The sequence below is a fragment of the Kryptolebias marmoratus genome, linkage group LG3, assembly GCF_001649575.2.
Source record: "Kryptolebias marmoratus isolate JLee-2015 linkage group LG3, ASM164957v2, whole genome shotgun sequence".
Lineage (NCBI taxonomy): Eukaryota > Metazoa > Chordata > Actinopteri > Cyprinodontiformes > Rivulidae > Kryptolebias > Kryptolebias marmoratus.
The window spans coordinates 24,531,402-24,675,580 of NC_051432.1; the positions used below are offsets into that span (position 1 = coordinate 24,531,402).

Consider the following 144,179-nt stretch of genomic DNA (forward strand, 5'->3'; position numbering starts at 1 on the left):
GTGACTTGTTGTGCTCAAAGTTAATGTTGAGGACAATGCTCAGCTACTACCACACCAAATGTCAGCTCAGTATTTTGAAAAATTGTCTGAGTTGTAGCAATTTTTGTGTTTTCTTCAGTCAGCTGTGGCGGCCATGTTGAATCGGGTTGCATCCAAATCTTAATGAGTTGTGGATTTGTACCCAATGATTGGTTTTCTAAAGTTATAAAAAAATCACACACACACTCCCACGTGCATGCACACACACAAACACGAGCAAAAACATGATTGCTCTGCCTTTGCCTTTGGTGAACGGCAAAAAAAGAACATTGTATCATTTTATTGGACAAAATAATTCACATCTACTAGTAGAAACAAACCGATTATAAATTGCTTAGAAAGCCCTAAAATGACTGCAGTCAGTACCTGATCTGCCCGGATCTTTACGTTTTCCTCCTCATCTGGTTCTGCAATCATCAAATTTGAACTGAGTGCTGATATCAATAAGAGAAAATGAATGCTGAATTCAGCAGATTTGTTTCATTCATCATTATAATAATTACAGAAACGTCACATTAAAGGTAAATTAAACATTTCTGTCATTCTAGTCTAGTCTTTGCAGTCCAATGTCGCTCATCTTTTTCTTTATGTGAGCTTCTTGCCCATGAATATACTGAATATAATCACAAATTAAATTCCATGATTACCACAAGGACTCTTTCTCAAAGTTGCTGCTTCGAGTCATTTCATTTGAGTTCTGCTCATAAAACTCTGCTGTTAAATAAAGTGGTTAGAAGAAATAAATTCTAACAAAAAGAGCTTATCTGTTGGAACAAGATGTGGTTAGACTTTTGTGTAAATATGTGCTTTCTTACTGGATTCATTATGTTTTATTCTGGTCTCCCACTATTGCTGGAAATGGTAAAATTAAACTAAAGGATAAAATATTAGAATTGAACACATGTGGTAGCTGGCAGCCATTTCCAAACTTTTCCAAAGTTTTATTTAAGGACACTTTAACCACTGATATGAAAAAAATAAAATGTGAAGACTTTCTTTATGAGGATTTATTTTATTTTTCATTTTTTGGGCCATCTTTCCAACACTGCATGGAGTTCCTTTAAAACACAGTCTTAATGTTGGCCAGCACACATGATATCTACATTTATAGACTGTTCTGTAAGAAAAAATGGGTAAATAACCATCGACCTGTGCTACTGTGATCTAGACTGTGTGATCATTCCAAATTATACTTGTTAGCTTGGGTAAAGTAATGAAAGGTTTGCTGTTTTGTTGCATTTTATTTTCTGTTGTATATTTTATACTGTGTTGCTGTAATGAAATGCATTGTTTCGGTTTGTTTTGCAACTCTCTGCACGCAGGGATAAATAAAATCTATTTAAATTGAGTCCCAACACATTAAGTCACTCCAATGTGCAAACATGTCTTTTGATGGTCTTTTCCCGTGAAAACATGGTGTTATGCACTTTGTTGTAGACATTTTCTCTTGGCTGACTCCACTTTTCCTTATCCATTTGCCCTTTTAAAGCGTCAACTTCGCCGTGTACTGGCTGGTCTGTTTTCCCTGGTGGAGATTTAAGCTTTGTACCTGATAAGAAGTGCTGCGTTCCTCCAGGGTAAACTGAGCAGCTTAGTACTCTGGAATGTGACCATTTCCTCACGAAACACCCTCACATTTATGCACTGGCACAGGAATGTGAAATGCACAACATTTCACCATACCGGATCATTTTAAATCCGACACTGGATCGCTGTTGCATCAAGGACGCATCAAGACCAAATCGCAAAATAAAAATTAAAGAAAACATTTTGAGTCTTTAGTCATTTTCAAGCTCTTGGCTGTAATAATTGATGCTCTGAGAGAGCTAGCAGGGGTAAGCACTAGTTTAGGCTTGTCTCTAGGTCTGTGAGTCCCCTCAGACACCATTTCCAGAGCTGTCTCCCCTAGTTACTGTTGCTATAAGGAACAAGCTTTTACATCCAGTTCGGTACAGACTGCAGACGCAGACGTGTCAGATTTAACTATTCGAAGTTACCTGATTAGCACGAGTCAAGTAAAAATGAATCATTTAAAGTGTCATTTGTTTTGTTTTTTGCCTGGTTTGGATGCTCCATTTACATGGTCAATACTACGGTGGCCCTGAAGTGCAAACCACATCAACAAACCAATAAACACAACTACAAATTTACAACCACAAATTAAAACCACAATGACATTAATCTCCCGGAAAAGGTAGGTAACATGGGTGGGAAACATGAGACATCACTGACTGGACGACAGCATGTTTGGCTTTTAAACCTGAACGCATAAACTTTAAAGCATGTCCAGTATCAACTTGTATGGATGTCCTGACTTAAAATATTCTTGGATAGCAGCAGCTAAAGCTACGTTTGGGTCACCGGTAACATTAATGTTTTCAATAATGCACTATAGGCAGAAAAACTTCTGCTTTAAAAGCCAAACGATGCCGTTGTCCAATCAGTGATGTCTCATGTTTCCCACTGGTACCTACCTTTTCCAGTGGGTTAATGTCATTTAGTTTTTTAATTTGTCGTTATGGTTTGCACTTCAGGGCCACCATACAGTACAGAGTTAAACATGTGCTTTATTACTGTCCACATGTTTCAATTTATGTTAGCTTATTTAGCCTTCCTGTACATTTAGTTTAGTTTAGTTTATATTAGCTCATATTTTAGATATTGTTAGATTCCTAATTGTTGTTTAGTTCATGTTTATATATGTTTAGTTTCATAATTTTATTTAGATTATCTTATATTTCATTTAGATTATACATGATTGATGTTTTTACTTCTGTATCTCTATATTTGATTTTGATGTTTTTATCTGTATTTGATTATGTACCTGATTGTTGTTTTTGTGTTGTAAAGCACTTTGAATCGCCTTGTTGCGGAAAAGTGCTATATAAATAAATTTCACTCTCACTTCACTGCTGAAAGACGAAAGGCAGGCGATCATGTTTTTGCTCTTCTGTGTGTGGCAACAAAATATCGTTACAGATATTGACCTAAACCTTGGTGGGATTATTGCTAAAGCTAATTACCAACACATATTCTAACAGATTGTGCAAAATCTTTGTTTGAAACGTTGCCATTCATTATTTGGTGTCAACTCTGTCTGTCTGTTAGCAAAATATTTTATGAACCACTGGATGGATTGTAGTGAAACTAAATTGAGTGTGTTTTTGTAACTAGGACTGGATTACTCATGTAACATCGTCAAGATCTGCACTTTCAAACAGTACTTTTGGCTTCAGAAAGATTTTAATTCTTGTCATGTTTTGGTTTTAAACTAAAGATTGAAGTGTTGAAGATGCAGAGCAAACAATTTTGTGACATCCAGAGTTGACATAGCAAACAGCAACAAATTAAATACTTTCAACGAGGCAGGCTCTCTTTATAATCACTGAACATGTCTGCTTTCTGAGTTACTATAGAAACGTAAAATATTATATATACAACTCTGTGACCTCTGTGGAAGAAGATCAGAACGAACATAAACGAACATAAACGACTGATTCTAGGTAATAAAAACAAAGATTCTTGTTTGATTCTGAAGAAACAAAAAACAGTAATAAATTTCATTAAAAATCTGCCAAAAGTGTCAACTAATTTCTACACAATGGCAAAACCCATTCCCACTGTGGAAATGTCACTCAAATAGAAACCTTACTTGAGAAAAAAAATGGCAAAAGGGAAACTGCTTTCAAGTTCATAACATGTCAGTTAATGAGAGATTTTTATTGAAAGAGAAAAAACTGCAGGAGGCCACAGAATGTGAAAGGAAACCAACGATCGGCTGAACATTCAAGTAGTCCAGGGCATTTAGTGTCCAGTAAGTCAGTTATTTAAAACGAGAGTTGAAAAGACTTCAGCTCTTTGTGTCTGATTTTTTTCCAGGTCTTCAGAGCTGCTAACATTTGTGATTTCTCAGTTACACAACTGGCATTCTTTTACAGATGACTACTTGCCCCTGCTCTCTTTGTACTGGAGCCTGAGCCATCTATGGACCACATCTGCCTGTTTAGTCTCCCGTCGGAGCTCAGTGCGAGAAGAAAAAGCCTCCCTCTGGTCTCCCGTGGCGTCTCTGTCAAAGACACCTGTCTGCAGCTGTGTCTCTCTGTTTTCTCCCGCGCTCCAGTCAGCATGCCGCCAGATTACATAAAACACGGCGCGCAGGAGAGTGTCCTACAGCAGGACGCCCGAGGCTTCAGCAGTGCTGTTGTGTTTCGCCCACCCGGGTGCCTCTCCCTGCTGTCCCAGACTCCCTCCACCAGCTGGCTGCTCATCTGTGTCTCTAACTGTCTGCTGCTTCACCTCCGAGGACACAGGTGGACTGTTTGTGACGACTGCTTGCTTTTATTTCCTAGCGAGTCAGACGTACAAGCGTCTGTCTGTCCATTAGACCGACAAAAGAGGTTGACTGTAATTAAAACCAGCATTTGTTGCCATGGGGAACGGCAGCCATTGTCGTGGCGACAGGCGGCCCACTCGGTCCCAAAGCAACGGAGCTGAAGCTAATGAGAGACATGTCTCCACTGCCAGATAAACACTCTTTTCTGTCTTTTTAACAAACCTAAAAAAATAATTTTCTGCTTTTATTCAGTTTGAGCTCATAAATGTATGTTTTCTTCCTTTGACTCTTCATCTTTCTCTTCCTCTCATTCATTTGTCAGATAAGCACATTTTCCTTGTTTCGATTGTTCTCAATTCTTTCTCACATCTTCTGGCTTCATCTTCACTTCACAATTATGTCTATTTTAGTTATTTACTCATCTATCCTGACTCTCATGGTTCCCTTGTTTGTTATAACCTGCCACCAAAATCCAGGGCAGAAAATTATGTTTTTCTGTGTTTTGGTGTCTGTTTGTGACCAAAAATACCTCCGGAACCATTGGTTTCGTTTTATTGAAACCTGAAGAAAATAATCAGTGGATTAACTTTAACCTACAGCTGATTAACTTGTGAAGTCAACCTGATTCAAGATGGCCCCCACTGCCAGTTTTACTGATATTGATCTAAAACTTGTTGTGGTAGTAGCTGAGAGTTATTCACAGCACATACGCTGAGCTTGCAAAATTATTTTTAAGGTCTCAACACAAAACGATCTTAGTCTAAAACTCTGGCGGAGGGCGATCCATCAATGAATCCATATTTTGGGTAGGCCTTTAACTCTGGTGTGTGTTTGTGTAACAGTTGCACATCTGGGCTGTTTTTGATCTGTCCCCTCCTCTCTTGTCTTTCTCTCTACTTGATAAAATATAAATTAACATTTGAAGGATTCTCAGAAATCTTCAGAGTGGTTTGAAATTCTGTGCCTGTATCTGTCTGTGGTCTGCAGCCTTATCTCTGTAAAAATAACTCGATTTGCCTGCAGAAATGTCAGCAATTTAATAACTTGTGCCCCAATTCAAATGTTAAAACAGTTACAGAAACCTTTAAAACTTTTCATATAGGATTACAGATTAGAGATTAGGAGAGTGCGTTAAGTATGAACTCAACTTTAGTAAAAGTGTTGCTCTCAGGCTCTAACAGCAGTGTTTTATTTATTTTATTTTTTGCTTGTGAAATATGTTAAACTAATAAAATAGTTGTCTTTGTTTTTGTAAAAAGATTTTTCCTTTAACAAGATCGATCAAAATGGCTAAAACAGATAGCTATAAACCAATCTGATGTAATATATAACAATATTTTACTGAAACAGGCTTTGATGGACTTATTCTGTTATTTAATTGGCAATAAACACTTGTATAATTATCTACAAGACTAAATGTATAGATACGGAATAAATGTGACTATCTTAATGTTTCTGAAAATCAATAATGTATGTAAAAATTATATTTATGTTTAACACATCCATACAGCGTCTGCATACAATCTGCTATTATTGTATGTCTACCTTTGATTTTTTATTTTACATTTTGATCATAAAGGTCATAAAGTCATCAGTCAATGAGTTGTGGACTTCTTAGGAAATAGGATTAATGGTGGAGGAAAATAAGAGCCTCACTCCAGCAGAAAACTTGACATGAACGTGGGGTAATCTTGTCCAGAGAGCGAGACCAAAACCAGACACGGAGACAACAGCTGAAGGTAAGTGTGTTTATTTACAGGGTGACTAATATATACAGTGCGTGCTTCGGGGTGGGATCTGGAAAACAAGAGGAACAGGGTGAGTCTCGGGTACCAATCCTACTATCAGGTGAGCACTGCAAGATGGTTTAATGATTGTTCTTTTGATCTTACAGATCCAGGAGGTGTCCAGTGGCGAGGAGGAGATGAAGGAGGCGTTTAGGTGATCCAGGAGTTGGCAAGCCAGTTATCCTGTCCAGGTGAGTATCCAAGTGTCCTGAGGTAAGTACCCGTGAATCCGTAACTCCGTGACGTGGCAAACAATCTATAAACAAGAGGCATAGAGAACGTAGTCAAAAGGTTACCAAACTTGGTTAGAAAACAGTGGCTGCGAATCTAACCCAGGAGGTTCGATGCTCCAGCGAAGGTCTGGTCTCAACTGGAGGCTTAAGTACTGGCAGTCTTCATTATCCTGATCTGGATCACCTGTGAAAGTAGGAACTAGAGGAGCTGCCCCAAGGCGGGGCTAAAAACCCAGATCCCTACAAAACTATTTCATAATATTTTTTATATTTTATTTTATATATTTATTTTTTATATTTATATATTTATTTGTTATTCTTATAGTTTTGATTTCAGTGGTCCAATTGTATGTTTTATATATATATATATATGTTTCATTATTCACAATTACTCTAAATATTAATATTGTGTGATCCATCATTCAAACTTTTTACCTTTTCCACTGTATGGTTTCAAGTTGTGTATTAAACTGCTAGACTTGATTATTAGTCAAAGCCTGAGAATCATTAAGAGAGTTCCTCCTTCTACTTAGAGACTGATTTATTCTCTTACTGATAAACATGTTTATGAATGGAAAACTAACTATTACACTGTAGTTTGTTACATAAACCAACTCCTGATGCTGCAGTTTGTCAACATTTTTTACAATATATTTTCTTTGAGTTTACATATGGTCCAAAGCCACTGGGCTAAACATGAAACATTTGAAAAGTCTAAACAATTGGCTTACAAAAATGTAAAATGTTCCTGTTTTTTTTTTTTACCAGAAATTGGTCTAAACATTTCCATCAAAATACACGACATAGGCATGCCTGCCATTTTACAATGTGGAGCATCATTCTTTGTATTTGATAATAATTTAAGGCTTTTTATGAAGCAACATAATAAATCGACTTCATAGAAATTCAAAGCAAAACGAGACCCTGATGTGTGACTTCTGATAGATGCTGGACTCACATTTATATCTCTAAAAGGATTATCCACAATAACTTTAGTAAGTGCTCATAATTTGAGTATGAATGAGTCAAACATAAACACTTTCTATCTGACAGTTCATCACATTAATCTGTTCCTGCTCAGTGTTGAAATGATCCCAAACATTCTGGCATCCGTTAATCATTTCAATCCTAAAATTTGGCAAATAGCATCAGGTTTGAAAAGAAAATGAATATGTTTGGTTTCTTCTTGTCTGACTCTTTCTGTGTGATGGAAGAAGAATAACAGTCGAGCTGTAAAGGAACAGTCAAAAAAAAAAAAGCTTGTAACTTAAAATTGCAGGAATGTCTAATTACATTGTTGTTTAAAAAGCCACAAGGTTAGCAGCTTTCAGTCTGAGTCCTTCCTTTTGTCTGCTATCAAACTGTTGTTTTGGACTCTGGTTGTGCTTTGTCTGCGTGGCAGTAATGCAATCCCTGAAGATAAAAACCGCAGCGTGCTGCTCAAAATAATAATTCCCATTTCTTTGTTTCAATAGCCACCACAGTGTATAATTTACTTCCCAATCCTAGGGGTGATATATGCAAAACATTGGCTGGTGGTGGAATTTGCATCTAGCAATTTTATTGTTTTCTTCCCCTGGTTATGTTATTTCGCCCTTCAATAAACATAACTGGCTATCAATTTGTCAAAAAGCCAGAGCTACTGTCTCTGTCTGCTCTGCCAACTTATACATTCACTGAAACGTGTTGTTTCCAAAAAACAACACAGAAAAACAAATGCCGCACCGTTGCATTGGAATATTTGTATGTTATTAGACATTTTAGAACAATGTTGGCAGTGTTCTTATTTCTTTATATATTTTAAAAAGTTAGTGTTTAGTATCTGAAAACTTTCACAGCATCATCATTGTGAGTCTCCTCGCTGGGCGTGAAACAGATAAAACCCAAACCCCAAAATATCCAGTCAGAAAGAATCTTTCAGACAGTGTCAGACGAAGTAAACAATGTTATTATCTCCTAAACGACAGCACATACCAAGGTCTGATGTATATTTCAGCATCACTAAAGAGTTGGTTCTTGTTAACGTTTTGTGTTCGATGTGCAAAAAACAAGCAGGTGAAAAAGACCTGAGCAGCTTTAAGCATTAAAATAGATTTTCCTGGTGTCAGACTGTTGATTGCAATCAAAATTCATTGTCTTTTACACATTTTGAAAGTTTCCATTTAAAAAAAAAAATACAACATAAATTAAAGGCCTAGCATTCCCTGCAGGAATGCATATCACCCGCCGCCTTACGTGCCAAAGTTTTAAACTGAAACCATCTTATGATGAGAAGGGGCGAAGCTGGAGTCACTTTGTTCAAACAGTAAATGATGTTATGAGCGATCTGACGTGTTATTGTGAGATGCTGTGAGATGTGATGCAGCTCAGTCTCTGTTCAGGATGACTCTCAGCTAATACCACACCAAATTTGAGCTCAATATTTGTCAAATCTACTAATTTATAACCATTTTATATTGATGATTAGCTATGGCAGCTGTCTTGATTTAGGTTGACTCCAAACATTAATCAGTCATAGATGTACAACCAAAGGTTACTTTCTGAAAGTTTTATTAAAATCGGCTTAGTTTACAAACACAGTAGACTCCAACAATAAATGCTAAAAAAATAAGCAAAGGTCTTATGCCATAACTACCACTTGATATAAGTGTTGGGAATGACTTCCTGCTACAAACGCAACAAATGTTAGCACAATATCTGTAAAATTTATTTCATTATAAGCATTTTTGTGTTTTCATTTTGGGCTGACTCCAGACATTAATCAGTTGTAGCTGCATAATTAGTGATTATTTTCTGAATGTATCATTAAAACTGGTCCGGTTTTAATGAAATATTTTCCTAACAGACAAACACAAGCACACAGAGACACAAGCAAAAACTTTATTTTGTGCCTTTTGCCTGCAGACCATAATTACTTGTTTGATTAGAGACTGTAGATGATACTAGGACAAAAAAAAATCTTCTAAAGTGATGTGAGTGACGGCCACGGAGCAATTCAAGGCAAAACTATTAAATGTAAAATTGGAGAGATTCTCCATTTCTTCTGAGTGGACGGCCTTGAAATGTAGCAATAATAAGTGGAGCAGGAGAGTCACCACAGCACCAGCGCTGTTGTCAGTCAGCCTCCCCTCAGAGGGAATGTTCTTTCCAGGACTAACACTCCTACTTTCACCCAGGAAAATTACAGTCTGCACTGAAGCACGATACTGTAATTTGAATCATATTCAAATGAGAACCTCCTGTCGCTGTGAAAAAGTTAAAACGTCTTTTCAGGTTCTAAATTATTTAGGTGAACAGAACAGAGAGTGGTAGGAAGCTTCTGTAGCTTCCCGTACATCCCAGAGTTCCTAAAGTAAAAATAACTCCGTAAATAATCATGTGTACCGACATCAGAATGCCTGAAAGTAGAGAGGGTTTGTAAATACTTGTAAGCTCTTCATGTGCCACCAGGTAGACTGGACAACCAGTCTTGCTTTCTGGTTATACTTTTTGTAGGTGATCGGATACTTTAAATCTTTTGAAGCTGTTTTTTGTTGAAAGGTTGTGACCATTTAATATCTTAATATCTTTAATATCGTAAATAGCACTTTGAACAGCCTCAGTTTGGAGAAACAGAGTGCAGTTCTGCCTGGATTAATGAGCTAACGGCTAGTCTATGTGAGGCCGAAAACCGATGTGGGTTGCTGCTATCCTTAAACCAGGGGTGTCCAATCCTGGTCCTCGAGGGCCACTATCCTGCATGTTTTACTTGTTTTTCTGCTCCAACACACCTGATTTGAATCAATGGGTGATTAACAGGCTTCTGCAGAACATGAAGAGGTGATTTAACCTCTGAATCAGGTGTTGGAGCAGAGAAACAAGGAAAACATGCAGGATGGTGGCCCTCGAGGACCAGGATTGGTCACCCCTGCCTTAAATAAACACCTCCAATCTCAAATAAAGTTCATGAGAACACTATTTTTTAAACATTTACATTACCATTGGATTTATATTACCTGGTTATTCAGGCACCAATATAATGAAGTGCTGCAGGCCACACCAGAAGTGCTACAGCTAGCTGCTGCTGCTACTTGTCCTTGCAAATATCCATAGAATGTGATGTTTATACAAATGGTAATGTATAAATGACAGCATTGAAAAAAAATCTTCACACGAACCTCTAAAATTTTTGAGATTTCATTTTTTTTCAAGCCAACAACGACCCACTCTGATCATGACTTCACGCAGACTAGCCATTAGCTCGTTAATCTGGTCAAAATTAAACTCTGCTTCTCCAGACTGAGGCCACTAAAAGAACTATCTGCAACCGGTAAGATAGTGTTTAATTATCAATCTAATTCTACATACTTGGCTATCTTTTTGCTAATATTTGGCTTTTAGCTAACATTTTGCCTTTTTTAGCTAGCCTTCTGTTACTTTTAGCCAGCCCTGTGCTACATATAGTGTTCAGCTTGCTTTTTGCTACTCATAGCTTTTAGCTTTTTTTACTACTTTGTGCAAAATTGAAACAGATTTTTTTTTTTTTTAATTGATTGATTAGGTCCTGGTGAAAATACTGCCAGATTTATAATTTGTTATAAATAAAAATAAGAGACTTTGAAAACCACCTCCATTCAAGCTTCACTTAGTGATGAAGTGGGAGTGACACTTGTCTCTTTTGGCTGAGAACTGTTCAGATTACATGTATTCTTGCTTTCTAGAGGTATAAAATGGCAGCTTTTCACTGTGATGACTCTGCTGGCTGTTCATGCTGGCTTATTGTTGTGACTTACTGGGACACTTGAGTAGAGCTGAGCCATGGGTAATGTTTTTAGCAACACCTGTGCCTTTGCTACCATGTCAAGTCAAAATGCCTGCTGTGTATAAAAAGGGCCTGCTGGAGGAGATATTGTGACTTTCTTTCTGTGATTGCCAAACCTGAGAACCATAAATGGCTTCAGGCAGGAGGGAAAGAAAAGGTGAAGTAAAGACTCAGGCCTCTGTAGTCTCCACTGGCCTGAAAAATGCAACCAAATTTTAAGAAAATAAGAAATAGATAAGACTCTGTGAGTTTAGTCTTGTTTCTAGTAAAGAAAAGTCTTCTTCTGGGTCAAAACATCAAAACACTTCAGACCCTTTCTTTTGTTTCTTTAATCATTTTTTTTGCCTAATCAGATATAACAATAACAGCGAATAAAGAAAACATATGCATTTTATTTATAACTGTATTTTTGATTAGGTCATTGGACCTAACCTGAGCTTCTCTATAAAAGGTTTTACTTGGACTGAAAAACAAGTCAGAACAGAAAAAAGATGAAGGCAGAGAAAATAGAGCAAATCAACCTACTAAAGTAATACTACTAAAAGTATAAATCACTGGTTTAGGGAAAATGATGCTGAAGTCCTGGAGTGACTGTGTCTGATATGATAAACTAAATAAATCTAAAACAAGCTGTGCACTGAGATTTCTAAAACTGATTTTTAAAAATATGCTTTAAACTTTTTTAACTTTTTTTTTTCTGGCCAAAAATGTTTTAACAAAGTAAACATTATACAGTATACAGTATACCAAACTACCAGAGGATTGATTCTGTTATCTGCACGGCAGGGGTGTCACTAGGTTTTAAGGACAAGGGGGGCTTAGCCCCCAGGAGATGCACAGGATGTGACCAAACATAGAGGGCGAGAACAAAATTTCTCAAACAGCTAACAAAACCTGAGTTGCTTTTCCACATTTTTGGACACATTTAGCAGATACCTTACTGTGTAAATGTTTTAAGCAACCAATTATATTTTTATTCAGAACATCAAACAAGAAGTATGTTTACAGTTTTAACAAGAAAAAGGAACATATTTTTTTATTTTTATTTTGTGAATTATATGGTTATTTATTTAAACTCATATTCTGGCCACATTATATTGAATTTTTGTAAAAAAAAAAATAATTTATTGCCAACTATTGACTTTAAAAAAAAAAAAAAAAAAAAAAAAAAAATCTTGACACCAAAATTATTTAGGGGGGCTTGAAAACATTTGAAACAGGCTTGAAAACAGGCCTAGTGACGCCACTGCTGCACGGTACAACCACCATGAGAAACTCCAAACTTTATATACAACTTTTCTGTCGCTGAGGGCACTGCTGCCCATCGCACATTAAAAGCTTTATGAGCGTAGCTGCGTCTCATCTGTGGGTTCTAGATAATTCAGAAATCAAAAATACTGATGACTAAAACTCAAGGCTTTAAGCAGAAAAGATGTCCATCTTTTATAATAAACAAGAAGGGCACTCTCCTTGTTTGAGGAAATATTTTTAAAAATCAGGTGTTTATTAATTTAAAGAAAAAATGAAACAGGATTTTTTTCCCCTTACATCTTCTCAGAGTGTTTCCAGTCATCTAAAACATGGCAAAAATGTCATAACGCTTAAAACTTCTGTCTTTCAGTTTCTCCCTTATCAGGGGTCACCACAACTCCTACCTTTGAGTATGCTCAAATATGCAATTTTTAGTATTCAATGGGTCATTTGAGCCTTTTAAAAAAGGTGCCATGTTTTATTGTGATTGACAGCCTGTAGGCAGGACTTCTGTAAACAGCCCAGTTACTCAGAATCTGGCTTCAGAAATATAACAAAACAGAGGCCAAAAAACTGAGATTTTGACTTCACTTTTGGACAGTTATTGGAGTTGCTTTGTCCATTATTTTTATTCATTGTCCATTTTTATTTATGTCAGTGGGTGGGAAACAATGTCTAGTCTCTTACCAATCAGTGATCCAAACCCAACATGGAAGTTATCAACCATTTTGGACTATTTGGACTTTAACCAGCTGTGAGTTGTCACTGAACAGATGTCCACAGCTGTAACGTTTGTCATGCATACCATGATGTTTCACCGGTTACATCTGGGCTGCAGTGATTTTTGGAGGGCAAAAGGAGAGAGATTAATTTTGTAAAGTTTAAAGCAACAGGAAGCTCACTAAAATATGAGTTAGTTAAACTGCCAGTGGCAACAACATAAGAGGGCCCCATCCTGGAGCCCCACTGTGTCAACGCCCCTGTTGACATCAGTTAAGTGTCCCTGTAGGCTCAGTAATTCTGCTATTTTAGCCAATAATGATAGTGAACATTTCAACATTTGCAATTACATAAACCCGTTTGATGATTATGCCAATAATTCCTCATGTGAGAGATGAAGATGTATCTGCCCGGGAGCTCGTCTCTCACCACACGGTGGCCCTCTGCCTCTCCCTGCCGTCGCTCCTCCTCGCCTCCGCCACCATAAAGCTCAGCCTCCCTCCCTCCTCCCTCCTCCCTCCTCCTCCTCCACCTCCCTCCACCTCCAGTCTGCGCAGAGCTCCGCTCGCTCCTCCAGCTCCGTGCAGCCCGGTGTGAAGATGGTGGCCGGCGGCTCGTGCGCTCGCAGGCTGGCCCGCCGCTCGCGGTCCGCCCTGATCGCAGCCCTCACGGTGCTGCTGGTCCAGACCCTGATCGTGTGGAACTTCAGCACCCTCGACTCGGCCGAGGAGCGGGAGAAGGCAGGCTCCAGCAGCTCCAGCAGCAGCAGCAGCGTGCGGGAGAAGAGGGACCGGGTCGCGGGCAACAACAAAGCCGCCGGCAGCGACTATTTTCAGCGCGGAGTCCAGCGGCAGCCGGGGCAGCATCTCCCCCCGCCGGGGAGGGGGGCGTCTCGCCACATACAGCAGCCGGTAAGACATCACAGCCCGACTCAAAAACATCCCAGTTTTACGGATGTTTTTGAAGACAAACGCTCGGCAGGGCCTCTGAATGAATTCTGGATTGTTGTCATGTTGAGTGGAGGCTTTTTCTCCACTCAACAGGGAACCAGTGGTCGCAGCAGGTCTGAAGCGAGTCCCTTCCTTTATTCCAAGGCTGGGAATCGAATCCGGCATCTGTGGCCGTTTGAATGAACGCATTTCAGTCCAGGTTTCTTTCCTTTTTTTTTTTTTTTTTGGTGTGAAATCTGGAGTCAGCCTGCAGTTCACTCCAGGGCAGAATCATAGCAGGGGAAGGCAAATCCTCTCATAAGGTAGCAGCTGTGGCGATCCCACCTGTATAGCCTCTACCTGTCAAGGTCTGTTTGGTGTTTTAAGTCAACAGTTCCTGGTGCACCTCAAGCAGCAGCTACAGCCTAAATGAAACATAACCTCATTTGCAGACTTGTTTTTGATGAGTGCACAAGAAAATCATCTGTAGAAACGAAGACAAAACAAAATCAGACCTTCACAACGAACATCTTGCACACAAATCAGTCGGAAATGTGTCTTTTTTCAGAACTATCCGGCCTCATTCTCATTCTTGAAATTGTCAATCAGAAATCTATTTGTTCTCCACCGACTGAGCGTGGCGCTTCCACGCAGACCGTACCCCATTCTCTTGAAAACTGAGCTATTCTGTCCCGAAGAAGCTGAACAATTGCAGCCTTTTTTTTTTTTTCCTCCATGAGAGTGCCAGACATTCATGTGTAGGGACTCTGCTGACAGTCAGGCAGCCTTAATTCAAGTGCTGGGACACCACCTGCCGGGATCTCCGCGGTGCAGAGTCATGCACAGCGGATCTATGTGAGCTTTATTCTTTCACTATTTAGATCATTTCCAAACTGTTGTAAAATTGTAAAATCTCAGCTTTTCTTCAGCTCCATTTAATTCAGTTTATTTATATAGAGCCAATTCACAACCAAAGTCATCTCAGTGTACGCTAAAAAAAAATAAAAAAGTCCAAATCATGATTCCAATTTAGATCCAGATTCAGCTCCTATTACAGTCTATTCATTCCTAATGTAATACAGTGCATTCACATACATGCCAAATGCCAGTTTGTGAAAGCTATCATTGCAAATACAAAGAGAAAGGAAATATGGTCAGTTTGTCCTTCAGCAGTCTGAGCCTATAGCAGCATAACTAAAGGAGAGCTCAGGAAACCCAAACCAACCCTAACTACAGGATTTATCAATCAGGGAAGTCTTAAGAGTAGACAGAGTGTCAGCCTCACGGACAGAAACTAGAAGTTGGATCAACAAGAGACGAGCCTGACAACTGAAAGCTCTGCTTCTGGTTTTGGAAACTCCAGGAACCACAAGTAAACCTGCAGTCTGAGAGCGAAGAGCTCTGTAAGGAAAGTATGGAACAATAAGATCTTTAATATAAGATGGAGCTTGATTGTTCAGAGCTTCGTTAGAAGGAAGATTTTCATTTCTATTCTGTATTTAAGAGCTAGCCAATGGAGAGAAATTAAAGTTAGAGAAATGTTCCTCTGAAAAAGACTTACCAGTGAGTATTTGTTGGATACATCAATTTATACACAGTTATTTAATTGTTTGGTGAAAGCTGCTAGGTCATAAGTTGGGTTGGTTTGGCCAAATATTTGGTCAAAAGGTTTGACCCAGTGGTTGGGCTGGAGATGAGTCATGCCATTTTTCACAGTCAGCCATTTTAAGCCAGAAACTGACCAAATCGAACCTGACTGGACCTCTGCTTTAGGATGTAATAAGTAAAGGTAAGACTGTTAAAAACAACCTGTAAGAAGATGTTTGACCTGGTTGGCTTTGTTAACAACTTTAGTTTTTTCTAGACGGTGAGTCTGGGTTTATAATATTAGTTGGTTCTAATAGCAGTTAGCGCCAGCTAAATTTCCAATTATCTAATAACTCAATTTTCTTTTTAACACAACTCATTAGCAGCACTAATTCAACAAATTAGTAACTTTAACTGAGGTTTTGGGTAGAAGACTTAGCATGCTGGGTCAAACTTGGCTTGGTCCAAATTTGACCCAACATTGTGTTACAAATGGGGTTGTTTTTAACCCAGCGGTTTTTAATGTGTACTCTACTCCGATCCTGAGGGGATTTTAGGAAAATTACGGCACATTAGGGTGTTATTATCATGTATTGTATGGAATTACTTTATTGCACATGAATTACTCACAGCAGCTGTAGATAAGTTGTGTCACAACCTTTTCATGCCGCATCAACACCAATTTGTCCAATTGTATTTCACTATTAAAGCTCATGTGGGATGTGTACATGACCTTTAGTGGAAGGGCTTTCATCTATCGCTCCGGGGCACTTCACTCAGCCCGTCCAGCAGTCAGTCAACCAGCCAGTCAGCTCAGCTGCTGCCTGCAGTCCCCCCACTGTACTCCTGAAACTCAGCCTCCTCTCTGCTGGCCACATACACATCCCTTCCACTACTTAATCACTGAAATTTTCATTTTCTCCTCACTTGTGTGTGAGTCTTTGTGAGTTGGCAAGCCTGAGCCTTGCCCAGCCTGAGGGTGACGCATAAGCGCCAACTGATGCTATATGAGGCAGCGCATCTGAGAGACGAGCGAGCAGCGATTTGATCCAGAATAGATCGAGCCAGGAGCTGCGAGTGTGACAATAGAAGAATTTCTTTGTGATAACTTGTGTTGTATGGGAACATTCTGCGTATATTTGCATGTGTCATCCCAGCATGGAGGAGCTACAGCTGTCATTAGTGTTTGTCTCCTGTTGTTTCATTTTGAAGCTGAGAGAGCGCAGACATCCCCCCCTCTCTCTTGTCCAACAGACACCACAGCTCACTGTTAACATCTCTGCTTTTTCATATCTGGATTCAGCTGCTCAGTTGGTTTTTTCACACAAGCTTTAACTACCTGCGGAACATTCATCAGCCTAACATGTATATATTTTTATAAATCAGTCTATCATCTTCCTTCTCACATCAGTTAATTATTAGCCGTCACTGAAGGTGAGAGACGAAAATGTTTTTGCAAAATATCTCATGAATTTATCTTTATCGTTTATCTTCAGTCAGCCTTTTATTTACGTAACAATTTGGCTGCATGTGCGCAGTGAAGAAAATGAGTATTTTTGGGCATTTTAAATTTTAGGTTTCTCAAATGTTATCACAGGATGAAACTGTCGTTTTAACTAAATATCTCATGGATTTTAATGAAACTTTCAGAAAGAAACCAACGACTGTAATTAACATTTGAAGTCAACCCCTGAATAAGATGGCCACCGCAGCCAAGCAGACTTTACAAAACAAAAATAACGATAACTCAACCAGTTTTACAGATTTTGAGCTAAAATTTGGTTTGGTAGTAGCTGCTAAGCGCTAACAGATCGTGCAAGATATTGTAAGAGATTGTGCGTAATGTTATTCTCAAGGTTTAACCAAAATGGCTGTAATCTTAATCTTGTCATTTCCCAACATAACATGATGGCAGGTGATATACATTCCTTCAAGGAATGCTAGGCCTTTAATTATTTCTAATGTCACTTTCTGAGTTTGTCTTTTCACACAGGATTTAACTAACTGTGGAGCATTTATCATCCTAACATCTATGAATTAGTCTGTCACCTTTCTTCTCACATTAGTTAATTGCAACAGGTATTTGTGCCTTTTTAAATTAGCTGGTTAAGACAGTCATGATGATGATTGTTTAAAACATGCCCTGAACAGCAGACTGAAATAAAGCTTCACATCTGGTCATCAGCTTTTTCCCTTCATCTGCCCCAGCCTCTCGTACACTGTCATGATTCCCCGGTGCTCAGCGGGTGTCTGCCTCACTCGTGTTTTAAAGACTTTTTCCCTAAGTCATGGTAATACATGTAACATTACTCCCGATGAACACGCTTTCCATTGCTTCAAGTTTTCCAAATGGTTTCCTGTGGCAGTGAGGGCGCTGTAAGCCATCTGGTGGTGTGCATTTTATTCTTCCTTCTACATATTTCCACAATATGTCTTGCTTAACCACAAAAAATTATAAATTATGATATAAAGACCTTTGTCGCAGTTTTTTCCCCCACAGCAAAGTAAGAAACCAAGGTGCAGGAATGGTCTCTAAAAGAGGACATCGGCATCTTTTGCTACTCCTGCTGTATTAAGTAACATACAAGCACTGTGCCTTGAAAATTGGTATATTTTTGTACCTTACTGTCTGTCCCTTTGAAAGAACAGTTCTGCTCCCCTAGTGACAAAATGTACCCATTAGAAACAAACATACACACCTCTAGAATCCAAAGATAACCTTGGATGTAGGTTTCTTTGTGCAAGAGTAAATCCACAGGCAGAAGGAGAACAAGAAAACTTCTCAGAAATATTTTAGCCAGCTGAAACTTGCAACCACGACACTACAGAGCAGCCGGGGCTTATCTACAGAAAGTCTGCATCTGCTTGCTTTTACCTTACAGTTATTAAAAATACAGTTTTGTTCCCTTAATTGAGGATTATGCACCACAGTAATTACCTGAAGAACCTTCACTAGGTACTTTTCTGACAACTGTGCCGTTAAGTACAGAAATGAGAATTTCTCATGTGAGTGACAGTATTTTAAAGTTGAAAAGCTTTAAATGTAAATTTAAAGTCTTAGGAGACAGTCTTTAACAGACATTAAAATGAGGGAAACAAGCCTTTACCTCCACTTACAGATGCAACAGAACTGTGAAACATTTCATTGTGATCTTTACCTTATGTTGTATTTAGGGGCTGGGTTGAAATCATCGCAACTCCCATCTTTTTTCCAACCACAACCACTAAGTGATTCATCCCACTGTGTCCATGATCACAGTGCTGAGTCACACTGACAAGCACATAAACATCAGCACTGCCACAAAGGGATAAAACAGATCAAATTATGTATGTGCAAAATGTAGGGAGGGACTCTGGTAACACGCCCACGTGCACATGGAAATTTATTCTACTCAAAATTTATGACAGCTCTTTTTGGATAGGTTTGTTTCAAATAGCAGTGCTAGAGATTGACATTTTAGCCAAAAACACTCTTTGAATTTGATCAGTAATTTTCTTTGAATATTCAGTGACCCCAACCCTACCAAATCCATAGATCTTTGCACAATAGTTGCACCATTTTTTCAAATTATGTAAGATTCATCTGAAGTTAGGTTGTGTTGTACCAACCATTTCAACAATCTGTTTTTTAACAGAGTTTAAAACAACTGCATAAGAACAATTTAATAGTTTAATCTTTCAATAAATCTTTCAATAGAAGAAAACTATGGCCTTGACATTTTTAACATTTGCTGTGCCAAATAGTTTGATGCAACACTTTTAATCTCTGGGATACAACCTACTGTATCTGTCACTTAATGATAACAATTTACTTACCAGCTGTGTACACACATGCTGTCTTTCTCCTGGTCACTGTACACAAAATAAGGACATCAAAGATAGTCTAAGTCTAAAGAGTATGAAGCATGCGTGAATCAAACACAAATAAAAAGATTCAGGATTATTCATAAAACATTCAGGGCACCTAGTTCAAATGACGCCGATGATTTCAGCACAAAAGTCACTAAATTTGGCTAATATTCTTTTTGTTAATAGTGACGTAAATATTATTGATACTTACCTTTTTGAGAAATAGGAAAAGTTAATAATTTGGATTTGATACCCTAATCAAAAAGGGAGTTTACAGTAAAAATCTGTCTGAAGACTTAAACCTAATGTCCCCTTTTGTTGCATCTGAACCCGACGTGTGGCAGTGTTGGTTGGGTACGCATAAAATCAATGGGTTTTTTTGGAATAATAAAAAACAAGTTGTAATTTTATCTGATTAAACAGACAGAATTAATTGTCTGTCTTTGTAGCTTTGTTCTATTTTCTGTGTTCTTGTAGCTCTGCCAGCGAATGTTTCGACTTATTTGGTCGCGCACACCGTCTTTCCACTCAAGTGGAGCAGATGAGAAATCTCAGTTCTGGAAAGAAAGTTTTTTATTAGCCTAAACGTCTTGCGGTCTCATCCATTTTAACAATTTGTTTCTTCTCATTGACGCTGGCAGACTCAACCTGTGCAGCATATTTCACACAAGTGATACAAAAGAGCGCTATTGTCTGGTGTGACATTTTTAATGGTGTCATTATTTTAGGACCAGCATTTTCATTTGTCATAAAAAAGCTTTCATTCACTCTGTAATAAAAACCTGTTCCCTCACCTTTCTCACATGTCAAAGTCAGTTCTTTTTCACATTGCATTCCTGGTGGTGCCGTTTGTTCCAGCACCAGCCGCTGTCAGTGCCGGTTTTTGTATTACATCAAAGCCACTTTTGTTGTGGTAATTGGCAGGTAAATTGGCTCTCCCAAAAAGTAAATCGTCCTGCCATGTGAGCTATTCTGCTTTAAACAGACCTTTGAATATATGTAATTATGGTCCAGAAACACCCAGAAGATACACTGTGTGATTTGAAAATTTGAACGGCCCAATCTTTACATCAATAAAGTGTTACTCTGTAAAACCTGTAATGAGGGAAAAGTAAAGTACAGCCTGCCCATCAGTCCTTCAAACCACAGTTTTGATTTTGCACACGGAGAGCTTCTTTTTCAAGTGTCTGAGAGAGAGGAGAGAACATATTCAGATCTGAAGGAAAAAGTGTGCACCTTGGACTTGAAAGAAAACCTGAAATACTTTGATGTTGAAGTGTAATTTGTATACATGACAGCGAGCTTCTTACTGCAACTGGAAAACATTTTTATCATTATCATAATGCAAAACCCTGTCATGTTATTTCAGTAAGCTGATCCAACTAATATGGAAGCTGTCAGCATAAGTATGGAATCCTGAAACTGTGTGAAACTTTCAGGGGTATAGTTTGCAGATTTGTATCCAGCAAGCTCAACCATTGTTCTATTCAGTTTGTTTGTATAATACAAGTCATCTCTGGCTACTGTACAAAAGAACAAAAATTGAGTCTGAATCATAAATCTAATTCAGATTCAAACTGAAATCCAATTACAGTCAATTTATTCCTATTATAATGCAATACATTCACATACAGTACATTATGAAATACCAATTAGTAAAAGTACAAGACATAAAAGAGATGCAGACAAACCGAAGGATTGGTCCAGGTGTAGTTTCTATTAAGAAAAAAACAAAACAACAAACACAGGTTAATGACAGCAATAACTGCAAATACAAACACGGAGAGAAAAGAGAGTAAAGACAGCAGCAGAGTAAAGACATTTAGTCAGTGTGCCTTCCAGCAATACATACCCAAAGCAGCATAACTAAGGGATAGCTCAAGAAACCCAAGTCAGCTGTAACTATGATGGAAAGTCTAAGCCTGGCTTTAAAAGTAGACAGGGTGTCAGCCTCATGGACAGAAATTGGACGTTGGTTCCACAAGAGAGGAGCCTAAGAACTGAAAGCTCTGCTTCCCGTTCTTCTTTAGAAACTCTAGGAACCACAAGTAACCCTACAGTCTACAACGCAGTCACTTTCCTGCTAAGCATATCTTATAGCATGGGTGTTGAATGTACTGTAGGCCTCATCAGTGCAGTACGTTTGCCATCTGTTTGTCTTTTTTTGTGTGTGTGCCTTCCTGTTTCTTTGCTGACATTGTCTAATGAAGTAATAGCTATTCACTGATCCAACAGGTGTTACAGCATTAGAAACACTGCACATGTTTTTCAAATACAAAACGCAGTACAATGACTCACATAGTGCGGTCAATTATATTGACTCTTGCTTTGGCGATGAGAGTGGAGCAAGTTCCATTACCATATTATAGTTAATAGGGCAAATAGATAACTGCAGCATCAAGTCAGGAGCAAACAGCGTGTCGAGGGTTTTACCATCCGAGCTGCGGGTGCAGTTATTCTGCTTGCAATAACTTGGTGAGTGGTGCAGTCGTTACGACCATTGCTGAGGTTTTTGATGTCTGTTTTTCACCTTGCATGATGGCCATTACAGTCCATAAAGAGAAGGATGAATCAGCAACAATTTTCCAGATGGATTCATTAAATAATTTTCAACTTGTTTGAGCATCTTAAAGTCCTTTGAAGTAAGTATTGCTCTTTTACTTGGACAAATCGTACAAGATGAAGTTACTTTTGTAAAAAACATCTTCACTGTTTTTACTCATTACTGATAAAAAAAGCAAAACTTAATGAAGATGAATCTACAGGAAAAGTATCAGGAGTTATGTAACTATAATTGCTGCCCTATTTTATGTACTTATTCTTCCTCCTTTATGGTTTTATTCTTGATGGCATGTTAGAAGACAGTAAAGATAACAGGTAAAAGTTGTAATTAGATCATCATGATCCCCCTGAAGAGACTGAGCTTCTTCTTGTGTAGGATTTTGTTGAACTGCCTTTTTCAAAATATTCACAGATTTAGGTGCTTTGTGTGAAAATGGTGGAAGGGACCGCTGTCAGAAATGACAATATCAAACGTTGAGATGTGGTGCTTGTAAAGGCATTGTGTATTTCCTTGTGTTCTGTGTGGATGTGACGGCATCAAGTATGTTTCATGTTTTCCATTTGCAGTTTCTTGAGTGGCGTGTCTTTCTGAACAACACATCAGATTCTGTATGCACTTTGTGCTCGACGTGATTGTCTTTGTGTGGCTGATCTTTAAAAGTGCAAAATCAAAGAGCAAAACTACTGTTAATTTTTATACTGTCAAATCTATTCACACAAAGCTCATCATTATCACCAATTAGAGTTGCATCACTCTGTCAGATGCCCCTCTGTACACCCAGCCATCTCATCTTCCCCTCCTACTCTCATCACCCTCAGCCGTTGTTACAGATGGTTTCATTCCCCAACACATTAATAACACATCATCCAGATGAATGGAGCTTTATAATACCTAGTGATGCCAATAATCCCATAGGTAAGAGGCTTAGCAGACAGCCCTGAGAGACACATGCACAGACGAGGTAGAAGGTTCGGGTTGTAGTTGGTGGGGGTTTGAGGGTGAGTTGGTTTTATCTGAAGTTGGGCATCCGTGTTGATATTTAGCGCAGAGCTAAAAGGTTGCACATAAAAACACAAACTCATACGACTGGACCAGGATATAGAAAGATTATTCTTGGGCTAATAACTTTCAGAGTTATTCCTTTAAAAGCTCAACTGTTTTCTAACAACAAATTGGACTGAACTTCAATTTTAATAACATAACTAACATATATGGCATCTAAAAACATACTCCAAAAGCACTTGTGTAAATTAATTAAAGTAGTTTGAAGTAGAACAAAAATAATTATATGTTTCAAAATTGATTTAATCAGCTGTTCTTTCAAAATAAAGGTTTGAAGAGTCAGATTGTTTGTGCAACAACGGTTTTGTTTTCTCTAACCACTGGAGTTACTTTAATGAAGGACGTTTTTAGAAACAGCTGACTCAGAATGTCAGCAGCCATTATTTTTTATAATAATATTTTCAAACGAATGTAGGCAGTTTTTATCTCTCAACTCCAACAAAAAATAAATAAATAAAATATTCAGATCAAAGAAAACAGAATTTAAACCCTCTTTATAAGGAATAATCTTACAATGAATATATTACTTTTTACCCAGAAGACCTTGTTTGAGTGAGCATATTAGTTGAACTTTAGATGTTTTAAGCACATCAAAGGCCTGAAAAAAAGCCTTCTGTTATTCTGCTCCTCTTCCTCAGTTAGTCCAGCTTCTCGTCCAATGTTGCAGAGGGAGCAGCGCTCACAGTGTTGATCTAGAGTGAAGACTTAGGGCAAAATTTGCTGCTTTTGACCACAGGAACCTTTTTGGCAGTTCTTATCACCATTTGAAGCAGTTCTCCTTCTTAAAGAGGCGTAGTTCTTTTGGCCGCTCCGTAGGGAAGCTTCTTATAACCCATCAGAGAGCCCTTAGAACAGTTTGGTCCAAAAACACCTCTTTTTTGTTTCCTCTCTGTGAGAACTGTGACTGCAGTTCATAGAATTGCTTTTGTGGGGTCTTTTTTCGCTCCTGCATAACAATTTTGTACAGCTTGCAAAGTAAAAGTTATAGAAAAATGTTCAACTTACTCTGTAGATCCGGAACAGAAAGTAACCCTGGTATTGTAACAGTGATTTGTTTAAAACTTGACCTTTAATGTTTGAACTTCTAAGGCTTGTTTTACATTTTGGAATGTGGATTTTTAAAGCTCTGGTCATTCATAGTCATTCAAGACAGCTTTGTACATTTAAATTATGTAAAATTTGTATGCTGTTTTGGGAACTAACTGGCCCATAATATGGTGTAAAGGTTGGAAATTCTTGTCCTCCTGCTGCACTGATATGGATCAATCATGTATAATCTAAATGAAATATAGGATAACCTAAGTAAAATCATGAAACTAAACATATCTTGTGACATCAACACAGCTCAGAGCCAGACATGATATGGGAGACCACGTCTGTCACACAGAAGGCTCCAAAGGTGGTCTGAGTGAAAATGTTTTTAATGTTTGTGGCTGTTCACGCCTATATTTAGGGCTATCCAAATGCAATCCAGTAGGTAAAAATGGATTTAAATACACAACGACACTCTGTTGGTGTTGTAGCATCATGGCCACTAACATCTGAATCAAGTGTGGGCATCAAGGGGGGTTGAGTTTATCTGATTGGACAAAATAATTATTAGCATTAATAAATTCCACGTTGAGTTTGAAATATAACACATCAAAAACATTCATTACAAGCAGACTTTGCAACATCAGTAACCTGCACATTAATACTAAGATAACAATAAATGTTCAATATATAGTGCATCTCTTGTATTTACCTACTGGTAAATTTGCCCACAACTATACTAAATTATCACAGTATCTCTTTATATTTAAGTTTTTGAGAGCTTTAATTTTATGATTAGGAATTAATAAGTATTGTTTAACATCTAATTACACCTTCTTCATTACTGATTTATTTTGTGAAGTATACAAATGCAGTGATTTCATGATGTTAAAACATGAAACTTACTGCAACTAAAACACAGCTTGACACTAATGTTCACTCATGCAATGCAACGCAATTAGAATGGCAATCATCTGTCGAAGCCGAGTGTGGTTTCTTACTTCTGATGTTGACGAACAGAAAACTTCTGGGGAGATCTAACATTTTCTCTGTAATGGTGCATAAAATGTAAATGTACTTTCCTTTTTACAATGCTGGCTGTTATGCAACAATGTGTGACGTGATGAGAGGATGTGGGTCATTTTGGAAGGAGTGGCAGCCATACATGCCTTTTGTTGTTGAGTTTTCTGCTTTGATTTACAGTAAATCAAACATCTGTTGCATTTCCCGCAGCGTTCCTTGTGAATAGATGCCTGTAGTAGCTCATTAGACAGTATGGAGCGTACTTGTCTTTCAGCCATAATGGTCACATCTCACTGATTGAAAGCTCGACTGCCTGGATCCACACAGCTGACTGCCCACTTCTCTGAAGTCACTGCAAGTTCTGCCTCAGCATTGTCTCTTTCTGCTCGGATGACATGCTGATTCCCATATAAAATGGAAATGCACAAGAACATGTAATCAAACCCACACAGGCTAATGACACTGAGCATAAGCTGCTGCCTTGCTGTTTCTTCCTGAACACATCTTACACTAATCTGAGTGCATTGTGTTATTCTTACAGGACGGGGAGGGGCTGTGACAGAAAGTGAAAAGACTACATGAGTCTGGAGTGAAGACACAGGGTGATGACACGTCGTCTGAGTAGAGATAAGGGCGATTCCGCCTGTCAGGGAAAGCTTTTGTCCTTCCAGTCCTGTGGAGCAAGAGGAGAGGAACTGACAGCGGTGCTTTTCTTCTTCTTCTTCTTCTTCCTTCTCCTCCTTTTTTCTTCTTCTCACCACTGGAGCTGAATGCCAGAAAGCCCAGAAGACTTGTCTCAGTGAATAAGAGAGAAAGTCAAGGAAGAAAGAAGGAGAAAACGCAAAAAAAAAGGCAGAGAAAGAGAAACATACATGTAAGACAGAAGAAAGCTGGAGGAAGAAATGTTGAGGGGGGGAAGAGAAAGAAAAGATAAACGTCTCATCCCTTCTACAAATCCGATGTTGACTCAAATCCTGGCATAATCCTCAGGAGAACCCAGTTTGGTTTGAAGGCTTGTTAGTGCGGCTTGGGCCTGGCTGGCAATGACTTTGTGGTTGAACACTTTTACTGGAAACTAACCAAATCCAAATGGTTTCTGCTCACACAGGGATCAGATCTCATTTTCCCCTCTGTTGGTAAAGGTTACAATTTAGAAGTAAGCTGGTGTCAAGACGCTGATTAGGCAGGCTTTAAGACCTGTCGTCACTAAATAGGAGTTCTGATTTAGGATAGACAAAGGAGGATGGATAGCAGAATAACTTCAACTTTTTTTTCCAACCAGTACTTGATGCACAGAGAATTTTTTTTAATTTATAAAATTTAATATACCTAATACCTGAATGTAATGTTATATTATTATTATTACGTGGTGACGTTCCAATATTCTCTGTATTGCTACCTACAAACTTAATACAAACATCAGGATAAAATTGTTTTATTCTGTTTGTGTGGAAAATCATCAATAATCATCAATAAGCAGAAACATCATCGACCGTCTTCGCCTTTCAGTGGTGGCCGATAAAAATAAATTACTTTCCTTCCTGATTTAAAACACACTCCTGTTCACAAACACACACACGTGCATAAATGCTATCACACACACTCAAAGATCTCCATCTTGCTGTTCCTGCTCACTTGGCTTATGCGTAACACACACACCGTTTGGGAGTAAATAATCTCTGTGCACCACCTGAATAGCTGCTCTTCAGTATTCATGTTAGGACAAGCCGGGAAGCTCGTACTCATTACGGAGCAGGTGTTTTTCCTCCATCATGCAGTGCATTTACATCCCGGCTGCTCTTCCTGCCTCCGCTCTGTCGACAGCTTAAAGTGTGGAGCTCATGAGGTCTTAACACCAGCCTAAGTGTTTGTACACCTCCTCCTTCACCTGTATCATCCTCCACCATTCCTCCTCCACCCTCCTCTTTTTTCCCCCCCGCCTCGAGTGGGGACATCTCACGACTCCGCTGAGCTTTTCTTCCGCTGGTCCTCCAGACGCCACGGGCCTCCAAATCAGCTTCAATGAGAAGCCCTGCAGAGGGTGTCGCAGCCGGGGAGAAATTGCGGTGTAATTGAGCTGCGTGATAATAATACGTTCTTCCCTTTGATTTCCTAACAGTGGTGAATCATCAACACCATCATCATCATGCCATCACATCAGCAACGCTCCAGAGACACTTCCACGCTGCTGCCGTTGGAGCTGACCTGCTCTTTCGCTCAGATTTCTCTCTGCTGTCGATTGCTCTCCATCCGCCTCTTTTATTCCCGTTTCTGCTCTTACTTTTCCCTCACTTTGCGCTCACCATTACGCATCCCAACATCTTTATGGTTTCTGTTTCGTTTCATTGGATAGCGTGCCTCAGAGGAGTACAAAAATTACAAATGCTTGAATTAAATAGTCTTTGTGGGAGCAGGGAGGAGGGGGCGGGAAAAAAAGAAAATTGTTGCAATGGGTACTTGTGTGAGTACTATGCTAGTGCTTTCTCCGCAGCATACTTAAAGAGCTAATATGTCATTTTTTAGTTTTCCTGTTCCTTCGCTGTTTTTCAGCCTTGTTGTATGTTTTAAAGGTCTGAAAAAAACCAAAATATCACAGCAACAGGAACCGAAAAACCAGCACCTGAGCTGTTTCAAGCAAGTCGTTTGTAGTTTGGGATTTTACTCAACAACATGACAATTTCAAACACATTTCCAAAACCGCTGCCTGCTGGTGAGTTTGGTGAGAAAGAATTGCAGACCTCGTGCAACCCTGCATCACTCTGTTGAATGATGCACAAATTTCCTGTCATGTTATCCCAGCAGTCCATCAAAATCTGTGTCTGAACAAGTTTGTGGTGAGTAAAAACAGCAGCCCAGTTCCTGAATCTTCTCTTATTTCAGACATTTGAGGTGCGATTTTAAAAGGTTGTTCGGACTTTTCTGATCCACTGACTCTGCTGGATTTGCCACTAAATGCCTCTCCTCAAATTAACCTGACCCTTTAGACAAAAACTGTATCTTTGTTTTGCAGAAAATGAACCTGTTTACTGCTAAAACTGCTGCTTTTGTCTGGAGTTTGTGGACTTTTTTTTTTAAATTAAGGATGCCCTCCTTATTATTGTGCTCAAAGGTTTTGTCCTGTATCTCGTCAAGGAGCTTCAAAATAAAACATCAATTAAATCGGACATCAAAACATGCTGCTCAAGTTTGGCACATCTACTACACACAAATTTGACTTTTCAGGAGGAAATTCTCAGAGATATGGCGTAAATTAAGCTTTTCAAATAGAAGTGAAAGGAGGAACTGCATCATCGTATAGCAGAAATAAAATAAGATCACTTTGAAATATTACAGCTTGTAAGCCTCTTTTAGTAAAAAAAAAATCTGCTTTTGTAGGTTTGAAGCTTAGTGACTCTTTTTTGTTTTTACTTTTTGGAAATTTAAACCTTGAAAACTCTGGATGTTTATTCTATAAGCTCCTTCATTCACTAAACTTTATTGAAATAGATTCTTAAATGTCAGTCTGTAATTGAGTTCGATTTTTATTCTAGATTGGTATTTCATAAATAAAACAAATTTAAATTGCTTTAAAAGTATTCACATGTTCTCACATTACCTCAGCAACAAAGTATGTTTGAAAGTAATTAAAGTCTTTTTTCGTTTTCCTTCGTTGCCATTTGCAAGCAGATTGTTAAAGATTACAGAATATTTGTCTGCATGTGCATTCAAAAAATATTTAAATTGTGTCTAAACTTTTGCAGGTTTATTAGCTTTTGACAAACAGGAATGTAAAACACAATCAGATACGAAGGGTTAATTGGGGCACTTAAACAGATCTGAGAAGATAAGCTCCTGTTGAAGATGTCGGGCTCGTGTGAAGTTGCATTTTAGACTCGTGTGAGTTTTTGTGTCTGTCTGTGAGCAGGAAGGGAGTTTACTCATGGCTTTGAGTACTTTAACCATCCTCACGAGAATTGGCTTTCCATAGAAGCGAGCCATTAGGAAAATCATTGACTGCTTATTAGTGTCAGCAGTCTGCTGCTGTTTGTGTGTTTAAGCTCGAACAAAGAACAATGCTGCTCTTTTTTTTTTTCCTCGCACTTTCTCTCCCCTCCAAATGGCCACGGTAACTCTTTCAGGAGCGGCGGGTTAAAGCCTTTGTCCTCAGGATTCTCCTGAGCTGCTGCCAGAGAAATTTGTTTCACCCCGGTAAATAAACCTACAAAAATAATTTATGTAATTCTCAGCTTATCTGCTGCACTAATGAATATTTCTTAAGACCTTGTAAGTCTTTCAAAATTCCTCCAATAATTTCATACGGACTAAATGGTTTTTGCTTAATGTTTTTTTTTGGAGGGAAACATGAGGACATCTGCTACTTACAGCTCCATGCAAAAGTCTTGAGCCAGACTTTATTATTGCCAGTCACAATGAAAGGTGGAAGAACATGTAATTATCACCTGCTGCCATGAAGAGCAGGTGCTAATGGAATTGCTTTTGTGTGTTTGTTTGTCTGTATGTTAGCAAAATATCTCATCAACCTCTGAACAGATTTTAATGAAACTCTGAGAAAATAAGCAATGGATGTACATTTAAAACTGATTAACAGTTTGGGTCAACCCAATTCAACTAACTGACCTTAGCAAATACAAAGATGGCTGTAATTCAATCAGTTTTACAGTTCTTGTGCAGAGGGTTAGGGTCAGGCCTCTCCATGGTGACTGCTGGAAATAGTTTTTATTTCAAATTGGCTTCTTTTTAATTTATTGTCAACATAGCACTAATCTTTGAGGCCTGATTATAACAAAACATAAAACATTTAAAACTTGAAAAAGGTCGAAGGAATGAACGAACGTTGTGTTGATGCCTTTCTCAGCAAAGAGTAAATTTTAAATCGTAGACACTTTGATGCCATAGCAGCCTGCCATAAAGACACAATTTGTTTAAAAACTTTAAAAAAAAATGTCTTTGCTTGCATAAAGTAGCCAAAACACACACTGTACCATATGGATAAACATCAGCGTGTGACTAGTTTGATATGTTTTATAGAGATCAGCCTTTTGCTAATATGACTGTGTTCCAGTGATATATCGAGTGTGTAAACATAATTCTCCTAACTGCTGAGAAAGAGATTTGGTCAAAGCAATTATGATTCAGCCTGGGCATGTCTGCTTGCTTAGCACTCAAGTCTATTTGCCTAAAAGACACAGATGCCTGTAATTTAACAGCTATAGAAGAGGGCTGTAATGAGTTGGTAACTGTTTGCCTGATGTCACTGTGTTGCTTGAAGGAACAGGACTTTATTTTATTATGTCTGGTGGCAGCAGAGAAGATTAATGCACAGGAAGGTGATTATTTCCACTAAATTATTTTGCTGCATTTTGTTTTTGCTTTATTGCTGGATTATAGCTTGTAGAACAGATTTATCACCAACCACCGAAAGGCAAAGGTAGGTGACAATGTTTTTGGCTTGTCTGTTTGTGCATGCATGTGTCTGTGCGTCTGTCTCATGATATACTGGACCATTTTTTACTGAAACTCAGAAATTAATCACTGAATGTAAATCTGCAGCTCAGTAACTTTTGGACTCAACCCAATTCAAGCTGAGAGTCATTTGCAAATCATTCTTGGAGTGTGGCATCTCACACTATCACATGACATTCCACATGAATTTATTTACTTATTTACTTTCAATATTCAAACGCTTCACCTGCATTATTTCTCAACATAAAAACTCTGGCCTGAAAGATGGTGGGCCATATGGATTTCTTTAAGGAATGTTAGGCCTTTAATTTCTTTCCTGAAATGATTTGATCACCAACAGGATGGCTGCATTTTTGAACCACGCAAAATTACATGTTTATACACACTAGTACCCCTAATGTCATATTTTAGAGCAAACAAAAATAGTCGTGTTCATTAGGGAAAATATTCTGTTATCAGTGGGCGTGATATCTGTTCCCCCTCCAGTTTCCAGCTTTTATGCCAAGTTAGGCTCACTGGAAGTGACCGCTTGGTTAAATCAGTCATTAAACTGGTATTGATCTTCTCATCTAAATCTCAGCAGGAAAGCAAATAAGCAGATTACCGAAAATGTCAAACGATTAATTTTAAAGCGCTACCCTGGCTTTAATCATATTTTGGGAACATGACATTTTTATGGAGATTAGGCAAACCTGATTAGGTAATTTTGTTGTTGTCAGGGCTTCCTCTTCAGCTCTAAAGTCACTTTGCCGTCTGGCTGTTCGGACGCTGCAGATTTTAACATCGGCAATTTCAGATGAGCGCGACAAGAGATGCTTTATCTTACCTCTACACCACATGACCCCCTCCAGCTCGGTCCTTATCAGTAAGATGGAGTTTCTCATCCCCCCGTCTGGAGTAGAGCTGAGGTGGAGGTATGCTTTGAGTCTCTATGTTTGTCTGTCAACAAGATTATGCAAATAAAGACGGGCTAAATTTCATGAGACTTAGGTGCAGCGTGGCTAGAGGGCAGATTAGAACTTGATGTGAATCTGAATCACCTTCCTTAGAATTTAGATTCAGGACCATCAGACGACTGCTCTTTCTGAGCCCTATAAGTTTCAGCAGATGCTAAAAGTGCTCATCATACCAAGCACCACCTGCTGATACAGCTGGAAGCACAACATCAAATGAAAAGGTGCGCCTCGAGCTGAGATTGTTTCCCTAACAGGATGTGATGGCGACATGTGCCACTGTGTCAACAGGAAGCACCAAAAGCCCAATAATAACCAGAACACTACTCTGTACATAAACATAATAGCTACTTGTGAAGCCAGAACCCAGCCATCACCATGGAGACACAGGCTTAAGCTGCTGCTTTTTCCACCTCAAAATTACACTAATATAGGAGCAAAGCATGAACTGGCTTCCCAGTAGCCTCAAACCAACCTTTCTGATTTAATATCATACCGTCTGTATTTTATTTCTACACTGTGAAGAAGCAGTATATTGAAATTATAGTTCTGCGTCTCTTTCTCGTCATTATTCAAGTGTTTATACTTTAATAATCACGTATTAGCTATAGCTATCTTCAATGCAAAAAACAGAAATAGTCAAGAATTTCCATACACAAACTTACATATAAAGGTTATTCAAAGGGAGTCATGTTCAGTTATTTATAAGTGTAATATTAAAAGTATCATAAAGAACTGTCAGTAAGAAACAAAATCCATGTTGTCTTTTCCTCAGATTGACAGTCAGTGTGTCCTTAGATCAAAGATTTGTGACCAATGCTGGCAAAATAACTCACAATTAGACATTTTTCAATATGAAGTTATTAATGTTTTCAAAATCTCCATCTTGCATGAAATAAGAAGCAGGCTTTTAATTTTAGCAAGTTATTGATTATCTATTTTTAACAGTGATATTTGTTGCAGACCTCACAGTGTTCCTTGAACACTAATGCATTTTATTTATTTTAAGCCCAAAGCATCATCCTTTTAGCTTTCTAAGACCAGCTAACAACAGGTGCCTATTATATATAGCTAGCTTGATAAAAGAAGTGACATGAAGCGATAGCAAATGCTGTTTGTGAGAAATGACTCTTTCAGCGATGCTTTAACTAATGCTGAAGATATTTTTCCAAAATCTGTCATGCTCTTTGTACCTCCCACACTGAACCTGTCTTTCTGCTTTTACTTTATGTGTCAGAGCACAACATTGACACCCAGACATATTTTTAAAAATATGTAAATTAGATAGTTAAAAATACTTTTTGAGGGAAAAAAACAGCACAGTTTGTGCTGAAATGCAACTGTTGTGTTTGTTGCCGGAGATACCCTATCAGGCTGTTGTCGGCGCACATACAACATACATTTTTGCTGAAATCCAGCACTTTGTAGCGTCACTTATGTTTAATGGATGAAGGGTTGTATAGTGTATGACGCCTTTGGCTTCTCTCATTTTTAACATGTGTGTGTGTTTGTATGTGTATGCAGCATTGAACATCAAAGGTCAGGGAAGGGGATAGTTCTCTCTTGTTCTCTGTGTTTTTTCTGTGTGTGCGTACGTGTGTGTGTGTGTGTGTGTGAGCATGTGTGTTGAGCTCCACATGTCGTCTCAGCCTGCAGCAGACCCGATGATTCAGAGAACACAGACTGCGTAACATTCACTGGCTTTGACCCTTTACTACAGCAGCTGTTAATATTATTCTGCAGCTTTGTGCTTATTTATCTTGTTGTGTTGTAACTCTACTAAACGGAGCTGAATATGTACATTTGTCGCACATGTGTCACTATCAGTGTGCACTCGTTGTGAATGATATGTACATCTTTGGTATTTTGCATGTCAGCGTACGGCTGTGTGTATTTAGTGCCTGCTGGCTCACCCCAGGCACTCTGTGCTCTTGCCAGTGCCCTGATTTGGATCCCAGAGGCCTCAGAGCTTTTTTTGCTTGGCTATGCTGACAAATTGATGCTGCCGGACTGGCTAACTGCTCCTTCTGTGGCTGGCACCGCTGCAACGTACTTTGAATACCAAGCAACGACCATGAGCACATCCCTCTGCCTCTTTGTTTCCTGCAACCCGCACACACAAACAAACAATATAAGATCATGGCACAAACCAGACTTTCCAATTGGGTTTAGCTTTAGGAAAAAGAACCAAATCCAGCCTGAAATCTGGATCACAAACCTAATCCCCGGCTCTAGGGGATCTGATCTCAGTCACTCTGGGTATGGATATCAGCCATTGCTCCATTCCACATTTGCTTCTGTCCAGTTTTCTCCTTTTCCTCTTGTTTCTCTTCAGCTTATTCTATCAAATTTTGGACAGCTGTTTCACACTGTGAAAAGGGGGATGGTAGCTTAAATTTACCAATAAAGCTGCAGTCTTTGCAACTGCTGTGTGAGAGTGATTAGCACAGCAGAAGCTGCCTTTACTTTGGTGACAAACCCATATGGTTTCTATATTTACTAGTTAGCATTAGCTTGATCTATTTGTATTAGAGTCAGTTTTACATGGCAGACTATTCATTAAATATTTCCACAACACAGTGAGTACAACATGTTTGTATGTTTGACAGAGGCACACATGCTCGTCAACAACTGTGTTCACATGGAAACTAACTAACTTGATATGAAAGCGCCCAATGTAACCGCCTGAAATCAGATCAGGATCAGGACTCGTTCCATCTTTTATTTACCACATTTAATTAACAATCTGGGTATTTCAACCAGCTCCTCTGAGAATGGGGAACATTAGGGGACATAAAGAGTTTTTGTTTGTTTGGCTGTTTGGTTGAATGTTGGTGGTAAATTTGTTTATATGTTTATTTGGTTAATTAGTTGTTTTTGTATGGTTGATTGTTTAGTTGGATATTTGGTTGTTTATTTGTTGAATTAATTGGTTGTTTAGTTATTTTTTGTATGGCTGATTGATTAGTTAAGTGTTTAGTTGGATGTTTGGTTGGTTGTTGTTTCATTGGTCATTATTTATTTGTTTGTTAGGTTGGTTGATTATTTGAATTGACACAAATGGTTTTCTTCTCTTGTACCAAAAATTTTTTTATTGACTAAATAAATTTTTCTACTTTAAGTTGATTAACATTTTCAAATTTGAATTTGAGTTTATTTTGATTTTGTTTGTTTGTTTTATTATCTTGCTTTTGCACTTGAAGTTATATTGTGTACACCCGTGTTTGAACAGTACCTTATATAAATAATTTCAGCTATGTGGAGTTAAGTTAAAACTGTTGAGAAGGACTTTTTTGGACTCGTCTTTACCTTTAAACTATAAAGACTGCTGCCTAATTAGAGTCCTAAGAAACATAAACATAAACATAAATCTGGTTATCTTCTACTGAAAGGTATTTAATCAATATAGGTTTTGTGTCTGTTTTATATTAACTGCAAATCAGTAAAGTGAACCATATTCCTCATAAAAAAGTTACTTTTTAAGTATATCATCTAATTGAAACGTAAACAATAAACTTGATTTTGTGGCGATATTAATTTTTAATTATCTTTTCTTTGGGAGGCACCAGATAACAAAAATTAGCTAACCTAAATTATTACTGTTTATGTATTTTTGGGACAGTGGGTGTTATTATGGAGGTTATTGGCAAGTGTTTTGGTAAAGGTGAGACAGATATCTGGCTTTACTGCAGTGGAGTGCTACACAATTCCCCAACACACATGATCGCTCACACACAAAGCAGTCTTCACATTCCAACCACACACACACACAAAGGATGGATGCTCCGTGTGGCTCTGTCACAGTTTCCTCTCAGACAGACGGACCCTAGCTCCTGCCTGCTCTCGGATTGCCACATGGTACACCGCTGTAGCTGGCTATCTCCGCCTTGAGCTTCTGTTTCTTCAGCTGTAGCAATAATCAGCTAGCCTCCGCTGCTTGCCAGGTTAACCACATAATTGCTGTAGTCATCTGGCTGAAACGGTTTTCAGTCCAGCGCAGAAAGCGTGATCCTACCGTAGCAGAGAGCTTCTTTAGCTGAACCCAAAGCACATGAGACTACAACACTCAAAACCCTCACTGCAATGTGGGAAAGAGAGCTGGTTTACTTAGCTTATCTCCCTTTAAAGGTCATGGATTAGTAATTCTTGGGCCCTGTAGCTCTTACTCATTCTTATGGATCAGCACCAAGCACAGTCAACAAACCAGCACTGAACTTTAAAGTCCTGTGAGCTGCCATTGGAAAGTCTGATTGGTGGTTGGGTTGTGGTAGAACAGGATCAGGCTGTCCTTTCTCTGGAGGTCTAAAGAATCGCTTTTAACTTTATATTTAAAAAAGGGCAGACAGTCTGAGTAAACTGATACACATGTTTTAAGGTGTGTGAAAACGTCAGGTGTTTAGATATTTTTGTGCCACATATCTGGGTTATGAATGGAGTGTGTGCAAATGGACATGGATGACATAAATTTCCCCTGGCTGCTGTTCTGGGAAAAGTTAAGGAAATCCAACCAGGAAATACTTAAATGGACTGTCTCTTAATGTATTCTAACATAAGAGTTTGAGGCTTGCTCAGATCAAGAGTAAAGGTCAAAGAGTAAAAGTGTGATGATCTTAAAGAGCATTAGCATGCTAACAGATCACTTCTGTTAAGCTTTCTTTTCTGTTTTATTTTATTTTCTTTCTTTCATCCAAAAGGTTATATTGTTGCTGCAGTTTATTCTGTTTATTGGCAAGAGCATTATAACATTTATGAAAATGTTACTAGAGTTGGAGCTCAGAGCCACACAGAATGATGATCTGGATTTCTTATTTGGTTTTTTTGAGGCTGTAGTTATTTACTATTTGTTGTTGCACCAACAGGAGGGAGAGCAAATATGAATCATTTTACAAGTCACTTTATCCTGCAAATGAAGATTATTTCTATTAATGATTCATAAGGAAATTTAAAGAGTTGGTACACTGTGTGAAATGGAAAAAAAAATGCAAATTGTAGGAATTTACAAATAATTAACAGCTTGTTTTACACTGAAAAATGAACAAAAACCAGCACCAACTGAAACTGAAAAAGGGAAAAAGACATTAACATGAAGGGACAAAGAAGGGTTTGCCACTGTGTTTCATCATTTCTATTTTAGCAACATTCTTAGTATTTAAAAGTGGAGAAAATGTACTGTTTAGTTGTTTCTGTTTGATGTAGATTTTAAACTTTTTAGCAGCCATGGGAATGTTTGTTATAATTTTATTCAGAACATATATAGGTTTAGAACAGAACATTGCAACGACAGCATTTAACATGTTGTTTTCGTACTATTTTAGATTATATGTAGATTATTAAATACTTGTTTTCAATCTTTTTGCAATGGAAATGTAACCTTGTGTTGTTTGGCCAAAAACAACAGCAGAATATTAACTGATCAAGTTTGCTATAAACCTTTTGACTCATAATTTATTTATTGTTTAAAATCATATTAAATATCACCTGTTGTGACTGCAACAGCCTTGACCTTTGACCTGCACAGTGTCTAATTAGCCTTAATAGCCTTTCAGATCTACTGTATATGCCATGAATGCTGTAAGTTTTACCTGAACTCTCATGAAATGAAAATAGAAAAAACAGTGGTAACACATTTAGTAAGTGACAGCACTCTGTTCTTAATTCAGAAAATTATAATCATGGTACCCACACTGCTGAAACTAAACGTGACAGTTGCCTAAAGGCATTCAAGTGCAACACAGCAGGGTTTAAAAGCAGATTGTCAGCTTGGAGTGTCAGGAAACATTCACCCAGTGATTGACTATTAGAGAACTGCAACCAGAAACACCCAGACCTGGTGGTGTCAGACCCCTTCAGCAAAGCACTTGACTTGTAGCAAATGTCCTACTGCGCCAGTAGACGATGTTAAAAGGATTTCATTTTGCTTTTCTGGATGCATTGCAGGAAAAGTAATTTACTCGTGTTTCTAGTGAGGTTGAAGATAAACCGGAGATGCAACTTAACCGATTATACGCGCTGTGTTTTCTCTGATACAGAACTAATAAACCCCAACTGTTCAGAGCAGTGGGAACTTAATGGACATGTTGAAAAATACGATCTTAAACTCACGTGTCCTGAAGACTCTGAAAAAAAGCTAAATGTGGGTATACGCAGTTAAAGCTGCAAGGAATGTTGAAATTTCCTTCCAGTCCTTCCACCATAAATTAATTGCAAAAAGATGTCTTTATTTAAACCTTCTCAGAACCGTATTTGCAAGATTCAATTATGTATTTACCTCTGGTGTATTTACTGTTGGCAGCAGCAGGATTTAGCCTGAAAAACACCTAACATCATTAGTGTGATAACCCTCTGAGCTGAACTGACATGAACGATAAAGAAAGAAAGGGAGAGAATGAGAGAAGAAAGAAAGAAAGTGACAAACACGCTGATTTTTTTTTTTTCTGTAAGTTTTTTTAGAATAACACTGCGTGGGAGGAGATTTGGAGTGACCCAATTAAAATGTTGGATTCCTGAGAGGAATAAATTAAGAAAATGTCAGTTAGGCTGAGCCGGAGGAGGGGAGATTAAGAAGCAGAGGCTAGAATACGGTCTGAGTTTTGCTCTTGGTTTTTATCACTGCTGCATGGGAACTGTGGCCCTTTCCTAATACGAACCAAATGGAGTTAGCAAAGGCATGTGAAACTTCAGAAAGTCTGCTAATAAATGGGTGTGACGTAGCTTATACAGCTGATGTTCTATTGTAATTTTGTTAAGGAACTAACATTAAAATTAACAAGACAATAAACTACAGGGCTTTAATGTGGTCTTACATTTTGATCTGCGCAACTTAAAGGAATTGCTTGGTTGTTCTTTAATGAATTTATGTGAAGAACTTTTCAGCAGTCAGTGTTTCATCTGCTGTAGTCAGTGGTCAGACAGATTAGTGAACTTCCCAGAGCCCAGCTACTCAAGGCTCTGATAGCAAATTCCTGCTATCAAAAACAACTCAAAACCTGCTTTACAGTTTCAGAAAACACTGTTGTATTTAGTATTTTTTCACTCTGTCACATTTGCAACTACTTTCACTGCCTGTATTTTATCAGTTAAACCAGGGGTCTCCAATCCTGGTCCTCGAGGACCTGGAGGACTAGGGTTGGAGACCACTGAGTTAAACCATCACTGTGTTAAATGCTATCACTGTGACGGCTACAAATATCCTGCCTTTGATTAGTTGAGTCCCCCAGGACTAACCACAAGTTTTGTTTCTGTATGACCAGACCTATAAAACATCTTATCTCTATAGTAAAAAAAACCATGTTGTCTTTACTTTCATATGAGTCAGTTTTACTGTTTTTAGTTGTTTTGGGAGTAGACCACAGAGCTGTAAGTTACAGCTGATCAGACAGGACACAATGAGCCGCCCATTTAACATGAATATCTCAACACAAATGTGATAGATGTTTTGAGTTAGGATATTTTAGGTGACAGGCATTCGCTCTCAAACAAGCCTCATTAGCAGCTATTCTCTGACTGCTGTAACACTGTTAAGATACTGTTTGATCATAATTATTACACACAACCTCACTTTTTTAAAAACAAAAAACAAAAAAACAGTATCCCTTTAAGAAATTGTAGTACCCTAAAAGTCACTAGGCTGTTAGCATCTTGAAGCTAGCATCATAACTCTACCAGTCTTGTCAGATACATTTCTCCTTTGGGAAAGCTCCATATGGAACCAACATTTTTCTGCTGTGCTGGACAGGATGTGCCCATACGGATGCTGTCGTACTGCTTGGAGTGTGTATTAGAGGAGATGACAGTATTTATAATGTGTCTATTGTCAGCGCAGAGTTAGAGAAAATTTAGATGAACAACTAGAGGCAACAGTAGAAGGGTGAAAGGAGGAGAGGACATCTGGTACCAATATTCATATTAGTTAGGGGTGATTAATTGTTGGTGAGAGGCAGAAAAACACAAGTATCAGTGGGTCTGTGGTGTCAGTATACTACAGTATACACAGTTTTTGATTTTACTTACCTTTGAAGTGATCTTTGTTAATTACATACAGCAGTATGCATGAATTTCTCGAAGTTGAAAAAAAAAAACAGTTGTTCTTGGTGCCGTATCTGTAATACTGAAGCTTCCAGGCCACACTGATCTGCACAGCAGCCACTTTGACAGTACATCAGTGTGCATTGTCACACTGTTGTGCATAATACACTCGCTTTGCTTTCAACTGCAATCATTTCTGAAAGTTAGATTCCATCAAAGTTTTAACAGTGTCAAACTTCTGCACCGAAATGGAAGTTGTATCTAATCTATTTGGCGATGATTGCTTGCAAATGAATAGTAGTTACAGTTGATATTTTCAAGCGAGCTGAACTAAAAGCAAATTACCCCCCAGCACTTTCTTGCCGCACTCCAGCGCTCAGACTTACACTGTGAAATCCAAGCATGTAGTGTTTGATCAGAAGGCAACTACTTCACCGCTGGGCTCCAAAACAACAACCAGCAGGTTATTTGTTTCACTTTTTTTCTTTACTGTTCCTCCCAAGCTGTCATATGATCTCCTTTCGTCATGATTTGTCCAGAACTCAAATCACCTGTGGATTGTTCTGTGTGGCGCTCCAATCTTCTGTGCAGCGTCTTGCAGCAGCGGCAGGTCTGGGCTAGTGGTTACTGGTGATAGATAGGGTTGCAATGGCCGTGGGGCTACATTTCACTTAAGCTGTCACAGGTGTAATAAAGACCAGATTTCAGTGTGAAGCAGCAGCAATGTGTGAGTCTGAAAGAGCGAATCGCATAGCAAACATAGTAGTTCATATGAGAAGGTCGGACTGACTTCTGTGGTTTCTGCTGGCCTGCTTCCATCCACTTGTTGCTCGTCATATTAGTTACAACAAATGAATCATGGTGACAACAATGTCAATGAATGAGACAAGTGAAATGACACACAGATGGATCTTAGTGTCACAATTACCATCTTTTTATGGAACAAATATAAACCGGTATCTGGTTTGACCCAAAAGCTGAATGCTGCAGGGTTTCCATGTAATTTTCTATGAATTAAAACAAAACTCCAGTGTGATTACAAGGTTTTATAACATTCGGTTTGTTATTTACAGGTTTTAAGCTTTTTTAGTTGTTTGACATTTTGTGGTTTTGAATAATTTACAAAATGATTAGTCTCACTAGAATTACAGGAAAAGGACCATTAAACAAAATAAAAATCTAAATAGCGTACGAAAAAAAGGGTAATTTTGCATTATTCATTATGCACCAGCGTGAATTCCTATTAGGTATTCCAACAGAAAGAGACTGAATCACCTCATCAGAGTTCTCATCTAACACTATCAGCAGCAACACTGCAGACTGGAATGTGAGTTGAAACAAACAGATTTTCCAGCCTTCTGTATTTTCCTACCAGCAGTTATCATATGAAATATATCCTGTTGTAATGTAACCTGGCATAACTGGTTTTATTCTTATGTTTTGGGCACTTTTTTCTTGTTAAACAAGGAGAAAAGAATAATAAAATCTGACAAATTACAAATATGCTTCCAAAATGTTTAAAAGTATACAGATACAGTAACAAGTTTATGAGGCTGTTCAAACCTGCCGTCTGTATCAATCTTGGGTGATTTGATTGAAAGTGGACAACTCTGATTTGTAGTGTTCACATCTAGCACTAAATGCAAACCTGAAGGTTGTGTAAAAATTACATACATCCAGACATCTGAGCTACATTTTTATTTGGACATTAATGTGGTTTGGAGCCATTTGAGAAGCATTTTTATTGCGTTATCTCATTATATGCTAAATTACCTAACTGTCAGAGCAAAGACCAAAGATTTCACCCCATAAACCTCCACAGTGTGCTGACAGCTGTCAGCTGTTTTTATTTACACAACTCCATTGTGCGCATTACATCTGCACTGTGTTTAACTTAGTTCCTATAATGCGACATAACGCTGCCCAAACTGTTCTCCTGTAGTTTATAAAGCACATTTTACTCTACGGTGACCACCGCGGGTCCAATGTGCTCTAAAATCAATCAGAACAAACAATAAACTGAATAGAAACTCACCTGTACACCTGTATCCACTTTAATTAATAAATTCTTAACAAAATGAACATTTTTATTAAGAAGGATTCTGAAAAATAGTTCATAAAAACTTTTAGCTGAAAAAAAACAAAAACATAAAAGGCTGTATATTCAGAATATTCCCAAGAATGGCTGTTTATGGTTAATTAGTTAGCAGTTGAACCAGTTCAGTAGGCGGTCCTATTTCTTGGCTCAGGACAGATTGTGTCCAGACTACCAAGCGTATCGAACCAAATGGATAAAAAGGGCCCAATGTGAAAGCATTTTCTGTTCCCATTAAGGCCATTGCACATGTATTTAGGACTTTTTGAATGCAACCCAATAGCTAAGGACACACTGAAGTATCAGAGCTAAACTGGGCCAAAAACACGACCATTTAGAAACCATCCTTCATAGTAACAGATTTGCTTTGCATTTGTTTGACTGTTGTAGTTTTGCGTTTTATCATCGCTGAAATTCAACCAATCATATTAGCAAACATCTGTTTCTCTGTAACAGCTGGTAAAAATGTACCTGCTTGTGATAGTGGTTCTGCTAATTTTGCCAGTCCTGCTAACTTACAAGAAAATATTGTCAAAAATGTTAAGTGGGAGACATCACAAAATCATTGTAAAAGCTGGTAGGACACTAGAAAATTAGAAGTATATTAAAGATCATTTTTACTTTCAGTTATCTATATAATGGCAAAGACACTGTATGTGCAGCTTCAGATAAACTTTAGACTGTATAAAACTAAAACTATCTACAAAAGGATTTATCACACAAATTTAGGACGGAATGTTAAAGCCAATAAAAGTTGTTTTTGATAATACAGTTTGATGTAAAATCCTGCTCTTGAAGACAGCGCTTTCAAGCTGCGCGACCACCTTTTAAGGCCAAAAAATGAAAAATGTTTACCAAAAACCGCAGCTTCTCTGCTTCAAGGACCATTACCTTAGCTGCTGATAAAAACATAATAAGACAGAACAAAGCAGGAAAAAACAAAATGCCTGTTAGATGTGGCACAGCAGTGAGGAGCCGAGATTTATGACTTTCTATACTTTTATAATCTTGTAACATGCTGGGATATATTCACAGTTGTAGTCATAGTGAGCCTCTCTTCATGTTATTTATTTCAATGAAGCTCAATATTGTTTGATTAAAGATGTTATTGTGTAGCAGAGTTCAGAAAGTTTCTGTACTTCTGCTTTATCTATTCTAGCAAGTGTTTTTTTTTTGTATTTTACCTCCATAACCATAGGTTCTTTTCTTCTCCTATATGTCTCTGTCTCATTTGTCTGGTTTTTCACTTTCCCTCCTGCTTTTTTCACGCTCCTGCTTAATTTCACGCCGTAGCCCTGTTGCCTCAGCAGTTCTCCCACTTTTGTGTCTCCGGCTCCCAGTGTATGTGAGTGTCTGTGCGTGTCTGTCTGTGTGTTTCTTTTCCCGGTGACATTTCTGTGCCAGGTGTGACAAATGGCAGGCAGAGAGGAAACATTTATTCCCTGTGGTGATCTTAATTAGCCTATCAGCTAAGCCTTGGCACCAGCTTGTTTTGAAAGCCACACACACGCACACACCAACATGCACATACATTTATCCTCGAGTAAGAATCCACCAACAAGTGCACATGCAGGCATACACACACAACAGACGAATCAGTTCGGTGCATGAGTCCCACAGATAATTGGATAGTACAATGAAATGATGTCTAAATCCTTATTTTTCCTCTTCAGTTTCATATCCAGAGGGACTCAGTTGTATCCAACCTCATCTTTTTGCTATTAAAAGGTTAAATCATTTACAAATTACAGCTCTCTTCCAGTAATTAGCATATGGTGGGGGTGTAGAGGGCATACAGGGCCAGCAGGCGAGACAGGAAGAGAGACAGTGAAGAAAAAGCGAGTGTACTGCATCTCTGCAGGATGAGATTTTTCAAACAGACTATCACGACCAGCGCAGCTCACATATCCATCTGTGTGAATCATTGTGTGCATGTGTGTAAACATCTGTCCTGTTCTTTGTACCAATGTCATGCCAAACTGCACATCTGCAGCTGTGGGATGGAGGTAGGGGGTTGATGATGGAGTTCTGGTAACCAGTAACCCCGCAGCCAAACAAGATGGCTGGAACACACCACTGCTAATTGTGCACACACAGTAATACAAACACACACACACACATAATAAACACAAGATCATAAATGTGCTTTCAGCTGAATTAGTAGTATCTGAGGGCTTGCCTTTGTCTCTTTTTTCCTCAGTCTATGGACAAATTATGGACATTATTGGCTCCAAAAGAGACTCCCTGTCTGCCTCCATCTATTTTTCTTTCCCGCTGATCCGAGGCTTTGGCATGTCCCACTGCACCCCCGCTGTGAAGAAGGAAATGAGAGCCAAAAATGCTGCTGATGTGTCTTCCTGCAAAGCGCCAGGTTTTTAGACTTTGATGCCAACCAGGTGGTGGTGGTGGGGGGTGGGGGGGTATTAAGGTGCTCTTTAATGGTAGAAAAGAGAGGAGGTGAACGCTGTAATCTGACCAGATTGTGTTGCAACTTGTTTTGGGTGTGGCCTGGTCAGGCAGCCCTGCTGGCAACAAATGGCTTTTGATGTCAGGTTTAAAAGGTTTAGGTGGGGGGTTTTTGAGTGGGGGGAAGAGGAGAATTCCATGCTGTTTTGAGGTGGGAATAATATTGAAAGGTCCACTATGAGAAACAAAACACAGTTGTTCTTTTTCAGCACTTACAGCACAAATACTGCAGTGTATTTTATTGACGCCTGCTGCCTACAGGCAGTAGGTGAACAATAATGTTTTGGCCTGTGTGTGCATGTGTTTGTGTGTCTGTTTATTACAAAAATATCTCATGAACTACAAGTTTTAATGAAACTTTCAGCAAGTCACAAGTGATTACTTTTAGAGTCAACCTGACTGAAGATGGCTGCCGCAGCTAACTGACCTTAAAACACACAAAACAATAAAAATAAGTCCATTAAAGCTGTTCTTATGGAGTATATTTGGAGTATAAAATGGAGTAGTGTCGTGGCTGATAGTCCTGTAGCCTTGTTCATCAGTGAGAGATTAGTGTCCAAATCATTTGTAAACTGTGTGAAATAGATGGAGATGAGAGGAGACAAAGTCTTAATAACAGAGTCGTGAATTAAAACCAAGCTGTGTGCATGTGGTTAGTCCATCTATTAATTTACTATCCTTCTTTGTTCCTGCAAAGGATTAGGACAGGAGGGGGAAACCCTGGAAAGGGATTCAATCAAAGAAGCAGCCAACCATTCTTTCTTACGCTGGCTGTTTAGATTCACACACTCACACACAGAAATAGCCGTGCTTTTTTTGGGAGTTTTACAGGGGCATCTTGAGAAAACCCACAGAGACAAAAGAGGAACATGCCAACTCCACACAGAAAAAGAGCAGAAACCATACATACAAGTCCATTTTCTAAACTCAACATTTAGCCTTGGCCATCTTGTTTTTGTTTCCTGAAGTGATTTCTCATTAAATGGATCTGTGCAAAAAAAAAGGACTCACCTGTCATACACATGTCCATAACTTTACCTCTTAATATATTTTCTACAGATGAATGATTGTAAAATTTGATTTTTGCACAGCAGTCATACAACGGGATTAGTCACAGACATCGAAACTGTTTAATTTGTCTGACTGTCATCAGTTTTATTTCTGCTAAAGGTCTGTGAGGATTCACTTCCACAACCAGACGGGACCACTAAAAGGAAGTGTAGTTGTAAGCACATTAGCTTTTTTTTCTGCCTGGTTTGTTCTCACGACCTTCTTCCTTAGACGCAGTCACGCTCACCACAAAATAAAATAAGTCACATTATATATACACAGTTACAGTAAAAGAAAACTGAAACATTTTTTACAAAAGGATTTTTTTTAATATCGGATTTATTTTTGGTTTGTAAAGCAGCTGATGTCTCTTTTCTGCCTGAGAACCTGTTCTGGACTGTTGGCTTCAATCATTTGGAAGTTTTAATGATCTGGATGTCAAAGCAAAAGATCTTATCAGCCATCTGTGCTCTTGTTATTGCTTATAGCTGAGGTGCTTAACTCTTCACCTTCACTTTCTCCCCTGAAAACTGCTTTCCCTCTTTTCCTCTGATCTCTATCTTCCTGTCATTCCTTTGGATAGATAACTCTCTAGACGTTGGTGACTTTAGGAAAGTTTTAAATCACATCTCTCAGAAACTCTAGATTGTTTTGAGAGTTTACTTTTTGTCATTTCGGGGGTAACCGTTCAGCCGTATTACACCACAGCCATGCTTTTTTTTTCTGTATCACAGCTGTTTGGAAACAACTCATTAGTCGTGTGTGTTTGTTGTGCAAATGCAAATCTGACCACATGATGTGACTTCCAAATGAATTGATTATAATCATTTGGAAAATTATATTCAAGACAAATGTTTAACTGCACAGCATACCAAATGCATTAAGCAAATGTAAATGCAACAACTCAACCATTCAGAATTCTAAAAAAAAAAAAAAAAAAGCCATTTTGAGAGTTTTTCTGCTTCAGTAAACATTTTTGCTTCACCCTGATAGATTTTCACCCTCAATTTTCTCAGCAGATACAGTACCTAACCAACATCTTCCTTCTCGTGCTACTTACGATTCACACAACACCGCCTCATCTGTTTCTGTCTGGTAAAGAAGTCATTATTGGTTTGTGACCTGAATCAAAAATATCCCATCAGTAAATATTTTATATCCTCAAGTGGTGCTGATATTAGCTGGGCTGTAATGCAGTGTTTCACAAACAACGACCAGTACAACCATATTGTGTTCTCCTAATGAAAGAGGACATTTTCTCCTTTGGAGTCTAAATTAGTACTTTTAGATACCATCTACAATTAGCATGTAGATCCCGTTACATATTTAAAATTGCTCATGTGTATTTTTACTGTATCAGTTTAGGTCTTGTCCACATGGAAACACAGTTTTTCCAAAGTTGAACTTTTTATTTGTCATTTCTAAAAATATCCTTGTGAATAAAGCAACAATTCAAGAAATGTTTTCATTAAAAACAAGCAGTTTTGAATATTTGGAGTCTAGTTAAAACGAGCTAATTTGAAGCAATAATGCATCCCTCTCAGTGTTTTTTGGAGTTAGACGGGACCAGAGAGCGGGACGAGACCGAACCTTTGCTGTGATATGAGTGTTTTTAAATGATTATGGTTTGGTTTTCTACAAAAATGCAAAAAGAAAAAAGAAAAACCCACAAAAGTGGAATTTAAAGATTTTCTCACTGTGGAACCTGTTTCTAAAAAATACTATTTTGACGCCCCTAAAATGCCATTTCTGTGTGGACACAAGGCTGAAACAAGAAAAACTTCTGAGTATTCACAAAAACTATTCCAATTTGGACGACCTCTTAACAAAAATAAACTGCACTAACTACCACAAAACACTATGTAGGAAAAAGTGATTTTTTTATTTAAAAAAATGTAAATAGTTTGGGATGAAAAGCTTAAGAAATCACCAAAGTAATAATATTTCATCCTTAGAATAACATTATAGCATAAGCCAAATTAAACCACAATTCATTTCATACAAGTCAAAAACATGGATGTCTGTAATTTTATTACAATCCAATAAAAAGGTATTCCATCAACTTAAAAACTGATTCTGCCTTCCATAGATCTGTATCATGGCTAAATGTGTTCAGAAATATCTATATTTTAAAAAATAATACATTTAGAACATTGTAAAGCCTTTGTAAACAAAAGTCCTTGTTACTTCTGCACTTCTTTTGCCATCTTCTCTATAGCTGAACAGATTGATAAAATGGGTCAAACTTGACGCCAAACGACATTTTTGACTTCTCCTCATCACTTAAGTTACACAATAATGTGCTTCTGGAGGCTTTGTCCACAGATTGTATTGTGGAAGTGAAACCACAATGTGTCTTTGTAATAAATTTGCACCTCATGCATTCAAACACAAACACACAATACAGTTCGGAACCAGGGATGAATAAAATGAGCATAAAAATCCTTTTTTTCTAACATTAAAAACCTAACCCTCCCTTAAGTCGGGGTCACACAGGGGTCTTGCTGATGCCTGACCTCTCAGCTAAGACTCAACACATCATACCTTTATGTCTTCCCCACTGCGCAGTTCATTCAAACAGAAAGGGATACCCCACCCCCAACACTCTTCTTGCTTCTTTAACGTCTTTCTTCTTCTTGTAATCGCTCTCACGGCCCCCTCCCTCTTTTTTACTGGGTTATTCTTATCCACTTGTCTGTTTGGGGCCTGTGTAAAATGTTTGTGAAGGGCCGTTCGTCTCTGGCACCCACATCACACCGCTTTTTGCACCCCTATAGAACCTCCTCTAAGTGGGGCCTCAATGCATAGAGACCCTGTGTTGCAGCTCCATTCAGCGGGGGCCCATGATGTCACATGGAAATTGTCGTCATCCCCTCGCTCACACACTGACGCAGCCCCTCCCCCGCTCCCTTTTCTTCTCATCGCCGTGGTGAATAGAATTGCATGGCTGTGCAGTTCAATCACTGTCAAGTGCAAAGAAAAGGGGTCTCTTGTGCAAAATTTCATGATTCACAATTGATTAAATGAGGGTGTCATTTCATGGCTGAAAAGAGAGGTGTGTGGCAGGAGGAGTAAAACTTTTTCATGCCCTTGCAAAATGCGTCTCAGATATCGCCTGATCGGCCCCTTTCAGAGCTGGAGATGAAAAGTTCTGAGGTTTATTCAATAAGGGAAATAAGAGGACGCTATAAGAGAGGGACGAGCGTGAAGAGACAGAGCAGGAGAATATCCAGTATCTTCTCATGGCTTAGCAAACGGCTTTCATGCTCTTGAGAGATAAAGTTCTGATAAACTGTTTGTAAGACGCGTGATTTAGATTCCTGTTGTCGTCTGGAAATTCCCAGAGTTCACCCAGCGGGAAATCAGTGAAGGACTGCGGACAGAAAGCTGTTTGAAGATGATTTTGAAGGATTGAGTGGCGTATTTTGTTCTCATTCCTCTGCAAAAGGAATATCAAAAAAAATATTTCTGCACGGAACTGGAAACATTGTTCTGTTTTATCTTTTATCTGAGAGTGTAAAGAGGAACTTCAAGAAACTTTTAAACCAGAAACAGCAACAAACTGAATCTGACTCACATTTCAGTGATAGAGTTTAATCTTTATGGCTAACGAGTTTTGTCCTTCTAAACTAAATATGTTGCCACAATGAATTTTTAACTGGTAAAAAAAAACTGAAAATGTCCTTAATTCAACTGAGAAGTTTTTGATAGTAATGTAGCAGATACTCGTCATATGTGGTTAAATCATCTAATTTGTGTTCTTGACATAAGGTGGAGGTAAAGACTCAAAGCAGAGGAGCAGAGTAACAAGAAATTTTACTATTAAAGGTAATAGTAAAATTTTGGTAGCAAAAAACTCAACACTGGAAAAACACAAGGACCAGGAGACCAAAATAAAACCCTAAAATCCCCCGAGAGGCACCAGTTGGATCTGACAAAGAGTGACCGTGAGCAGGGAGTGTAAATGCTGGGAGGAGTGATTACTGAGTGTGAGCAGGTGAGCAGAAGGAGCATACGGAGCAGGTGTGACCGATGACCTGAAGCTAAGGATGACCAATAAAACAGACAGGAAACGAACAGAAAACATGCTGATCACGGGGACATGTCCAGATTTGACAAAAAAGAAAAGAAAGGCTTGATAAATAACTAGAAACACAACAATTAGGAATAAACTCCAACTACAAAACAAACACAAAAATCCCAGGATCGTGACAGCACTGAGGGGGATCTGGTGTCTTTTTAACCCAGGTATTTAGCACTAAAAATGAAGCCCACTTTTAACTTGCTCAGTCAAATACCTGGTCTAAGAACCGCCGACCAAAGCAAAAACAGTCTTTGAGATTCCCTTTAGGACAGGAAAGCTTTCTGGATTTGTGATTAGCAGACACATTCAAATTAATTAAAATTTCCTATTCAACATTTTAAGGAACTTAAACTTATTTTAAGTAATTTGTTTTTGTTTGTTTATGAGTCATTGCTGGTCATAAGTGTGTACACAAGGCCTCAACATGATTTCCTGTCTTCATCTTCTCATATGCTCCATTGGGATCTTGCCATCACAAACAGGCTTGTATTTATAATCTTTTTGGGTCATCTGCCCCACAGCATTTGATTCAGGGGTCTACGGGGACACTCCAGCCTAATAGGTGGTGTTAACGCGCTGGTTTGTCAACTAAAGAAAAGAAAAAGAACGCATAGCATGAGATTACAGATGTTATTTTCAAGGATTGATCAAAATGATGAGGATCTTAGTCTAAAAATCTGGCAATTTGCATTCCTAGAAGGAATGCTAGGCCCTCAATTTCCTTCATATTTTCTTTGAAAAATCAAGGTATCTACAGGCTAAACTGTAAAATCAATGAAACACTCTTTGAAAAGGTGAATATATTGTATTTTATCCTGAACATCAGAAGGTTAAGCTGTTGTTACAGGTTATTAAGCTTTTGTTCTTTAGTATTAAAGCATGTTGGCTGTGTGTTAAAAAGTGAAAGATGACGGTCACGGTTCTTTTGTATGGTTTTCTTCTCTGTACATAACCACTGATGCACCCACAACACCGAACTTTATGCTACGCCTGAATTGTGGCTTCTGCAGCCTCCACAGCAGAGAAACCATTAATTACTCCCCAGTCACAGGCTCATATGTGGACCTCCACACATGGGCACAGTCACACACCAGCGTGTCACAAGATAAATGTACATACAGTCCTGGTGTGTGTGTGTGCGTTCAGTAATCTATTCAGACTGCTGGGACGCCAAATTTTAAAGGAAGAAAGCAAACCCAATATTGCCCCATCTTTTTTTCCAGGGGAATTTTAGTTTTAACATTATTGCCAGAGGGGCTTTTCCTGTTGCTGATCCACACCCTGAACAGATCTTTACGGCGTTCTGAAGGTCGCCTTCTAACTTTATTCACACTCGATCTAATTTAGGAGGAAAGTTCCAGAAAAAGAATAATGTTTACATCAGTGCTGTCAGGATTCGTAAATATTCTAAAATGAGCAGCTCGGCGTCAGACAGACACGGGAGACCAAGATAATAGGAAGTGAGTTTATTTTACAGTGAATCGGGAGCAGGAATAATTACAGGAACCAGGAACCTGGAAGCAGAGGACGTGGTAAGTATTTCNGGGAGGCCTTACTGTGCGAAGGATGATCCACGGCACGGAGGTGAGTCCAAAGGTAGGTATTTTCCAGTAACAGGTTGGCAGATTCTCCAGGAGGCAGTAGGTAAGTATCCCTCACGAGGCAGGCAGACAGGCACAGGCAAACAGATAGGCAACTTATCTCCGAGGCAGGTGTCCACAGCAGACCAGACTGGGTCCACGCAGGTTAGGTAGTCCACAGAGGCAAAACAATGCTCCAGCGCTGGTCTGGTTCCCACCACGGCCTTAAGTACCAGCTGCCTTCTGATGAGCCTGATCTGCCACAGGTGTAGAGGGAGTGACGAGGAGCTGCCAATCAGCGGTCGAGACGGCCCACCAGGAAGTATCAAAAATACTAAACCTCCAGAATCACCACAAGTGCAAATTTTACAGATTTTCTTGTGTTTCCTCTGCAGCGGTCACTTCAGTTCATTTCCACCACAGTGAGCAGAATCTAATTAAATTACGCCCATTAAGTGAATCATTTGCATTTCAAGCATTTATCTGAAGCTTTTATCCGGAGTGACACACACTAAGTGCAAAAGATGAATTAGCTTGAATTCCCAGATTTCATATGTCCTAAACAGCCAAGAGCAAAGATTTTAATGGTTCAGACTTTGAGCCTAGAATACAAATGTGCAGTAATATATGGAGTGTTTTGTGACCAGAACACAAAAGACTGTTTTTTTGTGCTACAAGAGGAACATAATTAAACACAACAATGGTGAAATCAAACAACCAGTGTTGAATGTGGAGTTTGGCCAAAAACAAATGTTTGTTGATGTGCCTTGCAAAGAGGAATGTCCCCTAAAATTGTTAGTATATGATATAAATTTACTCTCTAAGTGTGTTTTTCATTTTAGCAGGATGGTTTTGTCATTCTGCAGCAAAAAATTTTTGGTTACCTCACAAAAATCAGATGATTCACTTGATACACATAAAATGACATGTTTACAGGAACACTTTGGCACTGGTCTCCTCTTTATAAAATCCTGAAGCCTGCAGATCAGGAGCTTACCTTTGTAGAAAGACTGAAAGGTGGGAAAATACTGCACAATGCTGAACAACATCTTTAATCAACATTACAAAAGTGAAAAAAGTTTTAGTGTTTTATTTGTGTAAACTGTGACAGATTATTCTCCTGCCTTGGGGATATTTAGGGGGAGAGTTAATGCAACCATTTATTCATCACAAGATGACTAATGTATTTTATTTTTAACTGATCACATATTAATGAGTTTATTAATTAGTTATCAGCCAGTACAACAACACGTCACGATGTAGTGCTAAATGAAAAACGAAGGCTTATTACTGAAACGAATAGATTGGTTGAATTGAACCTTATGTTGAGAATTGAATAGATTTGTAGCTGTTTTGGTTAAAATTTATTAAAAATAACATTTTGCAGAATCTCAGGTGAAACTGTTTGTGTCTGTGACCAAAATAAATCATGAACCAACTGGCTAAATTGTCATGAAACTTGCAAAAAATAATCACTGAATGTTTGTTTCCAACTGATTAAGCTTTGGAGTCGACTCAGTTCAAGATGGCAGCCACTGCCAACTTACCTTAAAAGCATGAAAATGACTATAATGACTATATAAGTCAGTTTTACAGATATTGACCTAAAATTTGATGTGGTAGTAGCTGAGAGTCGTTCACAACACATCCTCTGAACATGACATCCTGCGATATCACATGAGATTGTGCATAATGTCATTTTCATGGTTTCACCAAAACTGCTATATTTCTAAACATGAGATGGTCTTTGTCTAAAACTCTGGCGGGTGATAAGCATTTCACTGTGCCTTTAATCATACCTGTGATCCCAGAGTACAGTTTGGACAATGCTGCATTGGTTCTGGCATCATCGGCAAAGATGCGGTAAGAAAAGCATAAATTATTTAAGACCCGTGTGCATCTGGAGGGGGGGAGGAGACCTTTGCAAGAGATTGCAATAACCTGTAAGTTTTGCAACAGAATGTAAATATTTAAAGGGAAGAAACTTTAATTTGAATTCCACTTTCGCCTTTTAAAAAACAAGCTCTTCAGAGAGTTTCCCAAAGTTATTGTCTTTATATATGTCTGTTTGAGGTTAGCCTTTTATGCTGATTTGCAACCATTATTATTTAAGGAACTGAAACTCGTGTTCGTGGAAATGAGTGCAGAGCTTCGGGCTTTTTGTTATCCCGTAAAAATCTGTGACAGCAAATACAGTCTGTCAAACCGTGCAAATGCAACACAAGAATCAGGAAGAAGTAGGAATTCGACATCAGTTTGTGATTTCACCTTTGCCCTCTGGTCTTAGTAAATACCCAAGATTCTTGTCTCTGTAAGACTTTAATCTTTGGTTTTAACCAGAAGTAACAGATTACAATCATTTGTCGGTTTATCTAGACTCCCTGAGCAGAAGCATTTTTTTTTTTAATTTGCTTTCTGTTCATACAGGACTTCTTTTCTTCGGATTTAATTTCCTAGACTAAAAGCTTGAGTAATTTTCAGCTGTTCTCATTGACTGTCACCTCCAGGTATTTGTTACACATTCACACACTCGGAGGCAAAGACTCAACCTCCCCACCCCCGNTGCTCTGGGGCTTGTCACAGGGCAAACAAGGGGCTTCTGTGCATACCAAACCCAGCCTGTTCATTCAGAGCTGCTGCTAATCATGGACTTGTGAGCGCACACACTCATTCTTTCACGTCACTTGTGACCAGCATTCTCTTCTTTTAGCCTCTGGAAAACATGGGGGTTAAAGGGATTGTCCAAAGGTGGGGGAGAGAGAATGAAAGAAAGGTAGAAGAAAATGAAAGCCCTCAGTTCCTTGGCAAAAAAGGAGTCATTTTATGTTTCTAGAAACTACGGAGTTTGTCATATTAATGTTTTCTGCCTTGGATACTCAGTCTATCATCCCCATGTCCCAGAGTAAAAGGTTGGAGTCTTCCACACCGAACAACATAAACCTTTTGTAAAGTTTTGAAAGTCTATATTTTACCTCAAACCACAATCATTCTTTACTTGTTTTCAACACTAAAATCCCTCGTTTTCTAGCTAAAGATAAGCAGTTGCCAACTCCTCTGGACAAAAACCACAAGATGAGTCAAGCTTTTCATCCAATGTTTGCAAAATTAAATCCGAAAACTCTGACATAAAATGCATTCCATTAAAGAACGCCGGGACTTTAATTGTATTAGGTTTGATTAAACTGAAAGCTTAGCCCGTTTTGCATTTCATAAGTAAACTTTGAATCCTCCCACCTAAACACCAAACATTTATGTTGCCCCTCTCCTCCACGCTGGCTCATTTCTTCACGAGGTGTCCTCAGGTGCTGCAGCAGCTGTGTACTGAGTCTGTCAGTGCATCAGTCTTCTGTGTCGTGCCAGACGCCACGTCTTGCTCAGAGAATTGCAGGCACTCAGTTCAGGTAATTAATCTGAGCTCGTTAGCCACATGGCGGGCAGGTTGTTCGGAGACTTGCCCACACACGGCTTAGGGAACGCAGTGCACACCTACTCACACATAGGCAGCACTGGAGCTCCTAATAAGCTTGACTAGATACACGATTGTTCGCAAAAGCTGTTCGTGCACAAGCTCGTGTTGACAGAGAGCACGGCGCCAGCACACAGAGTAGTTTATCTCAGCACGACCCCCTCAGGCAGGGATTAGGCTGAGATTTTTTCAAGAATTAAATTAAGGTGAAGCATCTCAGTGGGCTGTTAACAAGTAGAAGGTCAAGTTTTAGTGCAGTCACTAAAAAATCAGACATGGTAGATATTTTGCTAACATGCAAATAGGATTGAGGTTTTAAGCAAAAACATTCACACAATGTGTTGAGGGAGATGCTGTGCTACTACCACACCAAATCTTAGCTCAGTAGCTTTAATTTGGTTCTAGACATTTTTGTGTTTTCTAAGGTTTTGGAGTCAATCCAATTTGAAATGGCTGCCACAGCCAACTGAGGTGGCCATCTTGATTTGGATTGACTCCCAAAGGTAACCAGTTGTGAATGGACACCCTGTGATTATTTTCTGACAGTTTCATTAAAATCTGTGAAGCAGTTCATGTGATATTTTGCTGACAGACAGATTACTCCAACAGTTTTCAGCAAAGTTTGAAACAGATTAGAGTATAAGCTGAGGTTCAGTCTCATCTACTACACCACCAAATTTTAGGGAAATATCTATCAAATTGATTGAATTTTAGCCATTTTTGTGTTTGTTAAAGTCGCTTTGTTGTGGCAGCCATCTTAAATTGGTTTGACTTAAGAAGTTATTCAGTTATAGATGACAACCCTCGGATTACTTCCAAAAAGTTACATTAAAATTCATTCAGTGATCCACGAGATATTTATCTATCCGTTCAGACAAACGATATAGGCAAAAACATCATCACTCTGCATTTATCTTCAGCGTTGGGCGATAAATATGTGCATATATGTTAAAGTTGTGCAAAGTCAAGCATAGGGTGATTACAAACATATGTGCCAGAGCTGAGTGTGGGGTTATTTTACCCCCTGCCCCTTAGGAATGATGTCTTTTAAAAGCAGCGGGCTGGGAGGGTGGGGTGAAACTGATATGTGCTGCTACCTTGCTCTCCTTCACATCTACCTTGGGACTGCAACAGCAAATGATGGCATTAGGGAGGAGGGGAGGGGGTGGGGCAGATGAACTGCTTCTCTACCTAGAGCGAGGGATGATATGGCAGGCAGCGGGGAAGGGGGGAGGAGAGGGGTGAAGCTGGACAGGTGCTGAGAGACAGATATGTGCTTTTTTTCCCTCTGCTGCACAGGAGATTGTGGCGACAGGGAGCGAGGAGGAGAGGGGAGAAAAGGACAGGTGAAATATTTCCCCCTGTGGGAGAGGAAATGAGGGAAAGTGGAAAGGGGCTAGCTTAGTATTGAGAAATGGACTAAACCATCCCCAGAGGGGGTACTGAAACTCCCAGCTCCACGGGCCTATCTCTGAATGTACCTACCAGTGATGGATGATGTTTTGCGTTTACCCACTCTGCTTTTTCCTCAGTCTTCAGCAGAGCTGGGAGAACTCTCTGCCTCTGTTCATTTACGTGTGTGTCTCTGCACAACCACCTCATCGTACGCCAGGCAATCCCGTCTTTGCCTCCCTGACATTCCCAGGGAGCAGAAAACATATCCTCTGTAAGAATCGATAGCTCCCCGCAGCTCCCAGCCCCATCTGCAGTCCAAGGCAGCCCTATCGCCTGCTATTATTTCTGTGTCCCACAGTTTCCTGCTCAGAGCTCCGTCCCTGAGATTAAAGAGCAGCACAGCTGCTGGAGTCCTTTGCTCACAGGAGGAGGAAGATGAGGAGGGAGACGGCTGCTCTGTGAGAAGATTGTAGATCCTGAGGAATCTCCTCAGTGTCGGCTTACAGACTCTCCTCGGGCCACATGAGGCTGTTTGACTTGAATTAGTTTCACTCGTTAGCAGCAAATCAAAATCACCAGGAGCTGAAATCACTCACAATAATAGATTTTAATTCAGGAGTCTTACAGCTGTATATTTATACAGTTGTGTTCACCATAATATTTGTTTGACACTCTTTTTTACTCATCAACCATTGGATGTGATTACCATTTGGAGTCAACTCATTTCAAGATGGCCGCCTCAATTAATGAACATTCGCCAACACAAAAATGGCTACTACTCAGTTTTACAAATAGTGAACTATAAATTTGTGTTGAAGTGGCTGAGAGTTATTTACAACACTTACTTTGATGTCTTTGTCATGGTTTGAGTGTTTTTGGGGTTTTTTATTTTTATGCTTGTGATCCTTGTGTTTTCATGTCGATGTATGTTTTTTAGTTTGTGTTCTGGATTAATGTATGGTTCTTTGTGTTTCCTCTGTCACTATTCACCTGCCCTCAGCTCAGTTTTCCATCAGTCAACCTGCCACACCCACCTTCACCTGTCCCGAGGTACTAATCTGTCACCTGTGTCCACTTCCTCATCAGCCTCTGCCTTTATAATCGATTCCCTAGCTTCCCACTACTTGCTGGTTCTTTCGTTTTGCATTTAGATATCCATGTTTCTGTGTTTATTCAGGCCACGTTCGTGCCCCTTATTGTTTCCACTCCTCGTCTCCGCTGTAAGTTTTTGTTTGCTGCCACGTCAGCCTTTTCTTTTCCTTTTTGTTAAATAAATCAGTTTCTTTTTAACTCCAAAATGAGTCCGCATTCTGGGTTTGCCTCGCTCAACAGTTACAGTCTTGTGATGTTGCATAAGCGCTCGCTTGACGTTATTCTGAAGGTTTGACCAAAATGGCTGGAATCTGTTATTTCTCACCATTAGATGATCCTAGTATAAAAGTCTGGCATGGAAGGTGATGGGTGATATGCATTCCTTCAAGAAATGCTAGGCCAAACAGTTAAGTTTGTATTCAGTTCATAAATGTTTGCAGTTCTTGACTCCTTAAATTACTAAATAAATAACAAAACTATAATATACTTTATGATAAAACATGAGGTTTTTTTGTGTGACCAAGTCCCTGCTTGTTCTTCTAGAAGCAAATAAAATGAATTTGTGTTTTTCAAAAGATAAAGAACATTGATTCTCTCCAGTACTGGTTAGCATAGCTTAGCTTTGAGCAGAAAGTTCTATACAAGCCAAAATACTGACAAGCTAAAAAAATCAAAGTAGTCATTTTTCTTTAACAGGAGACAACTAAGAAAAGCTGGAGAGTTGCATTTTGTAGCTCAAAGCTGGAAGCTAAAACTAGTAAAAGCTAAATCTGAAACACTAGCTAAAACAAGCACGTCTAAAGCAGCAAAAGTCTAGCTAGAAGGTTAAATAATTAGAACAGTAGCTAAAAGAATAGAGGAAGTTTGAAACAAATTTCACAATTAGACCAAATTTTAAAATCATCTCCTGAATGAGCTGAAGGTTTTAAAGTACGAACAGCTAAAATAGCTCAAAGTATGCAGTAGTAGTTAGATTGTAGAAACAGAAAAATAAGAAATAAATAAAACAATAGTGTGAATTCTGAATTCCACAGTAATCATGTTTGAGATGCATGAAGAAGCCTTGGACCCTGTTCACCTCTGGATGGTGTGCAGTGATGGACACACTGCTGGTGTTGTTTCTTTTCCAGGCAGTTTTCCAATTTACCTGCGTCCCTCATCTTCTCATATCTCTCACAGCAGGGATCAAAGCAGGAGTGTCTCCGGGGCAAACACACGCTGCTTCTGCTTCACTCCTGTTTCTCCCTTAAACAACAAACTCCCTCCACTGTGCACTTTTAGAACAAAATCCACAACAAGCCTTACTGACATAATCGTGACGGTACACAGGCTCGTTTTACCTCTGCAAACATCCAGTGACTTGCACAGCATGGATTAGTCTCCTAAAGCATTCCCTTTGAAACTCCGCGAGCAGGGATTTCTTTTTAGGTGATCACTGGCCTAAGCAGCTGTTACACGCGGGATTAGCAGGTCCTGTCATTCACAAAAAACACGGCCTGTTTAAATTGTTTGGGTAAAGAAAAAGTAGACAAGAGATGAGGTGGAAGGAGAGAAGGCGAGAGGTTATGACAGGAAGAAGCGGTGATGAAGTGAGGATTAATAAAAGGGGAGGGAAGGTGGTGAGAAAAGGGAGAAAGGGAGGTGTGACAGACGTGAAATGGGGAGCAGATGATCAGAGAAAAGGAGGGAGATGTGAAGCAGAAAGGATGAGGGATGAACAGAGTGGAGCAGAGGGGAGGAACTGGGATGTGTGAAGAGGAGTGTGAAGGGCAGAAGAGAGGAAGAAGCACGGAGGAGACGAAAGGAGAAGCAGGCAGCCTAAATCTATCTAATTTTGTGCGAATCAGATCTCTCCCAAGAAGGAAGCTTGGAGGGAAAATACAATGAGAATGTTACCGTTTTGTGTTTTATTCTATAATATCATCCCCTTTCTGTCTCTTTGAGTGTGAAAGTGTGTCATCCTGCAACCTTTATAATTGCACTGGCACAAGGTGTTTACAGCGAGGAAAGGTCGATGGGCTGATAACAGGCCTGGCTGTAGGGCTGGAAAGACATTTTCAAACTGAGCTGCTGGCTCGTATAATAGCATCTCCCTTGCCTCCTTTGTGCCTTTCACCTCTCCTGCTTTCTGTCCTGTCTTGCATGCCTCACACTGCTCATACATCTAGGCTCCCCGCTGTTATAAGCTTTATCTATGGTTTGTCGTGCCGTTCCTCCCTCACGTTTCCCCCCCTTCCCCTCTTCTCTAGCTTGTCTAGCAAAGAGCATGACAGTGTGGTGGTGGCCAGCTTTCTCAGTTTGACGCATCACAGCACATTTCACTTGAGAACTCCGACCCTTTCCTGGGTTCTTCTTCGTCCTGCACTCTTCCATCAGTGATTATTTTTTTGTTCTTTTTACTGTTGAACCTCCTTTGCTTTCAGCCTTTTTTAACCAGAATAACAAAGAACTTGTGCATTCAACATTCACATACACACTGAAACTATCTCATACAGGCAATGATAAATGTGTTTCTTCCCTTCCACAATAATAAAAAAACCCACACCTGATGTGACTGGCCAAATAGCTCCAGTTTTGTCTCATCAAACTTGAAAATTTCTCCCAGAATCTTTGAGGCTGGTCAACATGCATTTTGACAAATTCCATACTGGCTATTTTGTGTTTTCCTGTCAATAGTTGAGCACTCCTGGGTTTTCTTCAATAGAACCCATTATGGTTCAAAATGCAGCGGATGGTGCGATCGATAAGTGATGTACCTTGACCTTGGAGCTCAACTTGAATGGTTTTAAATGTTGTCTTTGGATCTTTTTCTGCGATCTCTCTGATCAACTAGGGGTTGCATTTCCTCTTACATTCATGTCCTAAAATGTTGGGTACAGTTCAATGAGCCTTATATTGTTTTTATTAATATTAGCAGCTGGGGTCAGAGGAACATGGAGCTGCTTGGAGAGGGTTTTGTAACCTTTAGCTTTAACGTGGATATCTAGAATCTTCATTCTGAGCTCCTCAGACAGCTCTCCTTTGCTTTCAGTTTGGTGCACACAGTGATACCAAACTGCCCCGTGACATGTTTGTTCCCTTCAAACAGGCTGAAGGCACTTTCACATAACTTTTCAAACTTGGACTTCAATGCCTTCTGGCCACCTTGGTGTGAGTTATAAATGGACCAAGGTGGCATGGGGGGTTGAATCCAACCCACCCCTGATGCGCCTTTGTGCCACAAAGCGAGGTAGTAACAGAGCCGTAACGATCGACATGTGGAAAGATAGATTGGCTGTTCAATAATGTGATGTAGTGATGACATACAGTCTGGCCATGGCATTTTTAAAAACCTAAACAAGTTCATGAACCATAAAAAGACTGACGATGATGCGCAGCAACAATGCATTTAGTTAAAAAGAATTGTTTACCCACAAAGAGAAGTGCTAAACTGAGTTCATTCGTTGTGTTTTGAAATGGTCTGATGGAAACGTCACAGATTTAGTGTGTGGGGCTCCATGTCAGTACAGCTGAGCTCTGCTCCACGCCTCTTTTGGTGCCATGAAGCTCGCTTGATTTCTAAAAACTCACATCTGTGTGGGATGTGACCAGATCAATTAGTGATTTGTGAACGGTCAGGGGCAGCTTAAAGATGGACTGGTTTGTGGAGCCATTTCATGGAACTTTTTTGTTAAAGTGCCTTGAATGGCTGATGAAAGACTTATACAGGCACTAATGCACAAACACAGATATCCACGCTAACCTGTGATCACATTTTGGCGCTTCCCTCCCGGTTGGGAAGCTGTTTACAGAACGTTGGGCCTTATTGAAGGAGGATTTAATTGAAACCGAGGGCTAATCTGATGATGGCACAGAGCGACAGAGCCTTCAGACCTGTTTCTCCTCTGGTTAGGTTGCACCTGGTAGTGTTCACGCTCAATACCTTACAGCTTCATTTCATGCCTCATGGTTCAGTGCAGCTCTGCCTACTCATACATGCCACATCGATTGTTAATCCAGCCCTTGATATGCACGGTGCTCACTCAATTCTGATCTTGTTTTTTGTGTTTGTGTCCCTCTTCTTTAATGTCTTTTTCCCCGCTCTAAACTGTTTATTTCATTGCCCTTTTTGTATTTCTCCTCTTTTCTTTCTCCAGGATGGATATTACTCCCACCGACCGAAAGAGAAAAGTAGAGTCGACAGCAACAATGAGAACTCTGTGCCTAAAGACTTTGAGAACATAGACAATAGTAACTTTGGTGCACGTTCTCAGCCCCACCGCCAGTCTATAGGGGCCACGGGCAGCAAGCAGCGGGAGCGTCTGCAGGCCCACGCCCAGCAGCAGGCCTGGCATGACAACTCCCACAGACCGGGCCGCAACTCCAACGAAGTTCTGTCCGTAGGCCACCAGTCGCTGGCAATTGGCACCAACACCTCCTACCCTGGTGGTCAGGGCCAGCAGCAGCAGCAGCAGCACCACCGTGCCTCTCAGGCCCAGCCCGCCCAGCTACAGCACCGACATCAGCACCCCCACAGGAAGCAGGCGACCGCAGCAACGCTGGAGGTGACGTACGACGAGCCTCCTAAGTGCGAGATCAGTGGCAAGGAAGCCATTTCAGCCCTGTCCAGAGCGAAGAGCAAGGAGTGCCGGCAGCAGATTGCTGAGGTGTACTGCAGACACAAGGAGGGCCAGTTAATGCCCGAGGCGGTTACTCGTTACTGCCCCATCGAAGGTAACTTCCTCATTCTATAGAAAGTGATTCATAATAGTCATGGGCAGCTTGGTGGTTTAAAGATTAGCATCATTACGACAAGAAGTTGAATCTAAGATGTGGCCTGAGTGAGTTTTCTCCAGCTTCCTACAAAATCCAATATCAGGTGTAATAGGTTAACCGATGATGTGTCCTCATCGACACAGGAACGGCGTTTTGTGATTACGTAATGTTTTTTTTTTATCGTTTCAGCCTTGATGCTGAAACGTTTTAGGAGCCTTTACAGTTTTTTTAAACCTGATTCCAAAGTGAAAAGGTTTTGAAACACCACTCTTGCATTTTTGTGTGGACAGTCAACATGCAGCTTTTTAAAAAACAGACGCAACAGCCATGATGACAGATTACATGCTTGCATTTGTACTACAGATGCTCGTTGCTCAACTGCAGTAAAACTTTTGTGTTATTGTATTACTGTATGAGTCCAATGAGAGGATGAGGCCGAACAATAACACTGACTTGAATAGATGGCACAAAAAAACCTTATTATACCAAATAATCTAAGGCCAAAAAGGTTTTCTGCACTCTACTGAACTGTCAACAATACTAAAACAAAAACTGCAAAAAGAAATCTACATTATACATCAAGTATACATTTAAAAAACATGAGAAATGGGAATAGGTTTAAAAGACTGACGTGTGTATCAGTATCTTTTTATTTTTGTGTTTACAGTTTGTAGCACACAGGTCATGAGTTGTTTCCTGTTTCTGGTGTATTTTGATGGCAGCCCCACAGCGCCTCATACAGGCCTGGCATAGTTACTACAGCGTTTTGGCCTTTTTTTGTGTGTGAAAACATTTAAAGAAGCGGTGCCATGTTTACAAGGATGTTTTTGGAAACGACAAATAAAAAGACAGCGTTTCCGTGTGGACAAGGCTCAAACTGGCCTTTATCTTGTGCTGCATCCTTTGCCAGATAAATGTTGGGATTGGCTCCAACTTCCCTGCAATCCTGAACAGGATAAAGCAGTAATGAAAAATAAATGAATAACTAGTCAATTTCAGTAAAGTGGCTGTCACAGAAAATATTTGTCAAGGTTCTCAGAGAGAGTGCATTTGATTTATTATTGCTAAGTTGTTAAATGACTACTTAAATCCTAAAAAGCTCAAATTCTCTAAGCATATACATATTTATGAGTAGAAGTCATAATTATAGTTTAGAAAGTACCATTTTGTGTAACAGTTTGTTAAATATGTGACACCGGTTTGTAAATTGAACCCTGCGTGAATTTGAATCCGATTTGATCGTCAGAAGAGAACCTCGCGGAGTCCAACACTTTTTAATTAATAAGTTTCACAGGAGTTTGTGCGTCTCTGCCACCTTTTCTGTCTCTTGTTAGAATGCTGAGAAAGAGCTGCCGTTTTGCTATGACACTTCACTTTTAGTTACACCTCACCTCTCAGTGTCGTTCTGCACACCGCTCTCCTCCACACTGCTGACAGAGCAGCACCGAAAAGGGAAACAGCCTCACTATTTAGCAGTTCTTCAGTCAGAAGTGCAGAAGGGCTGATGTGGGTTTAAGAGCAATGAACCTAATTATGGAGCATTAAAGCTAAAGTAAAAATAACATTTTCAGATTATGTTTATTATAATGCAAGTGCACTCTACTACAAAAATCACCCCAATTATTCCAGAATAATGAATTCTTTTTAAATAAACTGATTCAAGTAATCTTTCTTGTGCAGCCATTTGTGTATCGAGAAGTGCACTAAAACACCTCTTCACTGTTTTTAAATACTTCAGAATAAATAAATTTTTCTAATTTAATGTTTAGTGAGAAGCAGGGATATTTGACATAGTTTGATTTGAGCTCTTTTAACTTTTCCTTTAAATGTCATGGCATTCAGAAACTAATTTAAAGAATAAAATCACCCACCACCTTTCGTTTTAAACTAAAATCATCGTAGTTAAAGCTATTTTGGTCAAACTGTGAAATTAGTGCGATGCAAAGTCTCATGAATTATTATATCTCATCTTACAAGATCTTTTAGTGCTTGGAGTATGTGTTCGGAATGACTCTCAGCTACAATCACATCAAATTTTAGCTCATAATATGTAGAATTCACAGCGATGTAGCCATTTCGGTGTGGGCTAAAGTCAATCAGCTGTGACAGCCATCTTAAATTGTGGCGACTCCAAAGGTTGATTAGTTGTAGATGTACGTCTAGCAATTACTTTTAGACAGTTTTATTGAAATCTGTCTAGTGGTTCATGAGATATTTTGCTAACAGACAGACCAGGTTGACTCCAACACTTAATGCCAATGTGTTTGGGATGACTCTCAGCTACTACCACACCAAATTTTAGTTCAGTATCTGTAAAACTGTCCGTTTTTGTGATGGCTAAGGTTGCTTAACAATGGCGACCATCTTCAATTGGATTGACTCCATAAGTCATATAGTTGTAGATGTAATTTCAATGGTTACTTTCTGATAGTTTCATTCAAATCCATTCACTGGTTTATAAGATATTTTGCTAACACTACAAAAAAAACACACACACTCAAAGAGATACCTGCAAAAAACTTTATCCCCTTTGGCAGTGGATGATAAAAATCTAGTTTAAAGTCATTCAGACATATTTTCGGTGTCAATTTTTGACTTTTTCACCATAATGTTGTCACAATTTCTGCTGTGCAAACTCTTTTAATACCCAACCCAACGACAGTCAGGCTTCAGGAGATGCTGAAAAGTTTCCTGTTCATGTAATTACAATTCCTCATCAAAGCCACAAAACATCTTTTTTTTTTTCTTCTTTTTTGGTTTGTAATTGGTGAAGTAAATTGTTGGAGAAAATTGGGATGCTGCTTGTATTCTCTCCAAATTGGTTTTTCATTTGTTTTGTCAAGCTGGCTACAGAACACAGGTTCTCCTGTCTTTTTCAGTCGGCCACACACACACACACACACACACACACACAGTCAAACACGCTTTTTTTCACCCCCTACTACAAATTTATGGACATCTGCAGGCTGGTTGTGGATTCGGTAAACAGAATGTGTTGCGTCTGCAGCCATCAGTGAGCAGCACGCATCAGCAGGCATGTTTAAGCGAACATCGCGTACACACACACACACACACACACACACAGGAGTGGACTGTATGCTGCATGAACAGCAGGAGAGGAGGAGAAAGCTATTATACATCCTGCCTGTTCTGCTAAGATACCTTCCCTCGCTCATGTTATTATAACTTGAAGTACAATGACTTTGCAACTTTTGTGCATTTCCTTTCCCAGCAGCGGGAGCGTCGTTTCTCTGTGATCTCGTCATCTCGCAGAGCAACTCGCATCCCACTCAAAGTGACAGTTTGATCAAAAGAGACAAAGAAATTGAAAAGGGCTCTCCCCTGGTGGCTGGGCTGTAACAGCACGACAACTAAATTAAATCACTTTTCTTTCTCTCCGCCTGCCTGCTGCCTGCCAACGTGTTATCTCTCTCCCCCCTCCCTCCTCCCAATTCAAGTTCTAACCTTGTTAGCTGAAAATTGTCCAATTTGAGCTGATCGGTATTTTGTCCTTGAGGTTTTGGCTAGATTAGTAAATGTATTAGTTCTGGTATTGGAGTCATTGAATTTGGGAGGAACACGATCCCTCTCTTTGCTACCATATGCTAACTTTTCCTAATGATGACGTGATTGGACTGCGTTGTTCTGGCAGGAAAATCCACCGGCAGCTGCCTCCTTATGAAAATACTGTGTTCACCTAATGGTCATGCGGTGAAAAGATTTTTAAATGTCAGATTTGCAGCCTAATAGAACGGTTTCTTGGGCGAGACTTTCAGACTTTCAGTTCTTCCTACAAATTTCTTGAGCTCCAGCTCAATCATCACCTTTTCACTTTTGATAGTATTAACTCTATGATCCTGTTTTATCGACATAAAGCCATTCACTTCAAAAGTCCAAGCTTGAGGCTCAGCTCACAGCCCTGCATCCTTTTTATGTTTTGATTTGATTCAAGAAGCTCCGACCAAACCTGGTTATTAGCATCACTGCCACTGTGACCGTCTGGATAGCTTTTATTGATCACTCAAGTCTCTCTATGAAACAGCTTGCACTCTCTGAAGGATGTTCAACCCCTTCAGATGTCAAGATAAGTGATGAAGGCAGTTTTTTTTTTTCAATCAACATCTAGAAAGTATGCCACCTCTTAAATCATAGCAAAGATCATAACATGAAATAAAAGAAAGAAAAAGAGCTGCATAAGGGTTTCAATTTATATTCACATAAAAAAATCACCCAAGAAAGGAGCACTAAAACCCAAACAATGAGCTTAAATACAGAGAAGAAAACCTCCGCTGACTTTGACTTCTTGGCCTTTTGCATAATGAATTAATTAGTTAAGGGATTTAACAGAATGCTGCTAACAGCACAGGAGACAGAGTTGTGTATAATATTCACATTTAGCCCAAAGAAATCTGACATAACATTTCTGTTAAGATTTGGTCCATTTGCTTGTTCTGTTCACCAAATACAACAAGAATCTGTAGGAAGTCCAACGAGCCTTCTAACTTGGTCGCAGCTAAATAATCATTTTAGTCCTCTAGGAAATTCGTCAAAATTAGGATTTTCCACAAATCTACAATAACCAAATCCGTCCCTTCATCCGGAGCTGCACTGATCTTGTGTGACAGCTGTCACTCTGGACGTGATGTTCCCAACTAATCATGATGTCCGTGAGGAAAAGGAAACTTTGACATTTCATTTGATCTGCCAGCGCTGAAACACTCAGTTTTACCTGCTTTGAATTTTATTTTTAACCATCTTCAATAAAATGTTCTTTATGCAAATATGTTTTTTATCTCTATTTCGGCTTTTATGCAGTAGTTTGTTTTTTTTAAATCAATTTGAATATGACAAAAACTGATTTGGACTGGCAATCTGAAAATAAATTTCACCTCACCATTGATGATTATAAATTAGCTGATTAGTAAGCTGAGCAGCAGCTTCAGATAAATGCCATTGATGTTTTGCAAATAGGGGAAAAAAAATAGCTCAAGTTTAAAAAAAGGGAAATTAAATTTTGTTTTTGGTCTACCTATAAACCAAATCTGTCGCTGATCTTTATCTGCAAATCTCACTTTGTGGATGGTATTAAGCAGCAGAAACAGTCCCTGAGACGTTTTCTAATGCAATTTGGTACGAGCCTTTTGGGATTTAGCTCAGCTCTTCCTCTAACCTCTTATATGAGCAGTTAAGATGGAGGGTGTGTAAGAGCTGGAAGTTACACAAGATGATGGAGGAAGAGAGCGGGGTGATAGAAGACGAAGGAAAGGCAGTTTAAAAGATTGATGGCGAGGGCAAAGATGATGGAGAGTGATGAGTTTGAGAGGAAGTCTCCTGTTTTTTTGTTTTTTTTCCTCCCTCTTTTGTGATGATGCCTCTTCCTTCCTCAGGTGCACAGTCTGCTTAAAAAAGGGGGATAAAACTACACACAAAGCCCTTCTGAAGATGAACAGTTTGACCAAATTGACAGTAAAATTTAAGCTCACACACATGTGCACAGAAGTCCTCATTAGTTCAGCTAGCTAGCATTGTGCACACTCGAAGTGCTTTGAGAAGCGACTGGCCAATTATCCGTCGGCAAAGCAAACCAGTGAATCTTCTTAGCTGGCCACCAATTACTGCTCAATCTGATATAGCCCACAGCAGATTTCCCTCAGAGCTCTCTCTCTCTCTCTCACACACACACACACACACACACACACACACACACACACACAGAGAGAAAAAGCAGCAGGAACTAAGTGTGAGTGAATGACAGGAGGAATGGCCAGTTGGAGCCAAGGGAGCATGTCATTAACTTCATCCTTGTGGTCAGCCTTTAAACAAAACAATGATGGACACCTGCCCTTAAATCTGATATAAAATGATCACTTAAATAAGAGGAACCAGGGCTTCTTAGACTGGCCTGTAACTAGAAGATATGATGGACACTTGGCTTTAAATTTAGTGTAATTACAGGACCTCGAGGTCAGACATAAATGGGGTTTTTTTGTCACCCAAAAGGAATAAACATCCCACATGTCAGAATTCCTTCAGCTCCTGCAGAGCGTTCTCTGAGAAATCAAAGTCCCAAATGTTGGAAATTATGCATCAAAACATGAGATTTGATCAGGAAGCAGTGTGCGATGTCTTCTGGTTGCGGTACTTTGTACAATGTAGACAAAATGTGCAAAAAAAAAACAGCACAAAAAACACGATGGCGATCAACGGGAGTTTGGCAGAACAGATGAGAAAACTTGGGGTTTTCTCTCAAATCCCCCCCCAGAACACGGAGAGTTCACAGCCAAGCTTCAGGAGACTTCAGTTATATTTTAGCTCAAAGGATTCTCTTCACAACTGCAAGTGAAGGGTCTTTTAACTTGTCATATCTCCTATATGAACCACTGCAGAAACATAAAAATCCCCATGTACAACCATCAGTCTTCAGCCACTCGCGGTTCAAGAATTTGTAAGATCTGATTGAAACCTGCACAGTGCCTGTTTGAGGCTTAATTTTCAGTCTGCCTCTCATTAACTTGGTAGCCAGCGAGTGACAGACACAGATATGTGGTTACCATGGTGATCATAATAAGCCATTTCTTTTTTATCTTGGTTCTCTTTACACTTCTTTTCACCAAGATTTGGGCATTTTTTTATTAGTTTAGATTATTGCAGCTATGTTCCAAGTTACGTTGGAATTTTGGTCAGTAGCTGAATTGGCACCAGTCTAAATGTTTTCAAAAATGTTCTAGTTGTCATTAATCTCTCTAACAAACATCGACGATTTAAAAAACAACATCTCTGATAATGTTAGTGGAACCTAAAGAGCTCGCTACATGCTGTACGTACAGTCAGCTCCAAATCACACAGGTCATCTCAGCTCACTTTGCAAAGAAAGGAATGTTTTTTTCTTCTTCTTCTTTTTAGTTTACAGTGTTTGGGGGTTAAGGGTGGTACAAAGCCATACCATAGAGCAAAGAGAGATTTTCAATGGCTCTCCAGAGATTGCTGGAATTGTTTCATCTGACAGTGGCCTGACTGGCCACAACCAGGGCGTGTGTGCCTGCATTCATACTGCTGTCATTTTCGTAAAGTCCAAGGCATCTTCTGGGAGTTTTGTCTGAGAGAACTGATGGCACATTGTCAAACGACGCTCCACCCTGAGGCTCCCAGCGGAATCGCTTATAGGATTCCTGTCTGTGGGAGGAAAGTAGTTACAGTGGCTAAAATAGTTTCAATTCACTCACATCATAAATGGATGAGTGACTCATTCCTTTTGCATTTCTCTGTTCTGTCTTTTTCTTTGTTTTTATAGTTTTAGTAATGCTGACAAATTGGGCCTTATGGGAGCGCCTAATCTAGACGAGGTTAATTACCTCCATGATGGACGTCCAAAAAAAGAGTGATTCTAAACATACTGATGCGTTGTGCTCCTAAAGGATTTTTAGGGAGTTATTTTTATTTAAAGAAGGCCTTCATGATTTTAAGAAAACACCCAGTTGTGATAATACTGAATATTGCAGTGACAATGTAAGTATCTTCCCACATCACGATGCTCACAGTCTCCTCTCTGTGCTTCATCATCTCGGTCATCCAAATCTGTTGTGGGCATCAAGGCAGTCAGAGTCCATCTGATTGGCCAAATATATTACTGAAATGAAGAGTGTGAATATTAAAGTATTTAGTCATTTACTGCAGTCCTTTGCAGTGTAGATATTGCGCACATTAGTGACACAGAGAAGTCGCGTCTTCAGTTTAGACTTCGTCAAACTTCAGGTCTGTCTTGGCCGGGACACTCTCACAAGTTTTAATTTTCCTGGTTAAACAAAGGCTCAACTGAATAACAATAGTCACTAATGACAAAACAATAAACATTTATTTGTAACATTAAATTTACTCATTAGGAATATATTGATCACCCTGAAACTTTGCACTAATATTATTGCTTTTATACTTTGTTTGCTAGTGTTGAATTATTTTTAATAAATGTAATCAGCAGTTTTACATTTACTCTTTTTGTTTCTGATTAAAAAAAAAACCTTAGTTGTTTCCTTTTAAGTATTAGATTCATGGTTAGCTTCTTAGATCATTTATTTGGTTTTGTAATTTACCATGAATAATGCACAACCCCTGAGTTTTACCAATGAAAAATAAACTTTGTACTTCACTGGTAGATAAACATATAAACTGCTGTCTTTAAATCTGTGCAGGTAAAGCAAATGTGAACATCCAGTGGGATGAGGATTCTACTGAGAGCTTTCCATCCAGACCAGTGAGGATAGTGTTTGTCCTTGTGATTCACGGACGAGCCTCCCGCCAGTTCCAGCGCCTCTTCAAAGCCATCTACCACGTCTCTCACTACTATTACATACACGTTGACCAGGTGAGTCTAAAATCACGTTCTGCCTCTTGATACATGAGGCCAGCCAGGAAGCTTCCTTTATATAAATGCAACTCATTTACAAATCTAATCTGTTAATATCAGCCAGAGTATTAATCACTTGGATCTTTCTTTCAGCGCTCTAACTACCTGCACCGGCAGGCACAGGTCTTGGCGTCCCATTATCCCAATGTGAGGGTGACGCCATGGCGCATGGCCACCATCTGGGGAGGAGCCAGTTTGCTGACCATGTATCTGCGCAGCATGGCCGACCTGCTGGCCATGAGAGACTGGAACTGGGACTTCTTCATCAATCTCAGCGCTGCCGACTACCCAATCAGGTGACAGCGGATGACCTAATGTCTCAATAAAGGGAGGGTAGAGGAGTCTTAAAGGGAAGATAGTTATGTGACTTTCTTAAGAAGCATTCAGTAAAGATCTGAAATCTTTACTTAGAACATGGTTTTCCTTGCAAGAATGCTGCCACTACAATACTGTCCTGCTCTCAGCCAATACAGAAGAAATTCAATACACACTAGTCTGAGCTCCTGTGGTCAACTGTAAGCTTTAAATACAGTCAAACCAAACAGATCAATGAAGTAGAACCTCTGCTTTCTCAAACACTATTCATTCATACCCTTTCTTCCCAGAGCCCACTTCCTTGTGTGCACTACATTGAATAGGTTACATGTTGAACTGATTGCAATTTAATTGCCTAAGGTCAATGCCTATTGACTTTCCAGGCCTGTTGTGAACTGTACGGTTCAAAAGCCCTCTCTGCACTCAAAACCATCCCACTTAGGAGGCTGTAAAATGTAATTAAAAGCTGCAAAGTCCACATGAACAAGACGTGAAGTCATGGAAATAGCCTATTGGAGGAGAAACTAGTATGAGTTTATGGTCCTTCTGGGAGTTAAGGGTCTGCTGGGTTTTTGATGTAGCTCTGCAGCAGCCAATTAAAATCCTCCTATTAAGGAGAGAGTTATCTCCTCTACACAGCCAGATGTCCACCAGTTGAATTTAGACAAGCTGTAATGGCCACTGGGTGAAAAAGATCTGATGACTCCACAGCTGGAGCTAAGATGCTGGAGCAAATGTGGATTTGGTTCATGGGCGGGTTCGGTCCTGTTGTTTTAGTCACTTTTACCATATTAATAAATGACACGCAGTCACACGTTTGACTCTGTTTTTGCATCTCTGCTGTGTACACGCCTGAGTTTGTGTCTTGCAGACTTGTAAGCTCAGTGTGTCTCAGCACGTGTTTATGTAAACTTGTGCATATTTATCCTGTCTAAACGCCTGTTAGGCTGTCTTTGTGCCTGATTAAAGGTATCTGCGAGTGTGTCTGGACCGACACGCTGTTTTCTTCCCGTCTTTTGCCTCCTCATTTGCATGGGGGTGATGTTGTTGAGAAAACGGCTGACAGTGGAGGTTTTAAGCCCCGTCTGTTGGGAAACAAAACGATTGATGGAGCAAAAGAGGGAGCCGAGAGGCAGAAATGACAGGGAGAGCCGGAGGAGAACGAATAAGCAGTTAGAGAAGGGAAATGAGAGGGAACTGCGTGTTTTGGATCTGTGCAATATAAAAATATGGAAATTGCACTCTTGTATCTTTGCTTAGCAAGTGCATTTCCAACCACAGCTCGGATTTAACAGAGTCTGTGAAGAGTGTTTAAAGAGTTGAACTTGCAAATCTGGTCCTTTTTAAGTGTCAGGTCTGAGTTCAGGCCACTGCAAGAACCAGCCCCAATGTTGCTAAAGTGTCCACGAGCAACAAACAATAACCCATGCAGGGCTTTTTTTCAGCTGACAATTCTTTCTTATCTCTTTAGGAATGAGATCTGGAAAAAAAAGGCACTTTCATTTAGAAATAAACACATCAGCACTACTTTATTGATAAGAACTTACTAGCACCAAAACATATTGGATTAAACAGATGCCTCCTGCTTCACTGCAGATTTTCACACAACCTTTGACATGTCAGCTGGTGAAGTTTGGAATCAAACTAGCAACTTTTTAACTGAAAGAAAACCACTGAAGATCCTGAGCTACTATCTTTGCGTTAAACTAGAACTGTCCAACATGCATGACTGTTCCCTAAAACTGCACCAGTTTTGGGCACAGAATGGCTCCTCGTTGTAAATGTACTGCGTTGGTGCAGACAGGAATGTGGGGGGCTCCCCGGCTCTGTACCGCCTGATTATTTCTGTTGTTATCAGTGGAACTGGAGACAAGCATTATTTCCCCTCTAATTCCCTGATAGTGTCTGTCCTGCCGCATGGATGGCTCTCAAAGGCAGTCCTGTGGGCGTCCACAGGGAGATATACCATGTGTGTTCGTGTCGGTCTCTGTGAGCCTCAGTCCAAAGAGGCCAGAGGATGAGTTACATGTTTCTCTGTCAGTGAGCTCGCGCCGCTTTCCCAGCTTTCATCTATGCAGTCTTCTTGCTTTTTAGCTGTTTTTAAAGACCCCTTTATAGACTTTCTGGTGTGTTTAATAAGTTTCAGTTTTGATTATCTTATCTTCTTGACTTATTTGTGTTTAAAAGTACTAAAATGGTGTTTGTGGATAGGTTATAAACAATTAAAATCTTCTGTGTGGTAAATAGCTCTTGGAACGACCTCAGTTTGGAGGAATAGTGTTTATATCCTAACCAGATTGTCAAACTAGAGGGAAGTGTAAGTGGTGCCAATATCTAAAGCCTTGCCCACGTGGAAACACAGTTTTTCCAAAATGATCTATTTTTGTCGTTTCTAAATTTTGCATATTCAAAAAAAAAAAACTGATTCAGTGTGGACGGTCTCTAAGTGGATTGCTGTTCTCTTAAAACAATATGAATCTCAAACATTTCATAGTGGTTCTTGCAAACCACGTTTTACACATTTTTATTTTATCAAAAATATTATCCTACCAGAAAAGCCACAGGCTACAGTTAGCTCTTGCTGCTGTTTTGAGCTTGCATATAACCACAAAATTATGTGTAAATAATTACATAATGCAAAACCAACGGTGGTGTAAAGGGTTATAAAATAGCTTTCACATGAGCTCCACTTCGCCTCATTCAGACCAGCTATCTCATCAATCCAGTAAGAAATAAAATATTTCTCCAAATTGAGGTCAACAGGTGATGTTCATAACATTTCCACAAAACCCCACTTCCAAAAAAAATCTGATCTATTAGTTTAACTTTACTCTTAAAGTGATGTTGGATTACATTCCCTTCTTTAAAAATTAAACATTTATTACAATTTAGTACTTTTAAACAAATTTTTTGTTTGAAAAATGCTCGTTCATGAGCTCAGTCACAGCCCTTTGGAGTAAATATCAAATAAAATTAAAAGTTTAGGACATAACAGTAAGGTTGTGTGTGCTCACGTATATGTGCGTGTGTGCATGTGTGTGTGCGTGTGTGTGTGTGTGCGTTTGCTAGTGTGAACACCACTGTGAGACAGAGTGGCTACAGGCCTGACAGTAAGCAAACTGCACCCAGTGGACAGGGTGACCACTCAGGTGGCAAATCTGGAGCTTGACGTGAATTCCCCTGGTTTAGTGTTTGTGCATGTGTGTGTGTCTATATATGTGTGTGTGTTTTTATGCCCACAGGCATCTGTGTGTCTGTGTGCAAGCACGGTATTCTGTATTGTCACAATGTGCAGACTAACAGCTACACAATGTGTGCAGGGGAAGTCGAGACAGAGCACATCATCAGTCAGGCTTTATGGCTCAAGACCTCCTAAGATAAGCCCCCCAGGCTGTGAAATTGCTCCTTCAAGGGAAAATGACATTAATATGCACTTGTCCCTCCCCCCACTGATCCTTGAGCCTCACTGCTCTTTTAGAAAGACAAGCCAAGCCATCATGAAAGGCTCCACCGCAGATGAAATGTTAGAGCCATTGACTGGGGCATAGCCTGCAGAGCAAAGCTTTTAGCCTGTCTAGCCTGTGTATGAGGAAGTAGACTCCTCTACAGTGTTAGAGCAGCATGGAGTCATTCATCAAAATCATGGATAGCACGTTCTTTTGTATAATCCTAAATAGCTTGAACAGCTTGAAGGAACCGAAGGACTGATACTGGGAATGGCCGAGGTCTTTAATTGATCGCTATGTGACTCAAAACCCTTCAACATTTGCTTTCAAACCTCAAATATTTCTCTGCAACATTTAAGTCCCCCTCTGCTCAGGAATGTGATTGTGGCATTGTTCCTTTCAATTGGATTTGTGACATGATATATGTGCCGTTTGGAATTTAAAAGCTGGTTTCATCTACAGACGAGGAACGTTTCTCTGTGCTCACTTAAAATGTAAGATTTATAGGTTTGCTTATGTGGCATTATAAATACTTTAGAAGCCAGTTGTGGTTCAGGAAGCAGTTTACATAGCTGTGATGTGGAAGTTTGAAACCTTAAGTGCAAAAAAAAAACTGGGTGTTTTTATTGGTATGTTTTCTCGCGTCTCTTCCTCATATCTCACTGATATCCTCATTACTGGACACAAGAAAATAAGCCTAGTTCAAATTTCAGAATTATTGCCATCCACAGTGTTTGTTTCTATTAGATTTATCCCTCAAAGACACTGCTGATCTGCTTAACAAGGATTCAAATGTGGCACAATCAGAATATATAGACAATGGCAGTAAATAAATAATTTTTTCGACCCACTTTGAAGCAGCAATAACAGCTCAAACACAAGGACCAATAAAGGGCTCCATCACTCATAGAAATGTTTTTACCAGTCCCTTAAAGTAATCATGAAACAGTATCTTTCTTTATCTGTTATTTCTGAGTGAAGCTGAAATCTGGGTCAGTGATATTAAAGTTTTATCACATGTAGAGTCGCAGCTACAACAAAGATTAAGTATCCCAGCTTTTAATGAAAACATCATAATGCAGTCAAATAGCAAGCCTATATTTATGTTTATGATCATGTAAGCTGAACACTTTTACTCATGTTAGGGTGGCGTTACAGACTCAGATAAATTTGTTGGTCTTCTTACAGCTCATTGAAACAATGCTCCATTTCTCATGAAAAGTGATTCAGTTAAAAGCAATTATCTAATGTATATCTGTGTGCTTTTAGTATGTGATAGTGAAAAAAAGGCCTTGTTGTTACAATAATATCCTAAAATAGTATGGACAGATTTGTTGGTACCCTTAATGAGTAAATTAATTCTTGCATTATAATCATGTTTCAAACTAAGTGGTTGACCTTGATTAGTATCACAGGAACCCTAAAGATGTTCATCAGACATACAGCCTATTTAAAAGGAACAAACATGTAACCGTCTGGTATCGCTGTGAGCGTCACACTGAACAGAGCAGAGAAAGAGAAGGTGGGAGCAGTCTGTGGAGCTCAGAGAAACGATTACATGTTAAAGCTAAAAGCTACAAGAGTATCTCCAAGCAGCTTCATGTTCCTCTGAACACAGCTGTCAATATCATTAAAAAAGATAAGGTTCATGGGATTGTAACCAACAACCCAGGATGTGGACGCAAGAAGAAATGCGATCCCTGGCTGATCAGACTGATAGTGCAGATGGTAGAAGGAAACAATCCAAAACCATCCGAGCCGAACTCCAAGGTCAAGATACGTCTTTTTCTGATTGCACCATCCATTACATTTTGAATCATAAAGATCTCTGTGGAAAAACACTCAGGAGGCTCCACTAATGATACTAAATAGAAAAAAGAGGCAGAAATTCACCAAAACCCAAAGTTTCAGGGAAAATTTCTGGGACTGATGAGACAAGCTGGAGTTTTTTGGCTAGTTACGTCATGTTTTTTGATTATTGTGGAAGGGTACCAACAAATTTATCTATCAGCTCTACGTAAACAAGTTTATTTTATATCTGTAGTTATAGGTCTTTTTCTGTTCTCAGGTCCCAAATACTAAAAGAGTGTTCCTAGTAAAAAAGATGATGCAACGGTATGATAAAGGTGTCTCTGTTCCAAATCTTTTCAGATTTTTTTTTCAGGGATTAAATCAAACATTTCATAAGTCATTAACATTTTTCCGGTTTAGGTTTCATTTTGTTTCAGGTTGTAGTTTTGTGGGAATGATCTGCAAATTCCTAAATTCTGTATAATTAATATTTTATACGTCATCTTTAAAGCCGGCTTGTAAAAGATGAACTCATTTGGCGTAACTGTCCTCCAAAAGTCATCACACCTATAATTTGTGCTGCAGAATCAGTTTCCCACTGCTAGAACAGACCTCACCAGATGTTCGCAGTCAAAAGTAAATCATTTTCTTTCCTTTTTAGGACCAACAACCAGCTGGTGGCCTTCCTGTCCAAATACAGAGACATGAATTTCATTAAGTCCCATGGCAGGGACAATGCAAGGTAAGATGCAAATTTTGAAAACTGCAATTTAACATCCCACTCAGCAGCTTTCTGCTCGGCTCGATCTGTGTTTTTCTTTTGCTCACTCATGCACACACTGGCTGCACCTACGGCGCACTCCTGCCAGCACGGCGTGGACACTGAATCATAATACAATTAGCTCCCATCTGTGGGCTTCATTAATTAACCTTCTTGGCGGGGTGAGTTGGCGAGGTTGCCGCCAGGGCGTCCGTCGATGCTGACACCACCCTGCTTTCTGCCCCATCACGCCCCGGTGGCAAACCAGTTCGAAACACCCCAAAGTGCAGGGAGGAAAAAAGACCTGCAAGGATGTATGACTCAGTGTGACTCAGCAGCACTTTTGTGTTTATTGTCACTTTATTTTATTCAGTGCTGCAGTCTGATGGGAATGTTGCCGCCATGTTCTCTTTTTACCCCAAATACACGTCTGTTATCTGATGACTTTTACTCCGTAAATGTGTGTGTCTCCGTGAGCCACAGGTTTTGTGCGTCAACAGTCTTTGTCACCATTCAGATTGCAGAGAGAACCGTCTGACCTAGTCAACCTGAATTTGACTCCCTTCATCTAACACTCGATCTGTTCGCAGGAGAAACAGCACTCGTTGTGCATGCAGGGCGTCTGTGCAGTGCAGTATTTAGTAAGCGGCTGGAGCCGTTATCCTGAGGGATTTTTGTTAAAGAAGTCTAGGCTTTTTTTTTAGTTTCTTGAAATTTTTCTTTTCAGCTGACAAGCTTTCTCATTTCAAACTGAAAAGTGCAGAGTTCAGAGGTATAATACTGCTGCAACTTGATCCATTTCTGTTAGCTGAACTCACATGCAAACCCTTCTCCTTTCCTTCCCTCCTAAAGGTTTAGGGTTTTTTGATGGCCTGCTTTACATGAGATATACATAAAGATGCAAATTGGCATGAAACTGTCAAAGAATCAGATTCAAAATTGTACTTTATGTTCACGAAAGAGGGGGTCTCCAAAACGTCTCAACATTTGTGAGGATTCTCAGTTTTTTTGTGTGAGTCACAGAGCCTCATCGCCTTTTTTTTCTCTGAATAGTCACAAACTCATCTCAATTTAGTTTCTGTGAATTCTAGAGCTGTATTTTGACACCTGCACAAGAGCTTTCCTGTGACATAAAACATCTGAGGCTACAGCCCCAAATCACACCAATTACATATAATATTCATTAAAAGAAAACTGGTCTAAATCTGCCTGTCTTCATTTCTAAAGTTTACTCCAGGAGATGAAGTCATAAACGTGGAGGCAGCTGCCGTGTGGGCAGCAAAATAATCTGCATGGCCTGGATTACAGTTTTGCAAGCTATGCACACAAAACTAGGCTGTGATTTTTAAAGACTGGCTGCTCAGAAGTGACCAAACATTAGTGATGGCAAAACGGAAACAGTGTTCTGGTAACCTGTGTGGAACAGTTGTTCTGAAACAACTGAACCACGTTCTGTTCTGTGTTCCATTACGTCACCAACTGTTCCAAAACTTCACAAAACACTGGACTGAATTCAGCGAAACTCAAACAAAAACACAACGATCTCGTTACCTGAGTTATAAATAAGATAGTGCAGCTTCACAAAATGAAAATCCTCATACACTCTACATGTGAAGGATTGTTTCTCGTCTCGTCCCGTGATTGGCAGCGGATTCTCCTCCCAACATTAACAGATATTTCAGATCTCTTCTAACCTGCAGTGTGTTTACAAAGTCTCGCCTCATTAACCCGAGTGTCTCAGCCGAGTCTGGTTTTGGATTGATATCGATGTGGAAGGTGGTAAAAAGCCTCTCAGTCCTAACTTTGTCCAACAAATTGTTTTTCTGAGCGGCCCCGAAAAATACAGATATCCTTCCATTCCATTATTTTCTATTCTTAGAGTTAAGTTTATTTCTTTGTTTATTTTAGTTACGTGACGGGAAATCAAAAAGAATTTCAATGCTATGTAACCATCGTATAAGACAAACTTATTGAATCTTGACTTCTTTTGACCACCAGGTGTCGCTGCGGTGAGGTGCTCCAAACGACCCACAAGATCGAATCTTTTCTGGAACAATCGTTCCAAATGATTCGATCGCTCAAACGTTTCATTTCCGCCATCGCTACCATAAAGATCGCTGGTCGCTTGGTTGCAAATCCTCAGAATTCACTGAGTCTACAATGAAAATTGTTTTGTTTTCTCAGTTGTTTTAGTCCCCAGCTTGTCTCAAACTCAACTCCTCTGTTTAGTGTTTCTTTTTTTCTGGTGAAAAGCTTCCTTTAGACTCTTTTAAACCATATTTCTTCTCTGTCCAAAATATGAACATTACTGTCAAAAAAACAATTTAACAAAGACCCAAACGATCCTCAGGAGGGAGGGTAGAGCAAAACAGAGCAACTCAGTACAGTAATATGGCTTGACTCTGCACACTTTTGAGTTTGTATTAAAAAAGCTCCTTAGATTAGAAGCAAAACATTTTTTAAAATGAAGAAAAGAAGTCTAGTTGTCCTCGATGTCTTGGATGACTCCAACAAGTTGTAGCAGCTTGATGTATATGTACATTTAATGCCTATTTTCATGTTCACTTTCTATTAAATCTAATTAAAAATACACTGCTTTTTTCAGTAAAAATCATATTTAAAAGGAATATAAAAGTGATTTAATTTAGATTTTATTACTAGCGACCACAAGTTGCTTTTTTTTGCCTCAAAGAAGACAAGGTGCACAGCAGACTGCTGTGCAACAAAATCTCAAAACTTTTTATCACTTTAAAAGTTCTGTAAGCTTTTACATCAGCTGAGCTCTGCATAGTCAGTGTTTCCAGCAGTGACAGCAGCTTCGTGTTTTTGTTTGTCAGGTTTATCCGTAAGCAGGGTCTCGATCGCCTGTTCTACGAGTGCGACACCCACATGTGGAGGCTGGGCGACAGGAAAATCCCCGAGGGCATCTCCGTGGACGGCGGCTCCGACTGGTTCCTGCTCAACCGCATGTTTGTTGAATACGTGATCAACTCCAAGAACGACCTGGTCACCAACATGAAGCAGTTCTACGCTTTCACTCTGCTGCCTGCCGAGGTAAAACACAGAGACGCACGACCAGACAGGCTTTTAGGAGTTCACGGCTTCGTGGACAACACTGCTTTGTACTTCTGCTGCATCATTTATTAAAAGCAACTTTCTTATTTCATTGCTGAAAAGTGACTCAAAGAAAAAAAAAAACTTCTGATGATGTGAAGATGCAGACTTCCCAGTCAAACGCAGATGCTGGATAGAAAACAAATTTTTGCAGGGGAATTGAATGTTTATCGTGAGAATATCCTGTGAATCTCCTTTTTGTAGCTCCTGCATTATTTCCTCCTGTGAATTGGATTGTGGAAAAAAATAGATACGTAATTTTCCAATTTGCTCTCTCTATCTTCATCTCCCTGCCCAATCTCTGTTTCTCATTTTTCAGTCGTTCTTTCACACTGTACTGGAGAACAGTGCCCACTGCGAGAGTATGGTGGATAACAACCTGCGCATCACAAACTGGAACCGTAAACTGGGCTGTAAGTGTCAATACAAGCACATCGTGGACTGGTGTGGATGCTCCCCCAACGACTTCAAGCCTGCTGACTTCCACCGTTTCCAGGTAAAAACAGCACTTCCAGTCAACAGAACAGTTTTCTGGTCTACTTCTCTGATTATTCAACTAAAACCAGAGCTTTGGTTGATGATGTAGTCTTAAAATTTTATCACGATACCTTAAAATATTGTGATTAATTAGATTTAATATCCATCCATCCATTTTCTTTACCCATTTCTCCTTTCCAGGTCGCAGGGACCTGCTGCCTGTCTCCAGCCTTGATTTAATATAATAGTTATAAACTTTCTTTGCTTAAATATGTATTTAGGAATAGTAGCAAACAGACTTTTTAGGTTTACTCTTAACACTGTAATGCTAATCTAAAAAGTACATTTAGCTTTGTGTCGCCAGTTTATTTAGTTTAAATATAAAGTTGCAATAGAACAGAGGTGATTTCTCAAAGAGTGAAAATGACATTCAGGAGATCAGATTATTAAATATCTGCATGCTTTTAATCCACGCTGGATTATTATTAGAGCTGCTTATGTTTAAATGCAAATCCCACTTTGATATGAGTGAGTTTCGTAAACCTCATATATAAACCAGCACTGTTATTGTGTTTATAACTGCTTTCGTAAAGCTTTGTTTTGTCATCCATTTTGGCTGGAAGCGCCATCATTTCGTTCAGCATTGTTAGTTTGCTTAAAGAGCACCCCACAACTGAAACACATTCCCACGGCTATGCTTTACAGTGTTTTTTATAAAAGATGTCATTTTATCTTTGTCTGGTAAAAATACATTTTTTTCTTGTCCAGATGAATGTTACTGGGTGTTAAATTGCCTTGTTGCCTAAAGAATGAAGCTGTTGCATGTGGTGGTTGCTATTGATTCAGTGGAGCAATAAGTTGGTAGAAGATTAAACAGTTTGCATGAGGAGTTTCTTATTCTTTCTGCGTCTCTGATTGAAAATAGAAACTTAAAACATGGCTTCAATGATGTTTTAGGACTTGGGTGCTACGTAAATGTGCTCGTTTACTTTAATTTTATTGCCGTTTTCCTACAAATGCAAGAATTTTGAAAAATAAATCTACAGTTCAAACAATGCAATATAACTGGTCTCCATCAGAAGGTTCATTAGATGCATCACAGTCTATGAAATAAAAACTAACCTGCAGCGCCGCCACAACATTGAAGAAAATCAGTAGCAGTAAATTTTAAAACCTCTTGCCCTCAAGAACTGTCCTCACTGTCAATATGTGCAAAATTATGTCTTGATTGGTATGACTCTGAGACAGCAAAAAAAAGCTGCAGTGGTAATTAGGTCCTATTTACCCTGAACGTATGAGAAACAGGAGGTTTAGCTGGCTTATCAAAAGAAACGACAGAGTGGCATTGACTCTAAAACCTCAGAGTAGGTTTAGTTTCACTGTTTGACTTTAAATGAATTCTTTAAAAGTGAAACAAAATGACTCCAAATGTTCCGCCTCAATCCTAGTATCACTTTTGCAATTTTTCCTCATCTGTCCTGTTCTCCACAACCCAGCCATGACGATGAGCCGTGTTCTCCCTCTGCCAAACCCAGCTGTCTCGCCTCAGTCTCTGGCAGATCAGCGCCAACATATTACCCAGAGTTCCCTGGCACCGCTGCCGTCGGGTCTGTTTGGCACCCAGCTCGGTGTCAGTAAGGTCTGACCCTGGGAACAAAGCAGCATTTTCACAAGCCAACCAGATCTTCTTATTAGGAATAAATATCCCTTTAAGGGATCACTTTCAAACTTATTTAGCAATCAAACAGACAAGTAAAGAGTCTTAAATCTGTAAAGTTGGTGATTTTGTAGCTTGCTTGTGGAGGGTTTGGAACAGTACGATGGTGCATTAGTTTTAGTAAATCATAGCTTTTCAGTTTCAGAATAAAAGTCAGCTCTTTCTGATGACTGCACACAACACTTATCTCAACAGTGAATGCTTTATTTTTATTTAAATTCCTGTTTGTAGCCAGGGACACATCAGCCCACAGTTGCTGCTGCATGAGAAAAAGCCGAGTTCCTAGAAATGTGCCGCCATTTGAATGAGTCCTCTTTTTTTCCCTAGCAGGTAACACCAAAGTGTTTTGTACAGTATGATCACCGATAAATAGTTTAGTGTCTGGGGCTGAAAAGAAGCCTCTGTGTGGGAGCCAGGCTTCGGAGGCGGTACATTTCATGATGCCTCATCAACCACACAAGAAACAACATGACACGGACAAAAACGTAGAAAGAAGATGTGGATGAAAAGCAGGAGGAATGCAGAAAACCTGAAAAAAAAGTATATTCAGACAAGAGATCATGAATAGATGTGACTGCTATCGCCCAAATTTACATGCAGATTGCCTATGAGGCGCAGGTTTTTGCTTCCTACCCACCTTTTTAGTCAAATACCCTTGGGTACTAATATTGACTGTAGTTATTGTAATGAATCTGTCTGACACTGATGCCCTGAGTGATTTCCAGCTCCAATGATGCATCCAAAATCCCTTCATTAATACCAAACGCGGCGCGATGTGATTAACCTTTTCAGGGCCTTTCTCATCAGTGCGTTGTGGATAGAACAATCTGATCTGTCAGGGCTTGACTTCGCAAGTTCTAGGACTTAAAAGATGTATGGCTGAAGCCTCGTCGTCTGATAAGAGAGGACGTCCTCGGCTCTGTTAGGGAAAAAGAACTGATGTTACATTTCACAGAAATCATAATAAGCTAATTGTTTTATTGTCGTTTGAATATTCTTTATTACTAAAACATGTTCATCTTGTTGTTTACAAAAAAAAACATAAATTTAATGATCATGTTGCATTGTGGGTAATGTAGGAACCCTGATTTCAGGTGATTTTTAAAAAAATGTTGTTTTGTTGTGCATCTTTCCTCTGCACTGGTAAACAGATAGTATCACCTATTTAAGCACCCCGTGACCTTTCTATTTTATATAATTAACTCTTGTGACTTCTACTGACCCAAAGACTGAGAACTTCTAGCACAGGGTTAGGCAACATTTTCTGCCAAAAGACATTTTTACTTAGTGAAAGGGATTAGAGGGCCACACATGGGCACAATATGCCATCTGTGTCTATCTAATATCAAGGGTGGGAATCTTTAGACACCTCACAGTTTGATTATGATTCAGAGAGCTGTGGTGCGAATATAAAACAATTACAGATTTATTTCAAGGAAATTCGTAATCCTGAGACCTAAAAGAAACAAAATATTTTGCTGTATGCTGCAGTATAAAGCAGTTTTCATCCAAATAAGATTTTGGGAACCATGAGCCAAACTTTTGTGGCAATTGATGTCTACGCCTCACGTTAAAACTATTTTCTGTGTTTCCACCACTTTTGTCTTTGGTCCCATTGCAAAATGTCATCACGTTCTATTGTGGTTCCAAAATGTGAAATATAGCACACAAGCCCTGGTTTTTAACCACTGAATTCCATCACAAATCGATTTTTGACATTTTTAAACCAATTCAGAATCGTTCATGCCTGCATCACAATGCATCAAAAAGTAGATTATAGCCCCACAGCTGTCTAAATATATGAGATCATGTCTGCAAACGTACACGGTCAGATTGAAAGGCTTGTTGGACTTGTGTCCTGTCCACAGTTTGTCCCACCTCTCAAACAGTGACTGCTGGAGACGGACACCAGCTCCCCTGTGGCCCTGCACAGAAGAGTGGCATTTAAAATGAGAAAAATCAAACTGAACAGACAGCTATTCTGATTTAATAGATATTCAAATTCACTCCCAAATCTCAAAGGGAAAAAAAAATCCCTATGTCTATCTGCTACCTTCAGCCACCCCTGCTTTACCGCTTATCTGAATTTTCTCTCTTCTCTGCCCACATATCACTTCCACACACATCTCACACATCACATCTGTTCCCCTCACATCCTGTAAAACCACCATTTATTAATCTTCCCTTTTTTTTTCTTCTCTTTATCTCCTTTGTCCCTATCTTGCTCTTCTTTTCCCCACGGCTCTTTCTTCCTCCCGCTTTTGCAGCAAACAGTTCGGCCCACCTTCTTTGCTCGGAAGTTTGAAGCCAGCGTGAACCAGGAGATAGTGAACCAGCTGGATGCCTACCTGTTTGGACCGTTTCCTCAGGAAGCGCCGGGCCTGAACTCGTACTGGGAGAACGTGTACGACGAGCCAGATGGCATCGCCAGCCTGTCGGACACACAGCTCACATACTACCACTCCTTCTCGCGGCTGGGCCTCGCTCGAGCTGCGGCTTCGCTGCAGGGAAACTCAAAGGACCACAGCTGCAGGTTGGTGTTCTGAAGGCTTCTGTGCACAAGAAGCTAAAGACGCAACACACCATCCCCATCAACATTCACACAATAAACAACTTGATTTAGTCTACTTCTGAATTTCTAAGGGGATTCTGTGTTCAGCATTCGCACCTTTCTCACCCTGTTTTTTCTTTTATCGTACGGTTTGCTATCTGTCTACTTCTGCATATTTTAGCTGTTCACATGTCAACACATTCAGCTCATTCTGGAGATAGGTGCTTTGGCTTTTATTTTCTGTAACTATTACACTTTTAAAGATATTTAACTTTACTTACAAATATTTTCTCTGTAGAAATACATAAAGATCTTCATTTCCTTCAAAAATATTGTTCTCTTTCAAATCTGCCTCAGCAGACTTGTTCTGTTTTTGTCTTCTTATTCTGCTTTTAGTATTTAGCTACCATTCTGCTAATTTTAGCTTTTAGATGGCCTTTTCCTACTGTTAGCTTTTAGCCCATATTCTGCTAATTTTAGCTTCTAGCTAGCATTTTGTTGCTTTTATCATTAAACTAGCATTTTGCTCATTTTAGCTTTTAGTTAGCTTTTTGGTACTTTTGTGTTTTAGTTAGCTTTTTGGTGCTTTGATGTAGCCTTTTGAGACTTTTACCTTCTAGCTACAACATTGCTGCTTTTTGCTACTTTAAGCTTTTACTACTTTCAGTTTTAGTTTTATGTTTTTACTACTTTTAGCCTGCATTTTGCTAGTTTGGGGACTTTGCTACATTTATCTCTCTGCTAGAATTTTTCTACTTCCAGCTTTTAGCTAGTATAGTGTTCTGCTTCTTTTTGCTTTAACAACTTTCACTTTGGTTGTTGCAGAAAATGGTATTTCTGCGGTTTCTCCCTCTGTTCGCTCTCATCGTCTCTGCTTTTATTTCCCACCTGCACCTCCACTTTATCCACAGGTGCTCGTCGGCTTGTTTTCCCTCTCAAATGCAGGCAGCCACGCCTGTATTTGCATAAAAAAAAACACAACATATGGCACAGAAAAAGGCCTTTTGTTTTTCTCCTCATGCACTGTCTCAGAAGATCGCATGTCACGGAAACAAGATAACAACGGATAGCTTCAATAAGCAACTGTAATGCTTTTCATTTTGTAACACAATATGACACCGTCAATTTATCCCTGAGATAATGAGCCTTTATGGGTCATAAGAGTGAAAGCTGGCCTGTAGGCTAGGCTATTATTAGTGGAAATGAATGAATTTCAGAGAGCTGTTAACACACTGTATGTGCTTAAATTGGAAAGTAAAAAATTTTCTTTGCCTTCATATTAAATGGGCAAACGGTTCATTTTAGCTTCAAAAATACAACTTTTGACTTTATCAGCTTTTTATTTTTCAGAAGGATGTGCTGTTAAACTATTTTAGTTTTTTCCCCTTTTGTGTATTTAAAGGGATAATTAGGATTTTTACAAAGTGGGGTTTTGTGGAAAGGTGATGGATAAGTAATATCTTACCAGTTGCGTGTAGATTCTTGAACATTAATTTGGAGAAATGAGAGTTTAATTCTGGCTGAATTAACAAGCTTGTGACTACAGTTACAGTTTGAGTGAAGTCACGACCAAAGTGTCACAGCACTTCATACAAACACTAATTTATAAACTTTTAAACTGCCTTTAGTTTCCTTTTATACACCTATTTTGTTCTGATGTTTATACCAAAAGTGCCCCAGGCTGCACTGTAAGTGCTACAGCTAGTTGCTATTTGTGCTTGTAAAATAATCATAGAATGTTATGTAAATTTTATGTTAATGTAATGTTATGTAAATAACCATATTATGTGAAACTGACTAGAAATAGGCAGTGATTTTCACTTTTAAAGTCTTTTTAAAATGTGCAAATACTGTCTGACTGTCTCAACCATCTTTTTGTTTTGTTTTTTTGTTTTTTACACCAGTACCTAATGGTGTCACACCAATTTGTTTCCTAACATTGGCACTATCTGAAGAAAAACTGATTTATTTCTGACAAATTCAAAGATGTTTTCACCTAAAACCTACATCCCTAAAACCTATGGTAATGTGAACATTTATAGCATGAATCACTATAAAGTTTTGGAGATTAAAAGTTCTTTTAAAAACCAAGCCATTAGTTATGAACTTCAAACTGAAGCCTATCAAAAAGCTATTTAAAATATTTCTTCATAATGGACTAAATCTGAACTTTTGCTTTGATGTGATAAAAATTAAACCAACTTTTTCCAACAGGAGTTCGGAGCAGTGAGTCGGTCCGGAAAGCAGCATGAAGGATATTTGTTTTAACAGTATATGGAAACAAACTGATTATATCTGGTGTAGTTTTTGTTGGTAGTCATCCAAACTGCCAATCTATATTGCTCTTCTGGGGAAAGTTTCAGAAATCATTAAGTGAACTGACAGTCAGTGTCACTGACAGCACGCCGCTCGCTCGTGTTGAGCAAATCTAGGCAGCAACACAGAAGCAATCACCACAGCTGGAGTGCACTTTGTGTGAGCCGAAATGATTTCCTCCTCGTAAGCAGAACACGCAGCGCCGGACCCCCTCCCCGCCCCTCCTGCTGCATTGTAAGTGTTCTATAAAATCCTGCAGGTAAAGGCGAGCGATAAAAAGAAGCATGATTATACGGTTTCCATGCGTCATACCTTATAAATCGTCTGTTTACTCCAGCTGCTTCTCGTCAAGTGCTGCATCAGTTAAAACAGAGCAGGAACAATAAAAATGTGTGCTTGTGTGAGGAGAGAAAGTGGGGCTCGGCAGCAGACGACGTGGAACACTTTTAAACTTCTAAAAGGCCAGGAGACATAAATTATTAAGTATTTATCTGTGTAGTCTTAGCTATTCATCTGTTTATAAAGGCAACTTAAGCTCCTAATGTGTTTATCACATCCTGTTTACATACTCTATACACCCACAGTCCTAATTAACAGATTTCTTTTGTTTAATAGTTTATAGTTTTGTTTTTAAAAGAGGTTTTGTTATCTGGCTGACATCCAACATGTTGGATCAAACACGCGTGAAAGTAGAGTTTGAAAGTTGTTCACCGACTCTCAGTTTTTACTGCATCTTAACAGTAAAGAATGGGTTAGAAAAACATGATGTTGGACTCTAACCTAACGTTTGCTCAAGGTTGTGTCTATCCTAAATCAACTTACATTAAAAAGCAGTTTTAAAAAGTGGAATGTGCCCTTTTTACCAGAAAGAAAAAGAAGGCTATAAATGGGCCTTCATGCCAAAGTCCATCCAATCAAGCAGCTTAAAATGTCCTCTGTTACTCGCTAAATAATAAATAATACTTGGCTGAGCTTAATTTTAGACCCCAATATTTTCTGTGGAATATGACGGATTTAAAGTTGTCCCAATGAGATTGTTTTTATTTTGAACATAAGTGATTAAACAGTAAACGGGTTTACTGTAAGGCATGCAGAAGTAAAGTATAGTCACAAAGATTTACCCTGGATGGGATGCTTCATTCATTCACCTGCAGATTAATCCCTCTCCCTGCCCTCCTGAAGGTCATTAGTGGTCTTTGTCAGCCTGGTCTTCATGAGAAAATATTCGGTCACAAGCTTAATGTTGTGAACTGGTGTGAAACTGATTGGGCATCAGACCCAAAGCAGCTTCGTAAGTTCTGGAAAGCTGAGGCGTTCGTCCTGTTTGAAGTTGTGTTTTCTCATTTGACCTAAATGGCTTCCCTTCCCCGTATCAAACCATCAACTCTGTCCAAAATACAAACACCGCTGTCCTCAAAAGAGTGTCCATTTATTCTTCAGATGTAAAGTTGAAGAGCTGAGTCCAAAGATCTGGTTCTCCTGTGTTGAGCCCTGCATCCACGAGGGGTTTTTCAGTTTTTTCTACACAGTCTGGACCAACGAGGATTGGTTAGACCTCTGCACGGGAAAAACTAAACAACCTCTCCACAGACACATCAACTTTTGCATTGTTATTATTTGTTTATTATATATATTAAATACTATTTGTCCATCTTGCAAAAATATTATCATAATTTACAATTATAAAGCTATTAGTAATTTTTAAAAAAGGCTATAAACTTATCTTGCAGTGAAAAAAGCAGTTTTAAAAGTCATTGTTTTATTTTGTCTGTCAGTAGGTGATTATAGCATATGAGAAATTATGAACTGATCAAATATCCATGTAAATGATTATACTTATGCTTATCCAACGCTGTCATCTAATATGGTGGTCTACATTTTCCAGAATTTTATTCGATTTCGAAACGTTGCACACAGAATCCTATCAGTTCTGCCTTTTCTGTGATTTATTCAACTGTAAACTGATCTCAGCATGGGATTTTAAAATAATAATGCCTTTTTCATGATTCCACAAAAGTAGGAACATTAACAATAACCCTTGAGATGTTATTAAATTAGTATCGGATACTATTTTCTGAAGCAAAATTGGGAATCAGCACAAACAGTGTGCTCTGATTGAGCTTAACAAAAATAAGAAGAAATCTTTTGCCTTGTGATTTAGCCACACTCTGGTTTATTAGTGTAATGAGTGAAAATGCAGTTAGTGTGGTGGAATGATGCAAGACCTGCCTGGAGCTGTCTTATTTATGTTTTATTGATTCAGATTTTTACCGATTGAGCCAAGTAATTAAATCGATCAGGTTTTCCTTCAGAGCGTGTCACAGCAAAGCGCTCACTTGGAAATTTATCTTATTTAAGTACTGGCCGTGCACGTCCTGTTTTCTCACATTTGGCGTGTGTGTTGGTGTACGGCCACATATTTTGCATGCATGTAAGCGCTCAGATGTGCTTCCAACAGATGGATGGGCCAACCTCAGTGTGAGGCTGTTGCAAAAGAGGAAAAGAACACAGAGAGTGATTTGGTGCTTTTAGCAGCTTGCTGTGACTTCCTTGAAGAAACTGTGGGTTAAAAGCTTGAATGGAGCCTCTGTGCAGGTTACGCCTCGGCCCCTTCACATACAGGCAGTCACGTCTTTTTTTTGGAAAGATGTGTCAAAGAGGATTGAAAGCTGAGGGAAGGCAAGATGAAAGAAGAAGAGGAGATGAACGGAAAGGAAGAGGCTAAAGGGAAAATATAGGAGAGGAGAAAGACAAAGACACAGAAAAGGAAGCGGCAGAGGGGGGAGCGTGCAATGCAATCCTGTGGGTGTAAATATTTGCTGTTCTGCTTGTCAGGGTAGCGTTTGCCAGAACTGGTTGACTCCTGGTCCTTTAGCTGAATACTGATGAAGCTTTAGGCACAGGGGAGCAATGCCGGTGACACAGTGTGTTTTCTGTTAAGGTGTGTCTAAAAGTAAAGGAAAATGGAAGTTTAGGAAGCACTGGGGTGAGAAATCAGGGTGAGAAAGAGTCAGGGCGTGTGCAGGCAGCAGCTGCTGAGCGTTCCCCAGCGGCGCTCACCCGGGGTACTTTTCTCTTCCTCCAAAAGTCACTCTGGCTGGTTGCCCCAAAGGCTGACCCTCTGCCGCATGAAGCGACAGACAAACAATAAACGGCCGAGGATTCCTTGAAGGAACACACATCTCCTGCCTTCTTTTCATGCCAGAGTTTTAGACTAAGATTGTGTTATGTTGAAAAATGATGGAGTTGTAAACGTATTGGTCACACCTTGAAAATAACCTCATGCACGATCTCATGTGATATTGCCAGATCTTGCATAATCCATTAGTGCTTAAAGTGTGTCTTGTGAATGACTGTCAGCTACTACCACACCAAATTTTAGCTCATTCTTCGTAAAATTGACTGATTTGCGTCGTAAATTTGATTGATTTCAAAGGTTAATTAGTTGTAGATGTACATCCATTGATTACTTTCTGTGAGTTTCATTAAAATTCATTCGATGGTTGTCAGATATTCTGTAACAGACAGATACATGCACGAACACAAAAACACAATCAAAATCATTATTGTCCACTTTTTGCCTTTTGGCAGCGGGCAAGAACAACAAACTAATCAAAGGGGTGGCATTTCATTCAGCCTCATATAACTGAATGCACAGATCAACTTTGTTCAGCTAACTTATGAGATATTTATGAATTCAGTGGAGCATATGACTAACAGAACTATGCGAAGCAACATTTTACATAGAGGAGGCCCTTAAACGTCAAGTGTTCAGCAGCCTCTTATCTTTGATCTGCTGCAGTAGTCATGCAAGAGATATTTAAAGATAAAAAGTGCAGGAACCCAAGTGTGGGCATAACAACCCACAAGCACCTCTTCCTGACAATTATCTGTATTGTCGACATGTCTTTGACCGATTGGATTTCTGTTAAAGGTCACTGAATTAATGTCCACCATGTCACACAATTACAGAGCACACTGACTCCCACTAACCTTTACTGCAAGCACACATTAGCATCCGGCCACATTAGCATGACCAAGGCAGTCCCTGCAGACTTTATCTACATGAATCTTGATACTCTTCTCTTCTTGCAGTTTGCGCCCTCAGTGGGTAGGTTCCGTTGGTATCAGGTTCTCAAATGGGTCCTTACTTTTTCACTGCCGCTCGTTTGCAGGTACTTCCCCATGGGCCACCCGGTGTCGGTGCATCTCTACTTCCACTTCGACCAGTTCCAAGGCTACCTGGTGCAGCACCACACCACCAACCTGGCAACGAGCAAGCTGGAGATCATGGAGACATGGGTGGCACCCAAGAAGAACTTCAGGCTCACCGCACCCCCCAGCAGCACATTCAGCAGGTTGCAGTTTGCAGAGGTGAGTCAGCATTATTGGCTTTTATTTATTTATTTATTTATTTCAGCTTTGATTTTAGAGGGCATATTTGATATAAAAAACCCCAAAAGATCCATGCATGTTTCAGGAAATGAGCTGCATTAAAACACTGAGTAATTAGAGATGAGATATACAGCTCATTGCGACGGTGACCTTATATTCATTTCTATGATGTCCTTGCTGAGACTTACAGCAGCACATCCACAATTAAACTGCTGCCTGTAATGGCCTTGTAAAGTGTAAATTGATTGAATTCGTCAAAGTTTATGGGGTTGAGTGCTTCATGTGCTGCTTATTTGTTGTCTCCTAATATAATGTTTTCTCACCTTCACACTGGGATGCGTCCCTTGATTGTCTTGTTATGTTAATCTTTGTTTGTGTTTACCGCAACGCCTGTTTAGGATACAGCCAGTCAGCTATAATGTGACAGCCAGAGTGTCTTTTAAAAAGAAATTAACTGAGCGGATGTAAATTGACCTTTTCTGTGCCTCAATCTGCGCAGTTTTGTGTGAAGCAGAAATGTCAACAAATTTGTCGGCGAATCTGTTTGCTTTGTTTGAGCCCGCTGACGGCGCTCGTACACCTGCTCTCACCTTGACCCCGTTTCACCTTTCGGAGCGATCCGAGCGAGAACAAAAAAGGGATCCAGACACGCAGCTGTCACTCGGCTGCCTCTCAAAACAATCCTAGTTTGTGTGTTTAGTCTATGAAACCATGAGTGACAGAAAAGTGATGTGAGCTGTGGCTTTTATCTGGATGCTAAGCCCAGGAAAGCATTCGCTGTCTGGCACAGTACAGTGGCTGTCAATCAGTTTGTCCATGTGTCAATCAAAACCAGCAGAAAGAGCTTAAATAAGACAGCACAGCGTTGCTGCAGCGGGTCTGTGCTTTTTGTCGACATAGCAGATATGAACCATATTACGGAAGCGACACACTGGAGTTTGCTAGATAAACCATACGGTTGGTCTAACAATGTGTCCCCTGTCTTCTTTCTGGTTCTTCTTTAGATATAAAAACAGACAGATATGTCTTTCTTTTCCCTACTTCATTACTGCCTTTATCGGCCTTTTTACAGCATGATTTAGAAGAGGAGCACAGTTAAAATTTGTCGTTTTGACATTGAACAGCACAGTATATTACACTCCGCTGTGTAAATCAGTAACAGCAGAACAACGCTGATTTGTACTCATGGTTTCATCCTTGTTCTGCAACATCGTGCAGAATTTATAGACATTCCTCACAGCGATGCTTTCTGATGTCCTTTCATTTGACTTACACGAAATTCTAATGAAACGGTTCACAAAACGCCGCATCAGAAAAAAAAAAACAATAAAAGTGGAGTCATTTTTTTTGTGCTTGAAAGCTTTTGTTTTCATCATTAGTTTCGAACTGGCATAACAGTACAATGTGTTTGGGAATTTTATAGAAAGCTTGTAATTTTGTCCATATTTTTTCAAATTTCAAATCGTAAAAAATTAGACAAAAAGGTCCATTTGACATAATGTGCAGATATGAACTTCAAACACCAGTTTTATGAGGTTCCCAGATTGTTGGGATTTTTCTGGCTGGTAATTTCACAATAAACAAATCTTGTTTGTGGCTCTTAAAATTTCTATTACGCAGCAAATGTCTTTTAAGAGTGTTTAATAAATTTTCCAACCAGTCTGCGACATTAGAGCATTTATATTATATAAACATCCTACAGCGATGTTCTACCAGCACACAGATATTTTGTCTGCTTTTTCTTTTATTTGAGTTAACTTTCCTGTGTATGTCAGCTCATCTTTATTTTATTTTTTATTTATACCCCTGGTTTATCTCATATTCTTGCAGGTTGTGGGCTATCAGGTGAAAACTACAAACACGAAGTAGATCATTTGTTGACGTTTATAAAGCAACACTGAATTCACAGGAAGCAGTAACTGAAGCTGCTGTTGCAAAAACAGAAACTAGCAGACTCTTTTTAATGGTTTTGTTGATCTTTGGAAGAAGAAAAATAACTATAATGAGTTGCTTTATCAGCTTAGACATTTTTTTAATTTTGACAAAACCAGATGCTTTCTGTCTTCATTCTAATCTAGCTGCTAACTACTCTGCAAAAAGGAAACATGCTACTATGTAGGCTATCAACTGAATACTGCAAATACACAGTAGATAATACATTAAAGTGACAGTGAATGAAACAAGCTGGCCCTCACAATGCCACTGTTAGAACTGTACACATAAAATATATATATTAGCTTCATCTAAACCCAGGAATTAGCAAGCCTTGCTCAATGTCAAGCAGTAAGTTTTGCAAGAAATAAATAAGCAGTTGACCATTAGAGGCAACATGAGGGAAAATGGCTGTTGAAGACAGTCTTCAACAGCCATTCTATTAACTCCATCCAAATGTGAAACTCCATGATTGCAACATTTATTGCTTCCTTCAAATTTAAATCTTCTGTGCGGTCTGATTTCTCTGATGTCTCCCCTCCGGCAGCTGGCTTAGAACACCAAAATGTATCTGAACAATCGTGGCCAAAACCAAGCCCTACATGAGTTTGCTGCCAACTATAAGTTTGTTTTATAGGCTCACACACAGTATCTGAAAATTGCCAGTGTTGCACTGTCTTGTCGTCATCTGTCTTTCTGCGTCCATCACTTCGCTGTGTATCTCTGTTAGTGTTCATCCATTTTACCCAGGAGGAAAATAGAAAACCCCCTGGAGAATTGTCTGGTGGTTGCTGTTATTATCTCTCTCTTGCAACTCTAAGTTTATACACCTGCATTTGATTTCCCCTTCCAAAGAAGTGCCACTAATGAGCCTCTTGAGGCGTTTTGTGCCCCGAGATTTTAAACAGGGACCAGACGTAGAGTATGACTGTCCGTGTCCCTGCCGGATCAAACTGACCTGCCTTATTTAATGGAAGTGTCAGACTGTTGGCGCCGGAAAGCTGGTGACGTGGAGAAAAGGTTTGCAGCGGGTGGCCAGGTCAGGAAGAAGAAATGGAAAAGTTTTATGTTTTCTATGAAGCAAGCCTCAGGCTTGAGGAGCAGATGAAACAATTCAATGATAGAGTGAAAAAAAACATAAATGTGAAATAAAATGTACGTCAGAACAAGGGTAAAAAAATGTTTTATACATTTCAATGTTAATTTCTGGTTAGGAATGAGATATTACTGAATTATTGAGTCCAAGAGAGTGAACAATGTGAGTAAACGGAGTGCCAGGCCTGTAGAGAAATTAAGTAATTGACAAAAGTCACAATAAAGTTGCTAGATCAGCATTAGGTTCTCCAAAAAGGCCTGTTCCTCAATACAGAGCTATAAGATTGTAGGACTTAATTGGGTATTGGTCTTAAAGGCAAAGCTTAGTGGGTACATGCAGCAGGAGGCAGTTTAGTGTGGAGGTCATTGTCAGCTATAGGCTGAGGCTGAAGGGCCAGAAGTTAATCTCTGTTTGACCTGATTTTACTCTGGAAGGAGTTCTGTGCTAATTTTCCACCAAACTTTCAACAATTATAATTTAACTCACCCAGTAAACGGTGTTTGGGACTAATAACGTCTAGGTATTTTCAAATAATGCACAATATTATACAGCATATATGACTAATTTGCATGCAACCAGTATTTTTACACTGTTTTTTTATATTTTCTGGAAGTTATGCTGCTCTTTGCCTTTATAACAGTCAGGGAATGAACTGAGCTTCGGTTATCAAGTTTTGTTATGCATTTTAATAAACTGTGTGTTCACAGTAAAGTGTCTGTTAGGAGAAAATGTTGTGAAGTTAAGAGGCCAAGCTGCCCACTCGTCTGGTCTGAAACTGCTTGAGAAATGGAACTGTAGCAGAACCTTCTGTGCAAATTCATCTGTGTGTTGCATTTAATAGATGTTTGTTGCTGAATAAACTGCAGGTAAGATTTAGAGGCAAGTCTCCAGAGTTTCCCCTCTTACCCACGGCATGGGAACACCAAGTCTTTTTCTTGTAACTCTAACTTTAAACATCCGTCTGCTGGATCTCCGTGGAATACAGTGAGATTCCTCCATTAAACCGTGTTACGTTTTCTTTCAGGATTCGTATTTAGATTGTGCCCACGTTGCCTCATGTGAAGAGCTAGAAATGGCAGACAAAAACAGTTGATTGGTTGTTAAATTGCTGGAAAAAAAATAAAGCTTCGAGCATCTGGAACCACGGAGGTCTCACTTTAGATGAAAGCGAGGTGTCTTTAACGAGAGGCCAAGAATTTCCGTCTTTCGCTGTTGGTCTCATTAATGCAGAGTAATGTCTATTTTTACTGCGCATCGCAATCTCAGTTCTCAGAGGATGTAATACGGAGTCGGTTCCAGTCAGCCATTGATCCTCCATCAGGATGAGGCTGTGTTAATCAGCTACCATTGTCAGGACAAGCGCTTCCCAAAGCCGCCGTTCCTCTCACATTTCTGCCAACATCCCAGACACCTTTTACTGTCAGTGTGTGTGTGTGTGTGTGTGTTTCTGCCTTCTCTATCACTCTGCCTCACTCATCAGCCTCGTGGCTCCATGTCTCATTTTCCATACTGCACATTTTTGTAATTAAACACACGAAACGATCACTTCCCTTCGGTTCGTCTTGACCAGAAAGCAGACTTTTTCTACCTCACTGACGCCGGGATTTGTTCTTCCTTCTATTTCATCATTTAGTTTTAATTTACAAATCTTCGAAGAGCAGTTGTCAAACCTCAAGCTTAAAAGACACCAATAACCTCCAAACATGTGTAACTATATAAAAACGTGGGCATAATAAGCTTGAAGTGGCTCATTGTTCCTCAGGCAGTCTTCCATTGCTATGCAAGCTGTCAGCTAGTTTCATGTTCTACAGCCCGAGGCACTTTATGTCTCTAATTCAACTAAGATATGTTTTACTCACTGATACTGTCTGTTCAATTTTTATACTCACTTTATTTATCTTAAAATTGTCACAGAGAATGCAGCTTTCTCAGTCTTTGATGGAAGCGTTGAAAGCCTATTTTTATGAAGCTCTTCTCCCTAGACTCCCATTTTTTCATCCTGTCAGAAAGCTGTTATCTCTGTGTCTGAATGTACTCAGTGTCTTCCACTTCTCTGGCATTTTTTTTCTCTCACTGATGTTAGGTTGTAATTTTGTCCAGTGTGGAGACTGTTAGGGACAAACATTTCTCACAGTGGATACTGGTGTTCATTGCCTCCTGCCACTCTCATTCGATGACTATAAAATGTGTTCAGAGAGCAAACAGGCAACATCTGAGCCTCACACCTTGGGGATACGATTGCTATGTCTTTTTTTTCTGGCTTCTAATCTGAGGTATTGCAGCTACAGCAGATAAATATGCTCAAATGTGAAAGTAGAAAAAAAAACCTAGCTTGTCAATTTGTGTCCAGTTTATTCTAACTGAAAATGCCCGTGGTGAGGGATGGATTGGAGTGTGGTACTGTTTATTAAAATATATATGTTAGGGTTTACTCTTCATGATAAGACAGGATACAGATATGTGTCAACCTAATACTGTGCTTAGGAAGTGAGTCAATGTCAGTTTAGTTTATTATTTACATACAGGGGAAATTCAAACAAATACAATAAAATAAGCTAAAAAAAAAAACAAAATGAACAAGGAAAGCCTAGAATATAAAAAATCTGAGGGGACTCAGACAACCCAAATTAAAAGCCGATGCAAAGACGAGATTGAAACGACTGTAGTGTCCAGTCCTGGTCCTGGAGGGCCTCTATCCTGCAGGTTTTAGGTGTTTCTCTGCCGTGACACACCTGAAGACCTGCTGAGGAGCAGAGACACATCTCAAACCTGCAGGATAGAGGCCCTCCAGGACCAGGACTGGACACCACTGGTATTGACTCTGCAGTGAGATCATCAAGGGGCCGGTTGTTGAGGGACCCTCTGCTGCACCAAGAGCATCTGGCTGGATGAACTCTGTGATATTTTAGAGTTTTAAAAGTCAAACAGTTCGTTTAAATAGTTTGGTGTCAAGAATCTTGAAAACAGGCAGGCAGTCAGTGTAAACCTGCTAAAACTGGAGTGATGTGGTCACGTCTTCTAAAACTTGTTTTTTTTATTTTTCTATAATTTATATTTACCACCATTTAAAAAAAATCATTTTTTTTTATTTTTGGTTTAATTGAAACTATTGATTGTGTGTTTATATTAGAGTGTTTACAGTAAAAACCTACATTTTTTTCCAAATCAGCAGCAGATTACTGAGGTCTCTCGTGTTTGTACATAAAACTTTACTTCAACACACTTTACTACAAATATTACAAGTAGTTTACTCTAAATTGTATTTGCTCTGTGAAAACTTCCACACTCAAGATGTGCTGCTTGGTAGCTAAGATGCATTCATGGACCAAGAAAAATAAAAATGATTGTATTTAGTTCGGATGCATTTTTTATTGTCCCACTGGCTCAAGACATGGATCAATAAAAACTTCTTTTTTTTTCTCTCTTCCTCTTTACTTTCTGTGTCAGATCGGCACGGAGTGGGATGCTAAAGAACGCATGTTCAGAAACATCGGCGGCCTGATGGGTCCCATGGATGAGACGGTGGGCATGCAGAAGTGGAATAAAGGGCCGAACGTCACGGTCACCGTCGTTTGGATCGACCCTACCAACGTCATCGCTGCGACCTACGACATCCTGATTGACGGGAGCGCAGAGTTCACACACTACCGCCCACCACTCAACCAGCCTCTGCGCCCTGGTGTGTGGAGCGTCCGCATCCTGCACAACTGGAGCCCTGTGGCCGAGATCCGCTTCCTCATCGTGCCCCTGGCTTATAACAAGCACCAGCCCATCAGACAAGGTGAGGAACAGCTTCAGACAGCATCTGTAGTTCTAACCAAGCCTTTTTTTTAACCAGCGCTAGTTGTTTGTTTCAGCTTCTGGGTAACACAGAATTATTATTGATTGGGTTATTTGCACAAACAGTCTTGCTGAACTTAAAAAAAAACACTCCGGTCACTGTGGTGACATTTTTTCAAGTCAGGGTTCTGATTAATTTCCTCTAATGAGTTTATAAACTCAACTTTTTTCACATCACTATGAGGAATCTAACTATCAGAAATTGGCTCCGATGTTTATTGTTTAATTTCCCACTGATACTAACCGTGTCACAGACTGGCGCTTTATTGACCATGAAGTAATGATTGCTGATTTCCAAATGTCTGCAGAGCCACACAGGCACAGCGCAGCCGTGCATTCGCAGCGATGCCCTTTCTGCTCAAGCCTCTGGGCCTCAGCAGACCCTGGTTATTTGTCATCAAGTCACCCCTAATAACCCAGCGAGCTGCTCATACATACTAAACAGAGTGTTAAACAACAGTGCACTTAGCCCTCTAAAAACAATGACACAGTTAAATCAATCAGTCAGCACGGATAAGGGACAGGACGACAGAGCTCTAATCCGTAAACAGACGGTTTGCTCTGAAAGTCGCACGAGACGCCGGCTTCAGCGTGATCGTGTCTGTCTCACTTTAATAATCTCCCTGAGCTGGTTTAATGGTGAAGAGAAACAACAAATAAAGTTAAAGCCTTCGTTCCTAATATGAGCCTCAGCGGAGCTGTTGTGCATCAACATAAGTTACATATAAATCACAGGCGCTTGGTTAGGTTTGTTCTGGCTTTACTGATGAAAATGATTTATTAATATTAAGTATTTGTTTTACATAATTAAATGTTCTGCTGCAGTTATAGGCAATAAAACTTTACAGTGTTCCAAAAAGAAGTAATTATCACAAAATAACAAACAAGATTAGAAAAATACCCAAAGATTTTTTGAAGAGTTTAGCTAACTGTGAGCACATCCCATTGGCGTATCCTTAATATAATATTTAATGATGTTTGATGAACTCACGTAACCGTTGAAGATGTGTTTATCAGTTTTTAAGTAATCTGTATTGACTTGGGGAGCCGGTCTTAGACACCAGAAGGCGGGTTGAAACCCGATTCTGTCTCAGGTGTCGGGTCTGGAGGAACCGTGAACTTTCCCTGCAGCCAGCTGCTCGGAGGCAAAGGCGGAGTCCCAGCATGCGATAAACAGACAAACATTCTGTTGGTCGGAGCACTCAGAATCTGTTGACGAATGTTTGCTCTCCCCCATCGACAAGTGTAATAAACTTTTACTCCTAAGAAGATTCTCAGTTTGAGTCTGGATTCATTTTTTTTCCACGACCCACCATCAGAAACGGCACACGAGATGCATTAATTCAATCCTCTGGTTTTTGGGTGATGGCTTTCCTGATTTTTTTATTTGTTTTTTGCAATTCACTTCTGCATACTTTGTGCTATTTTACCCATTCAGAAGATGGGTGCTATGACTTTTGTTTTTCACAACTTTTGCTCTTTTCAAAATATTTACCTTTATAAAGAAATATTCTCTCCACTGAAATATTTTGAGATCTCTTGAATTCCTTCAAAACATTGATCTGCTTGTTGTGTTTGTGTCTTCTTTTGCAACTTTTACCTTTTAACTAGGCCTTTGCTGCTTTTACGTTTAGCTAGGTTTTTGTATTTTTTAGATTCAAGCTATCCTTTTGCTACTTTTGGCTTTTAACAAACTTTTTGCAGCTATTAGCTAGGGTATTTTTATTTTTTGCTTTTAGCTAGCATTTTGTTCCTTTTAGCTTTTAGCTAGTCTAGAGTTCTGCTTCTTTTTGCTTTAACAGTTTAGCTTCAGCAGATTCAGCAAAGCCATCCATCCCTCAGCGTTGGCCCTGAATTTGGACTGAAAATGCCGTTTCTGTTGTTATTTGTGTTTCAGTTGAGATGATCGAAAACGACGGTTCTGTGTGAGCTTGGCTTGCAGCACGAGTGTTGTAATGTCTTTGGTCTTTTCATCTCTCTGCCTGTAATTCACGGCTGTGTTTGGCTCCAGGTGTCCCTCCTACTCTCAGTGCTGCTAAAACTTTATGATGTGGCAACAGCAAACACATGCATGACTTTATATCCCACAGTGGTACCACAAAGCCCGCCAAACGTTGTTCCGACTGGTGGAGAACCTCATGTCTGGCTGCATCGTTCTGTCACCAGCGTGTGAGGAAACGCTGATGTCTGCAAACATCTGGGTGGGAGGGAGTGATTTCGCTCCACAGTGGTGCTTTAAAAGGATGGCTGGCATCCCGGTTAGAAGACCAGTGAGGAATTTAAAGCTTCACTGCAGCTCAGGGGGGGTGGGGGGGTGGGGGGTGCTTTAAGGAGGCTGTGTCTCTGATCCCATCTTCCTTCTAAGGCTTCACTGTCAGGGGAAAAAGGAATGAAGACACACCTGGAATTTCTCCAGCGGAAACTCTCAGAGAATAATAACTGGACACAAAAAAGGCTATAACTCAATCATTTTTCTGCAGATATTGAGCGAAAGCCTGGTGTGGTAGTAGCTGAGAGTCTTTGGTATGCAAAGAAGCAGGAGGTATTGATTTCTTTTATTAAATTTCACTGACCTGACAGGCTGCCAGAGGCGTCAGAGGCAAAAAATCTATCCAAGCAAATCAGCAGGTAGTTTCAATTTAAAGGCAATTAAAAAAAAAAAAAGAAACGAGAGACATTCTGAGCTCTAAATGACTGCTGAAATTGGCTGAAGTTAAAATTGGGTTGAACACCAGCTAAAAGCCAAAACTGTCACAATGTTAGCTAAAAACTAAAGGTAGCAGAATGGTAGCTAAAAGAGTCAGTATGTGGAAGCAGCGCATTTCTATGGGAAAGTATAAAAGTTACAAACAAACCAGAAGTCATAGCACCCATCTCCTGAATGAGCTGAACATTTTCATACAGAACGGCTAAAAAAGCAGAAAGTATGCAGAAGTAATTAAACTGCAACAAAATCAGAATCAGCATTTACACAATTATTTATCTGATCTCTCTGCAGTCCGATCAGTCTGTTTGACCACTGTCTGTCCCCTGTCTGTGTCTCCAGAGGACACGTTGAAGCTCCACAACGGGCCGCTGAAGAACAGCTACATGGAGCAGAGTTTTCACGGTCTGAACCCGGTTCTCAACATCCCCGTCAGCCTGGCTTATGTGGAGCAAGCCAAGAGGAACGCCGCCCTGACCGGCCCGGAGCTGGAGCGCTGGGTGGACGGCCTGGTGGCTGAGCTGTGGGAGGCGGCCGATGTCTGCGCTGTCGGACCCACAGCCTGTCCGGTCCTGCAGGCCTGCGCCAGGAGTCCCTGGAGCTCCATGAGCCCAGATCCCAAATCCCAGCTCGGAGCGCCTCGCGCTGACGGTCGCATCAGGTAGCACCGAGGCCTCCAGCTGGACAGGAGGTCATGGCACTGTTTGTTTTATTTATTTTAGAGCTTTCTTGCAAGTAGGGGAGGGGTCCCCTCTGTCCCCTGTGACTTTTAGGGAGGAGACGTTAGTAAGGCAGACCTAACAGAAAGAAACGAAGAATGCCTTTTTTTATCCTCCCTCAGAGTTCATTCTTATAAGGAATTTTGCTGGCTTTACCGTTTAAGTTTCTCCATTTATTTATTTATTTATTTCTGTTTATGGCCGAGTTTTATTGCGATCAGGTGTTGGGGGTCGCCATGCGCGGGACACCGTCGCCGTTTGGATAGTCAGCACTACTTGTAGACCAGCTACTGCTGCAAAAAGGCCTCAGTCGTGTTAATAGTCGGGTCCTGAATTAAATGTGCCTCCGTAAGGTTTATGTCAACGAGAAAATGTAACCATCTGTTTATTACGTACCACCTAAACAGAGAAGAAATCTCATTTAAAACAACTCAAAGACAGACGCACCAAAAGCCAATTATAGTTATTAGGAAACCAATTTACTGCTGTTTAAGATTTAAAGAAATAAGTCATAAATTTCTGCAGACTAGTGCCTGATTCGGTTGTTGAGCAGCTTGAGTGACCCGCTGCAGTTGTCAGATTAGTTGATAAGGAAAAGTTTTCAGATAATTGGATAAATAAGAGAAAAGAGAAAGAAATGACATGTAGACATTTTAGTGTTGATTCATAAAGAAAACCTTTGTAGTTATTTGGACTGTAGTGTTTTCAGATTTAACATTTACATAGAGTAGATTTTTTTTTAATAACACTCAGATGTTGAAACAAGCAGCAGACAAGGATAGAACAGATTTGTCTTGTTTTTTTGTTTTTTATACATACAGTATATATATATATATATATATATAATTAACCTGCCTACATAATTATACGAAACGTCTCAAAAATTGTGGAAATGCTGGAGGAGAATTGTTATTTATTTCTAAGTTTATATTAATACTGCTATTTTTAGTCAGTGACTAAATAACTGCAACGCTGCCTTGGCAGCATGATAAATATTTTTTTGTAAAAGAAAGCCGCCTTTATTTACAAAGGCCAAAACCCCAACACCCCAAACGGATTCTGTACCTTTTTCTGGCCCGCACCTGTTGTGTGTTAGTCCTTGTTGTCCCGTCTGAATAGATCTTCTCGTCCTGGTTTCTCACGCGGCTGTTTGCCAAGTGAAACACACACAAAACAAAAAACAAAAAAAATGAACGATGAGGTGAAGAGGTGAAGAGGTCGGCTAACCTCACGACCTCACCAAACAGAGAAGATGAACACAAACACATCTTCACAAGCAAACACACTGGACAAAGTCTGGAGCGAAGGAGAAACTGGGCTCTTTTTTTTGGTGTTTTCTGTCAGTTTCAGAATGGTCAGTGGTTGTGATATTCATGCTGTGACAATAATGTACAATTTAAGTGAATATTATATTGTATCTCGAGTGCAGAACGAATAATTTACTGAAATAGTCTCTTTTCTCGACATCAAGACAATCCCCGGACATCTGACACGACTTAATTATATTTTGGGGCCGGCAGCAAATCCTGAAACAAGAAGTTTGCGCACATGTTTGTTTTACCTTGAAATAAGTTTCATCTGAGGCCAATTAGGTTTCCAATCTGTGACTGTCAACATTGTTTAGTCATCACACGAGCTAAATGAGTGGTTTTGCACAAGCTAATGAAGAGACATTACTGTTCATTAATGTCAGGTTCACCTTGCCTCTCTGTCAGATGTGAGTGTTATTACTGCTATCTCTCTCTCTTCCTTTCAGATCTTCACTGTTTCTGGTGTTAAACTGTAAAAGACAGCATTGTTGCTCTGAACAATTACTTATTATGATGTAAGCTCGATGGCAGTTTTGGAAAAAGATGAATAAAGTAAATGTAACTAAATGTGAAAGTCATATTTTGTAACAAAATTAATAACAAACGAAGATGTACATAGGTATTTTCTATTGAAATATTGTTTAGAAATGTAAATACAAATGTGGTAAAACGACACTGAATTATTCAGAGTTTTTAAAGTGTCAGAAACTGGACAAAAAAAAAAAAAGAAGTGAATTCCCGCTGTTTGTTGATCAGAAAACCCGACCTGCTTCAGTATTTCAGACAGCTGTGACCGCGACCGTTTCCTCTTCGTGTCTCAGAGAAAATCAGATTGTTGTTGTTCCTGCTGGAATGTATCGTTGAGCAACTGTTGCACAAATTTCTCTGACTGATGTTGTTCCCCGTTTTGTTTCGTTTCTATTCAGAGAGGCTCCATGTGCCTTAGCTGACTTTTAGAACCTTCTCTGTCCATCGAAAGGAAATTTTCTTTTATTTCTTTTGATCCTCTGTGAGACTGTCGAGTCATTCATCAGCGCTCCGACTCAGAAACGATGTCTGCTGTTGTATATATCATCAGGCCTTCTGTTTTTATCAGCTTTTATCTCTTTTTTTTCTTTACTTTCCAGGATTTCTTTTATTGAACTGTCTTGTTTTACTTTTCACTGACTGCTTTTTGGAAATAAAACTCTTTGAAAGAAAAAAAAAACAGCTCATGTGGCTTTGAATGAAGACGTTGTGGCGCCTTAACTTCCTAAAAAGGAGGTTTGAGGTCAATTCAGTTGATTCATATGGCACCAATTTTACAACAAACGTCATCTCAGGGCACTATAGAAAAGAAAAAACAGCTTTAATTGAGTCCAAAACAGATCCAGATTCAAATCCACTGACATCAATTCAGTGTAATTATAATGAATAAATCCACATACAGTACATTATGAAATTTAAAGTTGTTTATCCAAGGAAGGCAGCAGAATGTGTCGACTCTTCTTTTTGTCACAATCCCCCATCCAGAGCAGCGAGTTGGTGACAGTGGAGAGGAATGACTTAACAAGAAGAAGAAACCTCCAGCAGGACCAGAACCAGGCTCAGGATGATCGACCATCTGCCGCAACCAGCTGAGGTTTGAGAGGGCAGGAAAGATACACAGAAGGATTAGTCCGGGTGTGGTTTCTATGGGAAGAAAAACTGTTTAATGGCAGCAATGATTACATGTAAAAACATGAAGCATTAAGAGATTAAAGACAGCAGCAAAGAGAGGAAATATGGTCAGTTTGTCCTCCTGCAGAACTAAGGGAGAGCTCAGGAAACCCAAACCAACCCTAACTACAGGATTTATCAATCAGGGAAGTCTTAAAAGCAGACAGGGTGTCAGCCTCATGGACAGAAACTGGAAGTTGGATCAACATGAAAGCTCTGCATCCCGTTCTGCTTTTAGAAACTACAGGAACCACAAGTAAACCTGCAGACTGAGGGCGAAGTGCTCTGTTAGGAAAATACAATAAGATCTTTAAGATGGAGCCTGGTCATTCAGAGCTTTGTATGTTAGAAGTTAAGATTTTAAACTCGATTCTGAATTTGACTTGGAGCCTGTTTTTATGTTCTTCTCTGCCTGCGAGAGGATGGATGGATGGATGGATGGATGGATGCATGGATGGATGCATAGATGGATGGATGGATGGATGGATGGATGGATGGATGGATGGATGGATGGATGGATGGATGGATGGATCGACTCTACTTCTGCTTTTTAAAACATAACTTTAGAGTTGTAGTCTTCTTTACAAGGTAAAAAGAATTAGCAGAATATTCGTATTCACATACAAGTGTTATTGCACTTTATTTTTATTTTATCATCATTTCATTGATGTAAAAGATGTTTTTTTATGACGTAAATGAACACATTATGAAATGAATCATTCTGAATCAAACTGTCTACACAAACCTGAGGTTAAATATTCAGTTTTTATTGTAAAACCTTGACTTTTGATTTTCTTTGTCAGCATAAGAAGTCTTAAAAATGGGAATCTGGTTTTAACAGTCGATCAAAAGACTGTAGGATGAACAAATCAACTCCTGTATTCAGATTAACAGATTTTATTGTTCATAACTACAAAGGGCTGAGTCTTCTTCGTTGGTGTCCAGCTATCAGCAGTAACTGTGACCCTCTGTCAGCTCCGGCGTCTCAGACAGGTCGGCCTTTTTTTATACACCTCATGTAATCCTGTGACAATAGTGGCTCAAGAGATCAGCTCATAGGTTGAGGCACTGGAGTTGATCCAGATTATGTTGCGCGGACCTCCGTCCTGCACCGGCTGCTGTGGATTTCCACCGTGAGGCTGTTTGAAACAGTTTGTTGTGAAGTGAATTATAATTTAAAGAATGTGCGATGAAGAATCAGGAGCCCTCCTCCTGTGCATGAAAACGGTTTGGCTCCCTTCGAAGCTGAGAGCAAGAGCCTCTTCAGATAACTGAGAACCACAAAGTTGCTACTTTGCAAAGTTTGGATTTAAGAACTCTCAGCGGAATAAAATTAATTGATAGGTTTAATCTGAATTAAGTTTTTGCTCCAATAAAAAATACAATGTGACCAACAGTCGACACTTTGAAGACCAATTTAAAGACTCAATTAGCATCAAACCAGACACCTTTTATTTTTATTCTGTTCTGCATTCAGTTGTGTTTTATTATTGTGCTTTGTCTATTTGTGTTTTTTATTGTATCTTTTACAGTATTTGCATAATTTCAGACCTTTAATGTGTCGAGCCTTTTGGGTTAGCATCTGTTGTTTTTAAATGACTCAATCTGACTCAGGGAAACGGCTCCAAATCATTTCTGCTAATTTTCTGCCTTTCGGTGGGTCGGTTTGCAGAGGCAGCAGGTCCACGAGGGAAGCCCAGACCTTCTTGATCCCAGTGACACTCTTCAGCTCATCCTGGAGGATCCTGAGGTGTTCCCAGGCGTGAGAGGATAAATAATCCCTCCATCGAATTCTGGGTCTGTCCCAGAGTTTACTCTAAGGGAGGGAAGCATTTTACCAGATATCTGAAGCACCTGAGCAGCAGATTCACTCCAATCACTGGATTGGAGGAAACCTTCTCTCTAAGGCTGAGCCCAGATACCCTACAGAGGATGCTCATTCTTGTATCTGGTATCTTGTTTTGACCATAGATCGTAAATCAAGAGCTTTGCCTTTCGGCTGAGCTCCTTCTTCACGACGACACTCTGGAGCAACACCTTCTTTTTTGACGAGGCTTCAATCTGTCCATCCATCCCTCCTGTTATCATTTGTCAACAAGACTCTCAGATACTTGAACTCCTCCACTTGAGGCAGAGATTCACCCCTGACCCAGAGGAGATTTCTGTCCTAATCTCATGAAATAGTCAGTATTTCTCCCCCATTGGGTTTATTATAATCATATCTCAGATATCAATGTTGCGTATGGTTGTTCTGAAAATTACTTCACAGAACATTATATTCAATCCATACATAAACAGTTCAGGTTTCACTGAAGCTTCTCTTCCTTGTCTTCAGATGGTCACAGATCCAGAAAGCTCAAGAAAAACAAAAAACAAACAAAGAAAGAATTCACTTCAGCTCTGTGTGTAACATATTTACAGTTTATGAGAACCACACACAGCCTGAGTTTTGTCACGTGAGGTGTTTACATTTTGGAAAATTCTGCATCCAAATTTTTCTCCTCTTCATCTGACTTCTCCTACAACCTGAATCATTTGTAGGCTAGAATGGTTTTCTTTATTTTACCATCTTAAATTGAGCGGGATTAACATGTAAGGAGCGCAGTTTCTTAAAAACATGATAATTATGTCTCAGATGCATTGAGATCCATTTATCCTGTTAGCTTTGATGACCCTGGAGTTAACACGTTAAAGATGCTCACAGCATGCTGAAATGATTTAAGGAAATTAAAATAAAGACCACAAGTGTATTCTCCACTCAGTCTGAGGTTGAACTGTAAACTACAGAAACATCAAGCTGCTCACATGTGTTAAATCAGCCTCGGGAACTTTTTCACCCAATATGACCCTTTAATGTGCAGCTAAATTCAAAGCATCTCAGTTCATTATTGGGACTGGTTTGTTTCCTACAACGATGATCCACTGAAAGTTTGATAACCTCCTGGGAATAATATCATTTTGCAAAGACAAAAATAAAACTCGGCTGCAGATGATATAATATGCTTCTATCTGTAATGCAAAACAAAAACTAAAAAGGAGGATTTTTGCAACTTTAGGTCATTTCGTCTTGAATAATCAAAAACTGTAAGTTGAAGCTGTCAGATCAAAGCAAATTTTAATAAAAGCAACAGTATTCTGTGAAGGAATGCATATCGCCCACAGCCTGTCATGAGTTTTAAACTAAAATAATCTCGGAGCTGTAGGCGTTTTGGTCAAACACTGAAACAGTTGTCTCATGCAATAATGTAATCTGTCATGCTCAGAGGCTTGTGAATGACTCTCAGCTACTACCAACAGTTTGTATGTGCAGAACCGAAAGTCTCCACGACCAGAACGAGAGCTAAACACATGTCAGAGAGCGTTTAGTTTCATCTCATTTCCTGCTTCAAACCTGCAGCTGGAGGCCGGAGGAGATCGCAAAATTTAAATATCCAACCTCTTAAATAAGTAACACTTTTACCTGTTTCTTCTTACCCTCATCTCGCTTTAAGCGTCTGAAAATAAAAAGTAGAAACCTGCCAACAAAGCGGTGATGTGTGAGCGTCCGTCCTCTGCAGGCTCTCTGACACAAAGCAGCTCTGCAGAGTGTCTGACAGGCGCTAATCAAAGAAACATGACGGATGCCATCTACTGTCCCCTGAGACAGATTGGGTCCACTGGGACATGCAGACTAATTGGACCAGGCTTTCACTGCTGTACATAAATGTATGTTGTCCAAAAAAAAAAAAAAGAAAAGTTGATAAGTCACAGAAAAATAAGAAGAATTTGCATAAACTACTGATTAAGCCACATTGAAAGTGCTTTTGCTGCTGAATGAGTAGCAGCAGGATGGAGAGAATCATCTTTGATCAACTAAAAGCCATGCTGGTGATATGGAGAGGAAATGACTGAGATTATTAGCAGAGACACACTTTGATTATCATTTTCAGCTTTTAATACTGACACCAACACGCTGCTCGATTAATTAGCCTCTTTTTATCAGGAGTGATTGTAATAACAGGAGTAGCATCTTTCTCTCTGCTGTAACATCTGCTCATGGAGAGAGGAAGAGGCTTTAACAGAAAGGGAAAGTTTGAAGTCACATTATACTATAAAGAGTGACTTTAGTGTATCGTTATTCCTTAATTACCCCTAAATGATAATACATAATACACATAATTCCCTGAAGGACTTCAGTGCAGTTCATGTTGGTATAAAGTGAAATTTAGTCCTAATTAAGAAAGAAATGTGATTCTCTCAGGTTGAAGAGTGATATTATTGGTGTTTCTCCTCAGAGCCAACAAATTATCAAACTAATTAACCAACTGAGTAACGAATTGATCTTATGAAGATAACCTGCTTTTGTGTTTATTGTTAAATAAATTACAATTCAGTGTCCTGCACTTCGTTGTTGGGACCAAAGCTGTTTAAAGCAGATTGTGGACCTTTACTCTTTCTGTTTGTGATAATAAACATTTACAAATTTATAAAATGTATAATAATCTGCAGCCCAAAAAACAAACAGCAAATTCACCTTTTACTCATTTTATTAAAGTTATTTATATATGTAGTCTGTATTTATATGAGTACTACTCATGCAGCACATATTACTATAATAGTATGTGTTTTTACTATAGTAGTATGTGCTGTGAATGACTCTCAGCTACTACCACACCAACTATTAGCTCCATAAATGAGTCATTTTCAACTGTCAGTAAATAAAAGTCATCACTTCTTCAGATATGTCATATTAAACTGTTCTGTTTGCTGTAACAAGAAAATTAGGAAAAGTTTAATTTTACAAAAACAAAATTAGTCAGTGTTTTGGGGCCCAGTGGGTAAGGGCTGGGGGTTCAATTTCCAGCCCCCTGCAGCGTGCCGAAGTGCCCCTGGCGGCCCACTGGTGTGCTTACTGATGAGTGAGTGAATACACAAAGTGCTGCATGAGTGTGTAGATGAATGCATGAATGAGAAACTCTGTAAAGCTCCTTGCAGAACCTGGAGAGGCTCAAAAGGCTCCATATAAAGTTGTTGTACACTTTGTGCTCTGCTTGATGTCCAGATTTTAAAATGAGAAAAAGATTTTATCATTGAAGCTGCAGCCAGGATAAAAAAAGTGAGAAGAGGTCATCGGGCAGAGACCAGCATCACTGTAAATCTTTTCCACGACTGAAGGGTTCTTAAATGTAGAAGGTGTATATTATTATATTATATATATTTTTGTTTTGTATTGAGTTTTACTACCTGGACTGTTTCGGTTTCAGTATATCTGGTTCTGCCTTATTTACCAAACCCTACACAAACTTCTACCAAAGTCTCACAACTCCTCAGTTCCTGTCTTTTCAGTAACAAGTTTCATATTAACTTCAGGATCCCTTTGATTTGATGCACAGATGAAAGTTGACAGACCTGGACGGACTAACAGAACATCTGTCCTCAGCCTTTGTTCTGCTCACATTCTTTGATAAAATCCCGGCAGAAAGACCAACAGGACCCCTGATGTAAATAAGACGAGTGCCTGACGATCACTGGTTCAATCAAAAGCACCAAACATCAAACTCAGTTATCCAGGTAGGATACGTGTAGAGGTACTGTATTTATGATTTATTGGTTTATTTATTGATTTTTTTTTTCTCCTACTGTTTTACGAAATGTCAACTTCATGTGTCTTTTTTGTGTTTTACATCACATTATATGTACTATTAACAAACAGAGTGTGTTTTTTTATCGAAAGTGAATATTTTAAGACATATTTATTGTATAATACAGTATGTATTATACAAATACTGTCCTTCTGATGCCATCAAAGACCACTAATGAGCACAAAAGCAGCAAAACACATAAATGACAGACAAACCATTGGAGAGATGTGGAGAATTTAAACATCAAATGTTTCCTAGTTTTTGTTCCTGTCCTTGCATCACATGAGCTCCATCCTAAGCTTTTTGAAAGTGACACTATCACCACGACAAATTCTTTTTCCTTTTTTTTCTCATGCAGCCGGGAACCTGAAATTTATTCGGTTTCAAACATTTGTGACAGCTGAAGAGAATCGTTCTTTTATCCCTTTATCGGTTAAACGCAACATGCTTTGATCTGCAGTGACTTCCTCTCTGCGCGCGCTCGTGGTCCAGCACTTCACGAGAATCATCTCGCTGCAGCATTAAGTGGCACCGCTGCTTTCTTCTTTTCTTTTTTTTTTTTTGTGACTTTTAAAAATGTACACTGAGGCCAGAGAACCACTCAAGCTGAGATTAGAATCGATCTGAAACAGTGGGCTGGGGAAGCCACCATTAGTAAACACTATCAGCAGCCACTCGAAGATTCAAATGAAATGGAAATAGTGCGACTTTGATCACGAACTGTCTGGTAATGACACTTATCTCAGCAATCTTCCTTCCAGTGGACACAATAATGACATCATTGTTCATCTGCAGCTTGCTTCTGTGGAGAGCTGCAGACTTTTAGATGCACCAAACGACAGAAAAAAAAAAATACTTGAAGGAATGCAGATCACCGGCTGCCTTTCAGAGTCGTAGTTCTTTTAGACAAACCTTGTAATATGTGTTGAAGATGACTCTCAGCTACTACCACACCAAATTTTAGCTCATTGGCTGTAGAATTAGCTGAGTTGTAGCCCTTTTTGTGCTTGTTAAAGTTGATTACATGTGGCAGCCATCTTGAATGGAGTTGATTTTGAAACCTAATCATTTGTAGACGTACATTTAATTATTATTCACTGAACGTTTGATTGACATTAGTCCACCTGTTCATGAGATATTTTCCTGACACTGCAGACAGACACACAAGAGTAAAATCACCTAACAGTTGGATCCAGTTGGAGGCAAAGCTTCAAGTTAAACTGACAAACCGATATAGTTTCCCGTCAGGCAACAAAAGAAAGCGGTGCATTTGTGCTAGTGAGCTGGAGTGGCTGCTAAATAATTTAATAACAGCTCACCAACAGTGAGAATAGAGGAGAAAGTGTGAGGAGCTGGGTGCCATACGTTATAGGTGAAGGTTCTGACGGCGGTGTTACACGAGGTTGTGTCTGAGAACATCAGCAGTCGGACTGATAACAACACCGGGAACAATAAGAGCGAGAAAGCATCCATCTGCAGGGTCTTTAAGGCTGGAGCGAGGTGTGTGTGAGCATCAGGGAGCTTTTACTTTCACACACAACACGACTGCAGGCGAGGAAACCCAGCTGAGAACACTGTGAGGTCACAAGCAGGATTTATAAATGTCTGCATGGAGGACAAAAAAACGGGAGCATTCTCACCGTACACCAAGCAGGACGCTCAAATGGAGAACAAAGAGCCCGTTTTTGCTGAAGAAATGCAAGTCATTTGTTCTAGTTTCCTCAGTAATGGCCGCTCTTTTCAAAGCATGAATTAAAATCACAAAAAGCAGAGAGAACACCACTGTCAGTTAGTTGTGTGAATGCTCAGCAAAGACTGTTAAAAAAGGTAGACCTTGGAACCAAACCAGGAAGTTGAAGCTAAAACAAGACCAGCTCCCCTGTCAGCTGGTTCCAGCACAAGTCCCGCCCCCGACCATGTAAACAAACGGGATGTTTAATAGGTTTAGCTGTAATTAGTTAAGATAAGATCAGATAAAACTATGAATGTGTGCAGAGGAGTAGGAGGGACAAAAACACAACATGGCAGCTTCTTGTGAGCTCTTTTAACCAAATATCAAAATGTTCTCGATCGGGAATAGTGTGCTGAAACATTGATTTTTATAACTTTTATACTTTATAAAATATTTACCTTTATTAGTATTAAAATTCCTCATAGAAATACACAATTTCTTTAATAGCATTGTTCACTTTTAAGTCTGCTACTTACTTTGATTTTGTCTTCTTTTGCTACTTTTAGCTTTTAGCTACCATTCTGACACTTTTAGCTTTTGTAGTGTTTTTTTTTTTTTTTTGCTATTTTTAGTGTTTCGCTATAGTTTCAATAATTTTATATTTTAGTCAGTTTTGCTACTTTTAGCTATGATTTTGCTCATTTTTAGTTTTTAGCTACTGTTTTGTTTGGTTTCCCTTCTGTTCTGCATGTTTTATTTTTTGACAAATTTCAACAAAGTCTTTCAGCACTCAGAATTCACTCTGCACTTTTGCAGAAAATGCACATTTTTCTTGTTCTTCATGCTTTTCCATTCTCCCACTGGAGTCAGGGCTGACAATGTAGAATCCATATCTGACTGTGGATTGTCATCACAACGTTTCAGTCAGGCCAAATGTGTTTTCTGCTTTTCCACATTATGTTTAAACCAAGATGCTGTTGTCCAGAATGATACATTTTTTTAACGACTGCTGTGGTTTTACAGCGACAAGCTAAAAAAAATGACTACAACACCAATCTAAACAACAAAAAATGTGGCCTGCTGTTACATTACAAAAACAGTGTCCTGTAGTTTTCATCACACAACACCCAGTGAGGCCATGAATACTGGAGATTGGATGTGTCATGTGGGGGTGCTCGGTGGTTTCAGGTGCACAGCAGCAGCTTCCATCCATCCATTTTCTTTACCTGCTTCTTCTTTCCGGGTCGTGGGGAGCCAGTGCCTATCTGCAGCAGTCACTGGGAAAGAGGCGAGGGACACCCTGGACAGGTTGCAAGTCCATCACAGGGACACAGAGACAAACAACCACTGACGCTCTCACACACACCCATTTAGAGATACCAATTAACCTATCAGGCTTGTTTTTTGGTCTGTGAAGTAAACCCACATGTGCACACGGAGAACATGCAAACTCCACCCTGAAAGGTCCAAGGCCAGGAGGCCATCCTTTATGCAGCTCTAACCACTGCACCACCGTGCCGCCCACGTCAGCAGCAGTTGCAGAAAAAAGTAAATTATGTCTCCAAAGATGCAACTTTTTCAAGAAATGAAAACGAGGACAGTTAGCATTTTTTCTAAAACATTGAACAGATACATGAAGACTCTTATCTTTTATCAATATATCAATTATTTGTGAGGAAAAAGCTATCAGCTCAATCAGAAGCTCTTTTGATACTTTTTTTTTTGAATAGTTGTCCAAATAACATCAGACAGATAGAGTTAATTTATGCAAAACCACAAAAATGAAAGATGGAGACACAAGGTGACGATGGTTCCACCCTCATATCAACAGATCTACAAACTAAGCCCCCCCCCCCACCCCTCCAACCCCAAAGACTGTCTCTGCCACACACACCTCAGGTTTTCTAATTCTCACTTAATGGTGGCAGTAAAACCGGGAGTGGGTTGTGAGTTTGTGCTCGGGTCTCCTAATTGGACCTCCCTGCAGATCTGCCAGTGGAGCCGCCTCGGGCAGATCCAGGTCTGCCACACTTCATCCCGCTCAGCGAGACGAGGGCAGCTCTAACACAGAAAAATGAGTACAAACAGGCGCCCTGTCGAAGCGTGGAGGTTTGTTTGTCCGGGAGGTCTGCGTGTCACCTCGGACCGACGCATCCTGTGAAATCTGTGACTAAAACTTCAGGCTTTTATCGTCAGCCCAGTTTATATCTCATGAACCACTGGATGTATTTAAATGAAACTTTCAGGTAATCACTGGATGTACTTCTACAACTAAATACCTTCTGGAGTTCATCCTATTCAATATGGTTGCCACAGCTAATCAACATTAGCCAACACAAAAATGGCTATAACTCAGTTACCCTTATACATACATACATACTTTATACATGCATTCCTTTAAATATTGCTAGGCCTTAAATGAATATATCTGATACTTGTTATTCTGCTGATGATGTTAAAGTTTGCTACAAATATCACAAAAACAATCCAATGTCAAGCTGAAAAGAACAAATACTTATGGAGGGAAAAAAACACAATCACCTACAGAAGACAAACGAACAAAAGAGACATTTTTATTAACATATCTGAATTATTCATTCTCTGTCCAACACAGTCATTGATTCCCTCAAAGCAAAAAGCCTGAGGTTGATTTTAAAATTCTCACCTGCTGAGTTAAGATGAACAGCTAAAATAAGCCAAGGAGCTGTGAGTGGAGAGAGAGACTGAAGAAGGTCTGGAGATAAGATGGGAGTGTGTGTGTGTGTGTGTGTGTGTGTGTGTGTGTGTGTGTGTGTGTGTGCGCGCGCAGAGACTGAAGAAACTCAGAAAGAGACAGAGACAAGGAGACGGCTCCCAGCAGAACTCTAAAAACAACAGCGTGTCTTACTGACGGATGATACGAGGAGGACGGCTGGCCAGCCAAGCGAGCAGCCCATTCCCTCCTGAACTACCCGTCACAGGAGGAGATCCACATCAGGAGGAGAGGGGAGGAGAGGAGAGGAGAGGAGAGGAGAGGAGAGGAGAGGAGCAGATCAGGAGGTCAGAGGAGAGCACCAGAGGAAGAGAAGGGAAGCTGATGGCACAATAAGGGGAGGTCAAAGGTCGAGGGAAGAAAGCTGAGGAGGAGGAGGGTGAAGTGATTGAAAGAAGCTGCAGATGTTTAAAAAGAGAAGTTCGTCTTCGTCTTTTTCAGTCATTTGGAAATCAATACAAGCTCAGTTCAGCAGGGAGCCAGATTAAAGACAGAACATCAGAAGGGAGGAAGATGAATCAGACGACTTCAACTAATTTAATTTTTTATTCTAATCTTCAGATGTTTGTGATTTTCAAGTAGATAATTAAGATGTGACCGACATGTCCTCCGTTCAGGTTTACAGCACAGGTAGAGCTTCACGTGGAGGAAAAGGAATGCCGTGAACTCTGACTGCTGAATGACTGCTGAAGGTTGTTGAAGCTAAAACAAGCAGAACAGGAGCTAAAAGCTAAAATTAACAAAATTAGTTAAAAGCTAAATTCTGCAAAACTTTAGCTCAAAGATGCAATCAGAAGTTAATGCTAAAATTAGCTAAACTGTAGATAAAAGCTATAATTAGCATAGCTGCAGCTAAAGACGAAAATTGACTAACTGCAGCTTAAAGCTAAAGTTAGCTCAACAGTAGATAAGTTTTTAGATCAAACTTAAAATCAGCAAAACTGTAACTAAAAGCCAAAACTGGCTGAACCACAGCTAAAAGCTAAAAATAGCAAAGCCATAGCTGAAAACTCAAATTAGCAAAAACTAAACGTTGCATATAAAGACAAAAGCTGTAGCTGAAGCGGATTTCAAAGAGTTTTTAAAGAATTTGAAGAGATCTTCATGTGTTTCTTTGTTTAAAAAGGTATAAACAGAAAAGAACAGAAAAACTTTTTCGATGTATGAGAGTTTAAATCGGCACAAAGGACGCGGACGTAGTTTGATGTGCAGAAGAAACTACAAATGGGAAACTAGTGTGAATGCTGACTCAGCATTATTTAGTGGATCTACCTTCCTGGTTCACTCGCGGACGAGCTTTAATCCCACTGACTGGGAAAACCGAGAAAGATGACATAAAAGTAAGCGCGTGATCACCTGAAGTCATAGGAGGCCTGACTCATCACATCCTTCTCTGCAAACTTTTCCTTGCCGAGAAGCGGTCAGATGCACGGAGGGATATATCTCTTAAATGTCACGAAGACTGATGGCGGGTGAGTTTAAGTGTGGTGACATTACTGCCTCCACTCTCACTCTTCCTAAGTCAGGCTTGTCTGCTTCCCGCGCTGACATTTAGTCGGCCATGTTTACGTGGAGCTCGCCGCCCAAAATGTCACTCCAAGATTTATAGCTGTGAACACTGACTGGTGGAGCGGAGAGAAGGTGGAGGCAATCAGGTGGAGAAAGGCAGAGAACAAATTAATTTGAGCGCTCACTGGCTCTCCCTCTTCTAGCTTTGTTTTGTTTTTGTTTTTTTTATTTACACCTTCTCCTTTTACCCTTGATATTTACTGTCATCTCCGCTGTGCTGAGAAATGAGCTTCTCCTTCCTGTGATTTTATTAGTTTTTAATCAACTCGTTCACTTCCCCTCAGAATTTCACTCACTCATCGCGCGCTGATTGTTTTCTAATCTCTGCCAAGACAACTTACTTGTAAAACTTTAATGTTTTGTGTCTCACCTCAACAAACGAGTCCAGCCTCGCAGTAATCTGAATTATCATTAATGTCCAAACATAAATACGTAACAGTTTGCTCACATTTAGCCGAACTTTGGTGTTCGACGCTAATATTGTTTCTTTTCTTCCTAACACATACTTTAACCACACAAACATATAGATTTATTGTTTCATTACAAAATGCTAAATAATTTATTTGGAGCCATAAGGGAACCCAGCACAGTTAATAAACACGTAAACGCAGGAATAAAACATGGCTGCTTTCGTGTTTTAGATCCTCCGTTGTCATGGTGACCGTAAAGTTAAAATTTTGAAGCTTTAAATGTGTTTCTCTTCACGTTGAGACTTTCTGAGGGTTTACATCTGTTTGTATTTATGGTATATTTAGTTTAAATTTGTATTAATTGCTTTGCTTTTTTTGTGGATTTTAAATCCCGGAGCAAAAGCTTCTTACTTAATCAAACTCATTTTCTAAAACTTTATTTATTTTTTTGCTTTTATTTGTAACGGTTTGGGTTTTTTCACTTGTTTCTGTTCTTGTTTTGTTTTTTAAAAGTTTCTACATAGTTTGAAATGAGATCGATCTCACTTGTCAATCGTTTTCTGACTTTGAGTCTTTATTTTGAGAGAAATTAATCATAAAACAATAACATCTGCGTCTTTTTACCAATCAGAAACTACAGAAAGACGATGAATCTGTAAATACATATCATAACTTCCTTCACTTCTTTCCTCCTTTTCATTGCCCTGCACTAAAAGGCAACGGTGGAAGATATTGTTTTTGACTTTCTGTTTGTGTGTGTGTGTGCGTGTGTTGTGTGTGTGCGTGTGTGTGTTACCAAAATCTCTCCTGACCAATTGGATGAATTTAAATGAAATTTTGGGGAATTATTCCTTGGATGAACATCTATAGCTGATTCACTTATAAAACCAACCCAATTTAAGATGGCCGCCCCAGCTGATTCAACACAAAATTGCTATAACTCAGTCAGTTTTGCAGATATGGAGATAAACTTTGTGTGGTAGTAGCTGATACTCTTCACCGTGATGTTCTCAGAGGGCTTGATTGTTTAAATTTATTTACAAGGTTGGACCAAAACGGCTGCAACTCGTTTCTCAACAGAAGGTGATTTTAGTCCAAAACTCCGGCGGGCGACAAGCATTCCTTCAAGGAATGCTAGGCCTTTAATTTAACAAATGAAAACAAAGTGTTTTCTGTTTTGGCTTTTAGCTTCTGATTTCAGCAGAATAAAACTACTTGGAGGCAAATTATAATTAACTTAAAATGCATTTTCACCAAATTCAAATTCTCATGAAAAGAATTCTGTAACATTCTTGGTTAGCAAAATAAAAGAAGAATTACCAGAAGGGAATATATTTCTGAATTTTCAGTAGAAACCCAAAAAAAAACATGTAATAGTCTGCCTTGTCTCCGAGGTTCAATGTCACAGATGTGCATCGTATAACTCTGCGTGCTGATTTCCTCTGAGACAGGAAGTCACATCTCAAGGGCGTTGTTTGGCTTCCTATATGGGTTGCATGAGAAACGTCCTTTCTACCCCGCTGCGCCTCAGTACGCCGTGTGTGACCCACATAAAACAGTCAAAAGGAACAGCAGCCCCCTCCCACGTGCTCACTGTTTGTACACACATCATATGTCACACTGCGCTGAGTGTCATCATCGCAGGGTAAGGACATCAACTTCCTCTGTGGGAGCAGGTCTGCTGTATAATGTGTGGGATGCATCATTCCTCAGCCTCGGCGCCACCTCCAAACACCATAATCTCTCAGTGTGAAGAAGTGATCTGTCATGCTGGCAAGGTGGCACACCGAGTCCCTGTGAAACGTGTACTCCGGATTGTTTTTTTACTTGATGAACTACAGTACATCTCACTGACAGCATTTGTGAACGTTAGCTCTGAATATTTATCACGTAACACCGCCTGACAGTATTACTGTCTCCCAACCAACATCCGCATTTACTGCAGCCGCCTGTCAGGACCTCCAAACAGATTTCGAAATAACGTGAATGACATGAGTCGATGATGTACCTATTGTTCAGCTGTAATCACATAAAAGTAATGGTAGCAGTACATAATACAAGCCAGTACATTCTAACTACTCACTGGATAGGTACCAGCTATGTACCAGCTGTGTTAAGTCTTGCTACTATTAACATGATGTTCCCAGGAAGTACCAGATACTTTCCCAGTCAGCACAGAGTAACAAGTTCATTCATATTACAGCCCTGTCCCCATATGCAGGTACCTAACCAGTATGTACCCTGCATGTACTAAGTAGGTACCTAGATTCTGTCCCACAAATCACTCCACGGTCCCCGAGGGTATCACGTCCATAACTGGTACATACCTCGTAAGTACCAGTTATGTACCAGGCAGGTACCTGCTACATACAGTACATATCAGGTACATAGCTGGTATAAGTAAGTATCAGAAACTTGCCAAGTAGATACCAGATAGGAATCTGGTTAGTAAAACATAAATATCAGATATGCACCCTATTAGTACAAGGAAAGCAAATGGTTCCCTTGTAAGTACAAAGTACATACCAGGTATGTACCAGTTAAGAACAAGGTATGTACATTGTAAGTATCAGTGAAGTACCAGTTATTTTCTGTATAAATACCAGATACTCACTGGGTAGGTACCAGCTACGTACCAGCTGTTTTAAGTCTTCTCAGGAGGTACCAGATACTTACCCAGTCAGCACAGAGTAACAAGTTCATTCATATTACAGCCCTGTCCCCATATGTACCAGGTACCTAACCAGTATGTACCCAGTATGTACTAAGTACCTAGATTCTTTCCCACAAATCACTCCATGGTCCCCGAGGGTATCACATCCATAACTGGTACATACCTTGTAAGTACCAGGTATGTGCCCAGTAAGACCTAGTGTGTATCTGGCATGTACCAGGCAGGTATCTGGTACATACATGTCAGGTATATATATGACAACAAGTTCCTCCATAATACTGCCCAGTCCCTGTAGGTTTCAGGTACATAGCTGGTCTGAGTACCAGGAATTTGCCAAGTAGATACAAGATAGGAATCTGGTTAGTAAAACATAAATATCAGGTAGGCACCCTATTAGTGCAAGGAAAGTAAATGGTACCCTGTAAGTACAAAGTACATACAAGGTAAAAACAAGGTATGTACCCTTTAAGTACCAGGTACGTACCAGGTCTTTTCGGTATAAATACCAGATACTCAGTGGATAAGTACCAGGTACGTACCAGCTGTATTATGTTCTGCTACTATGAACGGTCAATTTAGTTCGACAAGATTACTAATAAAAGGATTAAAGCAGGTATTTTGACTAGTTAGAATTTTTAACTTTACTTTTTAATGTTTTGTTAATATAATGTATCACATTGTGGCAGAATTGCCATTTTTACTGTATGTCTATCCAGCCATCGTTTCTGCTAACAAACCAGTTTCAGGTTTCCAGAAGCAACATGGAGCCGAGACGAGCAGCAGGTCCTGAGTGTTCAGCTGAGGCTGCAGGAAGCCTGGGAGACATCACTGTTCGGTGTCCTGACTGTGATGGTGGGCTTTGTTCAGCAGGTCTTCACTCTGTGGGTAAGTCTATAAACCTGAAAGGTAAATGCTGAGGTCATGTAGAGAGAACGGTTCAGGCTCTTTGGCACCATTAAAGGGATGATTCGGCAGCTGAAGTTGCGTCTAACCTGCTGTGGATCACGTCTTGAACGGGACCCCGAGAACTCGTCCATCTGAGGGAGGTTCTTGTCCTGTAGGGTGGACACCTTCCTGTTCAAGGACAGAACAAAGTCATTCGGTCTCATCTGCACTCCAGCTTTTATAAAACTGAGACATGATTCATTTATTTTAGCCTGAGATTTAAGGACTTCCTGTCATGGCTCCAGATCCCCCCCATCAGACACATGAAGTAGATCTTTAACCTCCACAGAGATATTCTGAGCTATTTGGAGTTGATCATGTCTATTTGTACCTTTAACAAAATATCTAATGAATTACTGAACAGATTTTAATGAAACTTTCAAGCAATAATCACTGGATGATTGAACGCATGACTACAACCCAATTCAAGATGGCTGTCGCAGCCAACTCACCTCAGAGAACACAAAAATGATTATAGTTCAGTCAATTTTACCATTATTGAGCTAAAAATTAAAGTGGTAGTAGCTGAAAGTCATTTACAACACACACTCAGTGAGATTGTGTCTAACAATATTTTAAAGGTTTGACCAAAATGGCTACAACTTCCTTATTATTTAACATAAGACAATTTTAGCATGAAAGGCAGCGGGTGATATGCATTCCTTCAAGCTTTTTATTTTAAACTGTTTCTGCTTCTAAAGTTGACATTAAAGTCCAATAATAAAAGATTTGTCCTGTTTAACATCAGCTACAATATTTTCCTTTGTATTTTGTATTTTAACACATTGCCATTGTCCTCAGATTCACCGCTGATTGACTTCACACATCCCGTCTCCTCCTTGTCTTTCGCTCTCTGCCTCTTCTAACAGCGTTTTCGTCCTCGCTGCTCTTCGGGCTCTCAGGGCCCGGCAGTCATGATGAATGTGGAACAGGGCCCGGCTCAGGCTCCTGCCATTACCCCGTGACAATTTATTACTCTTTATCTCTAGGCACAATTAACCCAGGCCCAGGAAATAGGGACTTATCAGTCCTTCATTACCAGGACCTGCCCATGTTCCCATTCCTCTCTGACACCTGATGGGCACACACACACACACACACACACACACCGTCTGTGTGGGCCTTCAGCTCCTCCTTTTGTGTATTTTATGCTCTGTGCTGTACAACCCCAGCACACTCATATAGACTCGTCTCTCACTCTCTGTCAATCTCTGCACCTTTCACAAGTTTTTTTGTTTTCAGTCACTCCCAAACACTCACTTTCTTTCAGAAGACATTTTGAAATTTTGCTGACATGGATCAAAAGTGACCCGACACAACCAGTGCTCTGATTATCGAAACCAACAGGGGGTGTAGTTTTTTTAGTTATTCTGCACTGTTAGAAAATTCTCTCATGAACTAGAGGACAGATTTTAATGAAACTCTCAGACATTAATCATTTCATGTACATATTTAACTGATCAGCTTTTGGACTCAACCCCATTCAAGATGGCTGCCACAGCTAAGCAAAATTAGCAATTAAAATATGGCTTTTACTTAGACAGTGAATTTGCTGAAGCAACGATTCCTGAGGAGATGAATTTTGTTCAAACCAAGACAAACTGTATTCCTGTGACAGCTGGAACTCCAATTCTACAAGTCTGAGTTATTTTTTCATTATACTGTAACTGAAAAAAAATTGTTTATGTAAACATTGTTTTCCACAGGAGTTTACATGCTCTCCCTGTGAGTTTGATGCGGGTTCTCCGGTTTCCTCCCACAAACCAAAAACATACATGTTAGGATAACTGATAACTGATTGGATGGATGGATGGATGGATGGATGGATGGATGGATGGATGGATGGATGGATGGATGGATGGATGGATGGATGGATGGATGGATGGATGGATGAATGTATGCATGGATGGATGGATGGATTCAAATTTTACAAACTGCTTTAGTCTGAGCATTCAGAAGGTAAAGAGCTGAAAAATATTTATATCTTTGTGGGATTTATTCCAAACTGAAGGACATCTCAGTCAACAAAAGCTGCCTAATTTGCAGCAAAATGCTAGCTAAAAGCTAAAAACAGCAGAATGATAGCAAAATCACTCTCAATGTGTTTCTCTGGGGAAAATATTTGTAAATAAAATTAACCAGAAGTCACAGCACCCACCTCCTGAATGAGCTGAACATTTTAATATATCAAAATAAATAAATTAAAGTACGCAGAACTAGTTAGATTGCAAAACCCATACAGAAAAAAAAAAAAAACATGAAATCAGTGTGAATGCTGAGTCAGCACTGACTCAAAATAAGGCATGAAGTGGTAGCAGCTCAGCGAGCCAGCTCTCCTGCAGTCTGACCAAACGTCTCTGGAAGCTCTGAGTCTCTGAAGCCACATAAACTGCTGCTTGTAAAAAATTATATAAGTGCGCAGAGTTGACTAATGAATGCAGCCTTGTCCAGTCTGCCAGGAGCCGGAGGAGGACGGCGATGATCGCCACGTTTAACGGCTCGGACGTTCAGAAGAGTCGTTACGTGTTCGGGTCATGGAGGAATGTTTGGGAGGCTCTCTGTGTTTGAGGTCTTACTGACTTCCATAAAAACCAAAGCTGCTGATCATTAAATCCATCTTCTCTTTGCTCTTGGATTCAAAAAGGCCTTGTTCAACAGAAAGATTTGAAGTGAGTGAGTGTGACTTCCTTGTAATTTGCTTTGCTGATCAATAGTCCTCCAGGCTTTTTTTGAAGGTCTGTCAAAGAGGGTTTTTCTTTTCTTTTCCTTTTTTCTTTTTTGTAAGTTGGCTTTCTCATTTAGGAGAGGAGTGTGATTGAAAGCAACAAAGAATCAGAGACACCAAGACTCCTGCTTTTAACTAATGAAAAAGTAGTATTTCAGATTTCAGAAGTTTATTATCAAAGAAGGAAAACAGTGAAATGGAAAGCGAGTTCTCTTCACCATTCCTTAAAGGAAAGCTCATCGCTGCCACCTTGCATGTCAAAGTCAGGAGATATTTTGCTAACAGATACATGATCGCCTGCCTTTCATGGTGGCAGATGATAATAAAACATAAAGACTCCCAGTTCAGTGTCTCTTTTGTCTTTCTCATCCTATATTGTGCATGTGATTTTTAAAAATGTGCAAATTAGAGAACACATAATCCCTATATGTGGAAATGCACCCAGATTTGCTTCCATAAAGAAATCTCTTTAATAAAAGTGGTATTAAGGGATTTACCTTCCCCCTGCTGTGATTTGCAGTCAGACACAAGACAAAGATATAAGCGAGCAGTTGTCTCAGATGAAAGGACGATTTCTGAACGACATCTATTCAACCCAGAGAAGGACTTTGAAATTTTTTTTTTTTCTTTTTTTCCCACCGAAAATGTTTCCTTAAAGAAGCAGTTTGCAAGATGCAAGAACATAAAAATATCTCCAATGTCTTCATGAACGAAACCTTTCGACACTATTCTCATCTGCAGAGCTTTTAAAAAGCTGGAGCTTGACAAACCCAATCTTTTCTTACATCCTTCTCCCAGAGGCGCGACACTAAAACTGCGAGAGCTTGTGTGTCACCTGCCAGACGAAGAGAAGGTGGAAGGCATCAAGGCGCGCTGGAGGCAACAGGCCCAAACAAATGCAAGCTTTCTTTACAGCTCGCAAACATCTTTAAGCAAAGATTTACTAAAGGATTATGGGGCTTGGATACTTTTAGCTTCACAAGAGTGCTCAATCTATTACCTAAGAAAATTACCCTCCCCTCCATTTTCACCCATCTTTTAAACTAATCAAACAGAATGGAGGTCTGTGAGAGAGAGCAGGAAAGGGGGAGAAAAGGGAGAGAAAGACAGAAGGAGAGAGTGAAAGAAAGAGAATTAGATTCTCTGACATCCCTGCTAATTGAGCAATCTCCTCTGTGCCCTGCCCAGCCTGCCAAGTTTTAATTAGCAACTAATCAAATCAATATGGAGGCTGCCGAGCGAGAAGCAAAGCACCTAGATCATGGGATAGCTGCGGAGATCACGGCTGCACGTGACCTTTGCACCCGGAGGTAGGGTTTTCAAGGCTGTAAATGATGGGAGGATGGAGGTAATGACGTCTGGTATCATCCAGCCGCTTTAATGTTGGGACAATTAAACAGAAGCATTTAATGACCTGGTGTCTTTGAAAACGGCCGAGTGCCGGAGAGGAAGCTGTCAGAGGCGCCTCCAGAAAGAGGTGGCCAGACGAGCGCCACTGATGATCACAGGGCGGCACACCGAAACCTAAAGCCCCCACAGAAGTTTTTTATGTTTTCATATATAAGCTATTTGAAAAATACGGCAATATGAGGGTCAGGAAGTCACCTTTTGCTACAGACTGAGAACAGCACAGTCACCACTGAGGTGTCTGTGTCACATCTGTGCTGTGTTGCGATGGGCCTGACTTCCAAGTGGAGACATTGTCTTCAGGTACAATCCCTTCTTGGGAAGTGGATTGTGTTCTCCTAAGCTCACGATCATCTGAAAGCAGCTGCCCGAAGACGTAAATGTGAAGTTATCTGTTGCATGGCTCAAGACCACAGCTTATCACTATAAAGGGAATTGAATGTACTTGAATCCATACTGTTAAAGTCCGTCCCAGTGGGATGTGTGTGTGTGTGTGTGTGTGTGTGTGTGTTATTCTACAGCTGGGTGTGGTAAATGTTTATAAAAAGAAGCAGCCCCAGAGGAACGGGGAGATTTCACTGATTGGGCCAGAAGTCTCGATTCGGCACAGACTCTGTTATTTTAAATAAACTCTCACTGTTCAAGAATAACTTATGTCTGTAAAGGCATTTCTTTTGATCATAAACATGACCCAGAAGAACTTCCACCTTTTGAAGACGCTTCACTACTCAACTCACTGAAGCTGTCCTCTTGTTTCTTCAGTTCATATTAACGAATATTAGCCTTTCTTGAAAGAATGGATGTCATCCGCTGCCTTCCATGCCAAAAGTTTTAAAGATACTCACTGCAAAGTATGAAATCAAACCTGAACTATATTAAATGGTGTCATCTGAAAGAGTTTGCTTCAGCAGTGTTGTGTTCTCATGTGAAATATCAGCTGAATCTGCAACGTGGCTGACCTACAATCAGCTGGCCTTAGTCTGCGTAGGTAAACAGAATAAGTTAAATATAGGATCTTGCATAAGACGTTTAGGTGGAAATATAAAAGTGAATCAAAAATAAATATCAATAATCAAGCAGGGTGCTAGTTCAGTAAGTTTACTGTTTCAACCTAACCTCTCTTTTTATCTGCATACTTTTCTCAATGAGCATAAATACATACAAATACACCTAAACTGTTGGGCTGTTGAGCTGTTTTCAGTCACTTCGGCTGTTTCTGTCGGTAAACAAACTCACGTCGTAGTTGGCAGCCGTTCACAAATTTTGCATACAAAATTGTTCATTTAAGAACATGTTCACCAGTGATATGAGAAAAAAAAATCTGTGGGGATTTTGTTTCTTACTTTATGAATTTTGAGGGGGATCCGACTCCATGAAGCTGCAATTAGGACCCTTTAAACAAAGATTTTGCAGAATCCGTTAGTGGCTGGAGGATTTATTTGAGTCAGTCCAATTCAAGATGGCAACCACAGCCAACTGAACTCAGGAAACACCAGGTTCAGTTGGCTGTGGTTGCCATCTTCAATTGGACTGACTCTAAAAGTTAATCAGTAGTACATGAACATTTAATGATTCATTTCTTAGCGGTTCATTAAAATCCATCCACTGGTACATGAGATATTTTAATAAAAAAGAAATAAATAATATTTTCTGGCCAGCAAACGACTGCCTCTGCTGTAGAGCTGCTCCCTCGTTGTGCTTGTATATTTATTACTGCTTGCATCTACATCATACATGCTTGAGTCTGACACTTTTATTAAAGATCAAAACCCTACTCTGCATCCACGCAGATTTGCAATTAAACTGCCACTTTTTCTTTGATGGCACACACACACACACACCTGCCCTTCAACAATCCTTGAGAAGTTTTAATTACGGAGGAACATGGGGTGCCGTGTTGTGCCATGGAAGAGACATCCACGCTGGCTAAAGATGAGGAGCGGAGCCACTTCTGCACTCCCGTGCGCCCCAGGAAGCTGTCAACACATCCTGACCTCCCCTGGAGGCAGCCAGCTGGGTCTGATGTCTTCTGGAGCCCGGAGGCCCCCTCGGTTCCTGCAGTCGTCACAGCTCCATCAGAGTTAAACACAAATATCTGAGCATCCATGAAAACACAAACCCTCCTGTGTGCCGCACAGCATCCACTCAGTTCTTGTCTAAAGCACCTTTAGCCTGCCGTTGTTCTTTACTCCAAATTAAAAGCATTTAGTGGCGTTATTGGCCAGTGACATTTAGGTACTTCGTTTGCCAACAAATGTGAGAAAATGTAGGATGGAAGTGATGTTACTGAGAGGGCACTGGCTGCAGCGCAGAAAGCTGAATGGCATAAACTTTCTAGCTCATAAAAAAAAAAACACAAAAAGCCTCTACATTTCAGTTCTAAGTGCTTAGAGACGGAGTCGTTTAGCGTAAAGGTTCAGTTCTTGTTTATCCATCAAATGCCAGATAGCAAAGTGTCCTTGAAAGGGTAACCTCAGCTCGCTGATAAACAGCATATTTTACAGTAATTGCTAAATTCAAAAAGAAAAGCAAGTCTGTTCACTGACATTTATTGAAATGCAAAGATTAGACAAAAGTTTTCCATTTATTTTACTGTCGTTCAAAGAAGGTTTTTCCTTTATGACCCCGATTCCTCCAGATTCTAGGGATGATGAGATCATTAACACAATAGTGTTTTGTTTTTAGAAATTTTTGTTGTGAATAAAAATTTCATGTTTTGAGGGCACGGGGGAGGGAAAAAAAGACTTTTATTTTTGAGATACAGGAGGATGCACAACCTTTAAAAGATGATTCACCACCTGTGAATAATAAACGAACTCCAAAGTTGGCAGATGGCTGCCTGCAGCAGTGACTGCACAGAAAATCCTCACCGAGTACAAAATTAGAAAAAGCTGCGGATTTTTCACAAGACAAAAACGACACAACCGCCCCGTGCTAACGTGAATAAAGTACATTTTAATATTTTATTCTAACAGAAAGGAGACGAGCTGGAAGAAGCTGTTGTTGAAGGAATACGGCGTGCAGCTACTGGGAAGATCACCGCAAAATTAACAGATATTTATGTGCCTCTCAGTGGTTTGTGTAAAATATTTAACAAAATGTGTCAAGTGCACATAGTAAAACAAATATCACTTTTTAAATATTTCCTACCTTTGTGTACTGATACTTGTACACACTGTTTTATGATCATTAAAAAAAATCTCTTTGCTAAAACTTTTATGATATATAACATCCGACATAATGAGGACATAGTATATGCTCCATATATGGTAATTTATTGATATCACATACATAAAATAATTGATAAATTAAGATATATTACTATTTATAAGACTACTGCAACCATGCACCATGTTGTATAGCAAATAAGCTGAACTGTATTTGTTCATGGTGCTGTGGAAATAAGTAACCTGCAAGAAAAGACATGTAGATATAACACGTACAATATGTTCCTTAGGAGTATATCAATATACTATACATGTATGAGTAATTTGCATATGGTAGACATACATCTATGTGTTAGATATGGATAATTATATATGTGAAAATATATGTATAATATACTAATTTTAAACCTACATATTTGTTGTAATAGATGTTTATCTGAAGCTGTTAAGTATGAAGTTGTTCTGATATACAATAGGTTTCATATGTTGTTGTTTTTTTTACATATGTTCATATTTTATCCAAATGGAAAATTGAGAAATTCACATTTCCATATAAAAAATGAGTTTGTCCATAAAATTTAATGTGCACCACTGCTAATTAATGTAAACACTCTTGAGCAATACAGTATAACTTAGCAAATATTTACTGTTTTAATTGTGATCATATCTTCAGATATTAGCCTACATTAGCATTTTTAGCTCAAAGCTAAAGTGTCTCTAACAACATTCTCTTTTTAAGTCTGTTCATAGTCACAAACAGATTAAAAACAGATTTCTGTGTAATTAATCTAAGTGGGCTCTAACAGTTTATAAGATAGTTAATTAATAAGCACAAGAGTTGTGTTAATGTGTTAGCCTATTAGCAATAATATTAGCTTTATGCTAAAATACTGCAGTGAAAGTTTTGCATTATTTGGGTGTTTATTTCAACTGAGTGGACTAGAGAAGTGAGGACAGTTTGTCATTTTATTATGAATACAACAAAACTATAATGCATTTTTTTGGTGTTTTTTTCTCCTCTTTGACCCGTTAAATCCTCTTTGTGTTGCTAAAAAGTAAGAACTGGGGTATTTTCCCCAGCTTAACAAAATATAATGTGACAGTGTTGGCCTGTACAATGGCCCCTTCTTTTGAGAATTAGCGGCTGAACAGAGCCGTTTCTTTCCTTTCATGTGGAGACAGAAAATAAAAATAAAGCAGAGAGGTGCAAGCAGGCAGCGAAGTGAGAGGAGCGACTCATTTCCATATTCACCCTACATACTAAATGAGCCAAAGGTGTAGTTACAGCTAAGCCATCTTTATTCATGAAGGCTTTTCTTTTGTAATTGGTGTTTATGAAAGACGCTTTGTAGATTGTTTCAATTGGAAGTTACAAAATTTGGTTTTAGTTGTAACAGTCTCACACTAAATAACTTCTTTAAAGGCACTCATTGCAAAGTATGAACTCAAACATGATATTAAACTGCAGTTTATACGAGTTTACTCCAAGAGTTCTCAAGATATACTGAATGCAAATCTGAAATGCAGGTCCAAACAATAACGTTTGTCTGGCTGTAGTCCGAGCAGGTAAACAAATATGGTGGAATCAGACAAGTGTTGGATTTTGGAGAAGTTCTTCTATACAGATCCACATTAACGAGGGTCGGAGCGGTGCTTCTCTTCGAAGTGATCCGAACATGAGTTCTGATGGTAATTCACACATCGAAGCTCATGGATCCAAATCTGAGGAAGGTTTTTATCTTTTGTGAACCCAAAAAATGAAACTCCAGTGGTGTTTTCTGACCGGTTCAAACTGTTAATTCCAAGAAATTGAACTATATTGATCCAGTATTCATCCACTCACCGATGAATGGCTGAATGCTCGGGAACCTCAGCGGCTCTGAGGACATCACGCATCGGGGGGGGGGGTCACAAAAAAAGCCGAAAACACCCGAGTGGTTTTTTCAGTGTTCTGTATTTAAAAAAATATATAGTATAATTTATTTGTTTATTTATTTTACAATAAGCATATTTTATGATTTTCTTTCAACTGATGTTGGCTTCAAAACACTTCAGTTTTAACGTTTGACCAAGTTTCAGTCACTTCTGCAGGTAAACAAGCACATGTGCTGGGTGGCACCATGAATATGAGGAAAATACTGAGTAGATTTTGTTTTTCACGTCATGATTTTATTTAATTTTTTTGTCTGGTCTTCATGACATCGCAAGGAGTACCTTTAAGTTATTTTGCACTTATCGTTAATTATTTAATGCTAAAGTGGAAAATTTTAATTACAACAGGACACACTGTTCATCATTTCCATAAGAGGATGGTCAAAGTGATTTATAGAGGACCGATGAGACGACTGATTACGAAACGCAGACTCTTGCTTACACCTCTTGGCCTCCCCACTATTATATGTTCATTAGCAGCTTGTGTTCGTCGTCTGCTAATTAAGCGTCGCTTTAACACCCAGTCTGGGGAAAAAAAGGACGGCCGCTCCATCGTTTACCTGGACAACCCGGGTGTGGGATCCTGAGATGCGACCCGGAGGAGCACGATGTCCTTGAGGACAGCCGGGGACTGCAGGGCAGAATGGATGGCCGCGTTCACAGCCATAAATTCACTGCTTCCAAACTATCTCATTCATCATACGCACACCAGACTCCTCTACATCATGAATACACCAGCGCACACCTCCCACACCACTCCTTTGCACTATAGTAAATAAGGTTTGCAGACAGAGATAGGGAAGAGAGTGAAAAACATTAGATAAGTGTATCAGGGAAATAACCATATGACAATGCCCAGTCCTCTATTTCCCCTTGGAATGCATGAATTCAGACAAATTGGGGAGACAGCTGTGCAACATTACTCTCTTTTTCCACAAATGTTACATTTTCATATCTTCCTCTCGGCTGGCCACTGTTTTTTGCAGAGTTTCCTCGGGTCTTTGTAGATACGGCATCTGTCAGAGCTGCATAGGGTGGCGGAATAAATCACATGGCTGGGAGAAAAAGTGAAATGCACATTATTTGGTGGCAAACAAGATGTTTTTGTGTTTCTGCAGAAGCACCGTTGCTTGAGAGTATCCAATAATATTACAGATGGAAATCACTTTACTCTGATAGAAAGAGTTTCGTCCGTCGCTCATATAAAAATCTGGTTCAGCTTCTTTTTTTTTCTCTCTCTCTGTAAATGAACGATCATTGTAGTGAAAAATACTGATGAGCGAAGTTTTAATAACGCTGCTTTTTGTCTTCTTTTACTGTTGGAACAAAAAGGAAAGAGAAACTTCGATATTTCTTCCATCAGACTGAATGTTGAATATCTACGTTTTTTTTCTCCCTTGCTGATAGTATAAAGTATATTTAAAGGTACTCATCACAAAGTATGAAATCAAATATTAAATAAAGTTACCTTAAGTTATAGCAAATGATGCAGTTTGAAAGAGTTTACTCAAGTAGTTTTCCAGAAACAATGACATGAAGCTCTGAAATCCAGGTACGCACTCAATGTAAACAAAGCCCTTTAATCTTCATACTTTACTCAACAAATCTGAACGTAAAAATGTAACAATGCATCAAAATGTCGCACAATAGATATTAATATGAGATCATTTGTGTATTTAATCTGTTTTTTACTTTATGATTTCTTCTTTATCCATGTAATTTTTGTACCATTCATGCCGTTGCAATGAGTGATTTTAAAGCGTAATTTTTTTTTTGTACAAATCCACATCCTTTTTTGTTCTTTTTCTAAAACCTTTTGAAGTTCTGCCTTAACTGAGTTCTGCAAAGTCAAGTTGAAGCAAAAAACAGTTTAAGGCTGACTCAAAATAAATGTTGCTCTTTTGATTAGATCCGTATTTACACTTTTACTGTATTTTTCGATATTTATTTGCTTATCTCTGAATTAACCGGAGTTAATCTTGCAGCTTGCCAAGCAGCCTGGCCTGAATGCAACATTAGGAGGAAGGAGTTCTGCACGAAACATATTTCTGCTGCCCTCAAGTGTTCACCCGGGGAACGGGAAGCTGCTCGGAGGTGGACCGACACCAGAAATAACCCAAACAGTTCTGGGATGTCTCCGAACTGATGAAACACCTGACAAATCCTAACTTTTCAGACTCTCACCCAGTCAAGCTCAATCACAGATGTAATATCAGCAGTAAGACCTCTGTGTCCACTTTAAAACGGCGTCTCGTTGCCAAGAACTCGCAGGGTCGGAGCTGAGAGGAAGAACGCTGAGAGGCCGGATGATTTTACAGAACTGTGGTTTTTCAGCCCAGGACTTCAGCAGAATCATGGGAGGGGATGGAGATCTGTGTCTGCAGCAGGAAGGACAGAAATCCATGTGTTTGAAACAAAAAAAACCTGAGAAATGAGGACTTTCAGGATTCCAGCACCACAGAGACGAGTATTAATTCATCCTTTTCTTAACCACTGAAACAAAACAGATTTTAACAGATTTTGACACATTTATATTTTTATTCTCATTCTAATAAAGACGTTAAAAAATGGAGGCCGTCTTATTTAGACTGAGATCATCACAAGCTCAGAACGGACAAAGTTGCTGCTGTTTCCGTCAGACTTTGAGATGCCACTCTCACAGTATCTGTTGGTAATGACTCTCAGCTACTACCACCACCTAATTTTAGCTCCGTATCTGTAAACTTGACGATTCCAATTATGACTTTTATGTTAGTTTTACTCAAACTTTTAGTGGTTCATGAGATATTTTCATAGCTGACACACAAACAGATAAAAGCCTTTGACTTTCAGCAACTTTCACAAAAAACATACTAACTGATGAAGACTTTTTTACTTTTCTTCAGTCTGTTTCAGTGAGCGAACGCTGGGTTCTGGCATTTTCTTGTCAAATAAAAGTCCTGGAAAACAAGAACATCTGATCAAACTGTCAGAACCAGGAAGCTTAATTCAGACGCTCCAGATTAGATGACAATTATTAAAACTGCTTTAGAAAGTGAAGAACTTCCACCTCATAGAGCTACGTTCCTAAAAACCACAAGAACATCTGAACTCTGCAGTTTTAACAGCAAATATATATCAAGTTGTTGGTTCCTGAACAAAGAAACAAACCAAAAACACATAAAAATTGTCAGTATTTTGTTGTTCAAGGCCCTCAGGAGAATAGAAAATGTATAAAAAAGAATATTTTTTATTGTAAAGATTGTCTTTAATTTGTTGAGGACCGACTGCTCCATCAAAATCAGGCAAAGAGCAAAAAATTTGATGCAAAAACTGAAAATGAGTCTCATTTTTTGCGTCTTGTTTGACAAATTCTACTAATTTAAACTTTTCTATTTAAAAATACTCCCTCCAGTGTCCCAAAAACCAGTCCAAAAAGATCATAAAATTACAGAAAACTGCAGAATTTTTTTTTCTCATATTGATGGTTGATGTGTCCTCAAATTAACAATTTGTACAGAAATTGTTTATCCAGAAACAGCCGAAGTGACGAAAAACAGATCAGCGACGGTGACGTCTGTGGAAGAGCCTGAAAGTTTTGATGTAATAGTAATTAACTGTTGAGTAAAGTATGGAGATAAACGTCCATGTGGGTTTGGGTGGATTCATTAGATTCAGCCTGGTGCTTTGTTTACGTTGAGTGCATGCCCGCATTTCAAAATTTCATTCCAATATATCTGGAAAAACCGAAACAAATACTGATTTTAAAATCAAACATTAGGGGAAAATCCTCATCGGTTTAAAGCCTAATGTGAGTTAAATCAATCTAAAATGGTGGTTTTGTGTTTCTATAAGTAAAGAAGTCACAGGCAGAGCACAACCGGCTCGTCTTTCTCTCCCTTTGGCTTTTTATCAAATTGGGCCAAACAGCCGTTTTATTTCAGTATTAATGGATTCTATTTGTTTGGAGGACGGCGCTTCTCTTCTCTTCTTCTTCTTCTCCTCGGCGGCGCCTTCAGGGACGTGCCAGAGCAGATGTACGGCGACACGTTGCCGTTTCAGACAGACTCAGCCACAGGAAGCTGCTCTGGATTCAGGAAGCCGTTTTCAGGTTGGGATGAGCTGCTAAACGGATCTGAACTGGGTTTATAACAGAACCAAACACACCATCACGTGACACAAATAACTACAAACAAACTACAACTGCAGTGTTATTACCTCCTGATTAAATTAGACTTCTTTTATATTCCATTTGTGTTAACTTCAGTTTGTGACGCAGCCTTCGCTCCATCAGTTCAGGCAGCTCAAAACTGATATCAACCAAGGATGCTGAGACTCATTTTGTTACTAAGTTTATGATTTTTGTAGATTCCAGGGATGGGAGGATGAGGAGGAGGATTTTCAAGGCGCATATCTTCCTGTAAACTCAGATTATAAACCAGTATAGAGAGTGAAAGGCTTATTATTCCTTAAAGAAATGCATATCGCCCGCAGCTTTTAGGCTCAGATCATCTGATGTTGAAAACTATGGAGTTTAGCTCAAACTTTGAAAACATTCTGGACCATCTCCTGTAACTTCATCACCGAGCGCCACGTGTCACTTCAGCTCAGTTTCTGTCATTTTGTGTCTTTTTAAGGTCATTTGACCATGGCAGCCATCTTGAATCAGGAAGATGTACATCAAACGATCACTCTCATGGAAGTTTCATTAAAACTCACAAGATATTTTGCTGATAGGCACAAAAACGCTGCCCACCTTTTGTCTTTTTGGGTGATAAAATCAAAAATCCAGATCAGGAAGTTCAGTTTTTGTGTTGCTGAAGGAGGATGTCAGATTGTAATCAGTGACTTCCCAGTCAACCTGGAGGCATTTAATTATAAATATGAGCTTTAGAATATTTAATGATCGTACAGGTAGTGTGCTTCATTTTCTGCTGTATGAAATGCAAACACCATAAAAACCTTCATCCTCTGAACCTCTGCTGTGATGCTGCAGAGCTGCGTCTTCATTAGAGCTCATTTTGTGAAGCTGTTATAAGAATGAAGCAGCAAATCAGCTCAAGCTTCATATATATGTGTTAAATCCACCAGAAAGGGAAGTTGTCTGCGTTTACTCTCATATAGTTGTCATAAAAAGGTCCTCGTTCTTGTCCAAAAGCCCAGGAACACACAGACCGCCACATCCTGTTTGGACACTTCTCCGTCAGAAACAAACTCAAAGGTAAATTGTACTTTTCAAAGCTTATTGTTGACTTTTTATTCTCTATCTAAATGTGGAAAGCACTGAGATATTTATTAAAAAATGAGATTTTTCTCTTCTAGAAAAAGGAACTGGGTTTTAGTTTTAACGCAGCATTTTCCATCCAGGTTCAGTCTTGACAAACAGGAAGTTCCTTCCTTCCTGGGGCCGTGGAATATCTGCAGCTGCTCCGAGGGGTAATTTGCTCCCGGCTCTTTCAGCTCGTTTCTCTACAAATACGATCAAATTGTCTGAAAGCCGTCATTGTGGTTGCTTTACTTGTTACGACCGCACCACAAACCCCGCCGCTTTCATGTCCACACAGTCGAGCTTTAAATCGCTCCGAGCTTTTCCCCCCGAACCCTTTACCAAATAGAAAAAGCAGAGGCTTTTTTCTTTCCAGGGTAGCTCTTAAGTGCTATAAACCCACAAGGAACCCTGTGTGTTTGAGCTTTTAGCACAGAAGCATCACTTGGACACAACTGTTGCATTAGCAGGCCGCTCCTCCTCCTCCTCAGTCTAATGCAAGGTCAGCAGTCGGGCTGCAGGAGGTTGGGGACGAGACAAAATACACAGAGGATTACAGAAATGGTCACAGCAGCGAGAAGATTGTGGAGCAAAGGCTTTTTACGAGAGATTAACAGTTTGGAGAGGATGCAGCAGCTTTTAATAACCACACAGGATCCTGCTGATTGATGCAGCTCTCCGGGGCCCGCTCCAATCGCTACATTCACACTTCCTGGAAGGTTCTTGCCTCCACATGGAGCCTTTTTGGATGCCCTCCACCTCTGAAGGTTGGAGGCTGTTTAGATCAGGGGCGGGTAACCCTGGTCCTGGAGGGCCACCATCCTGCAGGTTTTACCTGTTCCTCTGATCCAACACCTGGTTTGAATCAAAGGCTGATTACCAGGCTCATGAAGAGCTGATTTAACCCCTGAATCAGGCATGTTGGAGCAGGGAAACAAGGAAAACATGCAGGATGGAGGCCCTCCAGGACCAGGGTTGCCCACTCCTGGTTTGGAGTAAAGCTTTTTTTGTTTACAAGCGGCTTTATTTAACTCTGAGTTTGTCTGTTTTACAGTAAAAAGCTCCGATCTGAGTCAAATATCCACGTCTCCTCTCTGTATGAACACATTTAGTCACATTTGTCATGTTGCTTTTTAAGTTATAAAATATTTACACCCTTCACAGCCTTTTCTTTGAGATATTCTGTACATCCTACAATAACAAGATGTTCTTTCTAAACTCTCCACAATATTTCCCATCAAAGAGGTCGCCAACTGCACATCCGGAGCGAAGACAGTCACCTTGAAAATGCGTTTTATAAATAAAATAAGTCACGGGGTGTACCAGCAGCTTTTCTCTGGTTGTTTTTATTTGCAGTTCTTTACATTTTTAGAAAAAGAATCCAAGGATTTTGCCTCCTGTGTGTTTCCGTCTGGCCTCTTCGTGATCCATGATGCCAGCTGAGGTGGTCAGCACAATATATCTGTGGAGGCAAACGTCTCCGTTAATTCAGCCGGCAGAGAGATGCAGCTTTGAAACGGACTGAAGCGGCCTCTGGTTCTGACACGATTAGAAGCTGCTGCTCTTCAGCTTCATTATAGAAAAGTCAATTAAAAACAGTCAATTAAATACAGATTACATAATCTGATCCCAACAGAACTCAACGAGCTTTTAGCAAATTACTGTAAACTAGAATAAAGCGCTGCTTGCATCATTAAACCAACGCTGAATGACAACATGAAGAAAAATACTTGTTAAAGGGTGAATTTTAGGTAAAACCTTTGCTTTTTTAAATTCTGTTTCTATTCTTAACCATCTGCCTGTTTAATTCTGAGGTCTTGAGCAGAAAACACCTCTGACCGGTCAGAACATGAACAAACCAGCGGTCACAGCTGGTCCTGAGAAATCAACGACTCAAACTGAGCATCAGTTAAGAAGAAACGACCATTTATTAATAAAATTAAAACAAGATGAGGCGAGAAAACCTGCCGTTCACTTCATCACAAAGCAGCTCAGACAGCCCTGACCCTGAACGCCTCACGCTCCTGACGTACATCTGTGTTCGTAGGACCCAGAAGTCAGACGTAAGGTCGCCACTTAAAATCTGATCACTATCAGAGAGCAGAAATCTCAGCTGAGGAACTCTCCTGGGGAAAAACGATCATCCTGAACGCTACAGGAAACATCTCCCGGCCCGTCAGCCGCCTCCGTCCAACCAAAAGGGACGAGGATGAAAAATTTTAACTCAAAAATAAATCATTCTGCTCAAAAATCTAAAATCTCTGCTTTTATTTTAAAGGCCAGAGGGCGTTTACCTCTCCGTCTGCAGCAGTTTGTCAAAGACTTCAGGAGTTACTGATGTCAGAAAACGGTAAAAAATAAAACCAAAGCAGAAAGTTGAGTTTGTAACTTTTAGGTATTTATCTGCTGAATTCAGTCAGTTTAGTTTGTGGAAAAAGCTGTAAATTTATTCATCATCAGACGCTCCAACGTCCAAACTGTATGAAACAACGAGGCCAGATTCACACATCCTGGGACGGTTTCTGATCCCCTTACTAAAATGTAAGATTAAAACCACTTTTCTGAGCAACGTAACAGGAAAAAGCCTGAATAAAATAGCGTGGTATAAAAAAAACTCATTATCTAATCACTTCATTGGATGGAGGGTTTTTCTTTCAGCCCGTTCAGACCAACACTGTCCGTATAAATGTCTGAATTCTTCTCCAGACTCAGAATGGTGCCTTAATTTAGCACAGAGTTATTTAAAATATATCAGCCAAAATTTATTATTACTGAGATGAGGACAGGACTGAGAAGACAAAGTTTCTTACAGAAGTAGTAATCTAAAAAAAGAAAATCCCTATAAATATCTTCTGTCCACGTTTTATCCTTAATAATAAAGAAAGGTCAGTTCAATCAAAGGCTGCAGCCTGAACGACTCAAAGGACAAAATCTGATTAAATAACCAATAATAAAAGAACAAACGGAGGCAGGTGAATAATATTTAGATATTCAGCACAAACATTCACATGAACGCGGTTGCTTCAAATTAAAACTGAGTTTGCATTTTAAGTCTAAACTTACTGAATAAAAAACAACCAAACGTCTCTAACGAAGCAAACATCAGGAGAGTTGAACGAGCGAGACCAGAAGAATTTCACTCGAGCAGGATTGATCCCTTTCTGCTGTCGGGACTCGTTTCATTTTGTTTTAAAGCCGAACAGTGAAAAGTGGACGAAGTGATTCTCACCCGAACTGTCTCGAAGGCAGCAGGTTGTTCTGCCACTTCTCCAGGTCCTTGAGCTGGAGATCAAAACGTGGACTAATGACGCCGCACTGAGAGAGGGAGGGAAATAAAACACTGATTTGTTCTCCACAGCCACGTAAACATAAAACAATAAATAACAGTTTTAAGGTTTTGTTTCTCAGTTATTTTCTGTTAGACAAACGCCTCCAGGCGTATTAATAACGCTGTTTTAACTTGAAGCCATTCACAAATTGAGTGACGGTGAAGTTCGAGCAGTCTTACCTTGTTCAGCCTTCCTGTGAGATTGACGACAATTTTTCCAGCTCTGTGGTCGTCAATGATCTCAAACTCACCAATGTAACCTGTTGGTCGTAAATAAAAAACAAACAAATCAGATTAAGCTCACGAAGCACCCGGCATCACCACCATCTTTAAAGAACAATGACAGCCAAGTAAACATGTCCGTTTAACCAACGCATCGTAATGAATACTGACAAAAGCCCGTTGGCCGTACCCCACTCACCGTGCTTCATCATGACGGTTAGGAAGCGCACAATAACCTTGGAGCAGGGCCTGATGAGGACCTGGCGTTTCCCACGCTTCTCGGCATTGTTGATGCTTTTGAGAGCATCCGCCAGAACGTTCATGCGCACCATGATGCCTGCAGCCAAAAGAACATGTGTAAACCTTCACATGACCTCACAAAAACCGTGCTGACAGATTAATGACCTCAGACATGTTTTCAAATTTAGAGCTCGTGTACTTAACTACTATAGAGACGCTGTTTTTGAAAACACACACGGATGTGATGCAGACACACTATGATAGGAAGATGCGTTTGACTAGCAAAGCCTGCCTAGCATTAATTTAGCACCTAGCTATTTCTCTCGCTTATTTACTAGCAACTTCGTCTACTTTTATCAACTGCTTTAGATCAATAGTTTTTATATAGGTGAGACATATATATATTTGTAAGAAGCAGTGATCGTTTCTTATAAAGAAAAAGTATATCCAGCTCCAACTACAGCATGGTCCATCCGAACACCCAGAGATGCTACTTAGCTTAGCCGTCTACAATGACCGGCAGCCGTCGCTTCGGTGTAAAAGCAGCAGCCGCATAAAAAATTAACCACACGGAGACATTTACTGACAGTGGATTTTTCTTAGGAATATGAGTAGAAGCAATCCGCTAAATAACAGGGTTAATGGGTGTTCGTGGCTCCCTGAACGCATCGACTCTTAAGGGCCGAGCGGAGGTGGAGGTTTATGAACCAAATCTGCCGCAGCCGTTTTATTAACGGAGGAAATTATCATCCCGCGTCGTCACACTGTACTTTCACTCCAACACGGGCATGTAAACCGAACATTTATCGCTCAGATGCTTTAGATTCGTTAAGGATTGTAGGTGGCTCCGTAAAAAGACATCTTACCGGCTCTGCAATATGGCGGAAAGAGGAAGTTCAATAAAAGCGGCAGTGCATTATGGGAAAAAATCCAAGACGGTTTAAACTCGAGATGGTTCCCTCCACCCGCGAAAACGCCGCCTTTTCCGCCTCAGTTAAATTCCTTGGTTTATTTATTTATTCATTTATTAAATGACTAATTATATTTCACATTTTCCAACCTTCTCCATAATGTGTCTACTACGTTCTCTGTAGTTTTATTTTCAAGTCTTTATACGTAAATTCCAGCACAATAATTATGTTTTATAAAGCAGTGCCATCTAGAGTTTCGGCTGAATTTCTATCTGTAGTTTTAGTGTTTCCAAATATATAAATTATAATACATGTTGTCTTTGTTGCAAACCAGTAGATTAAAGGACTAGCATTTTATTTTTAAAGGAATGCATATCACCCACTGCTTTTTATGTCAGAGTTATAAACTATATAGCCATTATTGTCAAACCCTGTAAATGACAGTTTGCACTATGTCACAATATAATATTGTGAGATCATGCTGCAACGAGTAGAGCTCAGAGTATGTGTTGCAAATGACTCTCAGCTACTACCACGCCAAGATTTAGCTCAATATCTATAGAACTGACTGAGTTATAGCCAGTTTTGTGGTTGCTAAGGTTGCTTTGCTGTGGCGGCCATCTTGAATCAGATTGACTCAGTTAATCAGTTGTAGATGTAAATCAAATGGTTACTTTCTAAAAGTTTCATTAAAATCCATCTGCTGGTTCATGAGATATTTTGCTAACAGTACAGACTCAGACGAGCAGAAACTTGATCGCACTGCCTTCACATTCAGCGGCAAAATAAATGAATATATCATCGTTTGAAAAAAATAATTATGATAAGATTGTCTTTGAACTGCCTTCTGCTAGGCTTAATATTTGTAAAAGGATTTAAAGATTTATAACCTTCAATTAGCTGTAAGCTGTTATAAAAGATTTTAAAACAGAATAGGCCTTTTCTGATGATAAAGGGATAAAAGTTGTTTACAAGTGACTGTATGTATTCATCTTTAAATATTCAAAATGAGCCCTTTATGATCACTTTCAATAAGTCAGTGCTGCCCAGAGTTTGCTCTGAAGACATGATGGTCCCCATTTGTGAATTTAGCTGGTAAACATACAGCATGTTACATCTTCTTGGCCTTTTTCCAAATAAACACTGAGAATAAAAATGTCAAGAGAGTGAAGAAAGCAGAACGAAAGATCCACACTGTCAGGTTTCATAACTGTATTTATTCCATGTTTTCACATGTGCATCAGCTGAGTTTACTAAAGAACATAACTGAAAATAACACGTCATTCTATAAATGTCCCCAACATGGCAGGATGAAGAGAGTGTCTGACAACAATATTAATAACATGTAGTGCCCCTAAATGTCATCTGAGCAGTGAATCACCACAGCGTTTTATATCAAACACTTCACATGTCAGAAACTGTCCTCCTTTCTCACAGATTACATCATTAAATATAGTAACACAGTGATCCTACTTGGCTGGTTTAACATGTCATTAACTAACCACTCCTTAGTTTTGCATGCATAATAAAATATATGTATAGATATTATAGGACGTATATACATTAGTTAGCATAGCATCAGTTGCTAAAAACAAAACTAGTGTCCTTGTGCACAAAATCTAAGTAACAATGACTGTTTTCTGTGTCTGTGTTTCTGATTTATGAGTACGTGACAATCAGAACACAATGTTTTCATATCAGCTGTTGGTTGATTTTAGGTGCCGTGTAAATGTATACTTGTCTAAACAGGAAGTTCGTGCCCTTTGATATTTTGCGCAACAGGTACTCATTAAAACCCAACTATCGTGCTGAGTGGTTGGAAATGAAAGTGATCCGGATGAAAGTGTGTTGCAGGTTATGTCCGGCCATCTGGTAAAGCTCAAAGCTCTTCGATCCGGATTGTTGGAATACCTTCAGCTCGAAGCCCTCCCCTCTGGTGTCCAGTAGAGGACCCACTATACCAAACAAACCCAGATGCAGCGACATACCCGCCGGCCTAGTCTCAGACGTAACAAACATGTGGAGCATAATGGAATGCTGAGCAGGACAACACGTAGTAACCAGATTTCTACAGACTTTCTATGGTTACACTAAATATTCAACACATTTACTCCCGCCATTCATTTTACATGTTACATTTACATGTTTTAGCCACCATTACTGACCATGCTGACCAGAGAGTCTGCATCTCCCTGGGGATCCAGGCCAAGCTTCTGGGGGTCAAGGCCCATGGCCACCAGCATCTGGAGCAAAGTAAGCTCCTGCTGGGTGGCCCGGTCCACCAACGCCGGGCAGGTGGGGTTACACTGAGGCCACTGGCAGGTGTCCACCAGGTGGAAAGGACAGCCTTTAGCGGGGGTTCTGTTGTTGCGCGTCGCCTCCAGACTTCTGTCCCAGCAGTGCAGAGCTCGAGGTAGATTGGTGCCTTTGATTTGGAAACTTATCCAGTTGCTGCAGACAGGAAAATGTAGGCATTACAAATAAGAAAAAAAAAAAAAGACAATCCAAGTGTCAGGCTGCCAGCTCTGACTGCAAACAAATACACCTGAAAACGCTGGCAGGTTGAGTGGAAGTAAATAAAAACAGAACATTTTATAAACCCATGTTTTATTCACAGCCGAGCTCAGCAAACATGGCACATTCAAGAATATTTTTCTGAAACTGTTCCACTGTTTTCTGCACATCACATCTTTACTGAGAGATTCAGCTGCTTTAAAATGCTCTTTTATACCCAGTCCTCAGTTTCCAATTAACCTAATTAGTTGCAAAAAAGCTCCTCCAGCTGTTTTTTATTCATACCACTTAGATTTACAGCCTTTTCTTGCCCCTATTCCAACATTTTTTAGATAAAATTCATAACTACCTTTTTTCCCCATAAACAAATTCTAGTTTCTTTTTTTTTACTTTCAGCATTTGATGTGTTTACTTTGTTCCACTGTGAATAAAACATGAGTTCATAAAACTTGCAGATCATTCTGTTCCCGTCTTTTTTAGAATTGGGGTTGTGAATCAAAGAGGACAACAGATATTTTGCGACGAGCTGAGTGAGCTTTTGGGTCTGGTGAGTCTGAAAAAAAGACTTGACAAATGTCCGCTCTTACCTTTTGGTAATAATTGTGTGGGAAAGGCAAGATGGAGCAAATACAGCCCTGAAAGAAACAAACAAATAACAAGGAAAAATGATTGTTAGTATCTGTGTTTTCTTAGCTAATGGGTGAAACATTTGGACAGCGACGTGTCCACTGCTGATGGAAACCTACGTGACGTCTCTCAGGGAGGTTTTGAGCTCCAAGCCCAGGTTCTGTATGTACTGCCACTGCTCCTCAGACAGACTCTGCCCCCCCAGGTAGATGTTTTCTCCTCTCAGCTGCTCCTCATCAAACAGCCACTGAACGATGAACAGAGGAGCTGCAGGACAAATCAAGAGTTAAAGACGTGAAGACACTTAAACCAGCTACCCACAATGCTGGCTGACAAATGTTTGTTTGTTTGTTTGTTTGTTTGTTTGTTTGTCTGCGCACAAGATTACTCAAAAATGGGTTTGAATGAACGTTTCAAAGAACAAATGACTTAATGATCCTATGGCCTCGGCGGAGGTTTGCGCTCTTAGTTCCTCAACATGAAGTGATGACATCACACAACGGCGATGATGACATCACGATAAGCAATAAGACATCACAGTGATAATGGGTCTTGGTGGAGGTTTGCAAATCTCCGAGTGCTTCTACTTCTCATATAAAACTGTCACAGATGTCAAATTCAATCAAATATCAACGATTCTGAGCCATCCAGTTTCAGAAAAACTGTCCTAAAAGTTCAATTTTATTTTATTTTTTTGTAGTTATTACAGTAATTAGAGTATTTACGACTAAGTCTTGGATACGAGACATAAACACAGACTTTAAAAGCCCTGACAGATGAAGTGGATGACTTCTTATTGAAACGATTTGATAAAGATTTTGCTCTCTCTGACAGTTACAGCCTCTCCCAGCAGGATAATCTCATCACAGGACCACAGAGCTGCTGAGGTACGATGTTCATGTTAAAGCCCACATTATTTCTGATAAACAAAGACAGCATTAAAAACTCACAGGTTAAGGTAGAGTAAAGTCTGTGCCCGAAGAAGCACTGCCATTCCTCCCCTCTCTTATAAAGCTGCCGACATCTATCAGGCACAGCTCCGTTCCACAGCCTGAGGAAACAGGACACGCTTTTATTAATAACATAAATATTAACGCACAAGGACATAAATAAAGCTGTCTGGGAGATATGTTTAAGTGCAATCTCATTTTTTATGTGTTTTGTCGTAAATTCATAAACATTTGAGCTCATAAAGCCACTAAAAACGTATGAAATAGTGGACAAAATAAGATTTATAGGTTAAAAATTCAAAAGTGAATTTATCTAAGATGACCAAAGTTGAATTATGTGCATTACCGTTGCATTATGGGATATAATATTCAGCATGGACACAGATGGAAGGCACGCAGACGCCACATGATCACAAACTGCATGTAGTCCAAGAGGCACACAGAGTGATTGTTTCCTTTATTTGTTGTTAAATGTCTTTACAAGGACAATAAAATGTGTTTTTATTTATTACACACCAATCTGTTTGGGACTGTTTAATAACGGACACTTGATGCGAGGCATAAACAAGTAAAGTTCGTAATATTTGATCCTGAATGTCTTTTATTTTTGTAGTTTTCACTGCGTCGAGAGGGAAATGAAATAAAACTTCAAACTAAAGACATTTGTATGATGCATGATTGTTGTCACCTGAGTCCAATCTTGATAGCATCTTCAGGTGAGCAGGAAACGGTCTCGGGGCAGTTTGGAGATCTCTGCTGTTTACTCTCCAGAAACCAACCAGAATCCACCAGACCTCGGACCTGAGCTTCGGCTCCGAGCTGCTCCAGCTGACTGGCGACCCTCTCGATGTTTAGCAAAACACCTGTTCCACCAGCGCTGCAGGGGAGCCAAGAAAATCAATTAATGATTTGGCTTTGAGCTTGTTTTAGGACATGGGTGTGTCCCAACAACCATCCTGCTAACCAGGGAGGTATGTTCACCATCACAGGCCAAGGCCCTTTAATAAATGTTATGTCACTGATCACAGTTGACTGTAAACATCTTTATCGCTG

At 39.6% G+C, this 144,179-nt stretch overlaps 3 protein-coding genes and 1 long non-coding RNA gene across 6 annotated transcripts in view; 1 reads left to right on the forward strand and 3 right to left on the reverse strand.

Moving 5' to 3' along the window:
* Window positions 1-13,630: 13,630 nt before the first annotated feature.
* Window positions 13,631-103,267, forward strand: xylt1 (xylosyltransferase I). The gene is made up of 11 exons (XM_017416903.3): window positions 13,631-14,075; window positions 61,015-61,591; window positions 69,820-69,992; window positions 70,128-70,330; window positions 76,248-76,328; window positions 79,184-79,400; window positions 79,780-79,956; window positions 83,922-84,187; window positions 90,697-90,895; window positions 97,392-97,725; window positions 100,831-103,267. Exons 1-11 carry the CDS (start codon window positions 13,764-13,766, stop codon window positions 101,151-101,153), a joined length of 2,862 nt encoding a protein of 953 aa, XP_017272392.1. The 5' UTR covers window positions 13,631-13,763; the 3' UTR covers window positions 101,154-103,267.
* On the reverse strand, window positions 50,820-51,227 carry LOC112450539. The gene is made up of 2 exons (XR_003039187.2): window positions 50,902-51,227; window positions 50,820-50,859 (listed from the first exon to the last, which is right to left on the reverse strand). It is a non-coding gene; the product is annotated as an uncharacterized LOC112450539 (long non-coding RNA).
* A 32,394-nt stretch (window positions 103,268-135,661) lies between the features above and the next one.
* rps15a (ribosomal protein S15a) lies at window positions 135,662-139,102 on the reverse strand. The gene is made up of 5 exons (XM_025006057.2): window positions 138,991-139,102; window positions 138,084-138,221; window positions 137,843-137,922; window positions 137,564-137,649; window positions 135,662-135,796 (listed from the first exon to the last, which is right to left on the reverse strand). The coding sequence occupies exons 2-5, from the start codon at window positions 138,214-138,216 to the stop codon at window positions 135,703-135,705; spliced, it is 393 nt and encodes a 130-aa protein (XP_024861825.1). The 5' UTR covers window positions 138,217-138,221; window positions 138,991-139,102; the 3' UTR covers window positions 135,662-135,702.
* A 1,128-nt stretch (window positions 139,103-140,230) lies between these two features.
* notum2 (notum pectinacetylesterase 2) overlaps window positions 140,231-144,179 on the reverse strand; it is an 8,067-nt gene continuing 4,118 nt past the window's right edge. For all 3 annotated transcript variants that reach the window (XM_017416863.3, XM_017416864.2, XM_037975026.1), the window contains 5 exons: window positions 143,815-144,003; window positions 143,127-143,227; window positions 142,296-142,443; window positions 142,137-142,184; window positions 140,231-141,486 (listed from right to left, as the gene is read on the reverse strand). In XM_017416863.3, coding sequence (XP_017272352.1) covers window positions 141,183-141,486; window positions 142,137-142,184; window positions 142,296-142,443; window positions 143,127-143,227; window positions 143,815-144,003 — 790 coding nt within the window. In that variant the 3' untranslated portion in view covers window positions 140,231-141,182. The remainder of the gene's footprint in view (window positions 141,487-142,136; window positions 142,185-142,295; window positions 142,444-143,126; window positions 143,228-143,814; window positions 144,004-144,179) is intronic.

Excerpts from the sequence above, each read along its gene's own strand:
- rps15a (XM_025006057.2), bottom strand. The coding sequence starts at position 138,216 with ATGGTGCGCATGAACGTTCTGGCGGATGCTCTCAAAAGCATCAACAAT. Across the intron at positions 137,923-138,083 it reads AACCGTCATGATGAAGCACG|GTTACATTGGTGAGTTTGAG; the intron begins GTGAGTGGGGTA and ends TACGACCAACAG. Across the intron at positions 137,650-137,842 it reads TCACAGGAAGGCTGAACAAG|TGCGGCGTCATTAGTCCACG; the intron begins GTAAGACTGCTC and ends TCCCTCTCTCAG.
- xylt1 (XM_017416903.3), top strand. The coding sequence starts at position 13,764 with ATGGTGGCCGGCGGCTCGTGCGCTCGCAGGCTGGCCCGCCGCTCGCGG. Across the intron at positions 79,957-83,921 it reads CTGACTTCCACCGTTTCCAG|CAAACAGTTCGGCCCACCTT; the intron begins GTAAAAACAGCA and ends CCGCTTTTGCAG. Across the intron at positions 84,188-90,696 it reads TCAAAGGACCACAGCTGCAG|GTACTTCCCCATGGGCCACC; the intron begins GTTGGTGTTCTG and ends GCTCGTTTGCAG.